The sequence below is a fragment of the Erythrolamprus reginae genome, chromosome 2 (assembly GCF_031021105.1).
Source record: "Erythrolamprus reginae isolate rEryReg1 chromosome 2, rEryReg1.hap1, whole genome shotgun sequence".
NCBI lineage: Eukaryota > Metazoa > Chordata > Lepidosauria > Squamata > Dipsadidae > Erythrolamprus > Erythrolamprus reginae.
Genome location: NC_091951.1, coordinates 19,720,875 through 19,862,988, shown reverse-complemented (window position 1 = coordinate 19,862,988; position 142,114 = coordinate 19,720,875). Strand labels below are relative to the sequence as shown.

The 142,114-nt window shown below is 45.1% G+C and overlaps 6 protein-coding genes across 11 annotated transcripts; 4 read left to right on the top strand and 2 right to left on the bottom strand.

Annotated features, from left to right (window-relative positions):
- Nucleotides 1–14,049: 14,049 nt before the first annotated feature.
- Nucleotides 14,050–33,193, bottom strand: LOC139159829 (zinc finger and SCAN domain-containing protein 23-like). 4 transcript variants are annotated; one of them, XM_070737239.1, is made up of 4 exons: nucleotides 33,141–33,193; nucleotides 29,396–30,235; nucleotides 28,281–28,395; nucleotides 14,050–23,997 (listed from the first exon to the last, which is right to left on the bottom strand). In XM_070737239.1, the coding sequence occupies exons 2-4, from the start codon at nucleotides 30,170–30,172 to the stop codon at nucleotides 23,366–23,368; spliced, it is 1,524 nt and encodes a 507-aa protein (XP_070593340.1). In that variant the 5' UTR covers nucleotides 30,173–30,235; nucleotides 33,141–33,193; the 3' UTR covers nucleotides 14,050–23,365. The 4 variants fall into 4 exon arrangements, with proteins under 4 accessions (XP_070593340.1, XP_070593341.1, XP_070593342.1 ...); XM_070737240.1 differs by having other exon boundaries at nucleotides 29,396–30,239; nucleotides 33,141–33,163; XM_070737241.1 differs by having other exon boundaries at nucleotides 29,396–30,239; nucleotides 33,080–33,160.
- Nucleotides 33,194–37,826: 4,633 nt separating this feature from the next.
- Nucleotides 37,827–47,644, top strand: LOC139159852 (zinc finger protein 436-like). The gene is made up of 2 exons (XM_070737277.1): nucleotides 37,827–38,101; nucleotides 43,475–47,644. Exon 2 carries the CDS (start codon nucleotides 43,493–43,495, stop codon nucleotides 44,708–44,710), a length of 1,218 nt encoding a protein of 405 aa, XP_070593378.1. The 5' UTR covers nucleotides 37,827–38,101; nucleotides 43,475–43,492; the 3' UTR covers nucleotides 44,711–47,644.
- Nucleotides 47,645–58,611: 10,967 nt separating this feature from the next.
- LOC139159821 (zinc finger protein 397-like) lies at nucleotides 58,612–71,535 on the bottom strand. Its single transcript, XM_070737228.1, has 4 exons — nucleotides 71,408–71,535; nucleotides 68,614–69,564; nucleotides 67,078–67,195; nucleotides 58,612–65,138 (listed from the first exon to the last, which is right to left on the bottom strand). The coding sequence occupies exons 2-4, from the start codon at nucleotides 69,331–69,333 to the stop codon at nucleotides 64,195–64,197; spliced, it is 1,782 nt and encodes a 593-aa protein (XP_070593329.1). The 5' UTR covers nucleotides 69,334–69,564; nucleotides 71,408–71,535; the 3' UTR covers nucleotides 58,612–64,194.
- A 2,774-nt stretch (nucleotides 71,536–74,309) lies between these two features.
- On the top strand, nucleotides 74,310–85,960 carry LOC139159841 (zinc finger protein 420-like). Of its 2 annotated transcripts, XM_070737263.1 has the most exons (4): nucleotides 75,559–75,598; nucleotides 78,225–78,311; nucleotides 78,802–78,866; nucleotides 82,782–85,960. In XM_070737263.1, exon 4 carries the CDS (start codon nucleotides 82,870–82,872, stop codon nucleotides 84,169–84,171), a length of 1,302 nt encoding a protein of 433 aa, XP_070593364.1. In that variant the 5' UTR covers nucleotides 75,559–75,598; nucleotides 78,225–78,311; nucleotides 78,802–78,866; nucleotides 82,782–82,869; the 3' UTR covers nucleotides 84,172–85,960. The 2 variants fall into 2 exon arrangements, with proteins under 2 accessions (XP_070593362.1, XP_070593364.1); XM_070737261.1 differs by lacking the exons at nucleotides 75,559–75,598; nucleotides 78,225–78,311 and adding an exon at nucleotides 74,310–74,401.
- Nucleotides 85,961–97,276: 11,316 nt separating this feature from the next.
- On the top strand, nucleotides 97,277–103,237 carry LOC139159828 (zinc finger protein 658B-like). Its single transcript, XM_070737238.1, has 3 exons — nucleotides 97,277–97,421; nucleotides 98,434–98,655; nucleotides 101,293–103,237. Exon 3 carries the CDS (start codon nucleotides 101,383–101,385, stop codon nucleotides 102,964–102,966), a length of 1,584 nt encoding a protein of 527 aa, XP_070593339.1. The 5' UTR covers nucleotides 97,277–97,421; nucleotides 98,434–98,655; nucleotides 101,293–101,382; the 3' UTR covers nucleotides 102,967–103,237.
- A 3,341-nt stretch (nucleotides 103,238–106,578) lies between these two features.
- LOC139159847 (zinc finger protein 420-like) lies at nucleotides 106,579–140,080 on the top strand. Of its 2 annotated transcripts, XM_070737270.1 has the most exons (6): nucleotides 106,579–106,700; nucleotides 107,680–107,787; nucleotides 111,251–111,314; nucleotides 112,585–112,755; nucleotides 125,547–125,743; nucleotides 138,778–140,080. In XM_070737270.1, exons 5-6 carry the CDS (start codon nucleotides 125,637–125,639, stop codon nucleotides 139,910–139,912), a joined length of 1,242 nt encoding a protein of 413 aa, XP_070593371.1. In that variant the 5' UTR covers nucleotides 106,579–106,700; nucleotides 107,680–107,787; nucleotides 111,251–111,314; nucleotides 112,585–112,755; nucleotides 125,547–125,636; the 3' UTR covers nucleotides 139,913–140,080. The 2 variants fall into 2 exon arrangements, with proteins under 2 accessions (XP_070593371.1, XP_070593372.1); XM_070737271.1 differs by lacking the exons at nucleotides 106,579–106,700; nucleotides 111,251–111,314; nucleotides 112,585–112,755 and having other exon boundaries at nucleotides 107,182–107,787.
- The last annotated feature ends 2,034 nt before the right edge of the window (nucleotides 140,081–142,114 follow it).

Sequence of the window (142,114 nt, the reverse complement as noted above, 5' to 3'; positions counted from 1 at the left end):
GGAATTAGTCCCATCGGGATTGGGAGGCATAGAAGTCAATTTAATTTAATTTAATTAGGGCTTCCAAATTGTCCCGTGGCCTAAGACATCCCAGTGGCCTGCAGAGAGGCTGAGTGTTCAAGAGCCCACCTCTTAATCCTGGGTTTTCATTTGTCTCTTGTTCTGGTGACAGAGATTCAGTCGGTCTGTGTCGAGCTGTTCTGACCCTGTTCCCAAACACGACAAGCGCAGGGTTTTTAACCAAACGTTCCCTTTATGAGGAGTGTCAGCAACTCCGACAAAGAGTCTTTCTCTCTCCCTCTCTCTCTCCATCTCCTTCTTTCTCTCTTTTCCCTTCTCTCTCTCTTTCTCTCTCCATCTCCTCTCTCTCCCTCTCCTCTCTCTTTCTCCCTCTCCCTCTCTCTCTCTCCCTCTCCTCTCTCTCCATCTCCTTCTTCCTCTCTTCCTTTCTCTCTATTTTCCCTTCTCTCTCCTTCTCTCCCTTTCCTCCCTCTCCTCTCTCATTCCCTCTCTCCCCCTCCCTCTCCTTCTCTCTCTCCATCTCCTTTTTCTCTTCCTTTCTCTCTCTTTTCCATTCTCTCCTCTCTCCATCTCCTCCCTCTCCTCTCTCTTATTCCCTCTCTCCCCCCTCCCCCTCCCTCTCCTTCTCTCTCTCCATCTCCTTTTTCTCTTCCTTTCTCTCTCTTTTCCATTCTCTCTCTCCTCTCTCCATCTCCTCTCTCCCTCCATCTCCTCTCTCCCTCCCTCTCCTCTCTCTTTCTCCCTCTCTCTTTCCCTCCCTCTCCTCTCTCTCCCTCTCCTCTCTCTTTCTCCCTCTCTCTTTCCCTCCCTCTCCTTCTCTCTCTCCATCTCCTTCTTTCTCTCTTCCTTTCTATTTTCCCTTCCCTCTCTCCTCTCTCTCCATCTCCTCTCTCTCTCCTTTTCTCTCCCCGTCTCTCTCCCTCTCTTCTCACCCTCTGCTCTCTCTCCCTCTCACCCTCTCCTCTCTCTCCTTCCCTCCCTCTCTCCCTCCTCCCTCTCCTCTCTCACCCTCCTCTCTCTCTCTCTCTTTGTCTCTCTGTGTAGGCTAGCAAACTCTCTTAAGTGCCTGTGGAGAGGGAAGCTCGGTCTCCTTCCTCTGGAAATGGCTCCAACACACCAGGAGTTTCTCTCACTCACCACCCTCCTGGAAGGTGCGCCTGCTCTTTTTTCAGTAGCGGAGACACACACAAACACACAACTCGGAAGGTGCGCCTGGCTCTCAGCACTGCAGAATCCAAGAATGAAGAAGTCCGATACAGTTCCAGAAAGGATTCAGATGTTCGGACTATCAGTGGCTGACCGACAGGGAGACAAGTAATTGTATGCCACACCTATTAGTCTCTGCCCCCTGCCTTTTATCCCCAGAGCTAGGTTAAGGCTTATCTGAAGTTAGTTGGGGGAAAGATCAAAAGCAACATGAGAAAATATTATTTTACTGAAAGAGTAGTAGATGCTTGGAACAAACTTCCAGCAGACGTGGTTGGTAAATCCACAGTAACTGAATTTAAACATGCCTGGGATAAACATATATCCATCCTAAGATAAAATACAGAAAATAGTATAAGGGCAGACTAGATGGACCATGAGGTCTTTTTCTGCCATCAGTCTTCTATGTTTCTATCTAGCAACGGTGGTTCTTGCATCCTGAGGAGCGGCCCATAATCCTGCTACTCTCCTCTGCGCCCATTAGGCACAGGACTCCGCTATTCCTGCTCTTCCTCATCAGCCACCTCTGGAATTGGGGGTTGTTGACTGTTCTGCCGGTGTGTTTCAACCGCCCGTAATTACAGGGTAATTAGTCCAGGTAGACACACACCACACGATAAAAGGAAAACCCAAAAGTTTTTATAAACAGAAAAACAGAAACGGCTCCCTTTTTAAATGTCAAAGGGATTTTCTGGTACACACAAGGCACAGGTGAAATGCAATCCAATTGCTCACCCAATAACTGGGAAATTGAGTCCAGTTCTAAAGTCCAGAGAGTCCACACACAATCTTGAACAGCACAAAAACCACGATCTTGACGAAACAATGAATCAGATAAGCTGCCATGAGGCTAATACACCAGGCTGCGCTTTTATCTGTAGCACTAATTACAGCAGCCCCACCCAACCACAGGTGGCCTCATTTTCTCTTGTAATAATCCTTCAGTTGTTGTCTCCTATGCATCACTCTATGCATGCGTTGATGTGTCATTAATTCTTGTTCAGAATCCAAGGATGATACAGATGATTGATCTCCTCCTGGGCTGTCTGCCAAACTCCCCTCTTCCCTGTCACTCACGCTTCCTTGGTCAGAGGAGCCTTCGTCGGCAGATTCCATCGGGAGCAAAACAGGCCTGTGGCATGTGGATGCTTCCCCCACACTCACCTCCACATTCCTTGGGGCAGGAGCTGGGCCAGAGCTAACCACAACATTTACTCTCTATCTGGGGTCTAATGGATGGCCCAGGCTCTGTCTCTATCACAGACAGCTCAATTCCCCCCTCAGAGCTCTCCAATTGCCTGGATGCTGGCCCTGACTCCTACTCTGTCTTCTCCACAACACACGGGTAGATGATTGAGTAGAGTTGTGCTTGGCTTGGAGATCTTGGGAGTGGACCAAAGAGGGTTAGGTTGGAGATGGTTGTTCCAACTGGAAAAGCATCATTTCCTTTAAAAAAATTTTTTAAAAAAAATTAATATTCAGAATAAAAGACATAACAAAACGTACAACATTTAACACAAAAAGGAGCTACAATTGCTCTGCTCAGCATAGAAGTCTTCTTAATACAGAAGAGAAAAAACTAATTATAGTTTAGATCAATACAGAAAAGTAAAAGGTCCCACAGAGTTGGCCTTCTCTGGGTCCCGTTGACAAAACAATGTCGATTGGCGGGACCCAGGGGAAAAGCCTTCTCTGTGGCGGCCCCGGCCCTCTGGAACCAGCTGCCCCCAGGGATCAGAATTGCCCCCACCCTCCTCGCCTTTCATAAGCTCCTTAAAACCCACCTCTGTCGTAAGGCATGGGGGAACTGAGATATCCTTTCCCTCTAGGCCTATACAATTTATACATGGTATGTTTGTGTGTGTGCTTGTTTGGTTTTTAATAAGGTTTTTTTTAAAGTTATTTTAAATATTAGATTTGTTATATGCTGTTTTTATTATTGTTGTTAGCCGCCCCGAGTCTACGGAGAGGGGCGGCATACAAATCTAATAAACAAATAAACAAATAAAAAAACATATCAATAAAATATCTCTATATAATATATACTATCATAGAAATTTTAACTTTTCAATACTTTCCACCAATTATATTATTGTGGTTTAGCCAATTCAGAAAAATAAACTTATCTATCAAATATCTCTATATGGTATATTCAATCTAGTAAATTTAACTATTTAACACTTTTAGCATCATTTCCTCATAAGACAGAATTTGGGTAGCAATACTGTGTTTTCCCGAAAATAAGACCCAACCGGAAAATAAGTCCTGGCATGATTTTTCAGGATGCTCGTAATATAAGCCCTACATAGAAACATAGAAGGTTGACAGCAGGAAAAGACCTCATGGTCCATCTAGTCTGCCCTTATACTAACAAATAAATAAATCTGTATAGAGCGCTGGTGAGACCACATTTGGAATACTGTGTTCAGTTCTGGAGACCTCACCTACAAAAAGATATTGATAAAATTGAACGGGTCCAAAGACGGGCTACAAGAATGGTGGAAGGTCTTAAGCATCAAACCTCTCAGGAAAGACTTAATGAACTCAATCTGTATAGTCTGGAGGACAGAAGGGAAAGGGGGGACATGATCGAAACATTTAAATATGTCAAAGGGTTAAATAAGTTTCAGGAGAAAAGTGTTTTTAATAGGAAAGTGAACACAAGAACAAGGGGACACAATTTGAGATTACAGTATTTGGGGGAAAGATCAGAAGCAACCTGAGAAAAAATTGTTTTACTGAAAGAGTAGTAGATGCTTGGGACAAACCTCCAGCAGACATAGTTGGTAAATCCACAGTAACTGAATTTAAACATGCCTGGGATAAACATAGATCAATCCTAAGATAAAATACAGGAAGTTGTATAAGGGCAGACTAGATGGACCAGGAGGTCTTTTTCTGCCGTCAATCTTCTATGTTTCTGTTTCTAACAATGGACCCTTCGGCTAAAAAATGGACATAAGCAGTACATTTGGGAGTAGGAGATGAGTGGACAGGGGAAAGATTTACCTTTGACCTATGTTAAAATAAGAGTGATTGAAATCTTTAAAAATTTCATACTGAACCAGTAGCATTTCACCCTTTGTTCTTGTTGTGGTTAGCTCTGGCCCAGCTGCTGCCCCAAGGACTGTGGATGTGGGGGAGACATCCACATGCTGCAGGCTTATTTTGCCCCTGGTGGAATCTGTTGATGAAGGATCCTCTGACCAAGAAGACATGAGTGACAGGGAGGAGGAGAGTGGCAGACAGCTCAGAAGGAGATCAATTATCTAGCTCCTCCTTGGATTCGGAACAAGTTAATGATACAGCCACGCATGCGGAGAGCGATGCATAGGCAGCAACAACTGAGAGATTATTATCAAAGAAAATGAGGCCACCTGTGGTTGGGTGGGGCTGTGGTAATTAGTGAGCCTGCTATAAATAGCACCCTGTGGGTTTGGCCATTGAGGAGGATTATCTGATCGTTGTGTTTCGTACCTGCTTTGCTGACTTGGACCTTTTGTGTGCTGATTTTTCCCTGCTTTGAAACTAAACCAGGGCAAAGTGTGTTTCACTTTGTGAAAAAAGAAGGACTGTGAATTGCCTCACAGCTGCAAGCTAAGTATCACAGAACTGATAAGGGACTTGTACAAATTACCAGTTTGTTTGGAGACAAGTGCTCCTTGCTATCCCAAAGGAGGGCTTGGTTTAAGTGAATTTTCATTATAAAGAACATTGTTTTGAATTTTCAAACGTGTGTGTGTGTGTCTAAAATTTGTACCTGTGAATTTTCAGGAGGATTCTACTAGAGAGCCCGACAGAACAGTTCTGAGAGTCAGTTCTTCTCTTTTCCCAGGCTGAAGTGAGTTCAGACAAAAGCAACAAAGATGTTAAAACATACACAAGATACATAAAACATACAAAGAAGGTTTGCTGGAAATGGGTATGTCTAGTTTAATGAAAAGAAGGACCAGAGGAGACACAATAGCAGTCTTCCAATATATCAGCGGCTGCCACAAAGAAGGAGGAGTCAACCTATTCTCCAAAGCACCTGAAGGCAGAAAAGAAACAATGGGTGGAAACTAAACAAGGAGAGAAATAAATTAGAACTAAGGAGAAATTTCCTGACAGTAATGCTCTCTACATGGGGCTACCTTTGAAAAGTGTTTGGAAACTTCAGATCATGCAGAATGCAGCTGCGAGAGCAATCATGGGCTTCCCCAGGTATGCCCATGTTACACCAACACTCCGCAGTCTGCATTGGTTGCCGATCAATTTCCGGTCACAATTCAAAGTGTTGGTTATGACCTATAAAGCCCTTCATGGCATCGGACCAGATTACCTCAAGGACCGCCTTCTGCTGCACAAATCCCAGCGACCGGTTAGGTCCCACAGAGTTGTCCTTCTCCGGGTCCCGTCGACTAAACAATGTCATTTGGCGGGACCCAGGAGAAGAGCCTTCTCTGTGGTGGCCCCGACACTCTGGAACCAGCTCCCCCCAGAGATTAGAACTGCCCCCACCCTCTTTACCTTTCGTAAAGTTCTTAAGACCCATCTCTGCCGTCAGGCATGGGGGAACTGACACATCTCCCCCAGGCCTATACAGTTTATACATGGTATGTTTGTGTGTATGTTTGCTTTTAATAATGGGGTTTTTAGTGTTTTTTAAATTATTAGATTTGTTCTTACATTGTTCTTGTTACTGTTGTGAGCCGCCCCGAGTCTACGGAGAGGGGCGGCATACAAATCTAATAAATAATAATAATAATAATAATAATAATAATAATAATAATAATAATAATAAAAAATCCGTGGAACAGCTTGCCTCCAGAAGTTGTGAATGCTCCAACACTGGAGGTTTTTAAGCAGAGGTTGGCTAGCCTCCTGCCTAAGCAGGGAGTTGGACTAGAAGATCTCCAAGGTCCTTTTTAGTTCTGTTATTTTGTTAAATGCAATGCAAAGTAAGAAGATGAAAACATTGGGGCCAACGGGCACCTTTGGGAATTAAGCAGGAGCGCTAATTGAACCAACGGCTGTATTTAGCACAGCCTGTTACCACACAGCCCTCTCCCAGAAGACAAAATGAGCCTCTCTTCTCAGCATCTTATTAATCCAGCAGGACTTTATTATGAGATGAAAGTCATCGCTGCAATTAAGTGTGTTGCTTGCTGCTGATCCTTTGCTGTATAGAAGGTCATTTCCTTCTTCTAGCATATGTCCTATTATATTACCTTGGTAAGGCCACACTGTATTTTACTTTTTGTTCTGTCGGGCTCTCTGGTAGAATCCTCCCGAAAATTCACAGGTACAAATTTCAGACACACACACGTTTGAAAATTCAAAACAATGTTCTTTATAATGAAAATTCACTTAAACTAAGCCCTCTTTTGGGATAGCAAAGAGCACTCATCTCCAAACAAACTGGTAATTTGTACAAGTCCCTTATCAGTTCTGAGATACTTAGCTTGGAGCTGTGAGGCAATTCACAGTCCTTCTTCTTTCACAAAGTGAAACACACTTTGCCCTGGTTTAGTTTCAAAGTGGGGAAAAATCAGCACACAAAAGGTCAAAGTCAGTAAAGCAGACACGAAACACAACAATCAGATAATCGTCCACAATGGCCAAACCCACAGGCCATTTATAGCAGCCTCACTAATTACCACAGCCCCACCCAACCACAGGTGGCCTCATTTTCTTTGATAATAATCTCTCAGTTGTTGCTGCCTATGCATCGCTCTCCGCATGCGTGGCTGTATCATTAACTCTTGTTCTGAATCCAAGGAGGAGATAGATAATTGATCTCCTTCTGAGCTGTCTGCCACACTCTCCTCCTCCCTGTCACTCATGTCTTCTTGGTCACAGGAGCCTTCATCAGCACATTCCACCGGGGGCAAAACAGGCCTGCAGCTCGTGGATGTCTCCCCCACATCCACAGTCCTTGGGGCAGGAGCTGGGCCAGAGCTAACCACAACAATTTTTAATAGATAAAATACAGAAAATAGAATAAGGGCAGACTAGATGGATCATGAGGTCTTTTTCTGCCATCAGTCTTCTATGTTTCTATTTTATTTTATTATTAGAGTTGGAAGGGACCTTGCAGGTCATCTAATCCAACCCCCTGCTGGTGCAGTAGACCCTACGTCACACTAGTCCAATAGCAGTCCAGTCTTTTCTTGAAGGTCACTAGTGTTGGAGCATTCCCCACCTCTGCAGACAAGCCATTCCACTGGTTGATTGCTCTTGCCATCAAAAAATTCCTCCTTATTTCCAGGTTGAATCTGTCATTGAACAACTTCCAACCACTGCTCCTTGTCTGGGTCTCTGGTGCTTTGGAAAACAATGTGACCCCCTCCTCCCTGTGGCAACCTCTCAAGTATTTTAAGACTGCTATCATGTTCCCACTGGACCTTCTCTTTGCTAGACTATCCATGCCCAGTTCCTGCAACCTTTCCTCGTATGTTTTAGTTTTTAGTCCCTTTATCATTCTGGTTGCTCCCTTCTGCACTTTCTCTACAGCAGGGGGTCTCCAACCTTGGCAACTTTTAACACTCATGGACTTCAACTCCCAGAGTTCCTCAGGCAGCTTTTCCTTGTTTTGCTGGCTGAGGAATTCTGGGAGTTGAAGTCCACAAGTCTTAAAGTTGCCAAGGTTGGAGATCCCTGCTCTAGAGTATCAATGTCTCTTTTCTAGTGTGGTGACCAAAACTGAATGCAATAATCTAGATGTGGTCTAACTAGGGCAGTGATGGCGAACCTATGGCATAGATGCCACAGGTGGCATGTGGAGCTATATCTGCTGGCACATATGCTAGCTCAGCTCCAATGTGCATGTGTATGCCGGGCAGCTGATTTTTGGCTCGCACAGAGGCTGTGCAAAGGTGTTTTTGGCTTCCAGAGAGCCTCCAGGGGGTTGGGGAAGGGCATTTTTACCCTCCCCTGGCTCCAGAGCTTTGGAGCCTGGGGAAGGCAAAACATGAACCTACTGGGCCCACCAGAAGTTGGGAAACAGGCTATTTCTGGCCTCCAGAGGGTTTCGAGGGGTGGGGGGAAGCTGTTTTTGCCCTCCCCAGGCATTGAATTATGGGTGTTGTTCTGCCAGGCTCTCTGATAGGAGCCTTCCGAAAATTCAAGGATACAAATTTCAGACACACACACACATGTTTGAAAATTCAAAACAATGTTCTTTATCACAAAAGTCAAAATAAACTAAGCACTCTTTTTGTATTGCAAAGAGCATTCTTCCCAAAACAACCGGGTAGTCTGTACAATTTCCCTTAAGCAGTCATTAAGCACTTAGCCAGCAGCTGTGGAGAAACTTCACACCCCTTCTTCTTCCAACCAAGGGAGAGACACACACAGGCTGTTCTGCTTTGGTTTCAGAGGCGTGAAAAAGCAACAAAGTCCAGCACACAAGATTCCTGATGAAACTGCAACAGATATTCTTCCACAGTGGCCAAACCCACATGCTGCTATTTATAGCAGCAGCCCTAATTACTGGAGCCCCACCCAAACACAGGTCGCCCCCCTTATTTCCTGTAATATGTTCTTACTTGGTCTCTTCTACGCATAATTCTGTGCTTGCGTGGGCCCAAAATGTCATCATCTGAAGCTATAGAAGATAAGGAAGATTGACTGCCTTGGCTGTGTGCCAAGCCCTCCTCTGCCAAGTCACTCCCACCTTCTTCTTTGTCCGAGGAAACTAAACTCTGAACTGATTCTGTCGGCAATAACACAGGCCTGTGACCTGTTGAATTTCCCCCTGCATCCACCTCACCATTCCCTGGGGCAGGAGCTGGGCCAGAGCCAACCACAACAGGTGTGGGCACTCGTGCATGTGTGATAGTTACGTGCACTCTCTTTTGGCACCAGAGGAAAAAAAGGTTTACCATCACTGAACTAGGGTATACTTGGAATACTTCCTTCAGTTTTGGTCACCCCGATGTAAAAAGGATGTTGAGACTCTGGAAACAGTGCAGAGAAGAGCGACAAAGATGATTAGGGGACTGGAGACATACAAAGAACGGTTGCAGGAACTGTGGGTATGTCTACTTTAATAAAGAGAAGGACCAAAGGTGTTTTTTTCAGGAGGCAACTGGATTGACTTTTTTCCTTTCAAGACTTTGAAGACATCAGTACCATGATCAGCTCACTGCAGGATGGGGAAAAAAATAATTCTCTCGGTTGCCTTCAGCACCATGGCCAGCTCCCAAGGAAACCACAGTACAAGCCTGGAGCTACTTTAGGTCTGTAGTTGAATTGCACTCATACAGGAGTCGGCAATCTGTGGCTCTGGAGCCCCATGCGGCTTTTGCGGCCCCCTTTTGCGGCTTTGGCTCCCTCTGCCATCACTGGCTGCCCTCACCCTTACCTGGCTGTTCTGTCTTATAATAAATAATAATAATTTATTAGATTTGTACGCCACCCCTTTCCGAAAACTCGGGGTGGCTTGCACGGCAGCTGGCTGGTAATTGGCCCCAAATGAAAAACTCAAAACACACACATAGTTTGCAAAGAAATAATAATAATAATAATAATAATTATTATTATTATTATTATTATTATTATTATTTATTAGATTTGTATGCTGCCCCTCTCCGTAGAGAGAAAACCAGAGTTCTTTATGAGACGTTTGTTATTTCACAACTTCACAAACGCAAATCAAAGCAATGTCTTCTCCCCTGTCAAAAGTCCAGGTGTCAGGCCAAATTGATAAGATAACGGCATATATACGTGCGTGCTTCCCAGCCAAAAGTCTACTCACAAGATTAACCCTATAAATGTCCAGTATAGAATCCAAGTTTATCAGGCAAAAACACTCTTCCCAGGCTCTGCTCCTTTGGAGGCACGAACATTGACTTCTTGCAAAGAGCACCCTCTAAACTCTTCCCCTTAAATACTCTCGGGGAGTGCAGACTAGGCACAGCTGAGCTCACTTCCTCTTCTAAGCTTCCTTAACTGCTCCTGCCACCACTGCATTCTTCTCACTCCAACATTCAGGATCGGGTCCCTTATTTGCTTTTCCTCCTCCTCAAAGTTGAAGACTGCAAATCCCCAGTTGGGGGTTCTATAGCCTCTGTAGGCTCCTCACACCCAGACTCTCCCTCCTCCTCTGGCATGCTGACTCCTCCGACAGCCACGTAGGCTGACCGTGCCCAGATGGCCCCAGTTCATCAGACTCAAAATCCGTTGCCAACCACAAGAGAGGCTTCCCTTCAGATGACCCTCCCCTCCAATTCCTGGCTGCCTCTGGTGAGACCAGGCGGGTGGACACTCATGGGACAACTCTCGAGTGAGCATCAAAGCACAGCAAAGACACACATGGAGGGTGGGTGGCTGCTCGCTTAAGGAGGGTCTTCTCTCCTGCCCTAACGAACTGGTCATCACCTTGCCATGTTCACACACCCCAGCAGGGAGGGTGTAAGCTCCAGCCCGAAGCAGCAGGAAGCAGAGTCTGCCTTATAATTGTTGTGGTTGGCTCTGGCCCAGCTCCTGCCCCAGGGAATGGGGAGGTGGATGCAGGGGAAATTTCAACATATCACAGGCCTGTGTTATTGCCGACAGAATCAGTTCAGTGTTTAGTTTCCTCGGATGAAGAAGAAGGTGAGAGTGACTCAGCAGCTCCAGGGTCTTTAAACCACTCAGCCACTGTGCCTATTTCGACATGTAGGACCAGCTTAGACCACAGTTACCCAACTTTTGTGGCTGGTGGCCCAGATGGGGTGGGAAGGGCAGGAGCCTTTATGTGTGCCTGTGCTTGTGCAAACAGGGCCGAGAGCATGCATACAATGCAGGGGTGGGTTCTAACTTACCTCACCGCTGGTTCACTTCCTCCCGCGTCGTGTGGCTATGCCAAAACTTCCCCAAAATTTATTTTAAAAAGCCAAAAACAAGATGGTGGTGCCAGAAACTCAGCTTCTGTGCATATGCAGAAGAAAAAAAAATCAGCGAAAAATCCCCCCACCACCACCAAAAAAATCAAAAGATAGATAGTGGTGTCCATGGACCGGCACTGACAGAACTGGCTCCGTGAAATCACCAGCGGTTTGCTACAGGTTCTATAGAATGGGTGTGAACTGAGAGGAACCCACCTTTGGTATGATGCAAATGGGACCCTGAGTGCACACAAGGCTCTCAGCGATGCTAATGCCTGCACAATACAATCATATTTATTTTATTTTATTTTATTTATTTTATTATTTTATATATTTTATTTTATTTTATTTATATTTTATATTATTTATATTTTATATTATTTTATTTTTTATTTTATTTTATTATTTTACTTTATATTATATTATATTTTATTATTTTATTATTTTATTTTATTTTATTTTATTTTATTTTTTATTTTTTATTATTTTATTATATATTTTTTATTTTTTATTTTTATTTTTTATTATTTTTTATTTTATTTAATTTTTTATTTATTTATTTTATTTTATTTTATTTTGTTTTATTTTATTAATTTCATTATTTCATTATTTCATTATTTCATTATTTCATTTTAAATTTAATTTAATTTAATTTAATTTAATTTTTTTATTTTTTTATTTTACTTTATATTATATTATATTTTGTCATTTTATTATTTTATTTTACTTTATATTATATTATATTTTATTATTTTATTATTTTATTTTATTTTATATTTTATTTTATATTTTATATTATTTTATTATTTTATTATATATTTTTATTTCTTAATTATTTTATTATTATTATTTTTTATTTTATTTTATTTTTTATTTTATTTATGTATTTATTTATTTATTTTATTTATTTTATTATTTTATTATTTTATTATTTTATTAATGTAATGTAATGTAATGTAATGTAATGTAATGTAATGTAATGTAATGTAATGTAATGTAATGTAATGTAATGTAATTTAATTTAATTTAATTTATTATTTTATTTTATTTTATTTTTTATAAGGCACTCATTCCAAAGCGGACTCAGAGCAGCTAACAAATGCGATAAATACAATAATATTAAAATACAATCACCAATGTTCTAAGTACAGTGGAAATGTTGTGATTACTGTAAAATAGAATGAATTCTGAGATGGTGCATCAGTAGAATGATGCAATCTGTTCTATGACCTGATTGGTCAATACTTGTATATATTGTAATACACCTTTGCATAGGTGTGGCTGGTCTGGTCTGATAGCGGTTAGTTGTGGTTTAGTAGTGGTTGGTCTGTGATAGTGTCTTCTAGTTAGTATAATAATTTGGCTAGGTATTATGTAATCTAGTATAGAGTTAATCGTTGTTGATACTACAAAGAAGTAAAAACCTTCTGAAGAAAGAACTCCTACTGTTGTGTCTTTATTAAGAAAATTGTCCAGTGCCTGGTATCCTCCACGTTTGCAAAGCAGGTTCAAAAATCAACTCTGACAGTGCCCGCACTATGCTCGCAGCAACACTAGCGCCCGCACAATGCTTGCGGCGATGCTAGTGTCTGCACGATGCTTGCGGCGATGCTAGTGTCTGCATGATGCTTGCGGCGATGCTAGCACTCATGAGATGGCCTTGGCAACATTGGCTCCCATGCTATGCTCATGATGACTCCAGCATGAGTGGGTGTGCATGAACATGTACGCCTGCACATTGGCCAGCCACTCATGTAGCCCACTGGCCAATAGGCCACAGGTTGGAGAATCCCGCTTCAGACTCTCTTAATATGTGAGAGCGGAGGGGCTAAGAGCAAGGTCATCTGCACTTGAACCTCTGCCCTTTATCACCTGTGTGATCACCAAAGCCTGTTTATAACAACATGGCGCCAAGCGTGACACGAACCTTCACCTATCTTCTGCGTTGCTCGCAGCTTGACAAAGAACAGGATTAAAATGTCAGTTCCCCGGAGACATTGTTCCGCCTTCAAGGACATCCTGAGCAGACGTCCCAGTGGGACCAGCCGGTTCTCATAACAAAACGAACTGATTTGTGGACATAATAATTGTGGGTGGCTCATGGGGAAAAGTGGGGCGGGATGAACTATGTGTGTTTTTGCATGGGAAGCCTGGTTTCATTTCTTCTGTGCCGAAGGGGATTTAATTCACTAAAGTTTGCACTCCTGGTAAACTAATGTCATGGGTTTCTTTTTCTGGATTTGACAACTGGATAGCTGACAGCAGTAACCATTACTGGATTCCCCCGCCCCTCTCTCCCATCCCGAGTCCCCGGAGAAGGGCGGCATACAAATCCAATTAAATAAATAAATCCCTATGGCTTCGCCAAACTGTGAAACTGACTCCTTGTCCCGAAAAAATAACCTCTTTTTATCTGGCTAATGTGAATTCCAAGCATTCACATTCAGCAAAGTCCCGGCAAATAGTCTTTCAAGGGTGAATTGCATACACAGACCCTATCGATCCTGCCAGGACGATAGCTTGTTGACGCAAAGCTAAACAAGGAAATACTTGGCAAGGAGTCTCTCAGATAAGCAAATATTATGAACTAATTGTCACCTGCAAACACCACTCCTATTTATTTCCTATGGGAGGGGCCATTCAGCATCCCCTTGTGCTTTTACTCCAGACTCAACTTCTGATCTTTAATTGTTCCCTCCTCCTGACAGCTCTGCGCATACGAACATCAGGAATAGGCTCCAGCGGTTCCGACTCCGAAGGTCTCTGATAACTGTCAGACGGCCCTGGCCCCATCTCTGCCTCAAACGCAGAGCAGTAATCAGAGGCTTCCCCAGACTCCAGGACTGGCTCATGTTTCTCCCCAACCTCCTCACTGTCCCACTCTGCTGCCAGCTCTGCTGGTGAGCCACAACAATGGCCTGGTCAAAAATCACATGCTGAGTCACAACCAAGAAACAGATAGCAAGGTCCATTCTTGAATTAATTTAAATTTTATTAAAAGTTCATTTATTGAATATTCATTATTAAAAGTTCACTTACTGGATATTATAACTTTCTGTACATTTTTGCAAAGTGTGTAAAAATTACCAATTCGATGTCTGCCCAACCCATACAATTCCGATGCTTTGGAAGGAAAGTATTCCAAACCTAGATCCAGGCCGCAATTCTCTTAAGGACTGATGGGGGGGGGGGGAAGTCACGGAATGGGGGAAAGATGGGAAAAAGAGCATTTCCAACGATCAAGAGAGAGGAAGATCACCCCAGATACAAAAGGAGTAACCAATCAGATGCCCCTTTGTCATTTTGGAGATGCTGCTCTGGCAAATACCTACCAGCAACTTCTCAGTGTAAATCAAGAATGTCCTAACTAGACAATAACACCATTATTTCTACTTTTTTGTGTCTAGCCTTTCTTCATTCTCCTTGGTCAGCTAATTCCTTTCTACAGGTAACTCCTTGACTTATGACTGATCAATTAACAGAAGTCCAAAATTACGACGGACCGACCTGGAGGTACTTATGACCTAGATCCGTGATGGTGAACCTCTGGCACACCAACACTCCGCAGTCTGCATTAGTTGCCGATCAGTTTCCGGTCACAATTCAAAGTGTTGGTTATGACCTATAAAGCCCTTCATGGCACCGGACCAGATTATCTCAGGGACCGCCTTCTGCTGCATGAATCCCAGCGACCAGTTAGGTCCCACAGAGCGGGTCTTCTCCAGGTCCCGTCAACTAAACAATGCCGCTTGGCGGGACCCAGGGGAAGAGCCTTCTCTGTGGCGGCCCCGGCCCTCTGGAACCAACTCCCCCCAGAGATTAGAATTGCCCCCACCCTCCTTGCCTTTCGTAAGCTACTTAAAACCCACCTCTGCCATCAGGCATGGGGGAACTGAGATATTCTTTCCCCCTAGGCCTTTACAATTTACGCATTGTATATCTGTATGTATGTTTGGTTTTTTTTATATTAATGGGTTTTTAATCGTTTTTAGTATTGGATTATTTTGTATACTGTTTTATTATTGCTGTTAGCCGCCCCGAGTCTCCGGAGAGCGGCGGCATACAAATCTAATAAATCAAATCAAATCAATCAAATCATATCTGAGGGTAAGTAAGGCATTGTCCTATGTCAGCCCCAGTGCACTGGCCAGCTGATTTTCGGCCTATTGGAGGGTGAGAGGGAGGCCATTTTCGCCCTTCCCAGGCTTCAGGAAAGCCTCCTGAAGCCTGTGGAAGGCAAAAAATGGGCCAACGAAAAACAGGAAACAAACTTCCGGTAGGGCCGCTGGGCCCGTTTTTCGCCATCCACATGCTCTAAAGGTTTCAGTGAGGTCTGGGTGCATGAGCAGGGGGAATCACGGACATGCGCACCTTAGCAAAAAAAGGTTCACCATCACTGACCTAGATTCTATGTTACAATAGTCATTCCTCTCAACAATCACGCATTTGGCAACTGGGCCACATTTGCAGCTATTAGCGGTGCCCTGTGGTCACATGACTGGCGTTTATTTCTGGCTTTCATTCAAACTGGCCCGTAACAAATAATCTATTCATTGAATGACCACCGCACAAAAAATGTTTGTAACCTCATGACTTCCGGCCATAACGAGCAGGCTCCATTACAGTCCTAACTCAAGGTTTTACCTCAGGGGTGTCAAACTCAAGGCCCTGGGGCCAGATCCGGCCCGCGGGGTGCTTAGATCCGGCCCGTGGGGTTGCCCTGGACATGGCGAAGGATCGGCCCGTGGTGCCTCTGCCAGTGAAAACGGAGCTTGTGAGGGCCGCGGACAGCTCCATTTTCCATGGCAGAGGGTTGCAGGAGGCCATTGCAGGTTGAAAACAGAATTTGTGAGTCTGTTTTCGCTGGCAAAGCGCTCAGGCAAACCACGGGTGTCTCTGACACGGGTGATGTTGAGCTAGCCATGCCCATCCTGACCACACACATTCCCCCTCCCCAAACACAACCCCAATGCAGCCCGCACTGAAATCAAGTTTGACACCCCTGGTCTACCTGTATCCGGTTATCAGTCGTCCCCCCCTTTTTTAAAATTAGCAGTCATGCTATTATGCAGCTGAATTACAGATTCCTTCAAGCCCCGTTTAAAAAAAATAAAGAGGAAAAAAAGGGGAGAGGGAATAATTATTTTCACGGGCAAACACTGAAACAATATCACGCCGTAAGAGATGCCAATTCTTGGCATTCATACAAGCCGTTTTTTCTTTTAAAAAGCAGTAAATAACAAAGGGATTTCTTCCATCCTTTCATCTTTCAAAGAGTTGAGAGAAATATCTTCAAATACGAAGCTCCATTTAGCTTGGAACTAACCCCTTGTGTGTGGGCGGAATCACACAATAAGCGAAGGAGAAATTACGCAAAGTGGCAGAGAGGATGTACACAACCGGTAACTATCGTAGTTTTTGGAGTATAAGACGCACCTTAGTTTTGGGGAAGGAGAAGCAATGAAAAACGGCCTGCAGAGACTTAGGGCTGGAAAAACTGCTTCAGAGGGAGCAGCAATGAAAAAAGGCCTGCAAGCCAGGAAGATCAATCATTAGCACCTCGTTAAGGCTGGAAAAACCTTTTTTGGAGGGAGTAGCAATCAAAACAAGCCTGCAAGCCAGGCAAGAACAAAATCGTTAGTGCCTCGTTAGGGCTGGGGGAAAAAAAGTATAAGATGCATGCATATTTTCAGCCTCTTTTAGGGGGGGAAAGGTGCATCTTATATTCCGAAAAATACGGTAAGTCGCAAAAGATTAACAAAGCCGTAAAACGAAGCAACTCTGCAGATATCATACTCGGTGACTCAATTCTTCTCCTTCCCTACTCCCAACCTTAGATCTTCACAACCTCCCTAAGTAGCCCAGTCCAAGACTGACTGAAAGATGTTCAGTTTGCATTCTGACGACCATTGATAAAACTCTCCAGAAAACTGACTTAAGTGGAGCTCACTGTGGAGAAAACACACCCAGCAGTGTATTTCAAATCCCCCCCCCCCATGATGAATAAGAGATTTGAAACCAGGATCCCCAGATCCTCTGCTGACAATATAACTCCTTTCAGGATAATTTCAGGTAGTCCATGGTTTGCAATGAGGACTACATGCATTAGTAAAAAAAAAAGCAAGATTAGAAACTGAAAATAAAATTACCGGTACAAAAAGAAAATGTTGGGGGTCCCTGTCAGAAACTATTTATTGCTGCCCCTCAAGCAGGAGCCCGAAAGCCAACAGGTATTGCTTGTGAATTAAGAATCCCAACACGTCACTCAAATTCAGGGTTTAACTTCCTGCAGGAAAATTTAAAAATGATCAAAAGTGCTTGAGTAACGCAATGGTGATATCAACTCTCCCTTGCACTGATGCTGTTACCCAGGCAGGTAATAAAACTTCTGCAAGGAAAACCCAGGAAGAAAACAGCAAGAACCCAACATGTTGAGTCTTCTGGAGAGGCCTAAAACTACACACACACCCTTCACACATACACATACACACACACCCCTCACACACGCACAGATGTGTTAATACAGCTGTAAAGGTCTATAACCTATGGGAAAGGGTCCATCTTTGTTCTTCTCACAAGCTTGAAAAGAAGCATTTCCAATAAAATTGCTAAGAGTGAAACGGAAAGCCACACAGACATGGGATGTGTATTCACACAACAACATCAAATCAAAAGGAAAACAAAGCACAGGGTGCCTTAGGGCAATTCCTATCGGCCTGTGGGCTCTTGGCTGTTGTGGTTGGCTCTGGCCCAGCTCCTGCCCCAAGGAATGTGGAGGTGGAGGTGGGGGAAACAGCCACATACCACAGGCCTGTTTTGCTCCCGATAGAATCTGCCGATGAAGTCTCCTCTGATGAAGGAAGCATGAGTGACAGGGAAAAGGGGAGTTTGGCAGACAGCCCAGGAGGAGATCAATCATCCTCATCATCCCTGGATTCTGAACAAGAACTTATGACGGACCCACACATGCGTAGAGTGATGCATAGAAGAGAACTGAAGGATTATTACAGGAGATAGGTGAGGCCACCTGTGGTTGGGTGGGGCTGCTGTAATTAGTGCTACAGGTAAAAAGAGCAGCGTGCTGGTTTAGCCTCGTGGAAGTTTATCTGATTCATAGTTTCATCAAGATCGTGGTTTTGCTGTTTTCCTGTTCAAGACTGTGTGTGGACTTTCTGGACTTTGGAATTTGGACTCAATTTCCCAGTTTCTGGGTGAGAAATTGGGTTGCATTTAACCTGTGCCTTGTGTGTACCAGAAAATCCCTTTGACATTTAAAAAGGGAGTTTTTTCTGCTTTTCTGTTGATAAAGACTTTTGGTTTTCCTTCTATCATGTGGTGTGTGTCTTTTTGGACTAATTACCCTGTAATTACGGGCGGTTGGGACACGCCGGCAGAACAGCCACCGGGCCTTCTTAGTAGCTGCCCAGTGGTGCACATGGGCGCACATTTCCCCACTTGCTCCAGCGTCGCCACATCACATGTACACTTATGGCCCCGTTGGTGCATGCACACACGTGCGTAAAAGTGCCTACCCCAACCCCTCGCTGCCAGCAACCTAGAAAAGTTGGGGAACTCTTGCCTTCATGTGACAGGGTGAATGGGAGGGATAATTCCCTTGTTATCACACACTCAGTTCCAAAACAAACCAAGGTTGACAAGGCGGTACAGTGATCCCTCACCACTTCGCGGTTCACGTTCCGCGGTTTCAGTGCATCGTGGGTTGCTGAAGGAACCAGAAGTGAGAGCGGGTTGCGGCTGCCACCGCTGCCGCTATGGACGTCCAACGACGCTGAGGTGAGGAAGGGGCAGCGAACCAATGGGGAAAACTGATTTGGCTGGTCGGGCTTGTTGATGGCAGGGACCGGGGGGAGGGGATGGGACACGAAAGAAAGACACAGCAGAATTAAACCGCAGCGCAAAGTTCAACGTTGGAGAAGAAGGTGCCAAAGAGCTCGATGCGTCTTTCTTTCATCCCCTCCCCACCCGTCTCTGCCATCAACAAGCCGGCCAGCCAAATCAGTTTGGCTTGAAGCCAGCGGGGAGCAGAGATCCCTGAACTAAGGGGGGGAGAGGGAGGAGAGCCAGATGGGGTTCTGGATTGTACAGGTAGTGCTCGATTCACAACAGTTCATTTAGTGACCATTCCAATGGTTCGTTTAGTGACCCTTCATTTAGTGACCGTTCCAACCGCACCGAAATGAGTGACTTAAGCGAAGACCTTTCCGACGGTGAGAGCGATCAACCAGTGGAACAGCCTCCCAGCAGAGGTTATGAACGCCCCACCACTTGACACATTCAAAAGAAAATTGGACTTCCATCTGTCTGGGGTGGTGTAGGTTTTCCTGCTTGAGCAGGGGGTTGGACTTGATGACCTGCAAGACCCCTTTCAACTCTAGTAATAAATAAATAAATCTTCAAGACTTCCCAGCGTCCTCGTGACCAAAATTCAAACACGTGGCAACTGACTGTGTTTATGACGGTCACAGCGTCCCCGGGGGAGGAGGGATTTAAATGATCCCCTTTTACAACCTTCTGACGAGCAAAGACAAAGCCAGATTCCCTTTGTAACCATGTCATTCACTTTACAACCGTGGGGAATCCTTTTGAGGAGAAATGGGTTGTAAAAAAAATTAGGGCAACGTTCACTTAATGAAGGTTTCACCTAGCAAGAGAAATGTAGGGCTTGGTTGTGGTTTGTAAGTCGAGGACTATCTGATGGAGACTCTACTCAAAAAGAGGATAAATCGGCACCTAAAAAACAATAACCTATTGGACCCAAATCAGCATGGCTTTACTGAAGGCTCAAGAATGGTGGAAGGTCTTAAGCATAAAACCTATCAGGAAAGACTTAATGAACTCAATCTGTATAGTCTGGAGGACAGAAGGAAAAGGGGGAACATGATCGAAGCCTTTAAATATGTTAAAGGGTTAAATAAGGTCCAGGAGGGAAGTGTTTTTAATAGGAAAGTGAACACAAGAACAAGGGGACACAATCTGAAGTTAGTTGGGGGAAAGATCAAAAGCAACGTGAGAAAATATTATTTTACTGAAAGAGTAGTAGAGCCTTGGAACAAACTCCCAGCAGATGTGATTGGTAAATCCATAGTAACTGAATTTAAACATGCCTGGGATAAACATATATCCATCCTAAGATAAAATACAGGAAATAGTATAAGGGCAGACTAGATGGATCATGAGGTCTTTTTCTGCCGTCAGTCTTCTATGTTTCTATGTACGGTAGATAATTTGCGAGTTGCCACCGAAGAAGGAAGATGTAGAGCTGGAAAGCCAGCTGAGCTTCTGGATAATAATATGCGAAAGGCCATCAGATTTCTCTGATGGGGGGGTGGATTTATTATTATCCAAAGCACCCAAGGGTACACAAGATTTATATCATGGAAGTTATCCAAGCTTTTATGAGGAGGAATTTCTTGATCAAAAAAGCCGCTGGACCAGGGGATCTCTTAATCTGTACGCCACGATCTATCACTGGGCCGCAGCCTATTGGTCACCGGGCCAATTGAGGAGCTGCGCGGTGCGTGCTTGCACGCACAACCCCCTCTCGCGAACACCGCAGGTACTTGCAGTCTTCACGCAAGTGTCACCGCAGGCTCGGGACTCCGCTAATGGAAGCAACTTAATTGTGGGCAAGAAAGGTTGTTAAATGAATCTAAACTCACTTAAATCGCCTGTTTCGCTTACCGTGTTTTCCCCAAAATAAGACCCTGTCATATAATTTCATGGGAAGGGCTTATTTTAGGAGGAGGGCTTATTTTTGGGGAAAACATGGTAGCAACGGGTCCTTGGCACTCAAGGTTAGTCGTACATAAGAAACTAGAGACCAGGCCATACGAGGAAAGGTTGCTGGAACTGGGCATGAATAGTCTAGTAAAAAGAAGGGCTAGGGGGGGACATACACGTACTTAAGGAGTTGCCACGGAGAGGAGGGGGGGCACACTATTTTCCAGGGCACCAGAGGGCCGGACGTGGAACAACGGTTGGAAGCTGACCAAGGAAAGATTCAACCTGGAGATAAGGAAGAACTTCCTGACGGTGAGCGCGATCAACCAGCGGAACGGCCTGCCAGCCGAAGTCCCCAACTTTGGACACTTTTAAGAGGAGATTGGACTGCCATTTGGCTGGGGTGCTGTAGGATTCCCTGCTCAAGCAGGGGGTTGGACTTGATGACCTGTAAGGTCCCTTTCAACTCTAATAATAAAATAAAAATAAAATTTTGAACCCCGAAATAAGCACTGGGCCTTATTTTCAGGGAGGTCTTATTATTTCAGGGTGTGTGGAGCAAGTCGGAGCTCCTCTTTACCAGATTTCCAGCTCGGTCTCCCTAACCCTAACCAGGGGAAAGGATGTGCATGCATTTAAATATTTTCGTAGCGGGATTATTTTCGTGGGAAGAGCTTATTTTCGGAGGAGGGCTTATTTTCGAGGAAAACACGGTAGCAACGGGTCCTTGGGGCTCAAGGGTCGTCATACGTAAGAGAACCGCCTGTAGTTACCCCGAGACTACAATGAGTGGGCTTCTTGAAATTTCCTTGGTCGAGCCAACTACCACGTCACCTGAACTGCCACATTCCCAGACTGTAGACAGAAAAAGCTGAGTCGGTGTTGCGGGAACTGTATTTTAGAGGCGTGGGAAAATGATACAAATGGAAGTCTACGGAGATTCTCTCCATCATCAAGCTCATGGTTGTCCTAAAGGTGTTTGTTTCAAGAGGTAAGTGGACTTTCTTTTAAGATGTTTTGCTCTTCATCCAAGACGCTTCTTCATTCACCTCTGACTGGATGGTGGGGAATGGAAGGATTTTATATTTCTTGGCATTTGCATTCTTTTTAGAGTTACTGAGGCCACCTGGAGTTTTATCTTTGTCCTGAGGGTCACCGAGGGGGAAGGATATGACATAATCTGTGATGACCTGGTACATGGCACAAAGGCCACACAGCCAGTCTACGTAGGAGTCCCTTTATTGACTCCAAACTTGCCCACAACGTCCCCCTTTTACTCTTCTGTCTACAGAAAAACTCTCCCACAAACCTACAAGCAGAAAAAACTTCCAACGATAAATCCAACAAGGCAAACTAAGGTAATTAACTCGGCAGGGCAAGCAAGATAAGAAGTTACAGAACTGAAGTAGCACCGCAGTAAATCAAACCAGTTGGGAGGATGCCAGGAAATCAGTGAACACGAACATGAACGCAGCGTTTGTTCCTGGCATTTGCCTCTCCTTTAAACTCCATTCCCCAGTTGTGCCTTGCAAAGGGAATTGGGGCCCTTTCCTCCCTCGTAAGCGATGCAACCCACATTGCTCTCTTCTGCGTTCATCCCTGCGTACCCTAGGATGAGGAGGAGTTGGTCCTTGGTCTTCATCAGAACCCCCTCGCCCTTATTCCACCTCTCCCCTGCTCTGCCCAGCCTGACTTTGCCCTTCCCCAATTTCCTCCACAGCCAAAAACCGCCCCTCCCATTTGCCTCTCCTTTAAACTCCATTCCCCAGGTGTGACTTGCAAAGGGAATTAGGGCCCTTTCCTCCCTCGTAAATCATGCAACGCACACTGCTCTTTTCTCCATTCTTCCCTGCATACCCTAGGATGAGGTGGAGCTGGTCCTTGGTCTTCATCAGAACTCCCTCGCCCTTATTCCACCTCTCCCCTGCTCTGCCCAGCCTGATTTTACCCTTCCCCAGTTTCCTCCCCAGACAACGGCGTTATTCTCCTGTTCTCTGTCTGCTGTTCATCTTCCATCTCAGATTCAGACTCTGAAAAGAGAATTGCCAGTCTGCAACTGTCATTTCAGCAACTCCAAAAAAGGCTCCACGGCCATTTGCACCATTCAATTGACCTGGAGGACACATATAAACCTCCACGTGGCCTCAACAACTGGTTAAAAGAATGCAAATGAGCAGCTGGGTGCAAGGAATATAAATCCTCCCGTTCCTCACCATCCAGTCAAAAGCAAAGAAGCTTCTTGAAGTGAGGAGTGAAATGCCTTCAAAGAAAAAACAGAATGTCCAATTGCCTTGGGGGGGGAAGAGGAAGCACCTTTGAGATAGAAGTGGAAGAAGTTTTGGGCCCCTTCAGAGTAGCATCCTAACCCGAGAAGAACCCCAAACCACGCAAGTCAACCGAGGCCGCACAAACCCAGGCAGAAACGCTTTTGCGACCCACAGGCCTGTCTCTGCTGCCCTAGTGGCCATTCTATTGCTTCTCTCATCAATTGGAGGAAGCCAAAAAAGAGACACAAAAAACGCTACCGGGCCCGTCGAGGCAGCCTCTCAATGGTGGTGCTTAATAAAGTTTGAGTTGTCACTGAACCGCTTCCCGCAGACCGAGCACTCGTACGGTTTCTCGCCCGTGTGGATCCGCTTGTGGACGATGAAGTTGGAGTAATCATTGAAACGCTTCCCGCAGTCCAGGCACTTGTAGGGCTTCTCGCCCGTGTGGATGCGCTTGTGACGGGTGAGGCTCGAGCCCGTGTTGAAGCCCTTCCCGCAGTAAGAGCACTTGTAGGGCTTCTCCCCTGTGTGGACCCGCTGGTGGATGAGGAAGGCAGCCCGGCTGATGAAGCTCTTCCCGCACTCCGAGCAGTTGTACCACTGGTCGCTGGAGTGGGTCCGCTCGTGGGCGATGAGGTTGGAGCGGCGGCGGAAGACTTTGCGGCAAATCAGGCAGGTGTTGTCCGGCTCGCTGGGAAAGAGGCTGGGCTTCAGGACGCTCTCGTCCAAGTCCTCGTAGGTCCCCTGGGAGTTGATGAACTTGCCCTCTGCCTTCTCCTCGCTGTTCCAGTAGAGGGTTTCGGAAGCTTCTCCCGGATTGGGAGAAGAGGAGACAGTGGGCTCGCTTCTCCTGGACCACTCCCATCCCGACTCCCGATCCTCGCTGTCTTCCTCGCAGAATTCCTCCTCATCTGCATAAACAGATATATATAGTTCCATATACACTGAATCAATCAATCAATCAATTAGCATCCTCGTTGTCTACCCTGCATTTCTTGTCATCCATACATCATGTACATCACACACAGAGTCGGCCTCCTCCAGCTAAACAATGTAGGCTGGCGGGGCCACGGGGGAAGGCCTTCTCTGTTGCTGCCCCGACTTTATGGAACCAACTCCCCCCAAGGTCTGCTTGGCCCCCACCCTGCTGGCTTTCCGTTAGGCCATGAAGACCTGGCTATGCCGGCAGGCCTGGGGCCCTAAAACAACCATGTGTTTAGAAACATAGAAGATTGGCGGCAGAAAAAGACCTCACGGTCCATCTACTCTGCCCTTATACCAGTGTTTCCCAACCTTTTCTGAGCCGCGGCACATTATTCACATTTACAAAATCCTGGGGAACATTGAGCAGGGTGTGTGTGGTAAAAAAGGTTTGGACAAAAAAAATCTCTCTCTTCCTCCCTTTCGCTCTATTTCTCTCTCTCTCTTTCTCTCCCTTCCTTCCTCTTTCTTTCCCTCTCTCTCTCCATCCCTCTTTGTTTCTCCCTTCCTTCCTCTCTTTTTTGCTCTTTCTCTCTCTCTCCTTCTCTCCCTCTATGTCTTTCCCTCAACCTCCTTCCCCCCTCTTTCTCTCTCATGCTTTCTCTCTCTCTTGATGTCTTTCTCTCTCTCTCTCTTTTTTGCTTTCTCTCTTTCTCTCCCCCCCTCTCTCTCCCTCTCTCTTTCTCTCTCTCTCTCCCTCTCTTGCTATCTCTTTCTCTCTCTTGCTATCTCTCTTTCTTTCTTTCTCTCTCTCTTTTTTGTACACCACGCCGCAGCAGCGGCATTGGGCAGTAGTCGTGGGGCGATGGCAGGGTGATCAGCTGTGAGGCGGAGCTGCCGGAAAACTTGGAGGCACCAATGGCGGCGGCTGGACGTGTTGCTAGACGCCATACATGCTGGCGTTGCGCTGGGCATGGGCGTGGGGCTGGAGCCTCTGTCCCGGCCCAGCCAGCAGGCAAGTGCCAGCCACACAATGCCAGCATGTACGGCATACAGCAACATGTCCAGCCGCCGCCGTCGATGCCTCTGTCCTGGAGTTCTGGCTCACAGCCGACCATCCTGCTGCTGCCCAGCGGCTACTGCCCGGTGCCGCTGCTGCTGCCGCCCTCCCACTGCTGCCGCCCTCCCACCAGGCCCCAAAGCTCACCTGCTGCCGCCGCCAGGGAAGCTCCAGTCGGGCGGGACACTGCAGCTGCCGGAAAACTTGGAAGGCGCAAAGAAGGAAGCTCAGCTTCCAGGCTCACAACTTTTTGCTCTTCGAACTCTCAGCAAAAAGTTGCGAGACCAGAAGCTGAGCTTCCTTCTTCGCGGCACACTGGTTGGGAAACACTGCCTTATACTATTTCTTGTATTTTATCTTAGGATGGGTATGTGTTTATCCTAGGGATGTTCACTGCTATTGGTAGTGTGGGCAGGTGCCAGGTCCTACTGGAAAATTTAAATAGCATCCCCATAAAGCTCGGCTGCGGAAGGAAGTGCTCCAAGATATCCCGGTAGATGGCTGCGTGGACCCTGGATTTAATGAAGTACGGTGTACCAATACCAGCAGATGACATGGCTCCCTATATTAATATAGACTGTGAAAACATTTGCATCCTGTTTGGAAACCAAGGACCCAAACTATGGAGGGAGAATGAAGAGGCACACACTGCAAGATGCTTAAGTCCAGTGTGAAGTTTCCACTGTCTGTGATGATTTGGGGAGCCGTGTCATCTCCTGATACTGTTCTACATACAATCCTTGTTTTATTGATTGCATGTAATATTCTAAGTTTCTGAGATGAGGGATTTGGGGTTTTCATGAGCTGTAATGATCATCACAATTATGACAAATTACAGCTTGAACTATCTTGCCTTGCATGTAATGAGTCTCTCTCACATATTACGTTTCATTACTGCATTGCTGAAACAAATGAACTTTTGCACGATGTTCTAATTTTTCGAGTTTCATCTGTATTCGGGGCAAATTGAAAAAAAGCCTGCAAAGACTCAGGGCTGGAAAAACATTCTTTGGAGAGAATAACAATGAAAAAGGCTGCAAGGTAAGAGCTGGGAAGATCAGATCATTAGCAGCTCATTAGGGCTGGGAGGAAAAAAACTTTTTTGGGGGGGAGGGGAAGCTACATTCAAGAATATAAGACGCACCCAAATTTTCAGCCTCTTTGAGAGAGGAAAAAATTCCTAAATTCATCCTAAATTCCAAAAAATACAGTACATTTATTTATTATTTAGATTTGTATGCCGCCCCTCTCCGAAGACTCGGGGCGGATACATAAATATTTGTATAAACATATACAGTGGTACCTCGTGATACGAACCCCTCGTCATACGAACTTTTCGAGATATGAACCCAGGGTTCGGAATTTTTTTGCCTCTTCTTATGAACATTTTTCGCCTTACGAACCCGCCACCGCCGCCGGGATGCCCCACCTCCAGACTTCCGTTGCACGCGAAGCGCCCGTTTTTGCGATCCTGGGATTCCCCTGAAGCTCCCCTCCATGGGAAACCCCACATCCCAGGATCGCAAAAACGGGTGCTCCGCTGGGCGCTGCTGCCCGGCTGTCACCTTTCAAAACAGCCGGGGCGCTTCGCGTTGTTCTCCCGAACGCCGAACCCAGAAGTTCGGCAAAGGTTGGAGTTTGGGTTCAGGAGAACGCCGAGAAGCACCACCGCCCGGCTGTCACCTTCCCAGAAGCTGTCAAGTTTAAAGTTTGTAAAAAGTGTACATGATTGTAAAAAGTATTCTGCCACACTGGTATTTTATTAAAAAATATATTACACCAATTGGTTCAGAATACAGAGTCCTCCACCTCGGCAAAAAGAACCCTAGACATACATACAGCCTGGGAGATACCCCACTCAGCAGTAGTGACTGCGAAAGAGATCTTGGAGTCTTGGTGGACAATCAACTAAACATGAGTCAGCAATGTGCAGCAGCAGCCAAAAAAGCCAACTCAATCCTAAGCTGCATCAACAGAGGAATACGCTCCAAGACCAGGGAAGTACTAATACCACTCTACTATGCCCTGGTCAGACCCCACCTGGAGTACTGCATCCAATTTTGGTCACCTCACTACAAAAAAGACATCGAAACTCTGGAGAAGGTGCAAAAAAGAGCAACCAAAATGATTAGGGGACTCGAAACCAAGACTTACGAAGAGAGATTGAGAGAACTGGGCATGGACAGCCTAGAAAAAAGAAGGTCTAGAGGGGACATGATAGCAGTTTACAGATACTTGAGGGGTTGCCACGGTGAGGAGGGGGTCTCTTTATTCCCCAGAGCACCAGAGGGCCGGACGAGGAACAATGGTTGGAAGCTGACCAAGGAGAGATTCAACCTGGAAATAAGGAAGAACTTCCTGACGGTCAGAGCGATCAACCAATGGAACTGCCTGCCAGGGGAGGTGGTGAACTCCCCAACTCTGGACACCTTCAAGAGGAGATTGGACTTCCATTTGGCTGGGGCGCTGTAGGGTTTCCTGCTCAGGCAGGGGGTTGGACTCGATGACCTAACGGTCCCTTTCAATTCTATTAATAAAATAAAAATAAAACAGTAATATCTCGTGATACGAACCCCTCGTCTCACGAACTATTCGAGATACGAACCCGGGGTTCGGAAATTTTTTGTCTCTTCTTACGAAATTTTTTTGCCTTACGAACCCGCCGCCCGAACGCCGAACCTGGAAGTTTGGCAAAAGTTCAGGTTCGGCGTTCGGGTGGCCACCGAGAAGTCCCACCACCCGGCTGTCACCTTGCCAAAAGAGCCGCGGAGCTGTCGGCCAGTCGGGAGGCTCAAACGGAGGTGGGGAATCCCAATAAGGAATTCCAGGGGCAGAGCTTTGATGTCACGGAGACGTCCTTCCTGGCCGGCCGAACTTTTCACCTTACGAGCCTCCTCCCGGAAACACTGTATCTAATTGAATCAATCAATCAATCTTCATAAACTTTGCCTGTCAGAAGGTTGCAAAAGTAGATCGCATGACCCTGGAATACAGCAACTCTCATAAACATTGAACCAGTTGCTATAATAATAATAATAATAATAATAATAATAATAATAATAATAATAATAATCAGAATTTTGATCATGTAAACACAAGGAATGCTGCAACGGTTACAAGGAACTACCCCTCAGCATTTTCCCCAAAACGATTCCTTTCAGAAGTGGACGCCCCCCGCCCCAAAAGATTCTGACAAACCAAAGGCCCCCTCACCCAACAGCACCACGTGTCGGTCGCTCTCCCGCTTCGTCTCCCTAAAAGTGGGTCTCTGCCAGGGCTCCAGGGGCGCCTTCTCGGTCAACGGGTCCTTCTCCAAGAGGCTGATGGTCTGAAAACAGAAGAGAGTCCCAGCCATTCAGTTTGGCAAAAGAGTTCAGGGCACGCTGGATGAGGAACGGTTCGGGGGGATTCCTTTGGATCGATAGAGTGATCCTGGCTATGTTGTCAGATGTGGTTTCCCTTGCCTCCTCCTCAGTAACGGGGTCCTACCGTTATGGTTGACATAAGAACATAAGAAGAGCCATGCTGAATCGGGCCAAATGGGTCCCAGTGGAAGAGCCTTCTCTGTGGCGGCCCCAACTCTCTGGAACAAGCTCCCCCCGGAGATTAGAACTGCCCCCACCCTCCTTGCCTTCTGTAAACTCCTTAAAACTCACCTCTGCCGTCAAGCATGGGGGAATTGAGGCATCCCCCGCCCCTCCTCTGGGCCTATATTATTTATGTATGGTATGTCTGTGTGTATGTCTGGTTTAACAATGGGGTTTTAAAGTATTTTTTAAATTTATTAGATTTGTCATGAATTGTTTAATTGTATGCTTTGAGCCGCCCCGAGTCTAGGGAGAGGGGCGGCATACAAATCTATCTATCTATCTATCTATCTATCTATCTATCTATCTATCTATCTATCTATCTATCTATCTATCTATCTATCTAATCTATCTAATCTATCTAATCTAGTTATCTATCTATCTATCTATCTATCTATCTATCTATCTATCTATCTATCTAATCTACCTACCTACCTACCTATCTAAACCAACCAACCAACCAATGCTGGCTGGGGAATTCTGGGAGTTGAAGTCCAGATATCTTCAAGTTGCCAAGGTTGGGAAACACTGCTCCAGACTATACAGATTGAGTTCATTAAGTCTTCTTTCCTTTCCTCTCCTTCCCTTTTTCCTTTCCCTTCCCCTCCCCTTCCCTTCCGCCCAATCTAGCCTCCCATCCCCTTCTCCCCCCCCCCTCCAAAGACAGCCTGGCCTCTCTTCCCTTCTTCCCACCCACCAAGAGACACCCCACTCCACCCCACCCGCAAGGGCATCCCTCACCTGCTCCTCCTGGCCTTTGCTCTCTTGCTCGCGCAGCAGGAAATCCTCCGCTAGGATCACGGCCTGTGTGCAATTCAGAGGGCGACATTCCCGCACCCAGCCTTGCAGTTCCGGGGGCAGAATGGCCAAAAACTGCTCCAGCACCACCATCTCCAGGATCTGCTCTTTGGTGTGTTGCTCCGGTTTCAGCCACTGGTGACAGAGCCTTCGGAGGTGGCGGCAGGCTTCCCGAGGCCCGTTGGCTTCCTGGTAACTGAATCGCCGGAAGAAGCAGCACTCGTCATTCCAGCCGACGGCCTGCGGGTGGCGCCCGGCCAGTCTGACACCTTTCTGAAGTCTTTTGGGGGGCTCCATCCTGTGGGCTTCTCCGCTTAGGCTGATTGTGAGCTGGGTCCCACTCGAGGCTCGAGGCCGCTGGGGGCAACTGGCTTTCCCTCGGAAGGAGGTCAGGGGCGGGCGAGGGTCGCTTCCGGGCAGAGGCGCCCGAGGCTGTGGGCTTCCCCCTTCCAAAGAAGGCGCTTCCAGAACCTTCAAGAATTCCTGCAGCTGAGATTCCCACCGTTGCTGCAAGTTCCTGCAAGGTTCCGGGGTTGTTTTTTCGGGATTGGCCCTCTCCCAGAAATCCTGGATGCGTCCTGTGGGAAGCAGGCGGGAGCCCCGGCCCACTGCTTTCTCTTTCGTGGGCCCAGCCAGGAGGCGTTCTCCCATCTGCGTCCCTTTCCCTTGCTCGGCCTTCAAAGGACTCGGTGCGGAATTCTCCCTGAGCTCGGCCGCCATTTTCTTTCTGTGGCCTAGTGCCGACTGGATCGATGCTTCTGCTCGGTGATGGCAACTCTGCCCCTGCCTCAAGAGAAAATTGGGCGTGGAGATCAAAACCAAAGCCATCTAAATGCCAACAGGCTTCCCCCATAAAATATTTGTAATGTTTAATTTAATTTATTGAACTTTTAAGTCGCCCAACTCATTGCGGACTCTGGGCGGCGTACAATAATAAGCCTAGTATAAAAAGCAGTAACAATAGAACAACAGTGATAAAATAACCAGTTTAAATCCCCCACCCCAAAAAAGCATTCTTTTAACAGACATTCATTCAACATTCAACAAATGGAGAGCATCATTTATTTATTTATTATTTGTTTATTAGATTTGTATACCGCCCCTCTCCGTAGACTCGGGGCGGCTCACAACAACAATAAAACAATTCAAGACAAATCTAATAATTTAAAACCATTAAAAAACCTCGTCAGCTAGAACAGTGGTGGGGAACCATTTTTTTTTTTGCTTGAGTGCCAAAAGGGTGCGTGCGTGCCAGATAGTCTGTGCACCTGTGCCCACGCCCGTAATGCAATGCCGTCACCCCTGTGCATGTGTGTTGCCCCTGGGCATGCGCAGAATCCCCCCTGCAGTCCCCCTCCTTGCGCCTACACACAGGCCTCACTGAAGCCTCCAGACTTCCTGTAGGCCCGTTGGGCTGTTTTTCGCCATCTCCAGGGTTCAGGAAAGCCTCCTGAAGCCTGGAGAGAGAGTGAAAAAAGGCCATACAGGACAAACGGAAGTTTGCAGACGAATTTTTCTTTTCAAATATTTTTATTAATTTTTAATATTTACATAATACAGTACTTTCTGTTACTTTCAGGTGGGTTAACATCCGAGTCTACGGAGAAGGGCGGCATACAAATCCAATCAATCAATCAATCAATTAATATTTTGTTCATTTGTACATTTATGACATCCTATCACTTATTGTTGATTTGAATTTTTCTTTTTTGTATTCAATTGTACCAGTTCATCCAAATAGCATAGTAATCTGATCATTCAGTTCCATAGTCAAACAATGCAAGCCACGGACTGTTGTAGAAACGTGGGCAAATCTGGGAAGCCCCACGATGGCTCTCGCAGCCGCATTCTGCACAATCTGAAGTTTCCGAACACTTTTCATGTAGAGAGCGTTGCAGTTATCGAACCTCGAGGTGACGAGGGCATTAGCGACTGTGAGCAATGACTCCCTGTCCAAATAGGGCCGCAACTGGTATATCAGGTGAACCTGGGCAAACGCCCTCCTCGCCACAGCGAAAAGATGATGTTCCAATGTCAGCTGTGGATTAAGGAGGACGCCCAAGTTGCGGACCCTCTCTGAGGGGGTCAATAATTCCCCCCCCCAGGTGATGGACGGACAGATAGAATTGTCCTTGGGAGGCAAAACCCACAGCCACTCCGTCTTATCAGGGTTGAGTTTGAGTCTGTTGTTCAAATCTTACCACCAACTCAAGGTTGACTCAGCCTTCCATCCTTCCAAGGTGGATAAAATGAGGACCTAGATTGTTGGGGGAGATATGGAGATTCTGTAAAACTGCTTAGAGAGGGCTGTAAAAGCACTACGAAGTGGTATATAAATCTAAATAACAATAGCAATAGCATTTAGACTTATATACCGCTTTACAGCCCTATCTAAGCAGTTTTCAGAGTCTTCGGAGAGGGGCGGCATACAAATCTAATAAATTATTATTATTATTATTATTATTATTATTATTATTATTATTATTATTAACAGAGAGTAAGCCTCGGTATGCGGTGGTTAGAGTGCAGTACAGCAAGCTACTTCTGCTGATCACCGGCTGCCAGCAGTTTGGCAGGTGGAATCTCAGTAGGCTCAAGGTTGACTCAGCCTTCCATCCTTCCAAGGTCCATAAAACGAGGATCCAGATTGTTGGGGGCAATATGCTTACTCTCTTTAAAGCTGCATAGAGAGGGCTGTAAAGCACTGTGAAGTGGCATATAAGTCTGAATGCTATTGCTATTTAGACGTATACCACTTCATAGTGCTTTTACAGCTCTCTCTCAGCAGTTTTTCTGCTTAGTAAATATACTGCTCAAAAAAAGAGGGAACACTCAAATAACACATCCTAGATCTGAATGAATGAAATATTCTCATTGAATATTTCATTTGCACAACTATTCCATTTGCACAACAGCGTGTGAAATTGACTGTCAATCAGTGTTGCTTCCTAAGTGGACAGTTTGATTTCACAGAAGTTTGATTTACGTGAAGTTCTATTCTGTTTTTTAAGTGTTCCCTTTACATTTGTTTGAGCAGGGTATGAGTCTAAATGCTATTGCTAAACATATTGCCCCCAACAATCTGGGTCCTCATTTTAACGACCTTGGAAGGATGGAAGGCTGAGTCAACCTTGAGCCTACTGAGTTTCGATCTGTCAAACTGCTGGCAGCTGGTGATCAGCAGAAGTAGCTTGCAGTACTGCACTCTAACCACTGCACTACCGAAGTTTCAATGCTATTGCTATTCTTTTTGGAAGGGGATCCTCCCCCCAACCTCACCCCAGATCCCTTTTCCCGGTTTTTTTTAAATTAATTATTATTTTTAAATTTGCAAATGCTCATCGCTGCATTTCAGAAAACGATACAACCCATCTCCCCCGTTTTGATTTTTTTTCCCGCCTCCCCGAGTTTTCTAACTCCCGGGAGCCCCGCCTGCAAAGCGGACGAGAGCGTTGCCAAGCCAGCGGCTGCTCCCTTTTCCCCCCCGCTTCCCAGAATTGGCAGCCAGCAGCTCGGCCTGGCAAAAACTTCCTCCAGCTGAACTCCCCACCCGCCCCGGCTCTGGACATCCAAGCCCGGCAGCCCCGCCCGGGAGAAGGAAAGGAAAAAAACCCACAGTCGGGCTACCTCGGGGCTTCTCGTCCGGGAAGAAGCCGCCGCCGCCGCCCCGCTGCCCTTTTGCACTCACCCCGCTGCTCTCCCTCCCACGAGCTGGGAAATTCAAAGGCCACTTTCCCACGGGAGGCGGGGCCGGAAGTTGAGCGGGGACTGTTTACATCCCGCCCTCCCCCACGCCCGCCGCTTCCTGTTCCTCTCTAGGAAGCGGGGAGGGCTGGGGCTCTGGGGTTGAAAAGGTGAAAAAGCGGGGAGGGTGGAGAGGCGGTTCTTATTACCGTGACTCCTTCCATCCGCTTCTTTCGAAAGGGTCCCATGGGGGAGTGGAACAGCAGCCCCCCTCCCTCCGAGATCTGGAATGGGATAAGGGTGTCTTGCTTGAGCAGGGGGTTGGACTAGATGTATGGCTAGTACAATGGGAATTAGAATTAGAATAGAATAGAATAAAGATACTTCACAAGAAGAGCCCTTCATTCCTCCACTCGAAACAGAATTCCCTACGAAACTAGACTTACAATCCTGGGTCTTGAAAGCTTAGAACTACGACGCCTTAAACATGATCTAAGTATTGCCCACAGGATCATATGTTGCAATGTCCTGCCTGTCAAAGACTACTTCAGCTTCAACCACAACAACACAAGAGCACACAACAGATTCAAGCTTAACATTAACCGCTCCAAACTTGACTGTAAAAAATATGACTTTAGTAATAGGGTTGTTGAAGCGTAGAACTCATTACCGGACTCCGTAGTATCATCCCCTAACCCCCAACATTTTACCCTTAGACTATCCACGGTTGACCTCTCCAGATTCCTAAGAGGCGCACTAGAGTGCCTTCCGTCCCCTGTCCTATAGTCTCTCCTATATCTCATATTTCTTCTCTACTATATCCACTATAACCTTCATTGTGTATTATTGTGTATTGCACAAAATAAATAAATAAAATAAAAATAGAATAGAATAGAATTCTTTATTGGCCAAATGTGATTGGACACACAAGGAATTTGTCTTTGGTGCATATGCTCTCAGTGTACATAAAAGAAAAAGATACATTCATCAATAGAATAGAATAGAATGAATTGGCTGACTGATTTTAATATATTAGGATTTTAGTTTGCAATTTTTTAATTAATTAGATTTGCTGTTGCATTGCTTATATTGTGTCTTGTGAGCCGCCCCGAGTCTTTGAAGAAGGGCGGCATATAAATCTAATTAATAATAATAATAATAATAATAATAATAATAATAATAATAATAATAATAATAAAAACCAGAATAGAACAATACAGAATTCTTTATTGACCAAGTGTGATTGGACACATGAGGGATTTGTCTTTGGTGTATATGCTCTCGGTGTACATAAAATAACAGATATATTCATGAATAGAATAGAATATAATTCTTTATTGACCAAGTGTGATTGGATACACAAGGAATTTGCCTTTGGTGCATAAGCTCTCAGTGTACATAAAAGAACAGATATATTCATGAATAGAATAGAATAGAATAGAATTCTTTATTGACCAAGTGTGATTGGACACACGAGGAATTTGTCTTTGATGCATTTGCTCTCAGTGTACATAAAAGAACAGATATAGTATTCGTCAATAGAATAGAATAGAATAGAATAAATTCTTTTATTGGCCAATTGTGATTGGACACACAGGGAATTTATTTGGGGCTCAGACTGTTGGAAGACCTTCCTTCAGAGCTCTGATCTGGTGAGGCACAAGATCACCCATATTGGAGAGAATTCCTACACCTGCTCAGAGTGCAGCTGCTTCTTCAGCCACAATGCAACTCTGACAAGAGGATCCACACTGGGGAGAAACCCTACAAGTGTTTGGTCTGCAGGAGGAGCCTCCGGCACTACTGGGCCTTATCAAGCACGAGAGGACCCACACCGGAGAGTGGCTGAATGCGTGTCAGGCCTGTGGGAAGAACTTCGGCCAGAGTTCGGGGCTTATGTTTCAGTGGAAGATTCACATGAGCGAGAAGCCCTACCAGTGCTTGGTTTGTGGAAAGAGCTACACACAGAGGTCAAAATTGACGAAACATGAGAAGACTTATTCGGTTGAGGTGATGTAGTAGCTACTCAAGGAAGAGGATCAGTTTAGGGACACCCGGACCATGATGGTCTGACTTAGGGCTTGTTGGGTGTCAATAACAAAGTGTGTCAATAGCAAATATGTATTGATGGATGGTTACATCCAAAGGCTATCCAAAACCGGCCTTATGTCAACGTTCCAAATAACATCAGAGAAATAAATCAGAGTCCAAACCTTGGCCTTCTTCCAAGTTCCAATTTATTAACAGAGCCATGTTGGTTACGAACTGTAGTCAACCTGATACTAACTTTTCCTACAGTTCTCTAGCCAGGTTAAGGTTCATCCTTTGTCCCCACACCCACAAGTTCATCACGTGAACCACTCCTGTTCTCTCAACGTCCACGATCCTGCCCTGTACTTCCGTCTGGTGCTGAACAAAGGATGACCTTGAATCTTTTGGAAGGAATTTGTTGTGGCTAGTATCTTTTCCACTCATGCAACCACCCGTCCCCAATTCCCACAGTACTTTTCTACTTGTGGCAGGCCAAAGTCTCTAATGCAAAATGATGTCTTCAGCCTGACCCCTTCATAAATTTGCAAAAATGATTGCGATCTCAGGTCTGGAAGGAAGAAGAGTAGGTCATTTTCAAGGCGCCAGAAGAAAAGGTCTCCCGTTAAGACAGAGTTTCCCAGCCATTCTGGGTTGGCGGCCTGGAGCGATGATGATGATGATGATGATGATGATTATTATTATTATTATTATTTATTAAATTTGTATGCCGCCCCTCTCCGTAGACTCGGGGGGGGCTCACAACAGTAATAGAAAAAACAATGTAAAATACAAATCTAATAATTAAAACTAAAAACCCATAATTTAAAAAACATACACACAAACATACCATGCATAAACTGTATAGGCCCGGGGGAGATGTCTCAATTCCCCCATGCCTGACGGCAGAGGTGGGTTTTAAGGAGTTTACGAAAGGCAAGGAGGGTGGGGGCAGTTCTAATCTCTGGCGGTAGTTGGTTCCAGAGGGTTGGAGCCACCACAGAGAAGGCTCTTCCCCTGGGTCCCGCCAAACGACATTGTTTAGTGGACGGGACCCGGAGAAGGCCAACTCTGTGGGACCTAATTGGTCGCTGGGATTCGTGTGGCAGAAGAGGATGGGGGGAAGGCTGGATAATTTGGTGGGAAGGGCAAGTGCATCCCCGCCTGTGTTCAACACAGGGACAGGTTGCTTACCTTTTCCTACTGGTGCATGCCGCATTGCGATGTTTCGTTCATGTGTGCACACATCCTTGGTGCGAATTTGCTTCTGCGGAAGCTCAGAGAGCCAAAAATCAGGGGAAATTTGTAAAAAGATGGTGGCGTGCACAGACTGGCAAGGGCAGACTGGAGCCGTCGTGCCAGAGTTGCGCAATCGTCGGGCTACTACCAGAGGCAGCACACCAGACTGCATGAGTAGGAACCCGCCATGGGTGCACCGGCAACATTTGTGGCAATGCTAGCACGAGTGGGACGTCCATGAGGCTTGCACAAGTGGGACTTTTCATGCACTCTGAGGTATGCGCACCTGCTAGCTACTCATGCACTCATTGGTGTTTAACCCTTGGTGACATCTGACAAGACTGGTGGAATTAGAGCAATAAGGGGCTGCTGCCCCCACGGGGAGGGACACAGTGGGGATAGTAAGCTCATGCACTATTTATTGAATACTTAATACTGGTAGTTTTTTTATTGTTCTTCTCTTAATCATCTCAATTGCTTAAACAACAAACTGTTAAACAAACTGTTAAAAGCAGCCTACATTGTTAGGGATGTACCATCAAGAGATACATTATAATGGCAAGCAGGTTTAGATTTGCAGATTGTGGTGCTCCTGACCTGAGCTTTGATTGTGAAGTGTGAGTATTAGATGCGTTTATTTGAATGTTGCCCTGAGGACAAGTCTGTGAAGGACAATTGCCCTCAGATATGTAGTTTAATTTAATTTAATTTATTAAATTTAGAGGCCGCCCCACTCCTTGCAGAAATAAATTATTTCCTATGTGTGGATTTATTAATAGTGGGTTGAATTGCGATTTCTCCTTATATTGAGAGGATTCTGGGTTTTTTTAGTTTTTTGTCTTTTGATGGAGCCAATGAAGTGCTCTTAATTCATTGTAGTTTAAGTGTCAAATGCAAACCTGGAGGGTCCCCCCCTATCTTTGTTTTGAGGCTTCCTGGCAGATCAGAGTCTTTTCAACTTTTGAAATCTCTGTTGTAGAAGAAAGTGGTGCAAAAGACTCAAAATCCCAGCTTTTCAAACAGCTGAACAATTCTGAACTTCTGAAACATTCAACCTAGCCAGGTGCCTTCAAAAAAATTAAAATAAATCCATTCACCGTCCTCCATGAAGCCAGGCCTTTCCCCAGCCTGGCACCTTGCAAGTTGCAAATTCCAACGCCCATAACTTATAAGCACGATGGGTGTCGGAGTCCAACATATATGTTAGGCCAAGGGGGTCTCCAACCTTGGCAACTTTAAGCCTGGAGGACTTCAATTCCCAGAATTCCCCAGTCGGGTGAGGGGAAATAGGGGGTTGACAGCCGAGTCTGTCACCCCAATTCCTAGAGTGACCATACGAACGCGCGAGCGAGGGGGGCGATAAAAGTGAAGGCCACCCAGTTCCTAGAGAGACCGTACGAACGCGCGAGCAAAGGGGTGGGTGGGGGTGGCAATGAAAGGAACGGCCACCCCGATTCCTAGAGAGACCGTCGGATCGCCCGAGCGAAAGGGGGGCGATAAAAGGGAAGGCCACTTCCTGTTCCTTCTCCCTTACGTTCCCCCTCCTCGCCACTTCCTCTTCTCTCGTTCCCCCCACCATCCCCGCCCACCCCCACTCCCCCCACTCCGCCGGCGCCCTTCCCATCGCTCCGGCGGAGGCTGCATTTGCGATCGCCGCGGCGTTTTCGGAGAAGCGGCTTCCGAGACGCACCTTTGCAGGTGGGGTTGAGCGGGGAGGAGGCCCCGCCGTTTTTAACCCCCCCCTCCCGAGGCTGGTTTTTGCAAACAAAAGGAGGGGGGGGTGGCAGAGCCAGGAGGGTGGATTGGAATAGGGAGGGGAGGAAACGCAGCCGCTTAACTGGGGAAAGGGAGGGAAATGGGAGGGGTCTTCCCCCGCCCCCTTTAAATGGGGAAGAGGGAACCACCACCACCACCACCAAAAAATAAACGCTCCTTTTGCTTCCCTGCCTTAAACCTGATCTGAGCTCTGCAAAAACAGACTGATGTCAAAGCTTTTCCTTGCATGGGGGAAAAAGTGGGGAGGGGGTTGCAGCCAAACCTTTGCAAACTGGGGTGCTCATCTGTCTCACGAAGTGGCTCTGGGCGGGGATGCAAATAGAACTAGGAGTTTAAATCATTCCACTGCAAACGTTTCGTTTGTTGCAATAGTATTTAGACTTATATACTGCTTCATAGTGCTTTTACAGCCCTCTCTAAGCGGTTTACAGAATAAGCCTATCGCCCCCAACAACCTGGGTCCTCATTTCACTCACCTCCGAAGGATGGAAGGCTGAGTCAACCTTGAGCAGGAGGTGAGATTTGAACTGCTGAACTACAGCCAGCAGTCAGCAGAAGCAGCTTGCAGTACTGAATTCTAACCACTTTGCCACTAAGGCTTACTGCAAACCCTTAGGAACCCCATAGAAATACATTTCAGTAGCAATCAAAACCAATTTTGATTGTGAGAACAACCAACCAGTGCAGTGGGAAGGGCTTTTTCCTTTGTAAGTTGTGGGTGCTCCCATCAAGGGAGGCTTTTAAAGAAGAGTTTGGACAACCGTTTGTCTGAAATGTTATATATAACAAGGTCTCATGCTCCAGTTGGGGTGTGTGTGTGTGTGTGGACTAGATGAACTCTAAGTATCTTTCCAAGTCTGTTATCCCTGTTAAATAAACAAGGTTACGAGAGGAGAGGTAGCAATAACAATAGCATTTAGACTTATATACTGCTTCACAGTGCTTTCCAGCCCTATCTAAGCAGTTTACAGAGAGTAAGCATATTGCCCCCAACAATCTGGGTCCTCATTTGACTGACCTTAGGTGGAAGGCTGAGTCAACCTTGAGCCTACTGAGATTCCATGTGCCAAATTGCTGGCAGCTGATGATCAGCAGAAGTAGCTTGCTGTACTGCACACTAACAGCTGCACCACCGAGGTGTTAGAAATACAGTGATACCTCGTCTTACAAACCCCTCATCATACAAACTTCGAGATACAAACCCGGGGTTTAAGATTTTTTTGCCTCTTCTTCCAAACTATTTTCACCTTACAAACCCAAGCCGCCACTACTCGGATGCCCCACCTCCGGACTTCTGTTGTCAGAGAAGCGCCTGTTTTTGCGCTGCTGGGATACCCCTAAGGCTCCCCTCCATGGGAAACACCACCTCCAGACTTCCGTGTTTTTGCGATGCTGCAGGGGAATCCCAGCAGCGCAAAAACGGATGCTTCGCTGGCAACGGAAGTCCGGAGGTAGGGTTTCCCAGCGAGGGGAGCCTCAGCGAAATCACAGTATCACAAAAACACAGAAGTCCGAAGGTTGGGGTTTCGAGGACTTCCGTGTTTTTGCAATGCTGCAATTTCGCTGAGGCTCCCTTCGCTGGAAACCCCACCTCCGGACTGCCGTTGGCAGCGAAGCACCCGTTTTTGCGCTGCTGTGATTCCCCCTGCTGTGATTTCCCTGCAGCATCACAAACACGGAAGTCCAGAGGCGGGGTTTCCCATGGAGGGGAGCCTCAGAGGAATCCCAGCAGCGCAAAAACGGGCACTTCGGCTGGCAAAAGGGGGGAGTTTTGGCCTTGCAGGCATTAATCACTTTTCCATTGATTCCTATGGGAAACATTGTTTCCTCTTACAAACTTTTCCCCTTACAAACCTCATCCTGGAACCAATTAAGTTCGTAAGACGAGGTATCACTGTATTACCAATGGGCAAGCTCCCTCTGAAAGGGGATCTCCAGCTTGCTTGGAGACACTGTGTCAAGGTTCCAGATAGCATTCCCACCCCCTACACATTTGGAGGGTTTTCTGTAAGGTCCTAACAAGGCAGTGCTTCTCAATCTTTCTAATGCCGTGACCCCTTAATACAGTTCTTCACCCCCTCTGTAAATGCCTGATTGGTCGTATTGAAAAAATATGTTCCAAGGCACCAGAATAGAAGCTTTAGTTCCTAACACCATGGGAAATCCGTCTTTTCCAATGGTCTTACGCGGCCCCTGTGAAACGGTCATTGGACCCCCAAAGGGGTCCTAACACCCAGGTTGAGAACCACTGTCCTAAGGGTTGAAGCTGGAAGGCTATGATGTTCCTGAGAATGAGTGAAAGGCAGATGGATGATTGACAGCTGTTCTACCCCCACCTCTCCCCTGTTTTCTTAAGACCTTGCTGGATTTGATGGTGGAAGAGGCTTCTGTCCCTTTAAGTACATTACTGGGGCTCTAAAGTTGAACACCCACCCACCCCTTTCAACAGGCAGATATGCACTGTTTGAAAAGAACAGACCCTCCCCTTTGCAAGTATCACCAAGACCACCTTCTACCACAGAGATCCTAGCGACTGATAAGGGCCCACAGGTTTGGTCTTCTCCAGGTCTCATCAGCTAAACAATGGGGGGGGGGGGTCCACAGGGGAGGGCCTTTTCTGTGGCTGCTCCAACTCTCTGGAACCAGCTACGTCCTGAAATCCTGACTGGCCTTCTGGAAAGCAGTAAAGACCTGGCTTTTCCGGCAGGCCTATGGCCGTTGATCTGAGGGTGCACCATCGAGATCAGGCCATAAATGACATGTATGGTTTTTCTTTAAAAAACCTGTGGGATTTGAATGGTTTTTAAATTGTTTTTAGAGGTTTTAACACTATGTATAAGTTTTATTTTTGTTGTGAGCTGCCTAGAGTCCCTAGGGAGATGGGTGGCATACAAGTCAAATCAATCAATATCTTCAGCAAAGATTTGTGTTCAAAGGCGCAATTGGAGGGAAAATGCTTTGTGGAGAACACGTCTAGAACGTTCCTGGCTGGAGTCTCAGTCATTTGAAATAAACCCCCTGATAACAATATGGTAATCCTTTTCCCCTTTTCTTTCTTTCTTTCTTTTATTTATTAATTAGATTTGTATGCTGCCCCTCTCCGTAGACTCGGGGCAGCTAACAACAAAACAACATAAAACAAATCTAATATTTAAAATGACTAAAAACCCTTATTAAGAGCCAAACATACACACAAACATACCATGCATAAAATGTATAGGCCTGGGGGGGGGGGAGGGGGGGAGGAATATCTCAATTCCCCCATGCCTGACGATCGAGGTGGGTTTTAAGGTGCTTACGAAAGGCGAGGGTGGGGGCAATTCTGATCTCTGGGGGGAGCTGGTTCCAGAGAGTCGGGGCCACCAGGGAGAAGGCTCTTCCCCTGGGTCCTGCCAAACAACATTGTTTGGTCGACAGGACCTGGAGAAGGCCGACTCTGTGGGACCTAACTGGTCGCTGGGATTCGTGTGGCAGAAGGCGGTCCTGGAGATATTCTGGTCCGATGCCATGAAGGGCTTTATAAGTCATAACCAACACTTTGAATTGTGACCGGAAACTGATCGGCAACCAATGCAACCAGTTCTTCCCCCTTCTGTCGCGCAGCAGAGAAATTGAATAATTGACGTGATATTTTGGACCGAAGTAAGATCTTTATTTGGACCAGTTGGTCTAACCGAGAGCCAGTCTCTAGAATGTGGGGGGAAGAAACCCGAATGATTGATTTATTATTTAAATTTATGAGCCTCCTAACTCCTTCTGGACTCTTTCCGGAAGATAGATAGATAGATAGATAGATAGAAACAAGGGAAGTGTTTTTTCACTTTCAGATGGCGATCAGAGTGGTGAGGCCCCCAAATAGTCCCCTCTGTTCAATTTCATCTTTGTCACGTAATAGGAACTACTTGGACTGAGCAGGAGCCCCATGCAATAGAAAAAGTAGGATTGATTGATTGATTTTAAACTGTATTTAGAGCCTGCCCCCAAACCAACATGAGGCTCTGAGGGGATCGCAACAAATTTCTTTGGACATGTATTTATTTAATTTAGGTAGTCCTTGACTTAGGACCGGCACTGAGCTCAAGTTTTCCGTTGCTAAGAAAGCCGATGGCTTTAAGGGAGTTTTGCCTTGTTGTATGACCTTTCTTGCCACATATTTAAATGCAGTGGTTTGCTTCCTGACAGGGTGGTTTAAGTGAATCTTGCTTCCCTTATCCAGGTTCACTTAACAACCAAATAACTCACATAACGATGGCAGTGATTTGCTTAACCTCTGTGGTTGCAAAATGGAAATTCATTCATTCATTCATTCATTCATTCATTCATTCATTCATTCATTCATTCATTCATTCATTCGACTTCTATGCCGCCCAATTCCCGAAGGACTCAGGGTTGCTTACAACAATAATAAAAATACAATATAAATAGATACAAAGCGATAAAAAGAAGTCGAACATTTAATGAATGTCTTGCTCAACCACAGAGATTTTGGACTCCACTGTGGTCGTAAAGTCGAGGACCATGAGAAGGAAAATTTTACATAAGTGGTACTATACACCAACACAACTTGCATATTTTCAGAAGAAGGGGAAAGGTACCTGTTGGCATGGATGCCAAGAGAGAGGAGTTTTTATGCATATGTTCTGGGAGTGTTCAGTAGTACAGAAATTTTGGAAAGAAGTGCAAGATGAAATGAACAGGATGTTAAATATTAACTGGACAATCACAAAAGAAATGGCAGTACATAAAAAAGGGAGATTTAAGAGGATTTAGAGAAATAAAAGTAGCAGCAATGGAAAGCGCTCAAGCAGTAATTGTATTGGGTTGGAAAGAAGCAGCAAAATGGACGATACAGAACTGGTATCAGTACATGGTGGACCACATTCACTTTGAAATTATGGGGGTAAGGATGAACATGTACAATGAAAATAAATTGAAGAAACTGATGGATCGATGGGACATGGTGAGAGGTTATATGACAAGTAGAATTTGTGATCTAGCCATAAAGAATAAACTAGAATCACTCTTTGATATGTAAATAAAATGCAGATCCAGGCTTAGAAGAATGTCAAAGATGTTTGTACAGACCCTCCAAATTGCTGATGGGGTATGTATGTTGTTAGGTGGTGGGTGAAACTTCACAGGGCACTGTTTTATGTTGTATGAGGTGCAGTCTGTGTGTGTAACATTTAAAAAACCAATAAAAATATATATTTTTTAAAAAGTCGAGGACCATCGTTACAATCTTTTGGAATGTCACCTGATTCTTCTTTCTTTTTTCCTTTCTTTTTAACCAAGCGAGCGGCTGGTGGACAGATGGACGACCATGAGGAAACGGTCGACCTGGAGACACCCGGATTCCTGGAACCATGCGTTCCCTTCCTTGAAACGGCCCCAGACATTTCGGGTTTCCACAAAGTGGAAGGGATCTGTGAGATCCAACACGGATCAGTAGGTCTGTCGAGCATGATCCCCATGCTGGAAGAAGGCCATTCCGTCGAAGGGACGTCTTACATCTGCTCCGATTGCGGGAAGAGTTTCTGTAGCATCTCCAGCCTCATCAGCCATCAGAAGCGAAACCACTCGGGCGAGAAGCCCTACAAGTGCGCGGACTGCGGGAGGAGCTTCCACCAGAGCTCGGATCTCGTCAAGCACGAGAGGATCCACACGGGGGAGAAGCCCTACAAGTGCACCGTCTGTGAGAAGCGGTTCAACCAACGCTCCTACCTGATCGTTCACGAGCGCTTCCACACGGCGGAGAAGCCCTACAAGTGCTTCCTCTGCGGGAAAAGCTTCTGCTCCAACGCCCACCTCATGACCCACCAGAGGACCCACACGGGGGAGCGGCCCTACCAGTGCCCCGAGTGCGGGAAGCGCTTCACCACCAGCTCCAACTTCGTCAACCACAAGAAGACCCACACCGAAGAAAAGCCGTACCACTGCTCCCTGTGCGGGAAGAGCTTCAAGCGCAGCTCGAACCTGATCCAGCACGAGAGGACCCACACGGGGGAGAAGCCCTACACCTGCCTCACCTGCGGGGAGAGTTTCGCCTCCAATTCGGGCCTCGTGAAGCACCAGCGGAGCCACACGGGGGAAAGGCCTTACAAATGCTCGTACTGCGGGAAGTGCTTCAGCCAGAGCATGATCCTCACCCAGCACGAGAGGACGCACACGGGCGAGAAACCCTGCAAGTGCCCGGCCTGCGGGAAAAGCTTCCGCTCCAGCTCGGATCTCGTCAAGCACAAAAGGATCCACACGGGGGAGAAACCCTACAAATGCTCCCTGTGTGGGAAAAGCTTCACCACCAGCTCGGATGTGGTGAAGCACGAACGGACCCACACGGGCGAGAAACCCTACAAATGCGGCACCTGTGGGAAGAGCTTCAGCCAGAGCGCGCACCTCATGCAGCACCAGAGAATCCACACGGGGGAGAAACCGTACTCCTGCCTGATTTGTGGAAGGTGCTTTACCTGCAGCGCGCACTTGGTGGTCCACAAACGGACCCACAAAGACGGGGAGGTGTTAAAAGTATAACCGTCGGGGTTTGTCTCAGGCTGGCAGGTTGTGCGTTGTGTTTACTGGCAGACCTGGTGTGTGTGTGTGTGTGAGAGAGAGAGAGAGAGAAAGAGAGCATCCAAGATGTTACTGTATTTCCCCGAAAATAAGGCCTCCCTGAAAAGAACCCCCCGAAAATAAGGCCCCTCCTGAAAAGAAACCCCTGAAAATAAGGCCTCCCCTGAAAAGAAACCCCTGAAAATAAGGCCTCCCCTGAAAAGAAACCCCCGAAAATAAGGCCTCCCCTGAAAAGAACCCCCCAAAAATAAGGCCTCCCTTGAAAAGAAACCCCCGAAAATAAGGCCTCCCCTGAAAAGAAACCCCCGAAAATAAGGCCTCCCTTGAAAAGAAACCCCCGAAAATAAGGCCTCCCCTGAAAAGAAACCCCCGAAAATAAGGCCTCCCTTGAAAAGAAACCCCCGAAAATAAGGCCTCCCCTGAAAAGAAACCCCTGAAAATAAGGCCTCCCTTGAAAAGAAACCCCCCAAAATAAGGCCTCCCTTGAAAAGAAACCCCCGAAAATAAGGCCTCCCTTGAAAAGAAACCCCCGAAAATAAGGCCTCCCCTGAAAAGAAACCCCCGAAAATAAAGGCCTCCCTTGAAAAGAAACCCCCCAAAATAAAGGCCTCCCTTGAAAAGAAACCCCCGAAAATAAGGCCTCCCCTGAAAAGAAACCCCCAAAAATAAGGCCTCCCCTGAAAAGAAACCCCCGAAAATAAGGCCTCCCCTGAAAAGAAGCCCCCAAAAATAAGGCCTCCCTTGAAAAGAAACCCCCGAAAATAAGGCCTCCCCTGAAAAGAAACCCCCAAAAATAAGGCCTCCCCTGAAAAGAAACCCTCGAAAATAAGGCCTCCCCTGAAAAGAAACCCCCGAAAATAAGGCCTCCCCTGAAAAGAAACCCCCGAAAATAAGGCCTCCCCTGAAAAGAAACCCCCAACAATAAGGCCTCCCCTGAAAAGAAACCCCCGAAAATAAGGCCTCCCTTGAAAAGAAACCCCCGAAAATAAGGCCTCCCCTGAAAAGAAACCCCCGAAAATAAGGCCTCCCCTGAAAAGAAACCCCCGAAAATAAGGCCTCCCCTGAAAAGAAACCCCCGAAAATAAGGCCTCCCCTGAAAAGAAACCCCTGAAAATAAGGCCTCCCCTGAAAAGAAACCCCTGAAAATAAGGCCTCCCCTGAAAAGAAACCCCCGAAAATAAGGCCTCCCCTGAAAAGAACCCCCCAAAAATAAGGCCTCCCTTGAAAAGAAACCCCCGAAAATAAGGCCTCCCCTGAAAAGAAACCCCCGAAAATAAGGCCTCCCTTGAAAAGAAACCCCCGAAAATAAGGCCTCCCCTGAAAAGAAACCCCTGAAAATAAGGCCTCCCTTGAAAAGAAACCCCCCAAAATAAGGCCTCCCTTGAAAAGAAACCCCCGAAAATAAGGCCTCCCTTGAAAAGAAACCCCCGAAAATAAGGCCTCCCCTGAAAAGAAACCCCCGAAAATAAAGGCCTCCCTTGAAAAGAAACCCCCCAAAATAAAGGCCTCCCTTGAAAAGAAACCCCCGAAAATAAGGCCTCCCCTGAAAAGAAACCCCCAAAAATAAGGCCTCCCCTGAAAAGAAACCCCCGAAAATAAGGCCTCCCCTGAAAAGAAGCCCCCCAAAATAAGGCCTCCCTTGAAAAGAAACCCCCGAAAATAAGGCCTCCCCTGAAAAGAAACCCCCAAAAATAAGGCCTCCCCTGAAAAGAAACCCTCGAAAATAAGGCCTCCCCTGAAAAGAAACCCCCGAAAATAAGGCCTCCCCTGAAAAGAAACCCCCGAAAATAAGGCCTCCCCTGAAAAGAAACCCCCAAAAATAAGGCCTCCCCTGAAAAGAAACCCCCGAAAATAAGGCCTCCCTTGAAAAGAATCCCCCAAAAATAAGGCCTCCCCTGAAAAGAAACCCCCGAAAATAAGGCCTCCCCTGAAAAGAAACCCCCGAAAATAAGGCCTCCCCTGAAAAGAAACCCCCAAAAATAAGGCCTCCCCTGAAAAGAAACCCCCGAAAATAAGGCCTCCCCTGAAAAGAAACCCCCAAAAATAAGGCCTCCCCTGAAAAGAAACCCCCAAAAATAAGGCCTCCCCTGAAAAGAAACCCCCGAAAATAAGGCCTCCTCTGAAAAGAAACCCCCGAAAATAAGGCCTCCCTGAAAAGAAACCCCTGAAAATAAGGCCTCCCCCCAAAATACTATTTTCTTTGATTAGGGTTAGGGAGACAAAGCTGGAAATCAGGTAAGACAGCAAAATGAGTCTCATTGTGCTCCACGCACCCCAAAATAATGACCTCCCCGGAAATAAGGCCAAGCGCTTATTTCGGGGTTCAAAAAAATATATAAGTCAGGGTCTTATTTTCGGGAAAACACGGTACCTGGAGACCAAACTAGTCCCAAGTTTTGTCTGCTGCCACGAAGCTGGATATCTTTTTTTAAAAAAATAATCTTTATTAATTTTCTACATATAAAAACAATCAAAACAAAACATGGAGAAAACAAGGAATAAAGGATGAAAAAAGGACAGACAAAGGGGCTTAAAGCATATAAGACGTTAAGTTTCAATAGTAAAAACATATCTCTTAAACCTAACGAGAACCTGGATTAGAGGAGGGTAGAAAAAGTAACCTTAGGAATGGATCTGGCTTTTTTATTACTGTATTATTATTATTATGCGGCGGGGGAGGGAGAAAGAAAATCGAGTTAGGAGAGAAGCCATAATTTTTCCTACTCCAATCCAGATGGTGGGTGGGGGTGGTCTGGAGCTTACTTGGCAAAATTGGTAGTAAACCCGAGATGAAGGTAACTGGATTACACTCGCCAAACCCCGTATACTGTGATTTTCACGAATAATTATGTGTGGTTTCTTTGTAATAAATAAATGGATGTTGGTTGTATCTTTTCTTTGGGCCTTTAAAAAAATTTTTTTGGGACAAGGGCCTCAATCTTTGGGCCGGGCAGAGCTCAGGCGGGGGTACCATGTACCAGCTCCTACCGGTACGCTCTCCGGGATTGTTTATTTTATTTATTTATTTATTACTTAGATTTGTATGCCGCCCCTCTCCGAAGACTCGGGGCGGCTCACAACACGTGGAAACAAATCATAAATAATCTGACAATTTAAAATATTAAAGATTTTAAAAAAGACCCCATATACTAACAGACATACACACAAGCATACCATATATAAATTAAACATGCCCAGGGGAAGATGTTTCAGTTCCCCCATGCCTGACGGCAAAGGTGGGTTTTAAGGAGTTTACGGAAGTCAGGAAGAGTAGGGGCAGTTCTAATCTCCGGGGGGAGTTGGTTCCAGAGGGCCGGTGCCGCCACAGAGAAGGCTCTTCCCCTGGGGCCCGCCAACCGACATTGTTTAGTTGACGGGACTCGGAGAAGGCCCACTCTGTGGGACCTAATCGGTCGCTGGGATTCGTGCGGCAGGAGGCGGTCTCGGAGATATTGTGGGCGCGTGCGCATTTGGCGCGCACACACGCACCGGTCAGCATGAGATTTGGCATAGTAAGCAATATCTCACGTGAGGATTATTATTATTATTATTATTATTATTATTATTATTATTATTATTAAGTTAAGTTTAAGTTTTATTAGATTTGTATGCTACCCCTCTTCGAAGACTTGGGGCGGCATTATTATTATTATCATCATTATTATTATCATTATTATTATTATGTCAGTACAACACAGCAAACGAGATCACTATGCTGGATTTCGTATTTCATCACCAGTTGGGCGCTTCCCAAGCACCTAGGACTGCATGATGTAGCGGCGAATTATGTTTGCCGATCCCAGTAAAGCGGCCTTTTGCAATTGACAGATGGAGATTTTGTCAATTCCAATGGTTTTCAAATGTCCGCTGAGATCCTTTGGCACTGCGCCCAGCGTGCCAAGTACCACTGGGACCACTTTCACAGGCTTATGCCAGAGTCGTTGCAGCTCGATTTTTAGATCTTCGTATTTCACTTATTATTATTATTATTATTATTATTATTATTATTATTATTATTATTATTAGATTTGTATGCCGCCCCTCTCCGAAAACTCGGGGCGGCTCACAACAATCATAAACAATGTACAAATCCAATGTTTAAAGCACAATTTAAAAACCCTTAAAATAAAATAATCACACAACTCAATCAAACCATACATAAACCTAGTAGTTAGGCGAGGTGTCAATTTCCCCTTGCCTGGCGGCACAAGTGAGTTTTCAACAACTTACGAAAGGCAAGGAGGGTGGGGGCAGTTCTGATCTCTGGGGGGGAGTTGGTTCCAGAGGGCTGGGGCCGCCAGAGAGAAGGCTCTTCCCCTGGGCCCCGCCAGATGACATTGCTTAGTCCAGTAGTTTGGACAAAAAAATTCTCTTCCTTTCGCTCTACAGTATTTTTCTCTCCCTCTCTCCCTCTTTTTTTCTCTCTCTCCATCTCTCTTTCTCTTCCTTCTTTCCTCTTTTTTGCTCCCTTTCTCTCTCCCTCCCTACTTCCCTCTATGTCTTTCTCTCACCCACCTTCCCTCCCTCTCTCTCTCTCTTTCTTTCTTTCTCTCCCTTGCTCTCTCTTGCTTTCTTTCTCTCTTGTTCTCTCTCTTGCTTTCTATCTTTCTCTCGCTTTCTTTCTCTCTCTTGCTCTTGCTTTCTCTCTCTTTCTCTTGTTTTCTTTCTCTGAGCTTCGCGGCACATCTGACCATGTCTCGCGGCACACTAGTGTACCATGGCACACTGGTTGAAAAACACTGGCTTAGTCGACAGGACCCGGAGAAGGCCAACTCTGTGGGACCTAATTCGTGCAGCAGAAGAGAATGCTCACTTGCGACAGATTTCACTGAACTTCGGCTATTTTTTTGCTTTCGCGCATGTGCAGAAGCCAAATCTCATGCAGGCACAGCAGATTTTTACTTTTTTGTTATGCAGATAGGCACTTCCAGTACCGGGCCCTCCCCTTTGGTCTCCCATCAACTGGCTAGAGCTGCCTTTTTTGGCTCATCATCGCAGGTCAGAATGTGCCCACGAAGGCCCCTATCAACCGCCAAGGGGGGCACTCACTCCGAATCCCTCGTGACAGAAGCCAAGAAAATCGGCCTCTGGGCGGAGAAACCTCGGTGCTCCTTCACCTCAGAACACGCGCATCTCAATTTCCGCTACTGGAGCCCCGATCCCAGCCATACCGGCTGCAACTGGTATGGCTGAGTGCTCAGAGAGGGGCGGCATATCAATCAATCAATCAATCAATCAATCAATCAATCAATCAACCCATTACTGGCTAAGCTGGAACCTGAAATTGTAGACTTACTTTTTTCATCCCTTAAATTGCCGTTATCCTCAGCAGCTTCTGCAGGAGAGGTCAAAAAAGCCAAAATGGCAGCCACAACATCATTATTATTATTATTATTATTATTATTATTATTATTATTATTATTATTATATTATTATTATTATTATTATTATTATTATTATTTTATTATTATTATTATTATTATTATTAATTAGATTTGTATGCCGCCCCTCTCGGTAGACTCGGGACGGCTCACAACAGTGATAAAAACAATACATGATGACAAATCTAATAATTAAAATCTAAAATAGCAATTATACATATAAAAAATCTAAAAGAGAAAGCATACATACAGTCATGTTGTGCACAGAAACTACATAGGCAATGGAAAATTGTCACAATTCAAAGTGTTGGTTATTACCTGTAAAGCCCTTCATGGCACCGGACCAGGATATCTGCGAGACTGCCTTCTGCCGCATGAATCCCAGCGACCGGTCAGGTCCCACAGAGTTGGCCTTCTCCGGGTCCCGTCGACTAAACAATGTCGTCTGGCGGGACCCAGGGGAAGAGCCTTCTCTGTGGCTGCTCCAACCCTCTGGAATCAGCTCCCTCCAGAGATTAGAACTGCCCCAACCCTCCTTGCCTTTCGTAAATTCCTCAAAACCCACCTCTGTCGTCAAGCGTGGGGGAACTGAGACATCTCCCCCTGCCTATGTAGTTTTAGTGCATGATATGACTGTATGTATGTTTTTTATATTGGGGTTTCTTGTTTTTAGATTTTTTTAAATGTTCAATTGCTATTTTAGATTTTAAATTATTAGATTTGTCAATACATATGTTCTTTATCACTGTTGTGAGCCGCCCCGAGTCTACGGAGAGGGGCGGCATACAAATCTAATAAATAAATAAATAAATAATAAATAAAGTGTCTCAGTTCCCCCAAGCTTGACGACAGAGGTGGGTTTTGAGAAGTTTACGAAAGGCAAGGAGGGTGGGGGCAGTCCTAATCTCTGGGGGGAGGTGGTTCCAGAGGGTCGGGGCCGCCACAGAGAAGGCTCTCCCCCTGGGTCCCGCCAGACGGCATTGTTTAGTCGACGGGACCCGGAGAAGACCAACTCTGTGGGACCTAACCGGTCGCTGGGATTCGTGCTGCAGAAGGCGGCAGAAGAACAAGGGTTTCCAACCTTGGCAACATTTAAGACTTGTGGACTTCAACTCCCAGAATCCCTCAGTCAGCAAAGCTTGAAGTCCACAAGTCTTAAACGTTGCCAAGGTTGTTATAAAATACAAGCCTTGTCTCTTTTTTACAAATACAGGTAGTCTTTGACTTAAGACCACATTTGAGTTCCAAAATTCCTGTTGTTAAGTGAAACATTTGTTGAATTTATTTATTTATTCGACTGATATGCCGCCCAATCCCAAAGGACGCATGGCGGCTTACAATAATAATATAAATACAAATAGACACAGAACAATAATAATAATAAGTCGAATATAATATCTAAAACTATAAAACCCCGTAATAAAAAAAAGCCCATTAATTATAAAACAGTCATAACCACATGCATACATTCCATTCATACAGTTTGGCCATAAAAGATGTACATAATTCATTTAGTGGCCATTCAAAGTTTACAGAGGCACAAAATATAATAACCTCCGGCTGTTCTTCATACAACTGCCTCACTTGGCAGCATTGTCTCTGGGCTCGGTTGCAGTTGTAAGCTGAGGGCTACCTAGCCGAGTGTGAATTCAAATGCGGTTATACTGGATTTGTGGTAAATTTATACACCGATATTGGTTTACGTTTTAATGTAAAGCTAAAATTCAGCTAGTGGGACACCCGAGTCTAGCGTTCACACAGCTGCCGCTGGGATTTTAGATGTTTAGTGGTGCATACAAAATGGTAAAAATGGGTGAAATGCTCCCTGGTTCGCTCGTGCATGTCAGCTGTCAGAGAACTGGTCATGAAGAGAATGTGAGGCTCCGCCCACTTGCCTGGATGCCGCCATTTTGGTTCTTTATTTACTTACTTAACTTACTTATTCATCAGACTTCTATGCTGCCCTTCTCCTGGGACTTAGGGCAGCTCACAACAAAGAATACAACAGAAGAAATCTAATATTTAAATGTACTAAAAACTCATTACAGTAATCCCTCGCTACTTCGCGGTTCATCTTTTGCGGATTTGCTACTTCATGGGTTTATTCACTTGGCCAATAAAAATTCTATTCTATTCTATTCTATTCAAAGGGGGCTTAAATCCATTAAATCCATTGAAAATTTTAAATCCATTAAAAATTCATAAAATTCTTCTACAGTACTACTGCACTCTATTAAAGAAACTGGTAGGATATCCCATGTAGGCCCAACTGAGAAACATTATAGAATGACTGTTTAATGCAAAGGGTGGGTTTTAAAAGTCCAAATACTCGTTAAATACATTAAAAAATATCTTTCCTCTACTTCACGGAAATTCATTTTTCACGGGTGGTCTTGGAACGCATCCCCAGCAAGGGATTACTGTACTAAAAAGATAAAAAATCTAATTTACATTAATTCTAAAAACCCCTACACATTTATAAAGCCCTACATGGCATCGGACCAGAATACCTTCGGGTCTTCTGCCACACAAATCCCAGCAGCTGATGAGGTCCCACAGAGTTGGCCTTCTCCGGGTCCTGTCGACTAAACAATGTCGTCTGGCGGGACCCAGGGGAAGAGCCTTCTCTGTGGTGGCCCCGGCCCTCTGGAATCAACTCCCCCAGAGATTAGAACTGTCCTCACCCTCCTCGCCTTTCGTAAGTCTCTGAAAACCCACCTATGTCGCCAGGCATGGGGTAACTGGTGTATCCCCTTGCTAATAAGATTTATGTATGATATGATTGGGTTGTGTGGTTATTTTTAATGATAAGGGTTTTTAGACAGAGTTTTTAATTATTGGATTTGTCATATATTGTTCACTATTGTTGTGAGCCGCCCCGAGCCTTCAGAGAGGGGCAGCATACAATTATTATTATTATTATTATTATTATTATTATTATTATTATTATTATTATTATTATTATTAAACAGACATCCACATTCATCTGCATTATTCTTCATTTATAGGCCAGGGATATCAAAAGTCTTCGGAGAGGGGCGGCATACAAATCTAATAAATAATTTTTTAAAAAAAAGTTCTTAGTGTCCCCGGGCCTGTCGACACAGATGTGTTCTCAGGGCTTTGTGAAAGCCTGGGAGGGTGGGGGTGGTACAAATCTCCGGGGTGAGTTGATTCCAGAGGCCCGGGGCCACCACAGAGAAGGCTCTTCCCCTAGGCCACGCCAGACGGCACTGCCTGGCTGATGGGACCTGGAGAAGGCTGACTGTGGGACATAATCAGTTGCTGGGATGAATAAGGGAGAAAATGTTTTACTCTCTGTGCATGCCCAGAACATTTTGCGCATGCCCAGAGGATAAAAGAACTGAAATGGGGGCATCCGGGCAGATGGACAGAGCCTCACACTCAGTTTGTGACTGGCTTTCCGACAACTGACAGGCACAAGTGAACCGGGAGCATTTCACCCCTGGGTAAAAAAACATGGTTCCATTCTAGGAAAGCTAAAAAAAAAAAAGATAAAAGACTCATTTTGAAGAACTAGGAGATACTGGTTGCTGCTATAAGTTGGATGTTTTATTAAAATGGGAGATTATGATCCCGCTATATAGAGAGCTGGTGAGACCACATTTGGAATACAGTAGTCCCTCGCTATACCGCGCTTCACCTACTGCGGCTTCACTTCATCGCGGGTTTCTGAGGAAGTCGATCGGCAGATTTAAACAGCCCGTCGAACTCGATCGGCAGGTTTTCTAAAAAAATATATATCTAAAATTGTAAATACTGTATTTAAATACTGTATCTAAAATAAATACTGTGTGGGAAGGGTTTATAAACACTTAAAACAATGAAAACTTACCAAACAATTACAAAATAAATACTTAAATAAGTACTATCAGTCGATAAATTCCCCATCGCGGATTTCACCTATCGCGGCCAGGTCTGGAACGTAACACCAGCGATAGGTGAGGGACTACTGTACTGTGTTCAGTTCTGGAGACCTCACCTACAAAAAGATATTGACAAAATCGAATGGATCCAAAACGGGCTACAAGAATGGTGGAAGGTCTTAAGCATAAAATGTATCAGGAAAGACTTAATGAACTCAATCTGTATAGTCTGGAGGACAGAAGGAAAAGGGGGAACATGATCGAAACATTTAAATATGTTAAAGGGTTAAATAAGGTCCAGGAGGGAAGTGTTTTTAATAGGAAAGTGAACACAAGAACAAGGGGACACAATCTGAAGTTAGTTAGGGGAAAGATCAAAAGCAACGTGAGAAAATATTATTTTACTGAAAGAGTAGTAGATTCTTGGAACAAACTTCCAGCAGACGTGGTAGATAAATCCACAGTAACTGAATTTAAACATGCCTGGGATAAACATATATCCATCCTAAGATAAAATACAGAAAATAGTATAAGGGCAAACTAGATGGACCATGAGGTCTTTTTCTGCCGTCAGACTTCTATGTTTCTATGTAAAATGTATTTCTTCATCTCGTGCTTTTATTATTTTTACAAATAAGGTGACAAATGTATCCAACACACCTTCCTACCCGACATATGCACACATCCAGCGACATATTTATTTATTTATTTATTCATTCATTCGTTCCTTCATTCCTTCCTTCCCTCATTCATTCATTCATTCATTCATTCATTCATTCATTCATTTATTAAACTTGTATGCTGCTTCTCTCCGTAGACTCGGGGCGGCTCACAGCAGCAATAGAAAAACAATATACTGTACAATACAAATCTAATAATTAAAACTAAAAACCCATAATTTAAAAAAACATGCACACAACATACCATACATAAACAATATAGGCCTGGGGAAGTTATCTCAGTTCCCCCATGCCTGACGGCAGAGGTGGGTTTTAAGGAGTTTACGAAAGGCAAGGAGGGTGGGGGCAGTTCTAATCTCAGGGGGGAGCTGGTTCCAGAGGGTCGGGTCCGCCACAGAGAAGGCTCTTTCCCTGGGACCCGCCAAACGACATTGTTTAGTCGACGGGATATACCGTACACATATACCCAATTCCAGCAATGTTCTTCATATGTTTTAGCCTCCAGTCTCTGAATCATGTTTATTGCTCTTCTCTGCACTTTTTATAGAGTCTCAACCAGTGATGGACTTCTACGGATACAGTCAGGTACACATTACTGGTAACAAAATGGGTATGTTTTTCCTGTCACAGTAAATGAGGTTGAATGTGTATAATTTTAGAAGAGCTGTGCGTGTGTGTGTGTACATACACATAGTTTACATAGTAGATAATGTATATTTTTCTGTGCCTGTGTCTAATATGTATGTATGCATATGGCATATATACATAGAATTAAATAGTATATTTTAGATGTTCAGTAATAGTAAATACTGTAGATAGGGAAATTGTATCCCTTTGAGGCAAGGAGAGGCCAGGCACTTTAACCCAAGCCCTTGACGTGAGTGATGTCAAGTTGGCCACCTTTAAGCCAATCACATGACCTTTAAGCCACCCCCCAAATCACATGATCATCAAGCCACTCCCACCTGGTCCCATGGCTGGCAAACCACACCCACAAAATAAGCCACACCCACAGTGTGGTAGTAAAAAAAATTGTAACCCTTCACTGGTCTCAACATTCTTTTTACATCCTGGTGACCAAAGCTGGATGCGGTATTCCAAGTGTGGCCTTACCAAGGCCTTATAAAGTGGTATTAGCACTTTGCGGGATCTTGATTCTGACCCTCTGTTGATACAACCTAGAACTGTATTGGCTTTTTCGGCAGCTGCTGCACACGGCTGGCTCATATTTATCTATCTATCTATCTATCTATCTATCTATCTATCTATCTATCTATCTATCTATCTACCTACCTACCTACCTACCTACCTATTGTTAGAGTTGGAAGGGACCATGCGGGTCATCAAGTCCAACCCCCTGCCCAAGCAGGAACCCTATAGCATCCCAGCCAAATGGCACTCCAATTTCCTCTTAAAAATGTCCAGAGTATTGGAGTTCACAACGTCCGCTGGTAGGTTGTTCCACTGGTTGATCGTTCTGACCGTCAGGAAGTTCTTCCTTATTTCCAGGTTGAATCTCTCCTTGGTCAGCTTCCAGCCGTTGTTCCTCGTCTGGTCCCCTGGTGCCTGGAGAATAAAGTGATCCCCTCCTCTCTGTGGCAACCCCTCGTATACCTGTAGACTGCTATATTTAAATGGTTGTCCACTAGGACTCCAAGATCCCTCTCACAATTACTAGTGTTGAGCAAGCCACCACATATACCAGTGATGGCAAATCTTTTTTTGCTGAGGTGCCAAAGCCTTCGGACTTCCGGTAGACCCATTGGGCTCTTTTTCATTCTCCCCTGGGTTCAGGAAAGCCACCTGAAGCCTGGGGAGGGTGAAAAATGGCCAACGACGCCAACCAGACATTAGGAAACAAATGTCTGGTTGGGCGGTTTTTCACCCTCCCTGAGGCTTTCCTGAACCCCGGGGAAGGCAAAAACTGGCCGAAAAGAAGGCCAGAAAAACCCAGCTGGTCAAAACACACGTGTGCGCTGGAACTGACATAAGGTAACGCCTCGCGTACCCTCAGATACGACTCTGCATGCCACCTGTGACACGCGTGCCATAGGTTCACCACCACCATATTTTTCGGAGTATAAAGCACACCTTTGTTTTTGGGAAGGAAAATAGGGGAAAAACCCTGCTTACCAGATATTCATCCTTAGTCTGGTCAGCTTCAATGTATTATTTTATCCCCTGGTTAGGGCTTTAAAAAAACTTTATTTAGAGAGAGTAACAAGGAAAGAGCTTGCAAGCCAGTAAGAGCTGGGAAAATCATTAGCACCTGGTTAGGGTTATTATTATTATTATTATTATTATTAATAATTAGATTTGTATGCCGCCCCTTTCCATAGACTCGGGGCGGCTCACAGCAATAATAAAAACAGTGTACAATAACAAATCTAATATTTAAAAATATCTAAAAACCCATTATTTTTTTAAAAAATCATACACACAAACATACCATACATAAACTATATAGGCCTGGGGGAGATGTCTCAATTCCCCCATGCCTGACGGCAGAGGTGGGTTTTAAGGAGTTTACGAAAGGCAGGGAGGGTGGGGACGATCCTAATCTCCAGGGGGAGCTGGTTCATGAGGGTCGGGGCCGCCACAGAGAAGGCTCTTCCCCTGGGTCCCGCCAGACGACATTGTTTAGTCGATGGGACCTGGAGAAGGCCTACTCTGTGGGACCTAACTGGTCGCTGGAGCATTCGGAGCAAGTAAAGCAATGAAAAAAAAACCTGCAGAGACTTAGGGCTTGGAAAACATTCTTTACAGAGTAGCAATGAAAGAACCTGCAAGGTAAAAGTGGGGAAGATCATTAGCACCTAGTTAGGGCTGGGGAGGAAAAGCACTGAAAAATGTGACTCAAGGGTGTTTTGCACTTATGACCGTCGCCACAGTTCCATGGGCACATGAACAAAATTCAGGCACTTGGCAACCAACACGTATTTATGTTTGCAGGTCATGTGATCACCTTTTGCGACCTTCTGACAGGCCAAGGCCCAATGGGGAAGCCAGATTCGCTTAACAACTGCATTACTAACATAACAATTTCCGGGGATTCACTTAACAACTGTGGCATCAAAGGTCACAAAATGAAGCATAACTCACCGAACACCTGTCTCTCTCAGCAAGAGAAAGAAATTTTCGGTTCAGTTGTCATAAATCAAGGACAACCCATAGTGGAATGGAAATACAGGGATTTGCCTTCCTGGTTCTCTTTTTCTGCCAAGCTCCGGATGCTCTCTGGGTGAATTACAGATTATACAGCATTTAAGCCACGCCCACAGTGTGGTAGTAAAAATTTTGGTAGCTCTTCACTGTTTTCCAGGCAACATCCGAATTAAATCAGAGTCCGAGTCAAAGTACTCCTCAAAGTTCCCATTATTTCCGGAGACATCCTGGCACCCACACTGGGAGAGCTGAATCTGAGATTCCCACCCAGTTCATATCCCTTGTTCCCTCAACCCACAAACTTGTCAAGTTGCCTCTCAGATTGTCCTTCCTCCGCTTCCGCCCAGGTGGATGGGCATAGGATGTCCTTGAACCACTCAAAAGAATGCTTTGTGGCTGCATCTGTTCCGTCATGAAAATCACCCCTCCCAAGTTCCCATAAACATCAGGCATTCTTTAGATCAGTGTTTCCCAACCTTGGCAACTTGAAGATATTTGGACTTCAACTCCCAGAATTCCCCAGCCAGCAAATGCCGGCTGGGGAATTCTGGGAGTTGAAGTCCAGATATCTTCACGTTGCCAAGGTTGGGAAACACTGCTTTAGATAATGTAGCAAGCTGTTAATTTCTCACCAACATCTGCACTGGCTTGACACTTATGTTTGAAATATTTTAACCCAAGCGATTACTGGTAAACGGGTGAGGGGCAGTGAGGGGCTGCCCCTCAGAGAACGAGATTTGTGGCTGAGCTTCTAAACCACCAACAACAAAAATTTATTTGAAGAATACAGCGTTACAGGCAATATATACAAGCGGCATACAAGAGCATAATCATCAACATTAATATTGCAAGCTAGCGCCAACCTCAATTATTCAGGCAGATTGAGGGTGAGTGGAAATCAGAAAACTTCAGGTAAGGGGGTGCATGCGTTTCCTAACTCTCCCTCCCAACATGAAAAGAGCCCCTGCTTTTTAAAGGTTCAAAGCTTGTGGTGAGATCTTGAAGTGGCCATGTCCCTACTTGTATTATAATGATGATGATGATAATAATAATAAGTATAAGCCAGTGAAAGTGGTCCCAGTGGTACTTGGCACGCTGGGCACAGTGCCAAAGGATCTCAGCGGACATTTGAAAATCATTGGAATTGACAAAATCTCCATCTGTCAATAGCAAAAGGCCGCTTTACTAGAATCGGCAAACATAATTCACCACTACATCACACAGTCCTAGGTGGGAAGCGCCCGACTGGTGATGAAATACGAAATCCAGCATAGCGATCTCGTTTGCTGTGTTATATTGACATCATAATAATTATAATAATAATAAAAAATAATATAAAGTTGAAAGGGACCTTGGAGGTCTTCTAGTCCATCCCCCTGCTTAGGCAGGAAACCCTACACCACTTCAGACAAATGGTTATCCAACATCTTCTTGAAAACTTCCAGTGTTGGAGCATTCACAACTTCTGGAGGCAAGCTGTTCCGCAGATTAATTGTTCTACCTGTCAGGAAATTTCTCCTTAGTTCAAACTTGCTTCTCTCCTCGTTTAGTTTCCACCCATTGCTTTTTGTTCTACCCTCAGGTGCTTTGGAAAATAATTCGACACCTTCTTCTTTCTGGCAACCCCCGAGGTCCAATTGCTTCACTAAACATGCACCCTTGAGCCATTAAACACTCACTGTTTTTGGAGAAACAGTGGGAAAGACAGCAAGAGTTGTGTGTGTGTGTTTTTCTATCTGAATTGGATCTATCTGACCTTTCTCCAGCCAGTTTCCTCTAGAAACAAACCTTGACAGCTTTTCTGCTGTAACCATAATATAGCCAGGCAGACAAGACAACACAATTTGGACACAAGATGGAGGTTGCACCAGTGTGGCTGAAAACTCCACTGGCTTTGTTTCCACCTCATTGCTGCGGCCTATAGAACATCTCAGGCACAGGAGTGAAACACAAGGACATTAGGTTGATGTCCATTTCTTTGGTGGTTTAAATCCTTCATGTTGGCTCTAGAGTTCCTCACAATGGCATGGGGAGAGATTTTATTTAAAAAATTGGCAAAGCAAGGTTTACTTAACAAAAAACAAGCAAAGCACAGGAAAAAAAGGATCCAAGATGGATACAGAAAATCTAAGAGAGGTAGCCATGCACTGCCCTTTAAAGCATCTTGAAAGCTTGGGCCATATTCCAGTTGTGCCCCAGTTGTATGCCAACAACTTTTGGGGAGAGTTTTTGAAAGGATAATTTGTGCAGCTAAATATTCCTGCCGCTTCTTCCTCCCGACCTCAATCTAATGCAACAATATCTCTGTCTGTCGTCTTTTCTTGAGGACTAGTAATTTCTGTAGACGGCCATTGAGTAAAGCAAACAATTACTTGGCAGGATTAGGCGGAGGATGAGGTGTTGCTGCCAAGCTGCCACGTAGTTGCATAGTTGCCCCCGAAGAGACGCAACGTGCCCGAATCAACTTGTTATTTTAATTTAAGTTAATTTAATTAATTTATAGGCCGCCCACTCCTTCTGCACTCTGGGCGGCGGCCCCCTTCAAATTAACCCAAGCTGTGCATCTAGTTTTTTTCACTGAGGCCTTGAGAAGGAAGCCGTTTATATTACAGGCGTGACAAAGGTAACATCCCAACCGCAGGGATAAATAAATATTCAAAGATACTCATGCTAATTTTTTTTTTGCAAAACAACAGACACATACAGATTCCTTCCATATAATGCACCCATCTCCTCCGATCTCAAATATTAAGACATGTCAGCAAAGAAAAGGCATTTGAGAGAGTAAACAGTGCCGTGTGCAGTTCGTATGCAGAACCACAGACAAATGCTACTTTCATAGGATATCCAGGTCTTCTCCCTGACCTGGTATAAAGTCCAGGAAATCCCAGTTATTGGCTAATTCGGCCATTTTCTCCCAAAAGGCCAAAATTGTAGAAACACAGGCCTTCTGGGGAGGAATCCATGTGCTTTTATTTTATTCATTATGGTTTTTTGCCGCCTAGCTCTCCTACGAGATGATTCTGAGCTGCCTTAAAAATTTGGACTCTGAAGAATACATCTCAAGAGGTTGAGACCAAGAGTGGGCTATTTCCATACTCAGCTGATGGCCCTAACTGGAACCAGAAATAGAAGTCTTAAGTCGTTAATGGTTAAAATGAGGCCCCCATATGTCCAGAAATAATTTTCTGGCTGTTCCCCCCAAACACCATTAAGTGAACGCTGCAAATTTATCCAAGCAAAATATGTTCTTGACTATTAAGCTATATAATTTATGTAGACTAGAATAATAGAATTGGGACCTTGGAAGTCTTCTCGTCCAATCCTGTTTAGGCAGGAAACCCTACAGTATTTCAAACAAATGGTTGTCCAATGTCTTCTTTAAAACTTCAAGTGTTAGAGCGTTCACAACTTCTGGAGGCAAGTCCTCCCGCTGTTTAATTGTTCTGTCAGAAAACCTCTCCTTAATTCCAGGTTGCTTGTCTCTTTGATTAGTTTCCACCCATTGTTTTTTGTCTTTCCTCAGGTGCTTTGGAGAATATGGCCGCCATATAATTTATGACAAATTTCTATTCTGTGGCTTGTTCCCCAAAGGCCCATGTGTCCAATTTGGGGCAGGAAAGCTGCCACTTCTTCAAGAATCAGCTTCATCTCACAAAGACATAAATATTCTTCTTCCTTTTGCCTCAGCTGAAGAGAGCAAAGCCAGCTGAAATACACATAGTCCTCGACTTACAACCATTCGTTTAATGACCGAAGTTACAACGGGATTGGAAAAAGTGACTTCTGAGTCTTTTTAACATTGATGACGGTTGCAGCATTCATGTCCAAATGAATGTCGAAATTTCGATCTCATGATCATGAGGAAGCCATTACGTTCATGTGTACGATAGTTACAAGTCATTTCCCCCCCAGCGCTGATGTAAATTCAAATCGGTCACTAAACAGGCTGTTTGTAAATTGAGAACAACCTGCAAAAGCATATTGATAAAGTATGGATTTTTTAACAGTCAAGTCTAAAAAAATCTGAATTTTCCTTTTTTTTTCACTAGTTGTTTATGACTGGGAAGAGGGACGGGGGCTAGAGTATTATTATTATTTATTATTTATTAGATTTGTATGCCGCCCCTCTCCGAAGACTCGGGGCGGCTCACAACAGTAAAAAAGGAAATGTTTTGGATACATTTTCTTTTGGGGATTCTTTCCACAGAGATTTCAAAATTGTAGCTAACTGACAAATAATTTTGAACAATTCTTAGGAACACAGGACGCGGCTTTATGACATCAGCGACAATGATGTCACCGAACACGTATTGGTCGATGCTGATCTGTGGGCGCCACCATCTTTTTTTGCATTTTTTTTTGCATTTTTTTTTTAAAAAAATTTTTTTTTCTTCTGCACAACCAAGTTTCCGGCTGTTGCAAATGCATCGCCATTTTTTGTGGGGTGGGGGCTTTTATCCTCCCAGGGGTTTTTTTCACATGTGATGAAGTGCCCCCACGCAGCACGGGAGGAAGTGAAACGGCAACGAGGTGAGTTGGAACCCACCCTGGTGGTGGTGGGTGTATATTTTGAGTTTTATAATCCGAGCTCACCCCGAGTTCCTCAATTAACAAACCCCACCCCACTTTCTGCCAATGCAGGGTTCTGTTCTGGCTATCTGGACCTATTTCCACTCAAGCAGCTATCTATCGTTTCTATTTTCCAAGAAAGGCTAAGGGGCCTTTGTCCCTTAGGCCAGTGCCTACTTCAAAGTCAGTTTTCCATTTATTATCAGTTTTAATTAGAATATATTAGCTAAATATAGGAGGGACAAGGGTGCCTACAAGCTCAGCAACGAGAACTCATTGCAAGGGCCTTTTCCTAACCTTGCTACTCAAATCTTTTAAAATGGAGAAGCGGAGGCCTGCATTCGGCTCCCTTCCAAGCAGATCAGGTGTCCTGTCACTCAAGGAAACCGCCCCTGAATTTTCTTAATTTCAGAGGAAATGGATACGTGTTTCTCCCTAACTGCTCTTCTCACCTATACATTTTATAACAAAAATTCAATGAGGCAAGCCATTACAGGCCCTTCTTTGGAATAGAAATAGAAGAAATAGAAATGAGAACAGAACAGAAAATAGAATAGAGTAGAATAGGAAAGGAGGAGGGGGAGAAAGAGAAGAGAAGAAAAGAGAAGAAAGAAGAAGGAATGGAATGGAATAGGAATAGAAGAGAGGAGAGGAGAATAGGACAGGAGTAGGCAAAATTGGCTCTTCTATGACTTGTGGAAGTCAACTCTCAGAATTCCTGAGCCAATCATGCTAACTCAGGAATTCTGGGAATTGAAGTCCACATGTCATAGAAGAGCCAACTTTTTTACTCCTGGAATAGGAGAATGAATAGAATAGAGTAGAATAAGAATAAAATAGAATAAGGAATGGAATAGAATAGAAATAGAATAGGAGAATGAATAGAATGGAATGGAAATGGGAATAGGATAGAGTAGAGTAGGGTAGGGTAGAGTAGAGTAGAATAGAACAGGGGTAGGCAGATTTGCCTCTTCTGTGACTTGGAAACTCCCAGAATTCCTGAGCCAATCATGCTAACTCGGGAATTCTGGGAATTGAAGTCCACATGTCATAGAAGAGCCAACTTCGCTTACCCCTGGAATAGGAGAATGAATAGAATTAGAATAGAATAGAATAAGGAATGGAATGGAGTGGAATAGAATAGAAATAGAATGGGGATAGGATAGAATAAAATAGAATAGAATAGGATAGGGGTAGGCCTCTTCTGTGACTTGGCAACTCCCAGAATTCCTGAGCCAATCATGCTACCCCAGGAATTCTGGGAACTGAAGTCCACATGTCATAGAAGAGCCAACTTCGCCTACCCCTGGAATAGGAGAATGAATAGAATAGAATAAAGAGTTGGAAGGGACCCTAGAGGTCCTCTAGTCCAACCCCCTGCTCAAGCAGGAAATCCTGTACCATTTCAGACAAATGGTTGTCCAATCTCTTCTAAAAAAACTTCCAGTGTTACAGCATTTTTACAATTTCTGGAGGCAATCCTTTTTCAGCATCATTTTTCCCCCCACACAAAATTCAAATGTTTCTTTCCGCCCAAACCGAATTGTACAGATTCAACCCCTTGCAGCTGCGACCGATCGAGATTCTCCCCACCCTGCAGCTTATTAAGGCTGCAAGTCTCCTGCTTGTTTTACAAATCCCCGCCAACAGAAAGCTGAGCCGTCAGGAATGATGGACGACCTGCTGATTTTTTTTTCTACACGCGGGGATAGGTTTGAGATATACGGAAAGGGAAAACCTCGGAATATTCCTTTTAACTTTCACACAACCGGCAGAGGCTGCTGCCCTAAATGCATTCTCTGGTGCTTCACAAAGTACGAACTGGTAGTGAAGCTTTTCCCACAGTAGTTGCACTTGTAGGGTTTCTCCCCCGTGTGGGTCCTTTTGTGGAGCACCAGGTGGGCTTTGCAGCTGAAGCCTTTCCCGCAGGCCGAGCAGATGTACGGCTTCTCCCCCGTGTGGGTCCTCTCGTGGTACAGGAGGGCCGAGCGTTGCCGGAAGCTCTTCTCGCAGGTGGAACATTTGTACGGCCTCTCCCCGGTGTGGATCCACTTGTGTTTCACCAGGTCCGAACTCCGGTGGAAGCTCCCTCCGCAATCCGAGCACTTGTAGGGCTTCTCCCCTGTGTGGATCCGCACGTGCTTCACCAGGTCCGACCTCTGGTGGAAGCTCCTCCCGCAGTAGGAGCAGGTGTGGGGCTTGACCCCCGTGTGGAACCGCTCGTGCACGATCAGCTTGGACCGCTGGCTGAAGCACTTGTCGCAAGTGGTGCACTTGTAGGGCTTCTCCCCCGTGTGGATCCGCTCGTGCCGAGAGACGTCGGAGTTGCGGTTGAAGCTCTTCCCGCAGAAGGAGCACTTGTAGGGCCAGTCTCCGGTGTGCAGCCGCTCGTGAGCGATGAGTTTGGCCACCTCGCCGAAGCTCTTGTCGCACACGGAACATTTGTAGGGGCTGAGCAGACCGGAGACAGGGTTAAAATTCCCCCCACAGTTTGAACATAAGGACTGTTTGGCTCCGGGTGTGTTTACGTCCGTTCCTCTGGGGCCGTTCTCTGGTGGGCTTTGAGAACTCTTCCGGGGTTCCCCTGTCTCTCCGAATCTGCCTGCCCCGTCCTGCCTTTCCGTGGATGATGAGCTACGGGGCTCCATTCCCAGGGGGTTGTTCCACTCGTTGGCTTTGTGGATTTCACCCACCGGCCCATCATCTGTCGGAATAAAGAGAAAACAATAAATTTCATTCTCAACAGAAGAAATAATGCACTTATTTATTTATTTTATTTATTTATTTATTTTATTTATTTATTATTTAGATTTGTATGCCGCCCCTCTCCGCGGACTCGGGGAAAAGGAATCCTCAATCTGAGTACAGTGATACCTTGTCTTACAAACTTAATTGGTTCCGGGACGAGGTTCTTAAGGTGAAAAGTTTGTAAGACGAAACAATGATTCCCATAGGAATCAATGGAAAAGCGATTAATGCGTGCAAGCCCAAAAGTCATCCCTTTTGCCAGCCGAAGCGCCCGTTTTTGCACTGCTGGGATTCCCCTGAGGCTCCCCTCCGTGGGAAACCCCACCTCCGGACTTCTGTGTTTTTGCGATGCTGCAGGGCAATCCCAGCAGGGGAATCCCAGCATTGCAAAAACTAGCGCTTCGCTGGCAACGGAAGTCCGGAGGTGGGGTTTCCCAGTGAAGGGAGCATCAGTGAAACCGCAGCATCACAAAAACACCGAAGTCCTCGAAATCTCACCTCCGGATCTCTGTGTTTTCCATGGACAGGAGCCTCAGGGGAATCCCAGCAGCGCAAAACCGGGCGCTTCGCTGGCAATGGAAGTCCGGAGGCGGGGCATCCCAGCAGCGGCAGTGGGTTTGTAAGGTGAAAATAGTTTGTAAGAAGAGGCAAAAAAAATCTTAAACCCTGGGTTTGTATCTCGAAAAGTTTATATGACGAGGGGTTTGTAAGACGAGGTATCACTGTATTGGACTGGCAGTTCTGTATTAGCAAAAAACTTCAGAAGAGAAGGATTTAGGGGTAGTGATTTCTGACAGTCTCAAAATGGGTGAACACAACAGACTCAGTGCGGCTTACAACAAATATAATATATCCATGGTAGAAATCTAAATAACATTGCAGTCTAAAAAAATCCCCAATAATTAAAAGTTAAAGAACAGGTTCATACATCATGCATCCTACATTCATTCACTGGGCGGGGGAAGATATTAAAATTTCAATGGCCCAAGCCTGCCGGCTGTTCTCTGATAGGAGCCTCCCGAAAATTCAAGGATACAAATTTCAGACACACACACACACGTTTGAAAATTCAAAACAATGTTCTTTATCACAAAAGTCAAAATAAACTAAGCACTCTTTTTGTATTGCAAAGAGCACTCTTCCCAAAACAACCGGGTAGTCTGTACAATTTCCCTTAAGCAGTCATTAAGTACTTAGCCAGCAGCTGTGGAGAAACTTCACACCCCTTCTTCTTCCGACAAAGGGAGACACACACACACGCTGCTCTGCTTTGGTTTGGTTTCAAAGGCGTGAAAAAGCAACAAAGTCCAGCACACAAGATTCCTGACGAAACTGCAACAGATGCTCTTCCACAATGGCCAAACCCACATGCTGCTATTTATAGCAGCAGCCCTAATTACTGGAGCCCCACACAAACACAGGTGGCCTCCCTTATTTCCTATAATGTGTTCTTACTTGGTCTCTTCTACGCATAATTCTGCGCTTGCGTGGGCCCAAAATGTCATCATCTGAAGCTATAGAAGATAAGGAAGATTGACTGCCTGGGCTGTGTGCCAAGCCCTCCTCTGCCGAGTCACTCCCACCTTCTTCTTCGTCCGAGGAAACTAAACTCTGATCTGATTCTGTCGGCAATAACACAGGCCTGTGACCTGTTGAAGTTTCCCCTGCATCCACCTCCCCATTCCCTGGGGCAGGAGCTGGGCCAGAGCCAACCACAACATCGACAGAGGTGGGTCTTTAAAAATTTACAGGAGACAGAGGGAATGGGGGCAGTACTGATCTCTGTGGAGAGAGATGGTTGTCTGGCTGGGGAATTCTGGGAGTTAAAGTCCACAGAATCTTAAAGTTGCCGAGGTTGAAACCCTGATCTAATTGGACATATAAGAACTGCTTACCTTGAGAAAGGGCCTCCTCAGTCACCTCCTGTTTGATCGCCCTGCTGAGGGGCCGTTCAGATGACGCTTGATCCGAGTCAGGAAAATTCACAGTCACCACATGAAACATCCCAGGGCTCTAAAAAATAAGCAAATATTTGGAATTAGTCAAGATGGGGAGATGTTGAAGGATTAGGAACACCATAATACCATCCTGTCCTTTCCCTCCTCCCTTCCTCTTTCTTTCTTTCTTCCTTCCGTCCTTCCTTCTTTTTTTCTTTCCTTCTTTCTTCCTTTACATCTTTCTTTCTCTTTCCTTTTTTCCTCCCTCCTTCCCTCCCTCCCTCTCATTCCTTCCTTCCTTCCCTTTCTATTTTTCTTTCCTCCCTCCTTCTTTCCTTACTCTCTCTCTCTCTCTTTCTTTATCTCTCTTTCTTTTTCCTTCCTTCCCCCCTCTCTTTTCTTCTTTCTTTCTTTCTCTTTCTCTCTTTCCTTCCTTCCTTCCTTCCTTCCTTCCTTCCTTCCTTCCTTCCTCCTTTCTCTTTGTTTTTCCTCCCTCCTTCCCTCCCCCCCTCTCTCTTATGTTTTTTAAAATCTCTTCTTTCTTTTTCCTATTTCTTAACTGTCTATCTCTCTCAGAGAACTCTGGGCCATGTAAAATATAATCAATAGAAACAACCTTAAAATCAGAATTAGTTTAAGATTAAGAGTTTTTAAAAGGATACAATAACATAGTCAAATTTCAAAATCCTATGTTGCCTTCCATTGGGTCCCTTCAGGATAGTGGTAGCTCTCAAAAGCTCACCCAAAATTGCTCTTGTAATACCCATCGTGCCTCGTCGCACCACAAAAGGACATTGGATCCCTCGGGAGCTGTCTGAGCCAATCAAAGGGTAGCTAACAGCTTCTATAAAGATTTGGAAGTCTGGTCCCAAAATTAATTGATTAATTGATTGATTGATTTATGATTGACTGATTGATTGATTTCTATGCCACCCATCTTCTGAAACTCAGGGCGGCTCACAACAAAGGTAAATACAAAAACACATAAGAAATCTAACATTAAAATATACTCTAAAAATCCCCGATTCTTAAAACCAATCAACCACATTCACCCTATCAGACATTATACATTTAGTTGTCGGCCGGGCTAGATGTTAAAATTCAATAGCCCCAAGCCTGTCGGCAAATATGAGTTTTTAAAATCTTACGGAAGGCCAAGAGGGTCGGAGGGGGGGCGGTGTGACTCTCCGGAGGGAGTTCGTTCCAGAGGGCCGGGGTCGCCACAGAGAAGGCCCTTCCCCTCGGTCTCGCCAGATGACATTGCCTGGCTGACGGGATCTGTGGAGAAGGCCGACTCTGTGCTGCCTGACTGACTTCTGAGATAATAATAATAATAATAATAATGATAATAATTTATTAGATTTGTATGCCGCCCCTCTCCGAAGACTCGGAGCAGTGAGATGTAGTCTTCGGAGAGGGGCGGCATACAAATATAATAAATTATTATTATTATTATTATTATTATTATTATGTAGGGACTTCAGGCTTTCTCACCTTCTGTTCTTGCTTCCCTTCCTCCGGGTGCCTCACCAGGAAGTCCTCCGCTAGGGCCACGGCCTGGGCACACGTGTGCGGGTGGCATTCCCGGACCCAACACTCCATCGGCTGGGGCAGGACACCCAGGAACTGATCCAAGATCACCATCTCCAGGATCTGCTCCTTGGAGTGCCTCTCGGGCTTCAACCACAGGTGGCAGAGGTCCCGGAGACGACCGCAAACCTCTCTGGGACCCTCCGCTTCTTGGTAGAGGAACTGCCGGAAGCGCTGGCAGGGGGGCTCCGGGTCGGGGGCCTCCACTTCCTCCTCCTTCACTTGCCGCCTTTCTTGCTCAGGGAGGTGCATCGCTCCCACAAAACCTGGTGGCACCAGTTGCGAAAACATCCCTTTCGAGGAAAGCTGGCTGCTGGCGGCCGCCAACGCCGGATAAGCCAGGGGTACCTTGTTGTCCCCCCATGCGGCAGCTGGTGGCAGAGGCCTGGGCCCCCATCCTGAGCAAGGGGACTGCATGTTGCCCAGGAACTCCTGCCATTGGGCTTCCCAGTGCAGAGACGACAGACAACTCTCTTCCGGCTCCTGCTTAATGTATGGAAGACCCCTCCACCTCAGATGCTGCTGGCCGGAGCCCATCGGGGCCACACTGGGCGTTACTCTTGCCCCGTCCATGTCTAACGCTGGATTCAGGTCTGCGGACGATTCGGAGGCCTCCATTTGCATCGTTGGGTTCCGCGGTTGATCGGATTGGGTTCTATCCAAGGTGGCGGATGGAGAAGAAAATGGCGGCTCAAGGATTGTTGTCACATGACTGAAATACAAGAGGTGGGGGGAGGAAAGTTCTCACGGTTGGGTTTTTTTTTTTTAATCCTCAAGATTTTATTTTTTCTGGGAAGAAAAATCCCTTCGCTTCAGATCTGGGGTGCTAAATTTTGTCGTCGAGATCACAAAGCACTAAAAAGAAAGACACAAATTTTTTAAAAAGGTCACTCTTGTAGAAGCATGGACTGCGAATGTTTATTCAGGGGGATAAATGTTTATTTGTTTATTTATTTATGCTATTTATAAACTCAAAAATCCAGCATATAAATCTCACTTGCTCACCTTAGAATTACGAAAAGAAATATATATGGGAGAAACTGTACATATGGCTTGAAAAGAGAAAAAAAATTATAAACTTAAAAACTACAAAACTGTAATGAGATATCTCATAAAAAGATTGTAATGGAGGTTGTATAATTGCAATATCAAGAGAAAAGAGAATAGATTTATTTAGATATAAGCAAATGTATATTGATATAAATAATTACAATTATATACTGATGTCAAGGAAGCGAATATTAGCAATAAATAATTACCGGTAACAATGTTGGCTATTGTATTGTTTTTCTTTCTCTTTCTCTATTATTTTCTTTTTTTCATTTTGTTATATGTATTTATCTTATTGCTTATTGTTTTTATGTATGTATGTAAAACTTTTCAAAACTCCAAATAAAAAAATATCTATTAAAAAATCTCACTTGCTGTGTATTACTGTGAATAAAACAACAACAACAAGAAGAGAGGAAGGGACATAGAAACATAGAAGACTGACGGCCGAAAAAGACCTCATGATCCATTTAGTCTGCCTTTATACTATTTCCTGTATTTTTATCTTAGGATGGATATATGTTTATCCCAGGCATGTTTAAATTCAGTTACTGTGGATTTACCAACCACGTCTGCTGGAAGTTTGTTCCAAGGATCTACTACTCTTTCAGTAAAATAATATTTTCTCATGTTGCTTTTGATCTTTCCCCCAACTAACTTCAGATTGTGTCCCCTTGTTCTTGTGTTCACTTTCCTATTAAAAACACTTCCCTCCTGAACCTTATTTAACCCTTTAACATATTTAAATGTTTCGATCATGTCCCCCTTTTCCTTCTGTCCTCCAGACTATACAGATTGAGTTCATTAAGTCTTTCCTGATATGTTTTATGCTTAAGACCTTCCACCATTCTTGTAGCCCGTCTTTGGACCCCTTCAATTTTGTCAATATCTTTTTGTAGGTGAGGTTGGAGGTCTTCTAGTCCAACCCCCTTCTTAGGCAAGAAACCCTACACCACTGGTTATCCAACATCCCCTTAAAAACTTCCAGTGTTGGAGCATTCACAACAAAATAGGTTCTCCTGCTTGAGCAGGGGGCTGGACTAGAAGACCTCGAAAGGTCCCTTCCAACTCATTGTTTCTATCGCTAAAAAGTCTCCCGTCTTTCTCTCTCTCTCTGCCGACCATCCCTTTCACACGACCATAAGGACATCGGACTGGTCCATCGGGGCCAGCCGGATTCATTTTCAACCGTGTTTTTAATGTGGAGGTGAATGGTGTCCTCAATATTTTTTGCCCCGGCTAGCTTGGAGTGGATCCCAGCCGAGAAGGGATCAAGTGGATCCCAACCGAGAAGAGATCAAGTGGATCCCAGCCGTGACCGGCCGGCACAGTGGGTCTGATTCTGGACCGGACCGAGCCGGAGATCAGGCCCTGCGCTGTGCACCATGGGCTCGGGCAGACAATGGTGGTGGTGGTTGTTTTTATGGCGGAAGGGAAACAATGGCCGAGGATGAATTGAGGCCGGGTTAGGCAGGCCATAGCTCGACTAGGCTTCGATCGGACCCGGAGAGCGGTGACTGTCAGGTGCCTCCCAGTTTTCGATCGACCGATCGTTCGATCCACCGATCGATCGGTCTCCGGAGACCCGCGGGCAGCCACCCCCACCCCCTTGTATCCCGGGAAAGCGACCGGATCGCGCGCTCCATACCTGGCCGGTTCCCGGGCGCCTGCCGGCGAAAGGCTTCCCCAACCTTGGCGACGCCCCAAGACCGGGCGCCTGGCTTGCTGGGCGGGCAGGCGGGCGGAGAAGCAGGAAGGAGCCTCGGAGTCTGCGGCCTCCCTTTCCGAAAAGGGTTTTCAGGCCGCCTCCCCACCGCCAGGCGCGGCTCTATGGCTTTAACTCTTGGGGCGCAGAGCGGAGCGCGCCGCGGCTTTTGCGCCCTCGGGAAAAGTGCAGCTGGCAGCGGGAAAGGGGAGGGGGAAAGGATCGACCAAGGGATCCGCTTTGTCTGCAGAAGTTTTTGGGAGCTTCATCGCTGGAAGCTTTCGAGAAGAGACTTTGGACACCCAACTTTTTCTTTTATGTACACTGAGAGCATAAGCACCAAAGACAAATTCCTTGTGTGTCCAATCACACTTGGCCAATAAAGAATTCTACTCTACTCTACTCTACTCTACATTCTATTCTATTCTCTATTAACTTTTAACTTTAACTTTTTATTAGATTTGTATGCCGCCCCTCTCTGAAGACTCGGGGTGGCTCACAACACTATTCTATATTCTTTTCTATTCTCTTCTATTCTTTTTTAAATATATATTTATTGATTTTGTTTTTTTAACATTTACATTTAAAGCTGGAGGCTGAATTCAACTCTCTCCGTGGCCATGGGGGCCTGCTGGGTGACCTGGGGCCAGTCACTCTCTCGGCCTCACCCACCTCACAGGGTTGTTGTGGGGAAAATAGGCAGAAGAAGGGGTGTGGGATATCTTCACTGCCTTGAGTAATTGATAAAACAAATAAAGGTGGGATGTAAATGAATACTGCAAATATATTTTAAAAATCCTATTGTGCCGAGATGCCTAGTAGTAACCCTAACACTTAGGGCAATTATTATGTGGGAAATATTTTTTCTGGAATTTATTTATTTATTGATTTTGTCCATTGCACAGTTATATTGGGTATACATATAGTAAATATATAATGAAGGTTATAGAGGATATACTCATAGTAAAATATATCTAAGAAAGAATAGAGGAGAAGAAATAGGAATAAAATATATCAGTGAAAGAACAGAATAAATATAGAAAAGAAGAATGGTATAGGACATATAGGAGAGCAATAGGACAGGGGACGGGAGGCACTCTAGTCTAGTGCACTTATGCACACCCCTTACTGACCTCTTAGGAATCTGGAGAGGTCAATCGTGGATAGTCTAAAGGTAAAGTGTTGTGTGTTTGGGGATGACACTACAGAGTCCAACAAAGAGTTCCACGCTTTGACAATTCGGTTACTGAAGTCGTATTTTTTACAGTCAAGTTTGGAGCGATTAATACTGTATTAAGTTTAAATCTGTTGTGAGCTCTTGTGTTGTTGTGGTTGAAGCTGAAGTAGTCGCCGACAGGCAGGACATTGCAGCTGCTTATGTCTACTTGGGTCTGCAGATAAAAATGCCCTCCAGAAAACCTCCAGGCTGGACAGACTTCTGGGGTGACAAACCACATTAGAGCATGTTGCATCTAAAGGGCCACCTGTAGTTATTTATTTATATTTATTTATTATCAAATGTAGAAGCTTCCCAAATCACAAGTTTCCTTATTTGTCCTGTTGGGAGACACCTATGCTGTAAATTGAGGACACTCATCTCAAACAAGTTCTGGTCTTGATCCTGGATTTGAATTCTTACATTTCTCCTCCTTGAAGAGGGGGGGGGGGAGGGAAAGATTTTCATAAACACACTACTCAAACACGCATGTATGTCCACATGGATGCAGATGCCTGTTTACATACATCCACATACGTGTTTCTCAAACTTCACAATCTTAAGCTGTGTGGATTTCCACTCCCAGGATTTCTTATCCATCATGAATTCTGGGACCTGAAATTCCTCCCATCTTAAAAGATGACCATTCCCAATCAGCATCCAGTATGACCTAGTGGTTAAGGCTCGGCATTAGAAAGCCTGAGCCTCTGGGTTCCAATCCTGCCTTGGCCATGAAAACATAGAAACATAGAAGACTGACGGCAGAAAAAGACCTCATGATCCATCTAGTCTGCCCTTATACTATTTTCTGTATTTTATCTTAGGATGGATCTATGTTTATCCCAGGCATGTTTAAATTCAGTTACTGTGGATTTACCAACCACGTCTGCTGGAAGTTTGTTCCAAGGATCTACTACTCTTTCAGTAAAATAATATTTTCTCATGCAGGCGAGAAACCTTGGGCCAGTCACACTCTCAGCATAAGAGGGCTGTTGTGGGGCAAATAAGTAAAGGAAGATGTAAAGTTTATTTTATTTATTTTATTTTATTTATTTATTTTGTCCAATACACAATAATACACAATGAAGGTTATAGAGGATATAGTAGAGAAAAAATACGAGATATAGGAGAGACTATAGGATAGGGGACGGAAGGCACTTTAGTGTAAAGTAAAGGAAGATGTGGGTGATATGTTCACTGCCTTGGGCTATTTGTAAACGTAACAAAGACAGATATCAATATATAATAATAATAATAAAAACCATTTTCCATTCTGCAGTTGCTTGGCTGCCTGATTTCCCTCTTGTATCGTGTTGTCTCCATGGGAACAAGATCTGGACTACTCCCCTAAATATTCCTCTTGGGGTCTCCGGGAATGAAGAAATCCCGTTTGCAGCCTGAAGAGGGCGACATTCTTCTCCCCATGGGCAGAGGAACCCTCCACACCTACGCCCATCAGAAGGAACTGAGGAACTTTCGGAGCACGTGGTCCTGGCTGGGGGGGGTTAGATTAAAGGTGAGGGGCGGAGGGGGAAGAAGAGGGGGCGGGAAAGGGGAGGGGCCTGGGGGGGTGGCGGAGCCCAAGAGGAGAGCAGAAGCCCCACCTCCGCCTCTCCCCTCCCACTCTTTGGATTTCCGGTTCCCTGCGTAAATCCCGCTTCTTCCCTGGAGGATCTGTGCTGCATCCCTCGGGAGAAGATCCTGAATTCTTTTGGTTGCAGGTAGGACTGCTCTCAGTCCGGGGAATTCTGGGAGTTGAAGTCCAAATATCTCCAAGTTACCAAGGTTGGGAAACACTGTTATAACCCACCAGATATCTTTTTTTCTTTCAGTTCAATTTAAAAATGGGACCCATGAAATCCTTTGTTCTTATGCCAATGTTTAGTCTGCTTCTGATCTTATTTCCTTATTTTGTCCTGAAGGGGCTGAGATGCGGCCCTCCGTGGTGGATGTTTTACAAAGCAAAGGTTTTAAGCAAGTTTTGAGGCTGGTTGTCTGTTTGTATCTGTTTGTTTGTTTGTATACTCCCAAATTACAAAGACATTTACACATTTGACATAAGATTATTTTTACCTTTCTGTTTCTACATTTTCCCCTTTTGTTTTACTTAATTGTTTTGTTTCTGTTTTCTCTTCTAGCCATTTATAAAATTTCTTCCATACGGTATAATATTCCTTTTCCTGTTTGTTCTGCAGTTCTAATGTAATTTTATTCATTTTTGCACACTCTAGTATTTCCCTAATCACCACTTGTTTTGTTGGTATACTGTATTTTCTTTTTTCCAATTTTGTGCAAAACTCAGCCTTGCTGCTAAAACGTGGATTATGAAGTATAAATTTGCTGTTTTATGTTGCCCTCTAATAATTCTTAGTAAATATATTTCAGGTTGTAATTCTAAGTCATAGTTTAATATTTCTTTTACTCAGTTTTTAATCATAGGCCAGAATTTTTTCGGCTCTGGACATGTCCATCACATGGTAATATGGTGTGTTGCTTTGCATTTCCAGCGTTGTTTATTCAAGCTATTATATATTTTATATTATATATAATCTTGCTGGGGCATAATGCCACCGGTAAAACATCTTGTACAAATTTTCTTTGTTATTTTAAAGTTTATATTCCAAAGCCCTTCCCAATCCTTGTTGTATGTTATAACCAAAATTGGTCATCCAGGCTATCATATTTTCCTTTACAGATTCTTCTATATTTTCAAAGTTCAATAAATAACCATACATTCTAATGATATTTTTTTATCTGGTCCTTTTTAATATTTTATCTATTATGTTTGTTTTTTCACAGATTTCAAATTCTATTAAACCCTTTTGTATCTGGTAATACGATGCCCAATCTATTCCTTTATCTTCCTTTTCAAGTTCCTCTCTGCTTTTCAACGAACCCTTTAAATCTAAGAGGTCTTGGTATGTTTTTATTTTAGTCTTATCAATTATATTAGGATAAACTTCGGCTTCTAACATGGACAACCATCTCGGTATTTCTATATACAGTAATGTTTTTTCTTTACCTTTCTCCAATTTTCTTCTATGCCACCCCGAGTCCTCAGAGAAGGGTTGCATAGAAGTCCAATAAATAAATTAAATAAATAAATAAATAAATAAATAAATAAATAAAATTTTTCATATCATACGTGATTGAAATTATGTGTGCTTTGTACTTTTCCCACAAGTGTGCATGCCATCCCTCTTGTATATTATGGCCAGTGTTCCCTCTAATTTTTTTGGGGGGGTGGGCGGCACAGAAATAATAAATAAATAAATAAACAAACAAACAAACAAAAAACCCACCCTGTTTTGCCTCAGAGAATTTCAAAATAAAATACTGTACTGTGTGTCTATAACAGTGAGCTCATAATAGGGCAACTCTATCAATATCAAAATGCCACTTAAATAGTTGAGCTAGTTTCAAACTAGATTTTGATTTTCTTTCTCTCTTCCTTACTCCCATTCTTTTTCTTTCTCTTTTCCTTCCTCTCTTTTTTCTATCTGTTTCTCTCTCTTCCTCTCTTCCTCTCTCTCTCCTTCCCTCTCACTCTTTCCCTCTCGGCTTCTGGGCAGGTTTGGAAAACTCTGAGTTGATGATGATTTTTAAGTGAGCGATTGCTCACTGCTCAGCTTAGAGGGAACTATGATTATGGCCTTCTATTGCTAGAATCCTTTTGTTTTCTAACCTAATCCATTCCCTTATCCATGGCAAATTGGCTGCTTTATAATATAATTCTAAATTGGGGAGGCCAAATCCTCCCCTTGTTCTGGAGTCTGTCACTGCTTTGAGCCTAATTCTTGGTTTTTTACCATTCCATATACATTTGGACAGTGTACTGTTTACATTTTTTAAAAAATTGTTTATCTAATTTGACTGGCGATGTCTGGAAAAGCTATCCTATCATGTCATGCAATCTTACCATGGCCGGAACTGAACGGTGTCGATTGCTCACGGCCTTCAGGCTTGTTGGCAAAGCCAGGTTTTTCAAAGCTTTCCGGAAAGCCAGTAGGGTGGGGGCAGTACGGATCTTGGGGGGTGGGGTAGATGGTTCCAGAAAGCCGGTGCTGCTACAGAGAAGGCCCTGCCAGCCGACATTGCTTAGTCGACGGGACCCAAAGAAGGCCAAATTTGGTCACTGGAAGCTATACGGCAGGAGATAGTGCCAGAGATAGTTGCCACCTGATGGTTTCCTCCACTTCCCTACTATTCCGTTGTAGGAAGTACCGTAATATTCTTCGGGGGTTCAGTTCTAAGTGGGAAAAAACACACTTGGATTCAAGGAGGTTGCTTGAGAAGAAGGTTTAAAGGTGGACACCAGCACATGACATGAGCTCCTGAACAGAAAAGTGGATCACATGTTGAGTGCTGGGTCCAGAGAAAAGGGAAGAAAATTTATTTTATTTATTTATTAATTGGATTTGCATTAATTGAATTAATGACTTGAATTTATGACTTCCTTTTGGATGTTTGTTTGTTTGTTTATTTATTTATGATTTGATTTGTATGCCGCCCCTCTCCGTAGACTCGGGGCGGCTAACAACAATAATAAGACAATATAAACAAATCTAATATTTAAGTTTAAGTTAAATTAAAAAAAACCTAATTTAAGAAACCAATCATACATACAGACATACGAAGCATAAATTTTATAAGCCTAGGGGGAAGGGAATATCTCAGTTCCCCCATGCCTGACGACAGAGGTGGGTTTTAAGGAGCTTACGAAAGGTAAGGAGGGTGGGGGCAACTCTGATATCTGGGGGGAGTTGGTTCCAGAGGGTCGGGGCCGCCAGAGAAGGCTCTTCCCCTGGGTCCCGCCAGACGGCATTGTTTAGCCGACGGGACCCGGAGAAGGCCGACTCTGTGGGACCTAACTGGTTGCTGGGATTCGTGCGGCAAAAGGCGGTCCCGGAGATATTCTGGTCAGATGCCATGAAGGGCTTTATAGGTTATGACCAACTGTGCCAATAATGCTGGACTTTTAGTAGTCTAACCTTCCTCTGATTTCATTGCTGTTTCCAGCACGTTTCTTTGCTAATAGAGAAATGTACATAGTGACTTTGCTTCCAAGTCTTCATTGAGGCTTACTGTTAATTAACTGGGCCGGACAGAACAACACATTGACAAAGGTGGGGGCTACTAAGTGTGGTGGGTCTTTTTCCTTGCCTAACAGACAGGAAGCAGCAGGTGAAGCTAGGAAAAATCACATCAGATACATGTACAATTAGCACAGCCCCCCCCCAAGGCTGAGTACTCTCATCACTTCTCTCTATACACTAATGACTGCATCTCAAACGATCCATCTGTTAAACTACAGAAGTTTGCAGACGATACAACAGTGATCGTACTCATTCGAGACAATGATGAATCCACATACAGAAGGGAGGTTGAACAACTAACCTTGTGGTGGTTTGTGTGTTTAGTGGTGGTTTATCATTTAGTAAGATAGGTTTGGTGTAAATAGAAAGTATAGTTTTGCTACAACGAAGAAGTAAACATTTTCTAAGGAATTCCTGACGCATTGTCTTCATTCTGAAATGTCTCCAGTTCCTGAAGTCTTATCTGGATCTGACTGGGTAGCTTCCAAACGCAATTCTGGAAACATCTTAAACCACTAAAGCAAGAACACAAGTTGTAAGTACAGTGATACCTCGTCTTACGAACTTAATTGGTTCCGGGACGAGGTTTGTAAATTGTAAGGTGAAAAGTTTGTAAGACGAAACAATGTTTCCCATAGGAATCAATGGAAAAGCGATTAATGCATGCAAGCGCAAAACTCACCCCTTTTGCCAGCCAAAGCGCCCGTTTTTGCACTGCTGGGATTCCCTTGAGGCTCCCCTCCATGGGAAACCCCACCTCCAGACTTCCGTGTTTTTTGTGATGCTGCAGGGGAATCCCAGCAGTGCAAAAACGGGCGCTTCGCTGGCAACAAAAGTCCGGAGGCGGGGCATCCCAGTGGCGGTGGCTTGGGTTTGTAAGGTGAAAATAGTTTGGAAGAAGAGGCAAAAAAATCTTAAACCCCGGGTTTGTATCTTGAAAAGTTTGTATGACGAGGGGTTTGTAAGATGAGGTATCACTGTACATGCAATTAAAATCTTCCTTTCTGTGTCTCTTCTTTCTGCAGTTCATTGGGGCAAGGTGGTCAGTTGGTGGTCAGTTGAAGACCAGACGGACAGTCATCTTCCTTTTGTAAGTAGCTCTTTTATTGTTATCTGTATTGATTTTATTATTTAGATACAGTAATATCTCGTCTTACGAACTTAATTGGTTGCAGGACAAGGTTCGTAAGGTGAAACGTTTGTAAGATGAAACAATGTTTCCCATAGGAATCAATGGAAAAGCCAATAATGCGTGCAAGCCGATTAGGAAAATCCAAAACATTAAGGTTTTTAAAAAAAAAGCTGCCGGCAGACAAAGCTGAGGCGAACGGAGTGGGGGGAGTGACATCGAGAGGTGGCAAGAGGTGGCAGGACAGGGTGGGAAAAAACGGGAGGGACCCATGGAGATCAAGAGAGGAGAAAGGTGCAGGACAGGGTGGGAAAAAACGGGAGGGACTCAAGTCTGGAGGTGGGGCGGCAGGTTCGTAAGTTGAAAAAAGTTCGTAAGAAGAGGCAAAAAAATTCCAAGCCCTGGTTTCGTATCTCGAAAAGTTCGTATGACGAGGGGTTCGTATCATGAGGTACCACTGTAGTAAGTTTGCAAAATAATTTTCTTTTTTTTGTATCTTTGGAACCTCCTGGAATGGCCTAGGCAGAGCTGAAATTTTTACGGGGTGCCTCCACTTCTTCAGATAATTCCCGCAATTCCCTGTTGGCTCCAGGGAAATCATTATTAAGGGTTTATTTGTAATCTGCATTGAGTGACCGGCAGCTGACCTATATGCAAAGTTCCTAGCGAACACTCAAGTCGTCTGTTTGAAATGTTCAGATTCTGGCAGGACTGTTTTGTTCTTTTGGGTTAGAATAATTTGGGTGCAAAACATTCCAAATTTGAAATTTGGAATAACTTGGACCTCAGATGTGAACTTCTTTTGGGGTGGCATGCTTCTGCGATGTAGCGACTCTGTGGCTTTGCTGGATGCCTTGGTAGCACTGGCCTTGCCTAACGTCGTTTGCAGCATGACGTTAGACTTCGCCAGCAATCTCTTCTGTTTCCTGATGTCTTGCACCCTGCAAATCTAGCAGCACATCATCTGGCAAGCAACCTCTACCTGGTCACATGACCCTCAAGCCGCCCCCTTCATCTGGTCACATCACTGGCAAGCCACCGAACCTGGTCACATGGCTGGCAAGCTATTCCAACACAGTCACATGACCATCAAGCCACACTCACAGAGTGCTAGCAAAAAATTTAGGAACTCGTCCCTGGTGCTAGGTAAGGAACATGGGGTTCTCTGAAGTGAGCAGGAGAGGCCTTGTGATTCCCAGGCACAGGCCACATTAGACTTAAGGGCTCCTGGGGAATCCAAGATTCTGAGCAGAGACAGGTTACAAGCGGTGTGCCACAAGGGTCTGTTCTGGGTCCTATTCTTTTTAATATGTTTGTGAGTGACATAGGAGAAGGTTTGGTAGGAAAGCTTTGCCTATTTGCCGATGACTCTAAAGTGTGCAATGGGGTTGATATTCCTGGAGGCGTCTGTAATATGGTATATGATTTAGCTTTACTAGATAAATGGTCAAAGCAATGGAAACTGCAGTTTAATGTTTCCAAATGTAAAATAATGCAATTGGGGAAAAGGAATCCTCAATCTGAGTATTGTACTGGCAGTTCTGTGTTAGCAAAAACGTCAGAAGAGAAGGATTTATGGGTAGTGATTTCTGACAGTCTCAAAATGGGTGAACAGTGCAGTCAGGTGGTAGGGAAAGCAAGTAGGATGCTTGGCTGCATAGCTAGAGGTATAACAAGCAAGAAGAGGGAGATTGTGATCCCGCTGTATAGAGCGCTGGTGAGACCACATTTGGAATACAGTGGAACCTCGACATACGAGCAGCTCTACTTACGAGCTACTCGAGATAAGAGCTGGGAGGGGAGCGACATTTTTGTTCGCCTCCCGAGCTCACATTCGGGATACGAGCGCCAAGGAGCTGTCTCGGCTTCAGGAGACAGCTCCTTGGCGCTCGTATCCCGCGTGTTTTAAAAGGTTGCAGCCGGCCTGGGGTGCTGGGGGGGGGGTGCTGGCAAGCCCCCCAGGCCGGCTGCAACCTTTTAAAACACGCGCGCCACTTCGCAGCTGTCTCCTGAAGCCGGAACGCTAACTTCCGCGTTCGGTTTCAGAAGACAGCTGCGAAGTGGCGTGCGTGTTTTAAAACGTCAGAGCCGGCCTAGGGGGCTCGGGGGGAAGCCCCCAACCCCCCCAGGCCGGCTCTGACGTTTTAAAACACGCGCGCCGCTTCGCAGCTGTCTTCTGAAACCGAACGCGGAAGTTAGCGTTCCGGCTTCAGAAGACAGCTGCGAAGTGGCGCGCGTGTTTTAAAACGTCAGAGCCGGCCTAGGGGGCTCGGGGGGAAGCCCCCGACCCCCCCAGGCCGGCTCTGACGTTTTAAAACACGTGCGCCGCTTCGCAGCTGTCTTCTGAAACCGAACGCGGAAGTTAGCGTTCCGGCTTCAGAAGACAGCTGCGAAGTGGCGCACGTGTTTTAAAACGTCAGAGCCGGCCTAGGGGGCTCGGGGGGAAGCCCCCGACCCCCCCAGGCCGGCTCTGACGTTTTAAAACACGCGCGCCGCTTCGCAGCTGTCTCTGAACGCTAACTTCCGCAGGTTTTTTTGTTGTTGCACGGATTAATTGACTTTACATTGTTTCCTATGGGAAACAATGTTTTGTCATACGAGCGTTCTGACTTACGAGCCTCCTTCCGGAACCAATTAGTCTCGTAAGTCGGGGTTCTACTGTACTGGAGTTCTGGAGACTTCACCTACAAAAAGATATTGACAAAATTGAACGGGTCCAAAGACAGGCTACAAGAATGGTGGAAGGTCTTAAGCATGAAATGTATCAGGAAAGACTTAATGAACTCAATCTGTATAGTCTGGAGGACAGAAGGAAAAAGGGGGACATGATCGAAACATTTAAATATGTTAAAGGGTTAAATAAGGTCCAGGAGGGAAGTGTTTTTAATAAGAAATTGAACACAAGAACAAGGGGACACAATCTGAAGTTAGTTGGGAGAAAGATCAAAAGCAACGTGAGAAAATATTATTTTACTGAAAGTGTAGTAGATGCTTGGAACAAACTTCCAGCAGACGTGGTTGGTAAATCCACAGTCACTGAATTTAAACTTGCCTGGGATAAACATATATCCATCCTAAGATAAAATACAGGAAATAGTATAAGGGCAGACTAGATGGACCATGAGGTCTTTTTCTGCCGTCAGTCTTTTATGTTTCTATGTTTCCACCCTGGGAACAGGGTCAGACTGGAAGGTCCCTGCCAAGGCTACGATTTTATGACTCTGTGTCTCAAAGGGAAATATAATTATTCACTTCTTTTGTTTTTTGGAATAATTGATATTGAATTTTTTTAAAATGTAAGACAGACAGAACTAACAACATTTAACATATATAGGAGCTACCATTGCTCCTCTTATTATAGAAGTCTTCCTAATACAAAAATAAAAAACTAATTCTATTTTAGATCAATACAGCAAAGTAAACTTATCAATGAAATATCTGTTTGTATACAATACTAATATACAAAGAAAAATAAACCTAAAATTTCAAACATTTTCTATTGATTATATAATTATGATTAAATAGTTAAACTCAGTTAATAGAAATAGTGTTATTCATTGAATTTCACTGTAAGTTGTATTCAAAAATATACATTTTACTGTTACATACTTTATTTTATTATCTTCAATAATCTTTTTTTCTCAAATTCCACCATTTATACACTTTTTCCCAAATTTTATAAAATTCAGATTCCACTTGATTATTTAACCTTCTCGTCATCATATCCAATTCTGCACATTCCATAATTTTCCTAAAAATCTCTTCATCTTTTGGAATTTCCTTTTCTTTCCATTTTTGTGCAAATGCAATTCTAGCTGCTACTAAAATATGAATTGTTAAATAATATACTTTTTCACTTCTTTCTCCTTCTAACAGGGGATAAAATATTGTAACCAAAGATTTGCCTGCAAGCCAACTATCAACACACAATAGAAAACCAACGTAGCAACAGCCAAAGGAAAGCATGGAGCCTGGGAAACTTTTGGATCCCCCGTCAGACACAAGCAGCCCTCCAAAAAACCACAAAAAACCACATGAATGCTCGGAGTGTGGGAAATCCTTTGCTCGCAGGTCCCTCCTTTTGGCTCACAGGAAGGTCCATGTGGGAAGTGGATCCAGTCAAGGTTTGGAGGGCGAGAATTCCAACTCTGGAAAAGAAGCAAAAGTTATCACAAGGTCCTCCAGACTAAAGCCCTATAAATGTGAGGAATGTGACTTATGCTTCAGTAAAAAGTCAGGACTTCTTACACATCAGAAAACCCACACTGGAGAGAAACCTTATCAATGTCTGGAATGTGGGAAATTTTTCCGTGAAAAAGCCACTCTCAGAAACCACGAGAGAATTCACACAGGGGAGAAACCTTACAAGAGTTATGAATGTGGGAAGAGCTTTTCTCAGAAGTCAAGTCTTTGGCGCCATAGGAAGATTCATGCAGAAATCAAATCTTATAAATGCTTTGAGTGTGGAAAATGTTTCATCCTGGGTGTGTATCTTCACCATCATGAGAAAATACACAGAGGTGAGAAAAATGAAAAGTGCCTCGAATGTGGGAAATGTTTTACCCAGAAATCAGGCCTGGTCGAACATCAGAGAATTCACACTGGAGAGAAAGCCTATGAATGCACAGAATGCGAGAGAAGATTTGTGCGTTCTTCTGAGCTTCGGAGACACGAGAGGTGGCACAAAGGAGAAAGACCCTATGAATGTGGGGAGTGTGGGAAAAGTTTTCCTACACAAACAGAAGTTAAGAATCACGAGAGACTCCACACAGGGGAGAAGCCATTCAAATGTGAGGAGTGTGGGAAATGCTTTCCCCAAAAAAGGTACCTTGGAAGTCATCAGAAGGTCCACACAGGAGAGAAGCCATACAGTTGCACAGAATGTGGAAAATGCTTTGGAGACAAGCAAAGCCTTAGGCAACATCATAAAATCCACACGGGGGAGAAGCCATATCAATGCATCAACTGTGGAAGACTTTGTAGAACCTTATCAGCCCTTCGAGAGCATATAAAAATTCACACAGGGGAAAAAAACTATAAATGTTTAGAATGTGGAAGAACATTTGCTCAGTCATCTACCCTTAGAAGTCACGGCCGAATCCATACAGGAGAGAAACCCCACAAATGCTCAGAGTGTGATAAATGTTTTTCTGAGAAAAAATCTCTTGTGAGGCATCAGCGAATCCACACTGGAGAAAAACCGTATAAATGTCTGAAGTGTGGGAAATGTTTTGCCCATAGTTCATCACTTTGCAGGCACACTTGAAATCATGCAGGAGAGTAGCCTCATGCAATTGAGTGCGAGAATTTTTTTCCTAGTAAATAAAAACTGAAAAATCAACAAAAACTCAATTGCAGAGATAAATCTATTCAGCTTGAGAGCATTTTATTTCAACCCACTTTAATGTTTTTTAAAAAAAAAAAATTTATTGGTTTATTTACTAAATTAGATTAGATTAGATTAGATTTATTGGATTTATATGCCGCCCCTCTCCGCAAACTCGGGGCGGCTCACAACAAGGTAAAAACAATACATAATAACAAATCCAATACCCACCAATCCAATTATAATTTTAAGCTAAAAAATGCATAAAAAACAACCCCAGAATATTAAAAAACAAGCACACAATCAATCTAACACCAAAACAACATGGGCAAGGGGGAGATGTTTCAGTTCCCCCATGCCTGATGGCAGAGGTGGGTTTTAAGGAGTTTGCGAAAGGCAAGGAGGGTGGGGGCAATCCTAATCTCAGGGGGGAGCTGGTTCCAGAGGGTCGGAGCCGCCACAGAGAAGGCTCTTCCCCTGGGTCCTGCCAGACGACATTGTTTAGTTGACGGGACCCGGAGAAGGCCAACTCTGTGGGACCGAACCGCAAACAAAAAATACTTAAAAGAAAACGTGCCCAACCGCAATAAAAACCCACCACCATTTAGGGGGTTATATTATTTACAATAAGTTTCAATTTCTTCCTTAGCTCCGGTTTACATTTCTTTACATACAAAAAGTGATTGGAATTTATTTTTCACATTGTCGTCATAAATTCTACTTAAGATATAATTTTTCACCTTATTCCATCGTGCCATCAGCTTCTCCAATTTATTTTCATCAAAGTTATTTAATCTTATTTCCATAATTTTGAAGTGGATGTGGTCCACCATGTACCAGTACCAATTCTGGATTGTCCATTTATTGCTATCTTTCCACCCTAATACCACTACTGCTTGAGCGCTTTCCAAAGCTGCTGTTTTGATTTCTTTAAATTCTCGTAATTCTCCATATTTAACTAGTATTGCTAATTCTTTTGTAATTATCCAATTAATGTTTAGCATATTATTTACTTCATTCTGTACTTCCTTCCAAAATTTTTGAACTTTAACACATTCCCAGAGCATATGCATAAAAACTCCTTTTATTTGGCAACCATGCCAGCAATTTCCTTTCCCTTTCCTCTGGAAGTGTGCTAGTTTTACTGGCGTGAAATACCACTTATATAAAATTTTCCTTCTCATCTCTCTAATTCTTGTATTCTTTATCTTATGTATATTTTCTACTACTTCTTCCATCTCGCTTTCATTAATCCGTAATTCATTTTGCCAATATCTTGTTGGGCCTTTAATCACTTCCTCTTCCACTTATAATAACATGCTATAAATATTACTAGCCTGTCCTTTTAAATCATTAATCTTTTCTTTTAATATTTTCTCTAGACAGTTTTCTTCTCTCAAAAATGCTTCTTTATTCTCACTTTTATTTAAATATTTACATATTGCATTAATCTGCAACCATTTTTGTTGGCCCTGTCACGCTGTGTATTGACAGCCTCCAGAGACATCTAGAAACATTCAGTAGTTAAATAGTTAACTCTTGTATGTTAATGTAGCTCCCCCCATTTATGATGTAAACCTGTTTAGTCACTTCCTCTCTGTGTCGGAAGAAAAGGAGGACTCCATCATTATTTTTGAGAAGTCTAACAATGTAAGACGTGTCTCTTGCCTGCTCGCAGGCATTATTACCTTTTATACACTTTTCTAAATAAAAGTAACTTCGTTTTGAAGATTTCCTCACAGCTTATTTCCATCGACCTCCATGGTTAGCCTTATATCAGCTCACGCGGGCTGAACCTAATTGAGTCTATTCTGTGACAGGCCCAACCACCATTCGAAGCGAGTTCTAAATCTATTCAGCTGTAAACAACATGGGAGCATTTTATTTCAACCCACTTTAATGTTTACCAGAACTTCACACAGTGACAGAAGGGAAATCCTACAATTATCTGGAAGATGCCCCCTAGAGGAGACATGGAGAACTGTTGATCCCAGTAGTATCCACCCTTGATGGGGTATCTGAAGGGGGGGAGGAAAATGAGGAAGCAGGAAGCGAAGCCTGCCTTCCGGGCAAATGTGGCATAAAGGCAGCTACATTTCCGAGGGATCCGGCCATCACCTTCCTTTGCCTTTCCTCCACCCCACAAGAAGAGAAGGAGGCGGAGGAGGGTCACTGCCCCTTTAGGCTGGAGCTTACACTCTCCCCCCTTGGCTGGAGACCTGCAGGGAGGGGGAGGGGAGAGGGCAAGGCAATGGCTGAGTCCTTCGGGCATTAGAGAAGCCGAGTCCAAAGACCTTCCTTAGGCGAGCAGCCCCCCCTGCCCTCCAAGTGCACCTTGGCTGCATTTTGGCGCCCACTTGAGGGGTGCAAGAGGGGGAGGAGGGCCACCCAGAGAGAAGCCTCGGCCAAGGGTGGCTGTGTTCCTCCACCAGCGCCAGAGAATCAGTCCCGTCCGCTTCTCCATTCACGCCCTCGCCCTTCCCTTCTCAGGCCAGGTGATGGAGGGGAGGGCGGGGCCATCCAGTGGTGGGACTGGGAGCCACAGCATGGGCCCAAAGAGCCTCATACAGCTCCAGAGCCACTGGTTGCCGACCCCTGATCCAGGTCACGGTTGTCCCTAACATGGTTTTCCAAAAGGCATCTGGACTTTTGGTACTGAATGAGGGTGCAAATGGGTGTGGAGCCTTACTGGGGATGCTGAAAGGACCCTGTTGTAGACAGGAGGTTGGGAGGGGGGTCTTTTTCACCCTCCTCTGTTGTGGGAGGTCTGCTCATTCTGGCAAAGATGGCCGATCTTGTCCCCTCTTCCCATCCAGGGCTCCTCTCTGTCCTGGAGATGGATGTGGCTGTCCTCGAAAGAGTCACCCAGGTCTTAGATGCAGAGGGGTGTCTCTGTTAGGATTCCACACTGGGCTCATAACCAATGTTAGAATCCTAAACTTAGAAACAGAGAATTGGTGGTTGTTCAGCCAATAACATAGACTAATATAAGTAAGAGTATAAACATTATTTACAGTGTATACAATAGATTAATCAGCAAACAGTCAACTACACTATGTACATATCCAAGTGAAGCAATCGTATACAAACCAGATATCAGAATATACTGTACTATACAGTACAGCAGCTAACTACTATATTTTTCGGTGTATAAGACACACCGATGTATAAGATGCACCTAGATTTTAGAGGAGGAAAACAAGGAAAAAAGTATTCTGAACTAAATGGTGTAGTATTGTATTATTTAATAAAATACCAGTGTAGCTGAATACTTTTTACAATCATGTATACTGTTTAAAACCATGTACACTTTTAAAAACCATGTATACTTTTTACATACTTCAAACTTGACAGCTTCAAGACTTGTGGACTTCAACTCCCAGAATTCCTCCTTCAGTCATGCTAGCTCAGAAATGGGAATTGATGTCCACAAGCCTTAAACTTGCCAGGTTTGAAGACCCTTGCAGTCCTAACTCAGGGGTCTTCAAACTTTCACTGAGGCCATGGCGCATGCCCCGATCATGAGGAGGAGTCCCCTCTGACCTGCTCCCCCCATGGGGAGACCCACTTTCCCCCAGAGACAGGTGCTTCCCCCGTGGATCAACCGGTCACATCCCTGTAAGGACCGGAGGGAGGCGAGTGTATGGGAAGGTCTCCAGCTCTGACTACCTCCGCCCGCTGCCTTTGCGACGCCCCGAGATTGGGAGCGGGACACAGGACTTCCCTCCTGGAGCCGCAGGAGCAGCACTGCTAATGCAGCGGCTCCTCTCCGCGGACTACTTTCCAGTGCAGGGTTTGGTGTAAGGATGCCACCGAGGGACAAACAGCGAGCAGATGGATCAGCCTTTGTCCATATGGAACTTTTCCTTCCAAGCAGATTCTGATGATTTTTATTCACACACACACAGAGATTTTATCTGTTTAGGGGTCCGCCGGAGACCACTCTGCAAATAAAATGGGCTTTTTTACCACACTTCCCCTTTGAATGGAGGAGCTCAGCGCCTGTAAAAACATACCCAGCTGTACATCTCCACCCCATGTCCAGTCAATGAAGCAGTGGAAGTGATGTGCCGGTGCCTGGAGGCTGTTGGGGCCTGGATGGGTGTCAACAGACTCAAACTCAACCCGGATAAGATGGAGTGGCTGTGGGTTTTGCCTCCCAAGGACAACTCCATCTGTCCTTCCATTATCCTGGGGGGGGGAAAGTATTGACCCCCTCAGAGAGGGTCCGCAACTTTGGCGTCCTCCTCGATCCACAGCTCACATTAGAGAAACATCTTTCAGCTTTGGCGAGGGGGGCCTTTGCCCAGGTTCGCCTGGTGCAACGGTTGCAGCCCTATCTGGATTGGGAATCACTGCTCACAGTCACTCATGCCCTCATCACCTCGAGGCTCGACTACTGTAATGCTCTCTACATGGGGCTACCTTTGAAGAATGTTCGGAAACTTCAGATCGTGCAGAATGCAGCTGCGAGAGCAATCATGGGCTTCTCTAAATATGCCCATGTTACTCCAACACTCCGCAGTCTGCATTGGTTTCCGATCAGTTTCCGGTCACAATTCAAAGTGTTGGTTATGACCTATAAAGCCCTTCATGGCATCGGGCCAGAATATCTACAGGATCGCCTTCTGCCGCACGAATCCCAGCGACCAGTTAAGTCCCATAGAGTGGGCCTTCTCCGAGTCCCATCAACTAAACAATGTTGTCTGGCAGGACCCAAGGGAAGAGCCTTCTCTGTGGCGGCTCCGACCCTCTGGAACCAGCTCCCCCCAGAGATTAGAATTGCCCCCACCCTCCTTGCCTTTCGGAAACTCCTTAAAACCCACCTCTGCCGTCAGGCATGGGGGAATTGAAACATCTCCCCCTTGCCCATGTAGTTTTTGTGTATGATTCGATTGTGTGCTTGTTTTTTAATATATTGGGGCTCTTTTGGATTTTTTAACTTAAAACTGTAATTTAGATTGCGAAATATTAGATTTGTTACTATGTTTTGTTTACCATTGTTGTGAGCCGCCCCGAGTCTACGGAGAGGGGCGGCATATAAATCCAATAAATCTAATCTAATCTAATTTATACCATTGAGGATCTTTTGGAGGGTGGGGGTGGAAGATCCTGCCTACCATCATCTGCAGCCCTAACCAGCCCACGGCTCGCTGGGAGGAATCGCTGCTGAATTGGCTGGACTACGGGAAGCAGCTTCTCCCAGCGCTCAGAGAGAAGCAATTTGACACTGTGAGCCTTGTAAAACACAACTCTGAAAAGGGACTCACAACTCTAAAGCTAAAATCAAGAAAACCAAAATAATCAGGTACCTGAGACACACCCACAAACACAACCAAACTCTAATTCTATAGTCCCAGCCTTACCCTGTCCCAGATGTTGGGGAGGGAAACAGCTCCCTAAAGCTTTCCAGAAGGGGGGGCTGCAGCAATCACCCCCCCAGGAGAGGGTCCTTCCCAGGGCAGGGGCTGCTACAGAAACGTCACATTTCCTGGGTCCTGCAAATGGTAAAGGTTAAGATATGGGTTAATTATTCATTCCATAATGGTTTGTCTTTCCTTCTTGTTAAGTGACCAAAGGCCCCGACAGCCACACTCGCCTAAAACAAGTTCTGGTCTTCATTGTGGATATGAATTCTTACATTTATCCTCTTTCAACCGTGGAAGATTTTTCAGAAACACTCCTCAAACATGCACATATGTCCACATGGACACAGTTTTATGTTTACATAAATCCATATCCGTGTTTCTCAACCTTCACAATTTCGAGCTGTGTGGATTTCCACTCCCAGAATTCCTTATCCATCATGAATTCTGGGACCTGAAATTTCCCCCATCTTAAAAGATTACAATTCCCAATCAGCATCCAGTATGGACTAGTGGTTAAGGCTCTGCATGAGAATGCCTGAGGCTCTGGGTTCCAGTCCCAGCTTGGCCATGAGAGACATTGGGCAAATCACAATAATGACAGTTGTTAGAGAATCTGAAAGGTAAGTTGAGAATTAGTAATTAAAATAAATCAGAGTAACCGTTAAAATTAAACTGGCTCAGCAGTAACATAAAAGGGTTAGGGAATATTTTGAGTAATAGAAATTTGATATATGCGTGTCGTATGGGATAAAATTGTGCAAAGTTTAAAAATGACAAGTGTAATAACAAAAACAAAAGAACACTAAACCCAGCCCTAACATCTCCTTCCATAGAAGTGGAAGAAGAAATCAAACTGATTTCTATTAATATCAATGGAATAAATGTACCAAACCAAGATAAAAAAATATTTTACAAGACAAAACTCGATACAGAAGTAATATTATAAGATTGGACTTAATCCCTGGATAGTTCAATGGATTTGCAGCTGGCTGAAGCGTAGACATCAAAGAGTTATTGTTAATGGCGAGTATTCTGAGCAGAGACAGGTTACAAGCGGTGTGCCACAAGGGTCTGTTCTGGGTCCTATTCTTTTTAATATGTTTGTGAGTGACATAGGGGAAGGTTTGGTAGGGAAGGTTTGCCTATTTGCCGATGACTCTAAAGTGTGCAATAGGGTTGATATTCCTGGAGGGGTCTGTAATATGGTAAATGATTCAGCTTTATTAGATAAATGGTCAAAGCAATGGAAATTGCAGTTTAATGTTTCCAAATGTAAATTAATGCACTTGGGGAAAAGGAATCCTCAATCTGAGTATTGTATTGGCAGTTCTGTGTTAGCAAAGACTTCAAAAGAAAAGGATTTAGGGGTAGTGATTTCTGACAGTCTCAAAATGGGTGAACAGTGCAGTCAGGTGGTAGGGAAAGCAAATAGGATGCTTGGCTGCATAGCTAGAGGTATAAGAAGCAGGAAGAGGGAGATTATGATCCTGCTATATAGAATGCTGGTGAGACCACATTTGGAATACTGTGTTCAGTTCTGGAGACCTCACCTACAAAAAGATATTGACAAAATTGAACGGGTCCAGAGACGGGCTACAAGAATGGTGGAAGGTCTTAAGCATAAAACGTATCAGTAAAGACTTAATGAACTCAAACTGTATAGTCTGGAGGACAGAAGGAAAAAGGGGGATGAAGTAGACCCAGAGACAGGGTTTTGAGCAATCGGTACTTTTATTCAGCTCAGAGAACAAGTGACAGCTCAGCAAGGTAAAGTGACAATTCAGCGAGTACCGACTGACTCTGCCTGGAGAAACCGCTCCTTTTATATATTTGCGGTTCCCGCCAAAGCTAGAGCCGGCCGCGTCTGAGCCAATCAGGAGCGACTTCCTGCTTGGGCTCAGACAGCGCTGAAAGAGGAACAAACTATTTACAGAGTTACAAGGTAGCCATTACAGGATACAACACCCCTCCCCTCATAGTTGGACACATCCATCAAGAAAGCCATGTGACAAAGTCGTCCAATCGGTGGGGCCTCTGAGGAGCTCGCGCTGACCTGCGCAGTTCAATTTCTCCTTCGCCACCGACTGTGGAGGATGGCTCGCTGCTGTTCTCCCGGTGTGGCGGACTTGGCCTGGCGGGCCCAACGAAGGCTTCGGAGGACGAGGATGGTTCGGCGTCGCTGGATGGTTCCCCCTGGCCCAATAAGTCTCTTTGCGTGTCTCTTATTTCGGGCAATGTACTAAAGTCTGTTGAAGGGGGAGAGTCCATGTCAGCGGTTTGTGGCAATTGATTTTCTGTTCGCTTCCGAATGTGGTCTATGTGTCGTTTCCACAAACGACCATCCTCTAGTTTAACAACATAGGTCTTAGGTGCATTTTGCTTAACAATAATTCCCTTCATCCAGTTTACATTTCCATCAAAACTTTTTACATATACATTTTGTCCCAAATACATTTCTCTTTCAGGTTTTGTACACATTTGGTTATTATTAACACAGAACCTTGGGTTTAACCTGTCTAGTGGTGACCTCAACTTCCTTCCCATCAATAACTCTGCAGGGCTTACATGTGTGTGCGAGTTAGGGGTAATGTGTTGGGTGAGTAAGAATTGGTCCAAGTTCTGTTGCACATCCCCAGGGCCTGACCTGCGCAATGCCTCCTTTGCCACCCGTACGTAACGTTCTGCCAATCCGTTAGCCCAGGGCGAATAAGGCGAGATGAGGGCATGCCTGACCCCTAGGCCATCTAGGAACAATTCGAATTGCCTGGCTGTTAGCTGTGGCCCATTGTCAGACACTAAGAGATCTGGGCACCCATGGGATGCAAACAGTCTGCTCAATACCTTGATAGTGGCACTTGTGGTTATGTTGTTCATTGCTATTATTTCCAACCATTTGGAGAAGGCATCAACCACTATTAAAAAATACTGAGACCCCACTGGGCCAGCAAAATCAATGTGGATTCTAGACCAAGGACCAGCAGGCTGTTCCCACTCAGCCGGAGTTGTTTTGGGGGGACTGGGCCGTGACTCTTGGCACGGGTCACACTTTGAAACCCAACTTTCAATATCAGCATCCAGCCCTGGCCACCATAAATGCCCCCTTGCCAGGCTCTTCATCCTGACAATCCCAGGATGACCCACATGTAACATTTTGAGTACCTTTCCCCTTAGGCTTTTGGGGATGATCACTCTATCCCCCCACAGCAAACAACCTTTTACATACGATAACTCAAGTCTCTTGTTTTTAAAATCACACAATTCAGGTTTCACAACATCATTTTGCCATCCCTTTAGAACACAGTTCACCACTTGTTTAAGGATTTGATCTTGCTGCGTGTGTGCAGCTACCTCTTTTGCTGTGGTTAGTGGGTTTTCCTCGAGTTCTATCATTAACACATCTGTGGAAGGAACAGGGTCTTCCACTAAGTCTGTTATGGGGCATCTGCTGAGACCGTCTGCATGATTGATTTCCTTCCCCCCCTTGTGGGTGAGCTCATACTGATACCCTGAGAGGAAAAGAGCCCATCTGATTAGTCTTGGAGACATAAAAGGTGGAGTGGGCTTGTTGGGGGCTAGCAGGCCTAGTAGGGGTTTGTGGTCAGTGACTAGCTCAAAGCTTCTTCCAAATATGTAATTGTGAAACTTCTTTACCCCTGCCACTAATGCTAGAGCCTCCTTGTCTAACTGGCTATAATTCCTTTCTGTGCTGGTCATGGTTCTTGAAAAAAATGCTATTGGGGCCTCTGTCTTATTAGGTAGAACGTGAGCTAGGACTCCTCCTATGCCGTACGGCGAAGCGTCGCACGTGAGCCTAATGGGTAGTGAAGCACTATATTGGACTACTACACTTTTAGAAGTTAATAAATTTTTTATTTGAGAAAAAGCTTCACGTTCAGTTTTCCCCCATGTCCAGCGGGCTTCCTTCTGGAGTAAACGATGGAGAGGCTCTGCTACTGTTGCCTTCTGCTTTAAAAAAACGGAATAAAAATTAAGGAGGCCCAAAAATGCCTGCAACTCATTCTTATCTCGTGGCTCTGGGGCTTCTCTAATTGCTCTCAGCTTCTCTGTTGTGGGGTGGATACCTTCCTTATCTATTTTATATCCTAGGAATTCTATACTGTTGGTTCCCCAGACACATTTATCAGGCTTGATTCTTAAACCTTTGTCCTGTAACCTCTTAAGTACTTCCCTTATTCTTTTGTTTACTTGTTCCTGGTTTTCCCCTGCAATTAAGATGTCATCAAAGTATGGAATGGCCCCATTTACCCCTGACAATAGGCGTTCCATAATGCTCTGGAATATTCCTGGGGCTATGCTTACCCCAAACTGTAACCTCGTGCATTTGAAAGCCCCCCTGTGCGTTACAATTGTTTGAGCGTTTGCTGTTTGTTCATCGACCGGAAGTTGCTGGTAAGCTTGCGCCAGGTCGATCTTTGCGAACCTTTTCCCCTCCCCCAGGGAGTGTAGCAGTTGTTGCACAACCGGGATGGGGTAGGGGTGGTGTTGGAGTGCCTTGTTTAGGGTCGATTTGTAATCAGCGCAAACTCTTAAAGAGCCATCTGGCTTCAGAGGGGTAACTATGGGAGTTTCCCATGGCCCCTGCTCCACAGGGACCAAAATACCTTGGCTAATGAGTTTGTCCAGCTGTATGTCTAGTTTGGGGAGGAGCGGCAGGGGGACCCTGCGAGGTTTTAGTCTGATCGGTGGGACCTTGGGGTCAATAGAGAAAGATATAGGGGGCCCTTTATACAATCCCAGTGTGGGGCTGAACACTTCGGGGAACTCTTTCACAAAGTTAGGCATATCATAACAGTTTACATTACACACACCCGAAATCTCGATCCCCAGTGGTTCCATCCATGCTAAACCCAGAAGGGAGTGCTTGGCCCCTGTTACAATAAGCATGGGAAGGGTACATTTAACATTCTTGAATGCGATAGGTACATTTGCTGTTCCCAAGACCGAGATTACTCCCCCCTGAAAGTCTCTAATCACCAAAGAGGTTTGATTTAGGTCAGCCTTAGATACATTAGGCATATACAGTTTAAATTTTTCCCAGGGCATGATGGTATATCTAGAGCCCGTATCCAGCTCCATTGAGCAAGGTTGGTTATTGAGTAACAGTGATATAACAATTTTAGCCCCTTTTTTGGTTGCCGTGTTATTCACGGAAAATTGAGAGTTACCTCTATAGTAGTCGCGGTTAGCGGTTGAGTAGTTCCTTTGACCCGCGTTGCGGAATGGTCTCCTTTCTCGCGCTTGGGGGGTCTGGTTTTGAGGTCGCTGGTATTGCGGTGTGGCAAATGTTTCCTCTGGCGCTGTTGCTCTGCATGCGATGGCGATGTGGCCTCTCCGGTTGCAACGGCGGCATGTAGCGTCTCGGAAGGGGCATCAATGGCGCTGGTGATTTCCCCGGCAGCCCGCGCAGGGAGACGCGGAGTCGATTTTTGCAATGAGTTCTCGCCTTCCGTGCTCTTTCAATTCTCTCGCCGCTGCGTCGGCTGCTTCTGCGGTTTGCGCCAGTTTAATCACGGTTTGTAGGCTCGGCTCTTCTTCGATGAGGAGTTTATTTCTCACCGTGCTGCTTTTCATGCCGAAAACCAAGGCGTCGGTGAGGCGAGCTTCCGGGTCTTTAAACTTGCATTGAGCAAGTACCGTTCGAAGCCGCGTTGTAAACTGGCTGATCGACTCGGTTTCCCTCTGAGCCATCATGTGGAATTGATGCCGAAAAACCATGGCTGGTTTGGTCGGCTTGAAATGGCTCGCCAGTTTTTGTTGTAGGACGTCCCACGCTGTGGCTCTTGCTTGTTCCGGTTCGGTGAGAGTTTGGGCAAGTCTACGGATTTCTGCGCCGCAGTAGTTAAGGAAAATAGCCCGTCTGCGATCGGCTTCGGCGTCCTGCATTCCCGCCGCCTCGAGGAAGATCTCGAAGGTGGCCATGTACTCGTCCCATGTCGATTTCTCGGGATCGAAGAGTTCCGGAGCCTGGCCGATCTGGATTTTGTCCATGTTGCACGCGAAGTTTCTTCCGTCCGTTCGTCGCCAGTGAAGTAGACCCAGAGACAGGGTTTTGAGCAATCGGTACTTTTATTCAGCTCAGAGAACAAGTGACAGCTCAGCAAGGTAAAGTGACAATTCAGCGAGTACCGACTGACTCTGCCTGGAGAAACCGCTCCTTTTATATATTTGCGGTTCCCGCCAAAGCTAGAGCCGGCCGCGTCTGAGCCAATCAGGAGCGACTTCCTGCTTGGGCTCAGACAGCGCTGAAAGAGGAACAAACTATTTACAGAGTTACAAGGTAGCCATTACAGGATACAACAGGGGACATGATCGAAACATTTAAATATGTTAAAGGGTTAAATAAGGTTCAGGAGGGAAGTGTTTTTAATAGGACAGTGAACACAAGAACAAGGGGACACAATCTGAAGTTAGTTGGGGGAAAGTTCAAAAGCAACATGAGAAAATATTATTTTACTGAAAGAGTAGTAGATCCTTGGAACAAACTTCCAGCAGACGTGGTTGGTAAATCCACAGTAACCGAATTTAAACATGCCTGGGATAAACATATATCCATTGTAAGATAAAATACAGGAAATAGTATAAGGGCAGACTAGATGGACCATGAGGTCTTTTTCTGCCGTCAGTCTTCTATGTTTCTATGATACAGAAGTAATATTACAAGAAGTCTATATTAAAAATAAAAGAGCAAAGCAAGTTATAGGAAAAATAACAGATTGATTGGAAAACTAGATTTTTTCTTTTAAAGCCAGGAATTACGTTTGGAAATTATGTAAAAGAAATATATTCACAGAATTACAAAATAAAGAAGAATCAGAATATTATCTACCTCGGAACAGGATTTATGTGTGGTCAAAAAATAAAGACGCAATATTACAAAATCAGCAAATAATGACTTGTTAGATATATAAAATCGTAACAAAATGGAAAAGATTTATGTATAAATAAATATATGTAGAAATAGAAGAGAGAATATATACAGTATTAAAGAAACCCAGAAAAGAGAGATATGAAACAGGATTAAAAAGTAGACCAGAAAGTTGATACATATAGAAGAAATAGGTATGGAAATGATTTATAAATACCGTATATTAAAAATATTTAAAATATAAGTATATAAAAATTACGTGGAACGAGCTTGTGCTCTAACCAAAATAGGAACTATGATTACTTAACAATGGATATTTGTGCGTCATGTAATGTTTTTGGGTATATAATTAAAAAAGAAAAAAAAGCCTGAGGGCTCCAGTCTCTCAGCAAAAGATGTCTGTTGTGTGGCAAATGTGGGATATGTTCACTGCTTTGAGTTCTTGTAAAAATAACAAAGGCAGATATCAATAAATAAATAAAAAAAAATAGTTTTCCGTTTTGCAGTGGCTGGGCTGCCTGGTTTCCCTGTTGTATCTTGTATCTCCATGGAAACAAGAACGCGATCTGGGCTCCTCCCCCAAACATTCCCCTTTCCTGACTTCGGGTCTCCGGGGATGAAGAAATCCCGCTTGCAGCCTGCAGAGGGCGACGTTCCTCTTCCCATGGGCAGTGGAACCCTTCACACCGACGCCCATCAGAAGAGAGGCGCTTCCGGAGCACGTGGTCCTGGCTGGGAGGGGGGAGAATAAAGGGGACGGGCGGAGGGGGAAGAAGAGGGGGCGGGAAAGTGGCAGGGCCGCGGATGGGGGCGGAGACCGAGAGGAGAGCAGAAGCCCCGCCCCCGGCTGTCCCCTCCCACTCTCTGGATTTCCGCTTCCTTCCGTGAATTTCGTTTATTCTTTGGAGGATCGGTGCTGGATCTCTCTCGGGCAGGTGAGGTTCCTCTCCCTCCAGCCAGGAGATCTTCTCCCCGCTAGCAGGAAGGGAACTGCGGATCCCCCTCTTGGGCTTGCAGGATCTTCCTCGGGGAGATCAAGAGCTCTGGCGTTGCCTGCAGGGAGTGGATCCCTCTCTTCTCTCCAGGGGGGCAAAGGGGGCTCCTTCTCGCCCGCCAAGGATCCCCGAGGGGGGGGGCTTCGGGTGGATCCGGGAAGAGGTTTGGGGGGAGTTTCTTCCAGAGGGTCTCTCTGTGGTCCGTCAGAGCAGGAGATCTCCGAGTATCCAGATCCCTCGCGTTCAGTAGGAAAAAGTGGAGTAAACGGAGCTTTAAAACGTTTCTGCAGATTCGTAACAGAGACTGACCTCCTTGCAATGGGGAGGGGAGGGTTTGGGGGGGGGGGGAAAGAAAAGGTTTAAATTAACTGGATTTGCATTTTTTTTTCTTAACACCCAAGAGATCTTTTTTCTTTGAGCTGCATCTAAAAGGCTAATAATGAAATCCTTTCTTTTAATGCTAATTTATACTTTGCTTCTACTTTAAAAAACGGGTAGAATTTCTAAGCTTTACGTTTTCCTTGTTTTGCCCAGAAGAGCTCCTCCTTGGTGGATTTTTTCCAAAGCACAAATAAAGTTTTGTGGGGGGTCTTAGGAGGAGCTGCTGGAAGAAGCTGAGGGCCAGAAGGCTCACTTGAATAATTGTAAATAAATTCATGAAAAGCCTAACTGGAATCTTTGTAGCCTTGCAGCCTCTAAAAAAAGCAGAAAAGAGCCGCCCTTTTCACCCACGCTCTGCCCCATCTGCTCTCTCTCATCTTCCACTGAGTTTTCCTCCACACAACTATGTTTTGGACCCTGTTGGACTTCAGCCTGCTGGTTTATTCTGTTTTATTAAGATATTTTTGAATTACGATTCAATCTTCAATATTTTGTATCCTCATCCTATCTTCTTGACATTTACAGATTATATTCAATATCACTGTATCTGAATCTTTTTTCCCTTTCTCAGTGAGGATGTGCCCGTGAACTTCACAGGAGAAAAAGACGTTCCTGGATTGGGATCCACTGTCCTTTGGCCAGGACTCCATTCTAAATAATTTAGAAATTGTGGCCTGGATGGAGAAGCAGCTTTCTGCACAAATAGCCAATGCATCGAGGAAAAACCAATTCGGTCAGCAGTGAGGGTCATACCTGGCCTTGAGTCAGAGGTCTCTTTGTTGTAACTTTAAAGGTGAGTAAATGAATTTTGGTTAAACCTTGGTTTGGAGAACAAGCACCCATTTTTTAAATCTTTATTTGACAAATGAGCAATACAGAAAAATTGGGTTTTGCCAAGAGCTAGGTAGCAATCTACTTTGTCACATGCCTTACTGAAGTCCATATATACTATGTCCTCGGAATTTTAGTCGCTTTGTCAAATCATTCAGTAATGCTTTCTGCTGTGCCCCATTTTTACTTTATTTTATAAAATATACCCAAAGTATCATGAGGAAGCTGGGATCGAGAGCTCATGGTGGGATGGAGGTCATATGTGCAAAAATGAGAAGCAAGAAAAAGGGATAAGAATCAAAAATGGAATTAATGATATTTTTTTATTTTTAGCTCCATATATATCTATTTATTTATTTGACTTCAATGCCGCTCATTCCCGTTGGACTTCATATATATATATATCAATGCATATACCTTGAAAACATATTCATAGCAGTCATAGTTACATAATGCTATCTGATCTCTTTTGTTTTCACATAAGCAGCTCTGTCGTATTAATAGGTCATCAGTCTGTGTTCATGTTTTCCTTTCTCACTCCCCTCCCACTCTCTCCATCTCTCCTATCTACTTCCCTTCCTTTCTCTCCTTCCTTCTGTTATGTCAGAAGCAAGGAGATAGAGCGCTGATTAACTGGCTTTATTAACAGAAAGTACTAGCAATGGTAAACAGCAACTGAACAACTGCCAGCTCTCTTATATAGAGCACGTTAATGAGGAATAGCCATTAGTATTGAAAGAACCTTTAACAGGGAACAACCAATAAGATAACTAGAACCCTCAATCAATCAACAGGTAGCCTGGACACAACTAACTCCCTCCCTCCCTCCTTCCCTTCCTCCTCTCCCTTAAGTTCTCGGTTCTAATATGCTTTATATTAAACAGATTGATAATATTTTACTAAATAATAATAAATCAGAAATGGGTTTTTTACATCAGCCTGAACTCTTTTTCCTTCCCTTTTGCTTAAGCAATGCCTTAGTTTAGTTTATTATCATGGCACCCCCTACAATGAAATTAAATACCATCTTCACTGTGCATTATAGCTATACAAATATAACTCAAACCCACATCCTTCGCATTCTATGCAAATGAATTGAATATCTCTGATATTGCGTTAACATACAGTAGAATTCAATTTAGTTAACTGTTCTGGGGTGGCAGCTGTTTTTCAGCCTATTTCTTCTTTTTTTAAAATTCACCTCTACTGTCTGCCAAATGGTAATAGTTAAAAAAAAGGGTACCTAGGATGAGATGGATCTTTAAGAATGATCTTTTGTACTTCCTTCACGTAGCAGGAGCTATAAAGTTCTTCCAAAGAGGGGAGAGGACAACCAATGATTTTTTGGGCAATGAGTGCTGTCCTATCAGGAGTGCTGTCCTATCTGCCATTGTGCAATTGGCAAACCACACACAGGTGCAATAAGTTAAAATATTATCTATGGTGCAGCAGTAGAAGGTGACTTTGGCTGTGAGTGTGTGTATATATATATATATATATATATATATATATATAAAAATTTCAGCTAAAAACATTTGATACATACAGAATATAGTTGTCGGCTATGAATAAATTAACTGCCTTGAAATGGTCCTGGGTTGGGCCTAGAGGCAAAAAGGAGCTGTGACGTTCCTTCAATATACCAGGGTGATCCGACTTAAAAAAACCATATATAGCCCCTCCCTGGTACAGAGCTGGAGGGATCAGGTCTGGTGGCTCAACTATTAATTCTCTGCCTTACAAGGCAGAAGCTGCCAGATCGAATCCCAGTAAGGAAGGGTGTGGCTAGCTGATGAGGCCAGAACAAGGCCGAAATGGTACCATCCCAGTCTCCCTTAATTTTAAAATTTCAGCTTAAAACATTTGATACACACACACACACACACACACACACACACACATGTATGATTGCAACCAGGATTGTGGGATGATGGTTGGGGAGTGAAATGCTTCCATGATCCCTCTTCTAACCACGGTGTCCTGTTTCCGACTAATGATCACAAAAGATTCAACGCTCTGAGACTTTAGGCTTCCTCAGAGAATTGCTTTATTCAGTACATCATTTCAGCATGGATTACCTTAAAACGAGCTCTAGCTACTTCTCACCCTTTCAGCATAATTGAGCGTTAGTGATCCCCCCCCCCCCCCCCCTAGTGTTGCAGGTCACATTGACCAATTAGGTGTTGTTGCATCTCCTGGGAACAAGTTCCATTCTCCTGCCGGCCCCTGTTGAGAATGACCTTGGTTCCCACGAGATAGCAGGTTGTTTTGGCTAGATGGCATTCCATTCTTCTCCCCTCTCCGTGAGCTGTGTGGCAACTAGAGAAATGGAAGATGGCTGCGGCAGGCTCGATCCTTTTCAGAGCTGAGAAACTGCTTAACTGAAGGAACGAGATTCCAGTCCCAAGCATGGTCATACATTGAGGACATCCCTCTTACAAATTTAGGGACTTCCTCACTTGGACTCAGGTGTACTGAGCTCCCTACCTTGGGAAGAGGGTCAGACTGGAAGACCCTCAAGTCCCTCCCAAGGTGAGGATTTCATGATTCTGTGTCAAAAAAGGAAATATAATTCTTCACTTCTTTCTCCTTCTAACAGGGGATAAAAGATTATAACCAATTATTTATCTGCAAACCAACTATCAACAGATAATATAAAATCAACATAAGGCAGCTGCCGCCAGAAGGGATGGAACCTGGGAAACTCTTGGATCCCCCGTCAGACACAAGAAGCCCTCCGATAAACAATGGACGAACCCATGAATGCTCAGAGTGTGGGAAATCCTTTGCTCGCAGGTCCCTCCTTTTGACCCACAAGAAGGACCATGTGGGAAATATATCCAGTCAAGGTTTGCAGACTGAGAAATCCTTCTCTGGGGAAAACTCCAAAGATCCCAGAAGGCCCCCTACACTAAAAGTGTTTAAGTGTGAGGAATGTGATTTAAGCTTTAGTCATAAGTCATTTCTTAGACATCAGAAAATCCACACTGGAGAGAAACCTTATCAGTGTTTGGAATGTGGGAAATTTTTCCGTGAAAAATCCACTCTCAGAAACCATGAGAGACTTCATACAGGGGAGGAACCTTACAAGTGTTGGGAATGTGGGAAGAGCTTTTCGCGGAATTCAGGTCTTTGGCGCCATGAGAAGATTCATGCAGGAATCAAATCTTTCAAATGCTTTGAGTGTGGAAAATGTTTTATCCGGAGTTCATCTCTTCAGATTCATTGTAAAACACACACAGGGGAGAAAAATGAAAAGTGCCTCGAATGTGGGAAATGTTTTACCCACAAATCAACCCTGGTGAGCCATCAGAAAATCCACACTGGAGAGAGACCCTATCAATGTCTGGAATGTGGGAAATTTTTTCGTGAAAAAGCCACTCTCAGAAACCACGAGAAAATTCACACAGGGGAGAAACCTTACAAGTGTTGGGAATGTGGGAAGTGCTTTTCTCGGAAGTCAAGCCTTGGGATCCATGACAAGATTCATACAGGAATCAAATCTTACAAATGCTTTGATTGTGGAAAATGTTTTGCCCAGAGTTCATATCTTCAGAGTCATTGGAAAACACACACAGGGGAGAAAAATGAAAAGTGCCTCGAATGTGGGAAATGTTTTACCCACAAATCAGCCCTGGTGGTACATCAGAGAATTCACACTGGAGAGAGACCCTATGAATGCACAGAATGTGAGAGAAGATTTGTGGATTCTTCTGAGCTTCGGAAACACCAGAGGTGGCACAAAGGAGTAAAACCCTATGAATGTGGGGAGTGTGGGAAAAGTTTTGCTACACAAAGAGAAGTTAAGAATCATGAGAGAATCCACACAGGGGAGAAGCCCTTCAAATGTGAGGAGTGTGGGAAATGCTTTTCCCAAAAAGAATACCTCAGAACCCATCAGACGGTTCACACAGGAGAGAAGCCCTACAGCTGCCTAGAATGTGGAAAATGCTTTGGGAACAAGAAGGGTCTTCGGAGCCATCATAAAACCCACACAGGGGAGAAGCCATATCAATGCATCGACTGTGGAAGATTTTATAAAACCTCATCAGCCCTTAAAATTCATGTGAAAATTCACATGGGGGAAAAAAATTACAAATGTTTAGACTGTGGGAGAACATTTGCTCAGTCAGCTAACTTTAGATGTCACAGCCAAATCCATACAAGAAAGAAACCCCACAAATGCTCAGAGTGTGATAAATGTTTTTCTCAGAAAGATTCTCTTGTGAGGCATCAGCGAATCCACACTGGACAAAAAACAAAATGTCTGTAGTGTGAGAAATATTTTGCCCAACCTTCAATGCTTCACAGGCACACCTGAAGTCACGCAGTAGAATGGCCTTAAAAGTGCGCAGAGTATGACAAAAATAGTACATACATTTTCATAGTAAATCAAAGCTGAAGAAGCAGCAAAAAGTCCATAGCAGAGATAAATCTATTCAGTTGTAAACAGAAGTTGGGAGCAGGGTTTTTTTCAATACATCTTAATGTTTACCAGGAATTTCACACAGTGACATTTGCTTTTGCGATCGGCGTCGTCGTTTTCGGCCAATCTGGAGGCTGGAAAGAAGGTGGGGAATCCCAATAGGGAATTCCATGGGCGGAGCTTTGACGTCACGAAGACATCTTTCCTGGAGGCCACGTTTCGGTCTCCAGGATGTCTTCATGACGTCAAAGCTCCGCCCATGGAATTCCCTATTGGGATTCCCCACCTCCTTTCCAGCCTCCAGATCGGCTGAAAACGACGACACCAATTGCAAAAACGGCACTCCGCCAGGCGGCGCCGTCCAGCTGTAACTTTCTGAAACAGCCGGGTGCTTCTCGACGCCCTCCCGAACCCGAACATCCGGGTTCGGCGTTCGGGAGAACACCGAGAAGCCCCCCGGCTGTTTTAAAAGGTGACAGCTGGGCGCCGCCACCCAGCGGAGCGCCATTTTGCGATCTGCGGTGGGTTCATAAGCTGAAAAAAGTACGTAAGAAGTGGCCAAAAATTTCCGAACACCGGGTTCGTATCACGAGTTACCACTGTAGTTGCTGTTAAATTCATGCTTTACTTGTATAAAATGGAAAAACAGTTACTAAGATTAAAACACTTCTTTGCAATTAACAACAAAGTAAAGGAAAGATATATAATTGTTCTGCCGGTGTGTTTCAACTGCTCGTAATTACAGGATAATTAGTCTAGAAAGAACACACCACACGATAAAAGGAAAACCCAAAAGTTTTTATAAACAGAAAAACAGAAACAGCTCCCTTTTTAAATGTCAAAGGGATTTTCTGGTACACACAAGGCAAAGGTAAAATGCAATCCAATTGCTCACCCAATAACTGGGAAATTGAGTCCAGTTCTAAAGTCCAGAGAGTCCACACACACAATCCTAAACAGCAAAAAACCAATCTTGATGAAACAATGAATCAGATAAACTGCCATGAGGCTAACACACAAGGCTGCACTTTTATCTGTAGCACTAATTACAGCAGCCCCACCCAACCACAGGTGGCCTCATTTTCTCTTGTAATAATCCTTCAGTTGTTGTCTCCTATGCATCACTCTACGCATGCGTGGATGTATCATTAATTATTGTTTAGAATCCAGGGATGATACAGATGATTGATCTCCTCCTGGGCTGTCTGCCAAACTCCCCTCTTCCCTGTCACTCACGCTTCCTTGGTCAGAAGAGACAGATTCTACTGGAAGCAAAACAGGCCTGCGGCATGTGGATGTCTCCCCCACATCCACCTCCACATTGCTTGGGGCAGGAGCTGGGCCAGAGCTAACCACAACATATAGTGCTACTTGAACGATAGTCAACAGATTAGTTGACTCTTTTCCTCCTTCCTTTATTTCTCTTTCTTTCCTTTTTTCACTCCCTTTTCTCTTTTTTCCCTCTGCCTTCGATTTTCTTTTCTTTTCCCTTCCTATTTTATGTGTGTTTGTATTTGATTATTTCTCGTCTTTTATACGTAAATAATTAATAAATATATTTAAAACAAAAAACAAAAAGTTTTAAGTTGATTAGGGAAGCTGGATGCACTCAACAATTGCAGTAATAGAGGTCATAAAATCAGATGTACTTGCTTTATGACCACATCAAGTTGGGAAATTCATGTGCCAATTGTGACAGTAAGTCAAGGACTGCCCGTATTAAAACTATTAAATGGCAATTGCCTCACAAACAAACAAAGGAACATTCTTACAATAGTGGCCTGCTCCTTAGAAAAAAATAGCATCACCCAGGTCTTCTTAGATGCAGATGGATGTCTCCTCCTGATGTGTTTGTCCTTTGGGACACAATGCAAGTGCTTCCGTTTCCCCCTCCAGTCAATCAGAACTGAAGAAGCTTCTTAGAGGATAAGTGAAATATTTTCAAGGATTCCCCCCCCCCTCCGTTTTGGAAGTGAAGCCAGAGTTTTGGGGCTCCTCCTGACTGAGTCTGGGGGGAGGAAGCCCCCAGCAGTGGCCAGCCTGGAGACTTTTTTAGAAGTTAGTCGGGGGGGGGGGGCAGAGTGTGGCTGAAAGACTGGGGTCCCTGGAAACCCCTCCCTGCAGCCCCGGTTTTTCCCTGCATTTGCTGCCCTGGCTGAATTTATTTATTTATTGATTGATTTTGTCCAATACTCAATGAGGGTTTTAGTGGGTATTATTATTATTATTTATTAGATTTGTATGCCACCCCTCTCCGCAGACTTGGGGCGGCTCACAGCATACACATAGTAAAATACATGATCCAGGTTATAGAGGATATGCTCATAGTAAAATATATCTAAGAAAGAAGATATAGGAATAAAACGTATTAATGAAAGAATAGAAGAAGAGATATAGGAATAGAAGAAAGGTATAGGAGATATAGGAGAGCAATAGGACAGGGGACGGAAGGCACTCTAGTGCACTTGTACTCGCCCCTTACTGACCTCTTAGGAATCTGGAGAGGTCAACCGTGGATAATCTAAGGGTAAAGTGTTGGGGGTTTGGGGATGACACTATGGAGTCCGGTAATGAGTTCCACGCTTCGACAACTCGGTTACTGAAATCGTATCTTTTACAGTCAAGTTTGGAGCAGTTAATATTAAATTTAAATCTGTTGTGTGCTCTTGTGGTTGAAACTGAAGTAGTCGTCGACAGGTAGGACGTTGTTCCCGTCTGAGCAGCAGATCCCCCCCAAGAGCCCAGAGCGAAGGAGCCCCCCCTCCAGTCTCTACAAAGGAGAGATGCCCCTTCAGCCCCCAGGACACTGTGCTGGGCCTGTGGGAGAGACCCTCCCTCCAGAAGATCCGGACACCTGGTTCCCCAAAGGCGCCTGGTACCCGAATGCTCTTCCAGTCTGATGGAGGTTCTTTCTCTTGATGGATTGAAGGCTCTTTGAGAAGAAGGTCTGGGATACATGGAAGGTCAATTGAGAACCTGGTTCCCCAGAAGTGGATCCCACTATAGCACAAGGGAAGAGGTGCCCCTAACTTGGGGGCGGGAGATGGAGTTCCCCTCGGAGCTGCTCTTCCTCTGGGTCAGGATCCCCCCCCCTTCTCCAGCCCCAGTAACGCCAGGAGCCCTTAAAGTCAGTCCAGGGGAAGAGCTGAGGGTGGGAATGGGGGTCCTTGGGGGTCTCTGAGCTTCGGGGCTTCCCTGGAGACGTCTCATGACCCAAACTAGGTAACAACATCAGGGCAGCAACCAACCAACAACCTCAGGGAGCCCCAAGGACCCTCCGACTCTTTCGGGGCCTTTTTGGACAACTCTTTCAGGGAATCTACAGAGCTTCAGCTTCCAGCGCCACCATAGGCAGACACACACACACACACACACACACACACACACACAAAATAACCACACAAAGGATGCACGTGATCTTCGGTGAAAGGGGAGGGGCTTCAAGGAATAGACGGAGCTCGAGAGGAAGCCGGAAGCCCCCTTCCTCTCCCCTTCTAGTGGGCAGATCTTCTCTTTCTTTCGCCCGGCGTGGATCGGCCTTGGATTCCTCGGGAGACGTTCTTGGATTCCGCTCAGTGCAGGTAAGGCTGATCTGCCTCCTGCCAGGAGATCTTCTCCCCGCCAGCTAGAAGGGAGCTGTGGATCCCCCTCTTCGGTTTGCAGGATCTTCCTCCGGAGCTCTGGAGTCGCCTGCAAGGAGTGGATCTCTCCCTTCCCTCCAGGGGAACAAAGGGAGCTCCGTCTCTGGGGTGAATCCGGGAAGGAAGTTTGGGGGAAGTCTCTGATCCGGCAGACCATGAGGTCTCTGCGCATGCGTATCCCGCAAGTACATTAATAAAAGTGTAAATTGTGCTTTAAAAAATTGACTGAGATTTGTGGTGTGTTATTAACACACTCTGAGCTCTTTGGGGGAAAGGAAAGGAGTTTAAATGAGTGGAATTGAGTTCAGTCTTTTCTTAACCCACAAAAGAGATCCTCTTTCTTTGAGCTCTGTCTGAAAGGCCAAAAATAAAATCCTTTGTTTTTATGCTAATTTTTTCTTTGCTTCTGCTTTAAAAAAAGATGGGTAGAATTTTTGAGCTTCGTATTTTCCTTGTTTTGCCCAGAAGAGGCTGTGATGTGGGAGCTCCTCCTTGGGGGATTTTTTCCAAAGCACAAAGCAGGGGGTTTTTTTGGGGGGGGGGATCTTGGGAGGAGCTGCTGGAAGAAGCTGATGGCCAGAAGGCTCACTTGAATAATTGTAAATAAATCCATGAAAAGCCTAACTGGAATCTTTGTGGCCTTTGCAGGCTCCAAAAAGAGCAGGAAAGAGCCGTCCTTTCCACCCACGCTCTGCCCCATCTGATCTCTCTCATCTTCCACTAAATTTTCCTCCACACAACTATGCTTTGGTCCTTGTTGGACTTCAGCCTGCTGGTTTCTTCCGTTTTGTCTGATTAAGATATTTTTGAATTATAATTCAGTCTTCATTATGTTGTATCTCCTCCCTCTTCCAGGTCATTTACAGATCATGTTCAATATCACTGTCTGCATCTGAGCCTTTTCCATTTCTCTTTGCAGGAAACCAGTGAGGATGTGGCTGTGAACTTCACAGAGGAGAAAGAGACGTTCCTGGATTGGGATCCACCAACCTTTGGGTAGGACTCAGTTCCAGAGAATTTGGAAACTGTGAGTTCGGAAATGGAGTTACTGTATTTATATTAGCTGAACTCTTTTTCCTTCTCTTTTGCTTATTCCATGCCTTGGTTTAATTTAGTTTACTTTATTGTCATTGCACCTTCTACAATGAAACTAAATGCCATCTTCAGTGGCATAAAAATAGAATTCAAACACACATCCTTTGCATTCTATGCAATTGAACTGAAAACCTTTAATATTGCGTTAACATTGCACTAAACAGTAGAATTCAGCGTAGTTACTGTACTGGGATAGAAGCTGTTTTTCAGCCTATTTATCCTAATTTTTTATTGACCTGTACTGTTGGCCAGATGGTAATAGTTAAAAAAAGGGTGCCCAGAATGAGATCTATCTTTAAGAATGTTTTGAACTTCTGACATTATCTTCTATACAATCTATTTGTCTTAGATTGTTGTAGTTATTTGTGGTACGACTCGGAAAAATAGCCTTTGCTGTTTAAAAAGACAGAGCTGAAGAATGTGTTGAAGAGATTGACTTTAATAGCTTCGTCAACATATTCTTTTTTTAAAAAAAAAATATTAGATTTGTTGTACATTGTTTTATTGTTGCTGTGAGCCGCCCCGAGTCTACGGAGAGGGGCGGCATACAAATCAAATCAAATCAATCAATCAATCAATTCTTTACCATTTGGTCCTATGAGGGGTGGGATGGATCTTGTGTCTTTGAATTGGCTGTTTAGAAGGCTCCTTTTACGTGGATGTTTTTCTCCTTGATTGATGTGATAATTGGTGCATTCAGGGTTTGGTTATTTGGTTTGGTTATATTTGGTTATCATGATAAGGGGACTGGAAACCAAGACATACGAAGAGAGATTGCAAGAACTGGGCATGGATAATCTAACGAAAAGGAAGGCTAGGGAGGACACGATAGTAGTATACAGGGACTTGAGGAGTTGCCACGTAGAGGAGGGGGTCACACTGTTTTCCAGAGCGCCAGAGGTCCAGACCAGAAGCAAATTATGGAAGCTGACCAAGGAGAGATTCAACTTGGAAATAAGGAAGAACTTTCTGGCGGTGCGAGTGATCAACCAGTGGAACGGCTTGCTAGTGGAGGTTGTGAATGCCCCAACACTCGACATATTCAAAGGGAACTTGGACTGCCATCTGACTGGGGTGATGTAGGTTCTCCTGCTTGAGCAGAGGGTTGGACTAGATGACGTGCAAGGTCCCTTTCAACTCTAATAAAAAATAAATAAAAAAAGGTAGCCAAGTTTTATTTTTCTGCCAAAGATCTTTTTTTTTGTATTGGAGCTTCCTTGTTTTTATGGGTAATTTGTTTTTATTGGTTTTCATGATTTGTAAGATATAGTTTAATGACTCTATGCATTTCGAGCAAAAGGGTTTTGTAGTAGTTTTCAGCAGTATTACAGGAAGAGAATAATGTTTGTCAATCGAGAAATGAGAGGTCGTCATCTCTGATATCGTAATTGGCTTTCTAAAAGTTGTAATTGGTTATCCTAGGGGAAGGTTTGGTAGGGAAGGTTTGCCTATTTGCCGATGACTCTAAAGTGTGCAATAGGGTTGATATTCCTGGAGGGGTCTGTAATATGGTAAATGATTTAGCTTTACTAGATAAATGGTCAAAGCAATGGAAACTGCAGTTTAATGTTTCCAAATGTAAAATAATGCACTTGGGGAAAAGGAATCCTCAATCTGAGTATTGTATTGGCAGTTCTGTGTTAGCAAATACTTCAAAAGAAAAGGATTTAGGAGTAGTGATTTCTGACATAGAAACATAGAAGTCTGACGGCAGAAAAAGACCCCATGGTCCATCTAGTCTGCCCTTATACTATTTTCTGTATTTTATCTTAGGATGGATATATGTTTATCCCAGGCATGTTTAAATTCAGTTACTGTGGATTTATCTACCACGTCTGCTGGAAGTTTGTTCCAAGGATCTACTACTCTTTCAGTAAAATAATATTTTCTCATGTTGCTTTTGATCTTTCCCCCAACTAACCTCAGATTGTGTCCCCTTGTTCTTGTGTTCACTTTCCTATTAAAAACACTTCCCTCCTGGACCTTATTTAACCCTTTAATATATTTAAATGTTTCGATCATGTCCCCCCTTTTCCTTCTGTCCTCCAGACTATACAGATTGAGTTCATTAAGTCTTTCCTGATACGTTTTATACTTAAGACCTTCCACCATTCTTGTAGCCTCAAAATGTCTCAAAATGGGTGAACAGTGCAGTCAGGCGGTAGGGAAAGCAATTAGGATGCTTGGCTGCATAGCTAGAGGTATAACAAGAAGAGGGAGATTATGATCCCGCTATATAGAATGCTGGTGAGACCACATTTGGAATACTGTGTTCAGTTCTGGAGACCTCACCTACAAAAAGATATTGACAAAATTGAACGGGTCCAAAGACGGGCTACAAGAATGGTGGAAGGTCTTAAGCATAAAACGTATTAGGAAAGACTTAATGAACTCCATCTGTATAGTCTGGAGGACAGAAGGAAAAGGGGGGACATGATCGAAACATTTAAATATATTAAAGGGTTAAATAAGGTCCAGGAGGGAAGTGTTTTTAATAGGAAAGTGAACACAAGAACAAGGGGACACAATCTGAAGTTAGTTGGGGGAAAGATCAAAAGCAACATGAGAAAATATTATTTTACTGAAAGAGTAGTAGATCCTTGGAACAAACTTCCAGCAGACGTGGTAGATAAATCCATAGTAACTGAATTTAAACATGCCTGGGATAAACATATATCCATCCTAAGATAAAATACAGAAAATAGTATAAGGGCAGACTAGATGGACCATGAGGTCTTTTTCTGCCGTCAGACTTCTATGTTTCTATTATTATGGTTGTTTTGGTGAGGACTACATTGAGACAAAAGTCAATCATGCTGTGGTCGCTGTTGGCAAAGGGCTCATTTATTTGCAGTCCATAAATTGAGTGTAAACTGTTGCAGAAGATGAGATCAAGGCAATTTCTAAGTCTAGTATTGTTTGTTACTAGTTGTGCGAGTCCTAGATTGGCAATAACAGTGTAAAGGGTTGAGTGTATAGATTATATAATATTTGACTTGTTTATTGTATGTACTATTTACTAGTGTAAGCCTCCCTTTGTGGGACTGGGCGGCATAGAAGTCAAATTAATTAAATTAAATTAAATTAAACCAAGAGAAATAAGACGGTGTGGGTAGATTTTAGATTTGTTGTACATTGTTTCCTTATTGTTGTGAGCCGCCCCGATTCTACGGAGAGGGGCGGCATACAAATGTAATTAATAATAATAATAATAATAATAATAATAATAATAATAATAATAATAATGTTAGTGGTGAGGTTAACTTGTTCACATGTGTGATGTCATAATTAGGCTCTCTTTAACATAGTAGAAAGCTCAGCATAGTATTTATGGTCAGTTCACAGATGATGGTTTCTGAAAGATCAAGATCATGTCTAATTTGGATTTTTTTAAGGTTTAGTGATTTTTTAATCGAAGATGGCAAGTCCACCTCCTTTATGGATTTCACGATCAGACAGGTAAACGTGATTGTCTCTTACTGTGATACTGGAATCTGGGAGGGATGCATCCAGCCATGTTTTGCAGACAAATATAATGTCAAATACAGTGATCCCCCGCTCGTTGCGAGGGTTCCGTTCCAGGAGCCCCCGCAACGAGCGGGTTTTCGCGAAGTAGCGATGCGGAAGTAAAAACACCTTCTGCGCATGTGCAGATGGTGTTTTTATTCCCACAGCGCTAGCGAGGAGCCGAAGATTGGGGGCGGCGCGGCTGTTTGCCGCCGGCATGGGGGGCTTCCTAGCAGCCCCCCAAACCCGGGTTGAGGGTCCGGGGGGCGCTGTCTCTCGGCGCTTTCGAGCTGAGTCCGGGAGCGAACTCGCTCCCGGACTCAGCTCGAAAGCGCCGAGAGACAGCGTGGACAGGCCCGTTCCTTGGCGCTGTCTCTCGGCGCTTTCGAGCTGAGTCCGGGAGCGAACTCGCTCCCGGACTCAGCTCGAAAGCGCCGAGAGACAGCGTGGACAGGCCCGTTCCTTGGCGCTGTCTCTCGGCGCTTTCGAGCTGAGTCCGGGAGCGAACTCGCTCCCGGACTCAGCTCGAAAGCGCCGAGAGACAGCGTGGACAGGCCCGTTCCTTGGCGCTGTCTCTCGCCGCTTTCGAGCTGAGTCCGGGAGCGAACTCGCTCCCGGACTCAGCTCGAAAGCGCCGAGAGACAGCGTGGACAGGCCCGTTAGAGAGACAGCGTGGACAGGCCGTTCCTTGGCGCTGTCTCTCGCCGCTTTCGAGCTGAGTCCGGGAGCGAACTCGCTCCCGGACTCAACTCGAAAGCGCCGAGAGACAGCGTGGACAGGCCCGTTAGAGAGACAGCGTGGACAGGCCGTTCCTTGGCGCTGTCTCTCGGCGCTTTCGAGCTGAGTCCGGGAGCGAATTCGCTTCAGGACTCAGCTCGAAAGCGGCGAGAATGAACGGCGTGGGCGGGCGAAGGGCGGGCGGCAGCGAGGAGTTTGCGTGGGCGTTGGGGAAACTCCTCGCTGACGCCAGCAAGAGGGGGAAGACCCAGGAAAGCCACCCAGCAGCTGATCTCCCGGTTGCCATCTACGCATGCGTGCCCATAGAAAAAACGCACGCATGCGTAGATGGTATTTTGACTTCCGGGTTGAAAAATCGCGAAGTACCCTGTTCGCAATGGTTGGGGACGCAATAAACGGGGGATCACTGTATAGCAGTTTTGAGTAAGAGGAGGAGTTTGGGTACCACTGTGGGCATTTGAAGCTTTTCCATTTCTCTTTGCAGGAGACCAGTGAGGATGTGGCCATGAACTTCAGAGAGAAGAAAGAGACATTCCTAGATTGGGATCCACCAACCTTTGGCCAGGACTCCGTTCCAGATAATTTGAAATTGTGGCCTCGAAGGAGAAGCAGCTTCCTGCACAAAGAGCCAATCGATTAAGGAAAAACCAAATCGGTCAGCAGTGTGGGTCGTCGTCATCATCATTATTATTATTATTATTATTTATTTATTTGTTTGTTTGTTTGTTTGCTTTGTATGCCGCCCCTCTCCGTAGACTCGGGGTGGCTAACAACAATGATAAAAGCAGCATGTAACAAATCTAATATTTAAAATAACTAAAAACCCTTATAAAAAACCAAACATACACACAAACATACCATGCATAAATTGTATAGGCATAGGGGGAAAGGAATATCTCAATTCCCCCATGCCTGACGACAGAGGTGGGTTTTAAGAAGTTTACAAAAGACAAGGAGGATGGGGGCAATTCTAATCTCCGGGGGGAGCTGGTTCCAGAGGATCGGGGCCTCTTCCCCTGGGTCCCGCCAGACGGCATTGTTTAGTCGACGGGATCCGGAGAAGGCCAACTCTGTGGGACCTAACCGGTCGCTGGGATTTGTGTGGCAGAAGGCGGTCTCGGAGATATTCTGGTATTCATACCTGGCCTTGAGGCAGAGACCTCTTCCTTGTAACTTTAAGGGTGAGTAAAAAAATCTTGGTTAAATCTTGGTTTGGAGAAAATGCAGAAAAATTGGGTTCTGGTGCTTGTGGGTTTTGGTGCTTCCTTCCTCTTCTCTCTCCCCCTTTCTTCCTTTCTCTTTCTTTCTTTCTTTCTTTCTTTCTTTCTTTCTTCTGTCTCTCTCTCTCTGCCTCTTTCTCTCCTCTTTTTCTTTCACCTCCAGCATAGTCATTAAAAGTCATAGGAACCTAACTTTGTTAAACCTTCGCTTCCACACTATTTCATAAGATAGAATAGAATGGAATAGAATAACAGAGTTGCAAGGAACGTTGGAGGTCTTCTAGTCCAACCCTAAACCACTTCAGATAAATAGTTATCCAACATTTAACATTACAAATTTCCAGTGTTGGCACATCCACTGATTAATTGTTGTGTCAGGAAATTTCTCCTTAGTTCTAAGTTGCTCCTCTGTTTGCTCAGTTTCTACCCATAGCTTTATATTTATTTATTATTTATTAGATTTGTATGCCGCCCCTCTCCGTAGACTCGGGGCGGCTCACAGCAATAATAAAGACAATGTAAAAACAAATCTAATAATTTAAAAAACACTAAAAACCCCATTATTAAAAGCAAACATACACACAAACATACCATGTATAAACTGTATAGGCCCGGGGGAGATGTCACAGTTCCCCCATGCCTGGCGGTATAAATGAGTCTTGAGTAGCTTACGAAAGACAGGGAGAGTAGGGGCAGTTCTAATCTCTGGGGGTAGCTGGTTCCAGAGGGTCGGGGCCGCGACAGAGAAGGCTCTTCCCCTGGGTCCTGCCAAACGACATTGTTTAGTCGCCGGGACCCGGAGAAAGCCAACTCTGTGGGACCTAACCGGTTGCTGGGATTCGTGCGATTCTACCCTCAGGTGCTTTGGAGAATAGTTTGAATAGTTAAATTATTACCAGCTAGAAAACACTTTGGTTAACCAGGGGGAAACACCTGCTGCTTTAATTTCGGGGGGGGGGGGGCGGGGGAGGTAAGCTACTGAGAAAAGTGAAATAAGCGGAACTCCCTCCCTTCATGGTCATCCTCCCCAGTGTCTTTTCCTTCCCTTCCCCAAATTCTGCATCAAGCTGGGTCCCGGTGCCTGGCCTTTTCCCACCTTTTCCCATTGGGGGAAAGAGAGAGCGAGAGAACAAGAGAGCGAAAGAGCCTGGGTGGAGAGGATTTGGTCTCCTGCTAGCCACCAGCTGCCTAAGAGGGAACAGCTGCATAAGAGAGCCTTTTCATTCTGTGCTGGAAAGATCTCTCTCTCTCTGTCTGTCTCTCATTCTTTCCCTTCCCCTCTCTTATTCTGTCTCTCTCTCTCTCTCTCTCCCTCCCTCCATTCATCTCCTTCACTCCTCAATCCTCATGCCCAGGGAATAACTGTAAGGAAATTCAGCCACATTCTTTCTCTCTCTGGAAAAATACAAAAATAATACATCCCTCATCATACGCCTCTTCCCATTTTCTTCCCCACTGCCCTGCGTGCAATGTTTTCTTCCAGGCAATAGGAAGAGCAGGCTAATGAAATCTAGCTATAATTGCCAACTAAAGACAACAGTAGGAGACTTTTCTCCATGCTGTGTTTGTTTGTTTATTGATTGATTGATTGGATTTGTATGCCACCCCTCTCCGTGGACTCGGGGCGGCTAACAACAGTTATAAAACAACATGTGATAATCATAGTTCCCTCTAAGCTGAGCAGTGAGCAATCGCTCACTTAAAAATCATCATCAACTCAGAGTTTTCCAAACCTGCCCAGAAGCCGACAGGGAAAGAGTGAGAGGGAAGGAGAGAGAGAGGAAGAGAGAGAAACAGATAGAAAAAAGAGAGGAAGGAAAAGAAAAAGAATGGGAGTAAGGAAGAGAGAAAGAAAATCAAAATCTTGTTTGAAACTAGCTCAACTATTTAAGTGGCATTTTGATATTGATAGAGTTGCCCTATTATGAGCTCACTGTTATAGACACACAGTACAGTATTTTATTTTGAAATTCTCTGAGGCAAAACAGGGTGGGTTTTTTATTTGTTTGTTTGTTTGTTTATTTATTTATTATTTCTGTGCCGCCCAGACTGCCGCTCAGACACTATACTTTTCCGCCCCCCCCCCCAAAAAATTAGAGGGAACACTGGTGACAATCCAATAGTAAAACAATTAAAAACCCTTATTATAAAACCAAACATACATACAAAACATACCATGCATAAATTGTAAAGGCCTAAGGGGGAAAGAATCTCAATTCCCCCATGCCTGACGGCAGAGGTGGGTTTTAAGCAGCTTACGAAAGGCGAGGAGGGTGGGGGCAATTCTAATCTCTGGGGGGAGTTGGTTGAGGGCCGGGGCCGCCACAGAGAAGGCTCTTCCCCTGGGTCCCGCCAAACAACATTGTTTAGTTGACGGGACCCGGAGAAGGCCCACTTAGTGCAAAAGCAGAAGACAGGGAGACAGTGGGAGGAATATGGGGAATTCCAGAGTTAATTTTGAAATTGCTTTGGAAACGGGAAGGATATCAAGCACTGGAAAGTTTCCAGAATAAAGACACTATGGAAGGAGTTCTTTCTTCAGAAGATTTTTACTTTCTCTTAGTATCAGAACTATTTCTTCTACCGCACGAATCTCAGCGGCCAATTGGGTCTCACAGAGTTGGCCTTCTCCGGGTCCCGTCGACTAAACAGTGTCGTCTGGCGGGCCCCAGGGGAAGAGCCTTCTCTGTGGTGGCCCCGGCCCTCTGGAATCAACTCCCCCCAGAGATTAGAACTGCCCCCACCCTCCTTGTTTTTCGTAAATTGCTTAAGACCCACCTATATCGCCAGGCATGGTGGAATTGAGACACCTCCCCCAGGTTTATATAGTTTTATGTATGGTATGCTCGTGTTGCATGGTTTTTAAATGTTGGGTTTTTACAGTGGCAGATGGCTGAGAGTGCTGAAGGCCTCCACTCAAGGCCCAGGCCCAGCATTGCTGTCAGTCAGGGCTGCTTTGCATGGCTGGGCTCAGGCTTCCAAGGGTGGCTGCAGCTTTGCATCCCACATTAGTGGGTGGCTCCCCAATTTATGGATGGCCTCCCTCTGCCTGTCTTCTCCCCCTCCTGAGATGCCCCCCACAACTATTGCCTGCACCTCCCCCTACTTAAGGACCTCCAGAATCACTTGTGATTGCAACCAGGAGTGTGGGATGGCTGTTGGGGAGTGAAGTGCTCCCGTGATCTCTCCTGTAACCACTGTGTCCTGGTTCCAAGTAAAGATCCCAAAGGATTCAGCGCTCTGACATTTTAGGCTTCCTCATATAACTGCTTTATTGAGTACATTATTTGGGCACACATGAACACACAGGAAGAAGAAAGTGCTATAGTTTAACAATGATGTAAGGGCTATACGTAGTCAATGAAAAAAAGTCTGCCTATAGGAGGTATAAAGAGTCTGGAAGACCCGTTGTACCTACCTGAACGGTCTTCTCGATGCACTGGAAGGAGAGTCCAGCATGGGTTATTAACCAATCCTATTGGTAGAGACTGAGTAAAAAATTTACATAATTATTAGGCACCGCCCCCACACTGCTCCCATGAGCCCAGTTTTAAAAACGAAAAAACCATGTAAGAGGATAACCAAATTTTATTGCCATAACATAACTATAAACTCCCATCTCCGGCGACCCTTGAACTCAACATGCCGGGTGGGTTTGGACTCTCCTTCCAGTGCATCGAGAAGACCGTTCAGGTAGGTACAACGGGTCTTCTCCACTGCAGCTGGAAGGAGAGTCCAGCATGGGATATGCCAAAGTTTTAAGGCCCATGGGAGGGAGAAGGTCTTGAAAGGGACGTTGGAGATGCACAAACTTTCTGTAGTACACGTCTGCCAAATGCAGCCTCCGCTGAAGCAAACGAATCCAACTTATAATGTTTAATAAACGTAGATGGTGCTGCCCAGGTAGCTGCTCTACAAATGTCATCGATAGAAGCCTGCGTGGACCAGGCTGCCGATGCGGCTGCACTCCTGGTCGAGTGGGCCGTTAGTCCTGCTGGAGCGGTGTGTCCACCCGCTCTATAGGCCTCCGTGATGCAATCCTTCAGCCAACGACTAATGGATTTGGCTGAGATTCCAAGTCCCATGTGATGTTGAGAGAAGGAGACAAACAGTTTCTCTGATTTCCTGAATGGTTCAGTTCGCCTAATATATATTTTTAAGGCTCTTCTGACATCAACCTTATGCCAACGCAGTTCGGAAGGGTGATTTCCATGTGTGCAAAAGTCCGGCAGGATCAACTCCTGCTTCCTATGAAACTGTGTATTCACCTTTGGAATAAAGGTGGGGTCCAAACGGAGCACCACCCTGTCGGGATGGAATATACACAAATCCGGCCTCACAGAAAGGGCTGAAAGCTCCGAAACTCTGCGTGCCGACGTGATCGCCACTAGAAAGGCCGTTTTTATGGAAAGGATCCTTAAGGGAATCGTCCTTAATGGCTCAAAAGGTGGTTTCGTGAGCGCTTGTAGAACTAGTGTGAGGTCCCAAGATGGAAACCTCCTAACCGGAGGTGCGTGTTTGTTTGTAGCACCCCGAATGAAGTCTCTAACTAGTGGATGGTAGGCTAGAGATCGAGCTTCTGATGTCTGGACCATGGTGGCAAGTGCCGCTACCTGTCTCCTCAGGGTGTTGGGGGCTAACCCCCGATCTATCCCTGACTGGAGGAATTCCAATACCGTAATTACGGAAGCATCTCTGGGATTCCTGCCTGCCTTGTCGCAAAATCTGCAGAAGGCCGCCCACGACGCCTGGTAAATCCGAGAAGTTGAAGGGCGCCTTGCGGCCTGTATTGTGTCAATGACCTTCTCCGGCAACTCCAGATGTCTCAGTCTGTGCCGCTCAAGTGCCATACGGTTAGTTGTAGCCATTGGGGATCCGGATGTTGCAGGGACCCCTGGCTGAGGGAGATGACGTGGTCCGGAATCCTCCATGGTGGTGATCTGGACATAGCTGTCAGGTCGTCGAACCACGGACGACGTGGCCAATGCGGTGCTATCATCAGCACCTCCGCCCGCTCCCTCAGAATCTTCTCCACTACCCTTGGAATCAGGTTCACTGGAGGGAATGCGTAAAGCAGGCCGGCTGGCCATGGTGTCAGTAAGGCGTTGACCCCTTCTGCTCCCGGTTCCGGAAAACGTGAGTAAAACCTCGGCGTCTGAGCGTTCTGCCGAGTAGCGAACAGGTCCACCGAGGGTTTCCCGAACCTGTGAGACATCTGCTGGAAAATTTCTGGATCCAACCTCCATTCTGATGGATCCAAGGTGGTCCTGCTGAGCCAGTCCGCCTGCGTGTTGATATCCCCAGCGATGTGTTCCGCAGACAGAGAGGCTAGATGTGCCTCGGCCCAGTTGAACAGCTTGTTGGACTCCTCCATAAGGCGTTGCGACCTCGTACCCCCTTGGTGGTTCAGGTGGGCTCTGGTCGCCACGTTGTCTGTTAAAATAAAGACATGTCTGTTCAGTACGATCGGCAGGAAAGTCCGAAGGGCTAAGTGAACCGCCCTGAGCTCGAGGAAATTGATGTTTATGGGGCTTAAGTCTGTAGGTGACCAGATGCCCTGCGCCATGTGATGACCTATGTGCGCTCCCCAACCATAAAGACTTGCGTCTGTGGTAAGGATGACTTTGTCCTGCATGTGGAATGGCGATCCCTTGCGAATTGCCTGCGACTTCCACCATTTTAGGGACTCCCTGACCTCCCGAGGTAATTTGACCTGCCGATGGGAGTGGCTGACCTTTGTCCTCTGAGCTGGTAGTAGGAACCACTGCAAGGTCCGAATATGATGCCTGGCCCACGGAACGATTCCAATGGCCGACACCAGGGTCCCCAGAACCTTTGAAAGTAGCGATAGGGGAACCCTTCTGTGCTGGCTGAGGCTGGCGATGAGACGCTGGATGTTCTCTAGCCTCTCTGGGGAGAGTGACACCGTATTGGTTTGGGTGTCTATAATGGCCCCCAGATGTTGAAGCCTGGTTCTGGGTGTCAGTTGGCTCTTTTCCATGTTTATGGTGAAGCCATGGTCTTCCAATGTTTGTATGGTCTGAACCAAATCTTGCCTCGCCTGCACCTGGGACCTGGACAAAATAATGATGTCGTCCAGGTATGCCATCAACCGTATGGCGTGCCCTCGCAGGTGGGCCGTCAGAGCATCCAGAAGCTTGGTAAAAGTTCGTGGGGCGGAGGAAAGGCCAAATGGCATAGCTCTGTATTGGAAGTGCACTCCCTCGGAGCAGAAGCGCAGGTATTTTCGGTGCTCCGGGTGTATGGGCACATGAAGATACGCCTCTTTCAAGTCGATAGAAGTCAGAAGGTCGCGAGACCTGATTGAGGCCAGGATGGTCTGCAGGGAGTGCATATGAAATCTCCGGTATTTGATGAAGATGTTTAGTTGCTTGAGGTTGAGGATTAACCTGCAGCCTCCTGAGGTTTTGGGTACGATGAAGATCCTTGAATAGAAGCCTCTGCCCCTCTCCTGGGGCGGTACCGGTTCTATGGCCTGGATCTCTAGCAAGTGTGAAATTTCCTCTTGTAGTTGTAGTCTCTTCCGAGGGTCTCGGAGCGTTGGACAGTGTATAACTCGATTGGGGGGTCGCCCAACGAACTCCAGCCGTAGACCTCCCGACACTGTGGCGAGGACCCACTGATCGGAAGACGTGCTGCGCCAGGAGGCACTGAAGTGCTGCAGTTTCCCCCCGATCGGCAGCTGGCTGGGCAAGTCATTTGGATCGGCGGAAACCTCGTTGGTTGCCCCCCCGAAAGGGCCGCCGGGATTGTTGGTATCCCCTGGGTCGGTCCTGGAACGACCCCCGGTCGCTTCTGTAGGTGTGCTGCGTGAATTGACCCTGGTTGAAGGTTCTTTGCTGCTGTGCCGTGTTTGCAGAGTTATCCCATCGGGGCGGTTGTCGCCTCGCATAAGGGGTGGACCTCCGATCCTGCCTTCTGCCCGACCTGGGAAGAACTTTCCTCTTGTCTTTGTCCTCCACGAGGACCTTGTTTAAGATATCGCCAAAGAGTGTCGCACCCTGGAATGGTGCCGATGCCAACCGCCACTTGGACTTCAGGTCCGCTGGCCAGTTTCTCAACCACAGCAAGCGACGGGCCGATAGGGCAGTGGCCATCCCCCTGCTGGAGAACTTGGCTGCATGCAAGGTGGCGTCCGCGGAGAATTCAGCTGCCGCCTGCAGCTTACTCAGATCCTGGCGAAGTCTGCCCTCGTCCGGGCCCAAGCGAGATTGCATCTCCTGGAGCCACAGAAGGGATGCCCTATTCAGGAAGGATGCCGCTGCTGCTGCCCTGAATCCCCAGCTAGCCATCTGGTGGATCTTCCGCAGCAGTGTCTCTGCCTTCCTCTCCTCTGGTTTCAGGTTTTCTCCTGTCTCCGAGGGAACCAGGGCGCTGGAGACCAAGGTTACAACTGGTTCATCAATTGGGGGGTACTCGAGCAATTTTTCAACCTCCTCATCGAAGGTATAAAATTTGCGCTCCAAATTGGACGGTCCCTGGGCCGCTGCCGGGTACTGCCAAGGCTTCTTGACCCCTTCTACGAAGATATGCGATGCTGGGAAATGGTCCGACTCGGGTTGGGGCTCCCTGAGGAGAGTAGCTGAGGTCTTGCCTGCCTCTTCAGTTGCTTTGGCCGCCCCAGGTAAGTTCATTACCTGCTTGGCCTTAAATAGCAGTGTTCGAAATAGAGTTGGCTTAAACAAGCCTGCAGGAGTTGGTTGCTCTGGGGGAGCCTCATCCTCAGAAAAGTCATATTCTTTCTCACTGTCCTCCCCCAATAGTGGTTCTTCGGAAAGGGACCCCAAACCCGAGGGGGGCGGTGCTGACCACACATTTCTTGGTGCTTGTGTTGGCACTGGGGCATACTGGTGGGCTCCAGTCGCTATGCCTTGCGAGTATACATTTGCAATTAAGTCCTGCAAATCCGGTGGCATGTCCTGCCAAGTACCCGCCTGTGTCCTCAGCCCTGCCGCTGTGGGCGTGAACGTGGCTGATGGCCCTTGTGGATCTCTCCTGTTATGTCCTGATGACCCAGGCCTGGCCCATGAGGAGGCTGGAGAAGGGGCCACAGGTGGCATAGCAGTAAATGGCTGGTCTGGGGACCAGTCCCCTTCATGTCTAGCCCCAGATAGGCCAAGTGGTGACAAGGGAGTCATTGGGTCTGGTGTGAAGGCCTGCCTCTGAGTCAGAGGGACCGCTGCTGGAGAGCTATGCAAGGCCGCTTCCAATTTTTGCTCAAGGGCCTTGATGCGTTTCTCAGCCTCCTTGAGAGAGGAGGCTGAAGCAGGAGAATGCGAGGACTTGGACTTATCTTTAGCCTTCCCCTTAGGCTTGTCTTTTGGCCTGGCCGGGGATGCAGTCTTCTCGCTGCTAGGTTGGTCCTCCATTGTCAATCTAGCTCCCTTGCAATCCAAAGACTCCTCGGTAGCCAGAAATAAAACGCCTCATCACCAAATTCAGCTTTTAAAATGGCGTCTCGCCTCGCAGAGGCTCTGCGCCTGCGCCCTGAGGTCCATGGCCTCTTTGCGCCAAGCAGCTGCCGGAAGCCCTTCCGGTTGGCGCCAATAGGGGAATCGCGCTCAAAGCGGCCCCAATATGGCGCTGCCCATGCCGCTCGCGGCTTCGCATGGCCGCTCCGGGCATCTGGCCGCTCTTCGCCGCGTCCCCGCCAAGCCTCAGCCGCTTCTTTCGGCTTTTCGGCTGCTCCTTTGGCGTCTGCAGCGGCGGGGGGGCTTCCCAGCCCCGTCGGGCGCTTCAGCGTCCCTAGCGGCGGCTCGCGGCGGCGGCGGCGGTCTCCCCGGCCGCCGAACAGCTGATGAGCGCTGCTCCGTCCTCCCGGAGCCTTTCCTCCACGAGCGCTCCTGAGCCTCCCAGTGGGGGGGGCGGACCCCCCCACCTTTGGCTCACAGCCCTGGTCTGGCCACGGAGGCCAGGGACCCCAGGCTGGGTGCTCCTTTTCGGGGAAGTTCCCTCGGAGGGAAGCGACCCCTGAGGAGAGCGTTGGGGATTGCTGCCCGCGGAGGGTAGCAACCCCATCTGTCCTCCTTGTCTTCGTTTCCTGTAAGGAGACAAAAAGAAAAACATTAAACAGGTAAAAGACAGATTTAACATATCATTGCTCCTAGAGCAAAACTCAGTACGTCTCTACACTGTGACTGAGTTTTTAAAACTGGGCTCATGGGAGCAGTGTGGGGGCGGTGCCTAATAATTATGTAAATTTTTTACTCAGTCTCTACCAATAGGATTGGTTAATAACCCATGCTGGACTCTCCTTCCAGCTGCAGTGGAGAAGTATAGCTGACAGAGAGGTATATAAAATGAGCCAGAAGGAGGCGAAACAGATAATATATGCTGCTAAAGCCTCAAAAGAGGAAGAAATGGCCAAATTTAAAGAATGGGGATAAAACCTTTCAATAGCTACTTCTGTTCAGCTTTCTCAAAAGACACTTTACAATATAATATTATGGATGGACATAGCATTGCTTCCAGCTATAGGGATTCAGCTCCAGCTGGTAACTTCAGACCATCTGTATACTCTGGAGCAGGGGTCTCCAACCGCCGGTCCGCGGACCGGGACCGGGCCGTTGGGGGTTTTCAGCCGGTCCGCGGCGCCAGGGCCCCCTCGGCCTTTCCGCGCTGCCCACCGCCCGCCCGATTTGCCCCCTCTGCTCCTCTGCCACCTCCTGCCTTTCACCGCAGCTCCTCCCGCACCCGGAACGCACGCCCTGCCCGCCTCACATTTGCCGAGAGGACTTTCGCCCCGGGCTCTCAGCAAGGGGGCTGCATGAGAGGCGGGGCCGGCGGAAGGTGATATTCAATGTCGGGGGCGCACGGGAGGTTTTGCGCGCGCTCCCTATCTCCCTGCTAGCCCACTCGGAATACTGTATTCAAAATAAGAAAAGCCTTCGCCGGCAAAGGCTTTTCTTATTTTGAATACGTATTCCGAGTGGGCTAGCAGGGAGATAGGGAGCGCGCGCAAACCCGCCCGTGCGCCCCCGACATTGAATATCACCTTCCGCCGGCCCCGCCTCTCATGCAAACCCCCTTGCTGAGAGCCCGGGGCGAAAGTCCTCTCGGCAAATGTGAGGCGGGCAGGGCGTGCGCGCGTCACCGCTGAGAAGAACGGAGAGAGAACGAGAGTGAGTGAAAGCAACAGACAGCAAGATAGAGAGAAAGTGAGAAAGAGAGAGTGAGAGAAAGGGGGGGAGAGAAAGAGATAGCAAGAGAGAGAGAACAAGAGAGAGAAAGAGCGTGAGAAACAAAACAAGAGAGAAAGAGTGAGAGAGAGAGAAAGCAAAAGAGACAGAAAGAAAACAAGAGAGAGAAAGTGAGAAGAAGAGAGAGAAAGAGGGGGAGAGAGAGAGAAAGAGAGAGGGGGGAGAGAGAGAAAGAGAGGGAAAGGGGGGAGAGATAGCAAGAGAGGGAGAGAGAAAGAGAGAGGGAAAGGGGGAGAGAGGGGGGAGAGAAAGAGGAGATAAAGGAAGAGGAGAGAGAGAAAGGAAGAGAAAGAAAGAAAGAGGGATAGAAAGAGAGAGAGAGTGAGAGATGCTCAGTGAGCCTTTCTTTGAAGTTGCCTTTCTTTCTTTCTTTCTTTCTTTCTTTCTCTTTCTTTCTTTCTTTCTTGCTCTTTTTCTTTCTCTCTTTTACCTTTCCTTCCTCTATTTCTTTTCTTTCTCCTTCCTACCTTCTTCCCTCCCTCCCTCCAGTCCTTCCTCTCTTACTCTCCCCTTTCATAAGTTTCCTTGCTTCCTTCCTCTGTTCCTGTCCCTTCCCTCTTTCCTTCTTTCTTCCTTCCTTCCTTCCTTTCCTCCCTTCCTTTCCTCCCTCCATTTCTTGCTTTCCTTTTCCTTCCTCCCTTCTTTCCTCCCTCATTCCCTTCTTTCACTCCTTCCTCTCTTACTCTCCCCTTTCACACCTTTCTTTGCTTCTTTGCACCCTTCTTCTGTTCCTGTCCCTTCCCTCTTTCCTTCCTTCCTTCCCACCCTCCGTCCATTCATTCACCCATTCCTCTCTTGATCGCCCCTTTTACGGCGCCGCTGACAGCTAGCTCCCCCCCCCCACCGGGCCATGGAAAACTGGTCTAGCTGAAAGCCGGTCCCTGGTGCAAAAAAGGTTGGGGACCTCTGCTCTGGAGGACAGAAGGGAAAGGGGGGACATTTAACATTTAAATATGTTAAAGGGCTAAATAAGGTTCAGGAGGGGAAGTGTTTTCAATAGGAAAGTGAACACAAGAACAAGGGGGCACAATCTGAGGTTAATTGGGGGAAATATTAGAAGTAATGTGAGAAAACATTATTTTACTGAAAGAGTAGTAGATGCTTGGAACAAACTTCCAGCAGACGTGGTTGGTAAATCCACAGTAACTGAATTTAAAAATGCCTGGGATAAACATTATTATTTTTTATTATTATTTTTTGGATTTGTATGCCGCCCCTCTCCATAGACTCGGGGCGGCTAACAACAGTAGTACAAAACAGCATGTAAATCCAATACTAAAACAGTTAAAAAACCCTTATTTGTAAAACCAAACATACATACAAACAAACATATCATGCATAAATTGTAAAGGCCTAGGGGGAAAGAATATCTCAGTTCCCCCATGTCTGACGGCAGAGATGGGTTTTAAGGAGCTTACGAAAGGCGATAAAATACAGGAAATAGTATAAGGGCAGACTAGATGGAGCATGAGGTCTTTTTCTGCTGTCAGTCTTTTAGGTTTCTATGTTTCTAACTTCAAACAAGCTCTATCTGTTTCCTGTGCATTCAGCATAATTAAACGTTAGAGATCTCCCCACCTCTAGGATCACAGACCACATTGCCAAATTAGGTGTTCTTGTATATCCCTGGCAACGAGTTCCATTTTTCTGCCGGCACAGGTTGAGAATGACCTTGGTTCCTATGAGATAGTAGATTGTTTTGGCTAGATCGCATGCCATTCTTCTCCCCCCTCCCTGAGCAGTGTGGTAAGTGGAGAAACGGAAGATGGCCGTGGCAGGGGTGATCCGTTTCAGAGCTGACACACTGCTTCACTGAAGGAGTGAGATTCCAGCCCCAAGCATGGTCATATGTTGTGGACATCTCTTTTACAAATATAGGGACTTCCTTACTTGGCCTCAGGCGTACTGAGCACTCTACCTTTGTAAGAGGGTCAGACTGGATAAGATTTTATGATTCTGTGTCTCAAAAGGAAATATAATTCTTCATTTCTTCCTCCTTCTCACAGAAGATAAAACATTTGAACCAAAGATTTACCTGAAAGCCAACTATCAACAGTTAATGGAAAATCGAAATAAGGCAGCCACTGTCAGAAGGGATGGAGCCTGGGAAACTCTTGGATCCCCCGTCAGACACAAGCAGCCCTCCGAAAAACCATGGAAGAACCCATGAATGCTCAGAGTGTGGGAAATCCTTTTCTCGCAGGTCTGTGCTTTTGACCCACAGGAAGGAGCATGTGGGAAATGGATCCAGTCAAGGTTTGGAGGCTGAGAAATCCTTCTCTGGGAAAAATTCCAAAGAACTCAGGAAGCCCCCAACACTAAAAGCCTATGAATGTGAAGAATGTCATTCATGCTTTAGTTACAAGTCAAGCCTTCTTTACCATCAGAAAATCCACACTGGAGAGAAACCCTATGAATGTCTGGAGTGTGGGAATTTTTTCCGTGAAAAAGCCACTCTCAGAATCCACGAGAGAATCCACACAGGGGAGAAACCTTACAAATGTTGGGAATGTGGGAAGAGCTTTTCTCATAGGTCAGGTTTTGGGATCCATGAGAAGGTTCATGCAGGAATCAAACCTTACAAGTGCTTTGAGTGTGGAAAATGTTTCACACTGGGTTCATCTCTTCAGATTCATTTGAAAACACACACAGGGGAGAAAAATGAAAAGTGCCTCGAATGTGGGAAATGTTTTTCTATTAAATCAAACCTGGTGGTACATCAGAGAACTCACACTGGAGAGAGACGCTATCAATGCACAGAATGTGGGAGAAGATTTGTACGTTGTTCTGAGCTTTGGAGACACCAGAGGTGGCACAAAGGGGTAAAACCCTATGAATGCGGGGAGTGTGGGAAACGTTTTGCTACACGATTAGATGTTAAGAATCATGAGAGAATCCACACGGGAGAGAAGCCATTCAAATGTGGGGAGTGTGGAAAATGCTATGGACACAAGAAAGACCTTTGGAGTCATCGTAAAATCCACACAGGGGAGAAACCATATCAATGCATTGAGTGTGGAAGATTTTTTAGAACCTCATCGGCCCTTAAAATTCATGTGAAAATTCACACAGGAGAAAAGAACTACAAATGTTTGGACTGTGGGAGAGCATTTGCTCGGTTATCTCACCTTAGACGTCACGGCCAAATCCATACAGGAGAGAAACCCCACAAATGCTCAGAGTGTAATAAACGTTTTTCTGAGAAAGATACTCTTGTGAGGCATCAGCAAACCCACCCTGGAGAAAAACCATATAAATGTCTGAAGTGTGGGAAATGTTTTGCCCATGCTTCATCACTTTGGAGGCACACTCGAAAGCACGCAGGAGAATAGCCTCACAAGTGTTGAAAGTGCGAGAAAAATATTTTTTCCTAGTAAATAAAAGCTGAAAAACCGGCAAAAACTCCATTGCAGAGATAAATCTGTTCAGCTGTAAACAACATGGGAGCATTTTACTTCAACCCACTTTAATGTTTCCCAGAACTTCACACAGTGACAGAAGGGAAATCCTACAATTATCTGGAAAATGCCCCCTAGAGGAGAGATGGGGAACTGTCGGTCCCAGTAGGATCCACCATTGATGGGGCCTCTGGAGGGGGGAGGAAAATGAGAGGAAAAGGGAGGTGCTTCCTGATGGGCCTCCTCCATCTTCTCAGGGTGGAAAATGGCAGGCAGATCCTCAACTGGTCCAGCAGTCATCCTAACAATTTGGAGGGAAAGTTGGGGGTCCCTAAGATGGTCTTCCAAAAGGCATCTGGACTTTTGGTGCTGAATGAGGGTGCAAAGAGCTGTGGGGCCTTTCTGAGGCTGTTGTAGAAAAGTCCCTGTTGTAGACAGGAAGTTGGGGGGGGGGTCTTTTTAGAAACATAGAAGATTGACGGCAGAAAAAGACCTCATCGGCCATCTAGTCTGCCCTTACACTATTTCGTGTATTTTATCTTAGGATGTGTTGCGGTTAGCTCTGGCCCAGCTCCTGCCCCCAAGGAATGTGGAGGTGGAGGTGGGGGAAACATCCACATGCCACAGGCCTGTTTTGCTCCCAATAGAATCTGCCGACGAAGGCTCCTCTGACCAAGGAAGCGTGAGTGACAGGGAAGAGGGAAGTTTAGCAGACAGCCCAGGAGATCAATCATCCTTATCATCTCTGGATTCTGAACAAGCATTTATGACACATCAACGCATGCGTAGAGTGATGCATAGGAGACAACAACTAAAGGATTATTACATGAGTTAAATGAGGCCACCTGTGGTTGAATGGGGCTGCTGTAATTAGTGCTACAGATAAAAGAGCAGCCTGGTGTTTTAGCCTCATGGCAGTTTATCTGATTCATTATATTGTCATTATATTGCTGTTCAAGATTGTGTGTGGACTTTCTGGACTTCAGAATTGAACTCAATTTCCCAGTTATTGGGTGAGAAATTGGATTGCATTTAACCTGTGCTTTGTGTGTACCAGAAAATCCCTTTGACATTTAAAAAGGGGGCTATTTCTGTTTTTCTGTTGATAAAGACTTTTGGGTTTTCCTTCTATTGTGTGGTGTGTGTCTTTCTGGACTAATTAGCCTGTAATTACGGGTGGTTCAGACACGCTGACAGAACAGGATGGATATATGTTTATCCCCCTCCTTCCCCCAGAAATATTGAGGGCACCTCTCAGCCCCCCACCTCTCCCAGACCAGCCCCCCTCCTCCCCCAGACCAGCCCCCTCCTTAGGAAGGTTTCCTCACCCCCTAAGGAAGTTAAGGCCATGTTAATCTATGGCAATGGTGACACTGGAGTGAAGTCCAGGCCTGGGGACAGCTGGCAGCTGGCTGGAAGCACTGAAGGCTCCATCTATCTCCCCCCTCCACTTAAAGCAATTACAGTGGTACCTCGGTTCTCGACCACAATTTGTTCCAGAAGTGTGATCGAGAACTGATTTGGTCGAGCACCGAATTAATTTATCCCATAGGAAATAAGGGAAATGGATTTCATTGGTTCCCAGCCCCTGTTGACTCCCTGGGAACCAATTAAATCTATTTTCTTTATTTCCTATGGGATAAAAAAATCTGAGGAGCTCTATAGTCTAACCGCGGCAAGCTGCAGGAAGGGTGGGGGCGGCTGCAATACCAGCAGCTTCAGGGGGCTCCTTTCTTCAGTGCTTGGTCTTCTACCTGTAGGCAGCTGCACCAACTTTCTCCTTCCCGGTGGCAATGGCAGCGGCTTCCCTTCGAGGAGCAACAGCGCCGGGAACGTCACGTAATGAAGGGAAGCTGCTGGAGCGGCGGCAACGACTGAGATGTTTTATTTTGAAATCTTTTCAGAATACACAAAAGCAGCTCATAATTATGGAAAAGTAAGAAAAATGCTCCCTGACCTTGGGTGTTATTAAATAAAGCTTCTCATCTTTTTCATTTGGATTACATTTGTGGATATTCTTGTTATTCTTACTGTGGCACTATTATTATTCAATAAGTATGTTAACATTACATATTTCTCTTGCCTATTTCTGTCAATATGGAACCAATTAAGAACAAGGGGACACAATCTGAAGTTAGTTGGGGGAAAGATCAAAAGCAACGTGAGAAAATATTATTTCACTGAAAGAGTAGTAGATCCTTGGAACAAACTTCCAGCAGACGTGGTTGGTAAATCCACAGTAATTGAATTTAAACATGCCTGGGATAAACATATATCCATCCTAAGATAAAATACAGGAAATAGTATAAGGGCAGACTAGATGGACCGTGAGGTCTTTTTCTGCCGTCAGTCTTCTATGTTTCTATGTTTCAATTAACTGATTTTTCCATTGAGAGATGACTTGAAATAGTCTATTTTTAATACTAATTTGGGATTCATTAGCTTCAGGAGCTTCATTAGGAGACCCACTTTTAACTGATCACTTGCCTTTAACCCTGGTTAGTTCTCTCCTTTTCCTCCATAAAATGGCATCTCCTTCCCAGCCCTACACAGCACAATGTTTTCCTAGCTGTTTTACTTGGGAAGTGGTCTCTTCCCTCTCGATCCCATAGAAATGTCCTTGGAGACATAGTGGCTGATGTGCTCAGAAGCTGGGATCTGCCGGACTCCTACTGGCTACTTCAGGGGGGGCTTATTTATTTTTATTTATTTATTTATTTTGTCCAATACACAATGAGGGTTTTAGTGGGTATATATCTATATACATATAGTAAAATACATGATGAAGGTTATAGAGGAGATACCCATAGTAAAATATATCTAAGAAATAATAGAAAAGAAGATATAATAATAGAACATTGTTGAACGGGTCCAAAGACGGGCTACAAGAATGGTGGAAGGTCTTAAGCATAAAACGTATCAGGAAAGACTTAATGAACTCAATCTGTATAGTCTGGAGGACAGAAGGAAAAGGGGGAACATGATCGAAACATTTAAATATGTTAAAGGGTTAAATAAGGTTCAAGAGGGAAGTGTTTTTAATAGGAAAGTGAACACAAGAACAAGGGGACACAATCTGAAGTTAGTTGGGGGAAAGATCAAAAGCAACGTGAGAAAATATTATTTCACTGAAAGAGTAGTAGATCCTTGGAACAAACTTCCAGCAGACGTGGTAGATAAATCCACAGTAACTGAATTTAAACATGCCTGGGATAAACATATATCCATCCTAAGATAAAACACAGGAAATAGTATAACGGCAGACTAGATGGACCATGAGGTCTTTTTCTGCCGTCAGTCTTCTAGGTTTCTATGTTTCTAGAACATATCAATGAAAGAATAGAAGAAGAGATATAGGAATAGAAGAAAGGAATAGGAGATATAGGAGAGCAATAGGACAGGGGACGGAAGGCACTCTAGTGCACCTCTGGCATCTTCCCTCTCCCTGTGAGCCCCTTGATTTGGACACCTGGTTCCCCAGAGGTGCCTGGTACCCGGATGCTTCTCCAGTCTGACGGAGGCTTTTTCTCTTGGAGGATTGAAGGCTTTTTGGGAAGAAGATCCAGTCCTGGGATTCATGGAAGGTCAACTGCTGAAAATTGGAAAAAGGGGCCGTTCTGCCATTTCATGCTGCTAATTCCTACACACACAAACACACACACACACAAAGGAACACATACACGTCCATTTGCCAGCATTCAGTTCTTTCCAACAAAGGTTTCATTATTTGTGGCCCCTCCTGTGTGGGGCTCTGTCCTTCCCTTCTCAGCTCGGGTGGGAGAGGCTGAGTTTGGGTCAGTGCTCCCTTTCAGCCAAGAGCCCATCAGGCACAGCTGCAGGGCAGACACAGCCATGGAGGTTCACTACAGGCAGTAATCCAGTTGCAGCGTTTCAGAGTGGATGCACCCCACCCACAAAAGGTTTTTTTTAAAGATTATTTTTAATATTAGATTTGTTTATATTCTCTTTTTATATTGTTGTTAGCCGCCCCAAGTCTTCGGAGAGGAGCGTCATACAAATCTAATAAATAAATAAATAACTTGCATGACCCGGGTCCATAATGTGCAGAGACTCGCTTAAGGTGGAAAGTCGAAGGCCACCTGTAGTTATTTATATTTCTTTTATTATCAAATATAGAAACCACCCACCTCACAAGTTTCCTTATTTGTCCCGTTGGGAAACATCTATGCCGTAAATCGAGGACTACTTGTAATAAAATGCTGATAAAACTTTGACCCATTTGCAAAATAGAGCCGGGGTGGTGCAGCAGGTAGAGTGCAGTACTGCAGGCCACCAAAGCTGACTGTAGATCTATAGGTCAGCGGCTCAAATCTCACCACCGGCTCAGCCTTCCATCCTTCCAAGGTGGGTAAAATGACCCGGATTGTGGGGGCAATATGCTGGCTCTGTTAAAAAAGTGCTATTGCTAACATGTTGTAAGCCGCCCTGAGTCTAAGGAGAAGGGCCCTCATCACCTCGAGGCTCGACTACTGTAATGCTCTCTACATGGGGCTACCTTTGAAAAGTGTTCGGAAACTTCAGATCGTGCAGAATGCAGCTGCGAGAGCTATCATGGGTTTTCCTAAATATGCCCATGTTACACCAACACTCCGCAGTCTGCATTGGTTGCCGATCAATTTCCGGTCACAATTCAAACTGTTGGTTATGACCTACAAAGCCCTTCATGGCATCGTACCAGAATATCTCCGAGACCGCCTTCTGCTGCACGAATCCCAGCGACCAGTTAGGTCTCACAGAGTTGGCCTTCTCTGGGTCCCGTCAACTAAACAATGTGGTTTGGTGGGAGCCAGGGGTAGAGCCTTCTCTGTGGCGGCCCCGACCCTTTGGAACCAACTCCCCCCAGATATCAGAGTTGCCCCCACTCTCCTTGCCTTTGGTAAGCTCCTTAAAACCCACCTCTGTCGTCAGGCATGGGGGAATTGAGACTTTCCCTTCCCCCTAGGCTTATAAAATTTATGTATGGTATGTCTGTATGTATGATTGGTTTCTTAAATTGGGGTTTTTAAATTAACTTAAATATTAGATTTGTTTACATTGTATTATTATTGTTGTTAGCCCCCCCGAGTCTACGGAGAGGGGCGGCATACAAATCTGATAAATAAATAGATGCATAAATAAATAAATAAATAAATAAATGAACAAACAAACAAACAAACAAACAAACAAACAAACAAACAAATTCATTCCGTAATGGTTTGTTCCCCCTTCTTCAGCTGTTTGTTACAAGTGATCAAAGGCCCCCGACAGCCACACTTGCCTCAAACAAGTTCTGGTCTTCATTGTGGATATGAATTCTTACATTCATCCTCTTTCAACAGAGGAAGATTTTATAAACAGATTCCTCAAACATGTATGTGTCTCTACATGTACACATCATGCATGTTTACATAAGTCCATACCCCTCTTTCTCAACAATCAGTATCCAGTATGGCCTACTACAGTGATGAGCAACCTTTTGAGCTTCGTGTGTCAAAATTCACCAAAAAAATGAGCATAACTCGGGTGGTGTGTCACCTTGAGAAAAAAAACATAATTTTGTGATATTTATAGTTTAAATAACAAATATGTATAATTATTTAACTTACCTGCTTAGTGACTTCTTTGTTAATCTGTCAGTTGGTTTCTTTTGTTGGTCTTGCTGTTATTTAACTTGTGTGGGGTGCCATGACCTATAAAGCCCTTCATGGCACCGGACCAGAATATCTTTGGGACCGCCTTCTGCCGCACGAATCCCAGCGACCGGTTAGGTCCCACAGGGTCGGCCTTCTTCGGGTCCCATCGACTAAACAATGTCGTCTGGCGGGATCCAGGGGAAGAGCCTTCTCTGTGGTGGCTCCATCCCTCTGGAACCATCTCCCCCCTGAGATTAGGATTGCCTCCACCCTCCTTGCCTTTCGTAAACTCCTTAAAACCCACCTCTGCCGTCAGGCATGGGGGAACTAAAACATCTCCCCCTTGCCCATGTTGTTTGCTGTCTGATTGATTGTGTGGTTGTTTTTTATATATATTGGGATTGTTTTATGAATTTCTCAACTTAAAATTGTAATTGGATTGGTGGGCATTGGATTTGTCACTATGTACTGTTTTTTACTATTGTTGTGAGCCGCCCCGAGTCTGCGGAGAGGGGTGGCATATAAATCCAATAAATCTAATCTAATCTAATCTAATCTAATCTAATCTAATCATGAACTAAGATAAGTGAGGGGGAGGGGGAATTCTTCCAGCAATGGCGAAGCTTTGCCGTCACTGATTTAGTGACTTTTTTGTTGCTGAATTTCATTGGCTAAATCTTCAATTGAAGGTTGGTATTTTGTACACTTCAAGCCCAAGCAAGCGCTACTAAGTTCATCAGTCAATCTGTTTCTTTTGTTGGTTTTGACATTATTTAATGCTGAGAATAAGGTCTCACAAAAGTACGTAGAGGGAAAAATAGTAAGTAAAGCCATTGCTATATTTTTCAGGGTGCTAAAAGTGTCTGGTAACCGATCCCAGGCACTCCAAATTTCCTGTTCATAGTGGCACTCCTCTTGACTCTCCAAGCGGCCCCTTTCTAGATTCTCAAGCTTTGACCTCAAGTCAACAAACACCTGACCCCAGATGCTGTCCTGAAATTCTGCAAGTTGCATCTCCAAATCATCAATTTGTATCCATTGGAAACCATTTAATTCCAAACTACTGTAGACTACTACATCAGGATACTTAATTATTTTCATGGTCTGTTCTGCGCCAGCCGGAAGTTCGGCCTACCGGAAGTCCCAGGCCTAGACGCTCTGTGCCGGAGCTCTGCTGTTCTGGCCTACAGACCTCTGGCACAGAGTTACTAGTCTACAGTCTACACTACAGCAATTTTTTAATCCACCTGGCCGTGTAGGAGCCGAGGATGAAACGTAACTCTCCGAAAGTTTCTCCAGCGGCCGCGTGTCACTGAAAATGGCTACGCGTGTCAGTGCTGACATGCGTCTCATAGGTTCGCCATCACTGGCCTAGTAGCTAAGGCTCTACATGAGTGTGCCTGAGGCTCTGGGTTCCAGTCCTGCCTTGGCCATGAAAGGCAGGTGGGTGATCTTGGGCAAATCACAATAACGACAGTTGTTAGAGAATTTGCAATATAAATCGAGAGTAATTAAAATAAATTAGAGTGACAGTTAAAAATTAAATGGCTCAGCAATAATGCAAAAGGGTTAGGGGTTACTTTAAGTAATAGAAATTTCATATATCAGTGTCGGATAAAATTGTGCAAAGTTTAAAAATGACAAGTACAAGTGTAAGGGGACATGATCGAAACATTTAAATATATTAAAGGGTTAAATAAGGTCCAGGAGGGAAGTGTTTTTAATAGGAAAGTGAACACAAGAACAAGGGGACACAATCTGAAGTTAGTTGGGGGAAAGATAAAAAGCAACATGAGAAAATATTATTTTACTGAAAGAGTAGTAGATCCTTGGAACAAACTTCCAGCAGACGTGGTAGATAAATCCACAGTAACTGAATTTAAACATGCCTGGGATAAACATATATCCATCCTAAGATAAAATACAGAAAATAGTATAAGGGCAGACTAGATGGACCACGAGGTCTTTTTCTGCCGTCAGACTTCTATGTTTCTATGTTTCTAATAACAAAAATAGAAGAAAAGAACACTAAACCCAGTAATAGTGGGAAGTGGGAGAAGAAATCAAACTGATTGCTATTAATATCAATGGAATTAAAGTACCAAAAAAAGAGAGAAAACAATCGCTTATAAAACAAAGAAAACTCAATACAGAAGTAATATTATTATAAGAAGTCCAAATTTTTAAAAAAGAGCAAAGGAACCTATTGGAAAAATAATAATTTGATTGGAAACCAGAATTTTTTTTAAAAAAAAACTAGGAATTATGTTTTGAAATTATTTAAAAGAAATATATTCACAGAATCGCAAAATAAGGAAGAATCTGAATATTACCTACCTCGGAAGAGGTTTTATGTAATTGTGTGTTATGTTATGTTTTTGTGTATATAATAAAAAAAAGAAAAAAGAAAGCCTGAGGCTCCGGGTTCCAGTCCTGCCTTGGCCATGAAAAGCAGGTGGGAGACCTTGAGTCAGTCACTCTCAGCATAAGAGGGCCGTTGTGGGGCAAATAAGGAAAGGAAGATGTGGCGGATATGCTCACTCTCTTTGACTTCTTGTAGAAATAATAAAGGCGGATAAATAATTTTTAAAAAAATGGTTCTCCACTTTGCAGTGGCTTGGCTGCCTGGTTTCTCTCTTCTGTTGTGCTGTCTCCATGGGAACAAGAACGCGATCTGGGCTTCTCCCCAAAACATTCCCCTTTCCTGCCTTGGGCTCTCCGGGGATGAAGAAGTCCCGCTTGCAGCCTGCAGAGGGCGACCTTCTTCCCAGGGGCAGCGGAACCCGCCAAACCGACGCTGGCTGGGGTGGGGGGTGGGGAGAGATTAAAGGAGAGGGGAAAGAAGAGGTTGCAGGAAAGGGGCGGAGCCGCGGGTGGGGGCGGAGACCGAGAGGAGAGCAGAAGCTCCGCCCCCGCTTTTCCCCTCCCACTCTGGGTTTCCGTTTCCCTCCATGAAAGGAGAATCGCCATTGGATCCCTTGGGAGAACTTCCGGGATCCCGCTCAGTGCAGGTGAGGCTGCTCTACCTCCTGCCAGGAGATCTCCCCGACAGTGGAAAGGAGCTGCGGATCCCACTCTTGGGCTTGCCGGAGTTTCCTCGGGGAGATCAAGAGCTCTGGCGTTGCCTGCAGGGAGTAAGTGGATCCCTCCCTCCCCTCCAGGGGGGCAAAGGGGGATCCACGTCCAGCCAAGGATCCCGGGGGTGGGGGCTTCGGGGGCATCCGGGAAGGAGGTTTGGGGGAAGTTTCTTCTAGAAGGTCTCTCTGTGGTCCGTCAGAGCAGGAGATCGCCGAGCATCCAGATCCGTCACGTTCAGTTGGAAAAAGTGGAGTAAACGGAGCTTTAAAACGTTTGTGCAGATTCGTAACAGAGACTGACCTTGCAATGGGGAGGGTTTGGGGGGGGGGGAAGAAAATTTTTAAATTAACTGGGTTTTCATTTTTTTCTCTTAACACCCAAGATTTCCTTTTATTTTGAATTGCATCTAAAAGGCCAACAATAACACCTTTTCTTCTAATGCTAATGTTTACTTTGCTTCTGCTTTAAAAAGATGGGTAGAATTTTGAAGCTTTAGATTTTCCCTGTTTTGCCCAGAAGAGGTTGTGATGTGGATCCTTGGTGGATTTTCCCCCAAGCACAAAGGAAGCTTTGAGGGAGGTCTTGGTAGGAGCTGCTGGAAGAAGCTGATGGCCAGAAGCCTTACTTGAATAATTGTAAATAAATGTATGAAAAGCCTACCTGGAATGAAAGAGCAGCCCTTTTCACCCATGCTCTGCTTACACAACTATGCTTTGGTCCCTGTTGGACTTCAGTTTGCTGGTTTCTTCTGTTTTGTCTTATTAAGACATTTTTGAATTACCATTCAGTCTTCAGTATTTAGTATCCTCATCCAATACTGTAAACCTATTTTCTCCTCTCTCTTCTACTTACTTTATTGTCATTGCCCCTTGTACTACAAAATTAAATGCCATCTTCAGTGTACTTTATAACTGTAAACATTGAACTCAAACACGCATCCTTCGCATTCTATGCAATTGAATTGAAAACCCCTGATATTGCATTAACATTGCACTATACCAGTGATGGTGAACCTATGGCACGGTACCACGATGGCACATGAATCATATCTGCTGGCACATGAGCTGTTGTCCTAGCTCAGCTCCAATGTGCATGTGTGTGCCGGCCAGCTGGTTTTTGGCTCAGACAGAGGCTCTGGGAGGATGTTTTTGGCTTCCAGAGAGCTTCAGGGTTATGGGGAGGGTGTTTTTACCCTCCCCTGCCTTCAGGAAAGCCTTTGGAGCCTGGGGAGGGCAAAACATGAGCCTACCGGGGACACCAAAAGTTGGGAAACAGGCCATTTCTTGCCTCCAGAGAGCCTCCTTTGAAGCTGTTTTCATCCTCCCCAGGCATTGAATTATGGGTGTGGGCACTCACACATGCGCGATAGCGCCCGTCCACACACTTTCGGCACCCAAGGAAAAAAAGGTTCGCCATCACTGCACTATACAGTAGAATTCAGTGTAGTTACTGTTCTGGGATAGAACCTGTTTTTCAGCCTATTTGTCTTTATATTTATTGACCTGTACTGTCTGCCAGATGATAATAGTTTAAAAAAAAGGTTGCCCAGAATGAGATTGATCTTTAAGAATGTTTTGAACTTCTGACATTATCTTCTGTAAAATATATTTCTGTTAGATTGTTGCAGTTATTTGTGGTACGAATAGGAAAAATAGCCTTTGCTGTTTACAAGGACGGAGCTGAAAAGAGATTGGCTTTAATGGCTTCATCAATATATTCTCTACCATTTGGTCCTTTGAGGGGTAGTTGTGTCATCGGTGGTGTGGAATAGTTTAACGTGGTCAGCAAAGAGAACGCAGTTACTTGTAATATGATCACAAAGTTTGTTTATGTGAAGTATGAATAGCGTTGGTCCTAGAAGGCTGCCTTGAGTTACAGCATGATGAAGACAAACTTTTAAAAATTGCTACGGAATACTATGAGATACTTTACAAACAGGAACAGATTGACCCCAGTAAGATAGATAAGTATTTAGTAGAAAGCAATATATCAGAATTAAAAGAAGAAGATAGAAAAATACTGATTACAGAAATAACACTTACAGAACAATTAAAAATCAGGAAAACAATAAATCCCCAGGGCTGGATGGGTACAACTGAAACTAGGAAAAGCAAGTAGGATGCTTGGCTGCATAGCTAGAGGTATAACAAGCAGGAAGAGGGAGATTGTGATCCCACTGTATAGAGCGCTGGTGAGACCACATTTGGAATACTGTGTTCAGTTCTGGAGACCTCACCTACAAAAAGATATTGACAAAATTGAACGGGTCCAAAGACGGGCTACAAGAATGGTGGAAGGTCTTAAGCATAAAACATATCAGGAAAGACTTAATGAACTCAATTTGTATAGTCTGGAGGACAGAAGGAAAAGGGGGGAGATGATCGAAACATTTAAATATGTTAAAGGGTTAAATAAGGTCCAGGAGAGAAGTGTTTTTAATAGGAAAGTGAACACAAGAACAAGGGGACACAATCTGAAGTTAGTTGGGGGAAAGATCAAAAGCAACATGAGAAAATATTATTTTACTGAAAGAGTAGTAGATCCTTGGAACAAACTTCCAGCAGACATGGTTGGTAAATCCACAGTAAGTCAATTACATATATCCATCCTAAGTAACTGGAATAAACATATATCCATCCTAAGATAAAATACAGGAAATAGCATAAGGGCAGACTAGATTGACCAGGAGGTCTTTTTCTGCCGTCAGTCTTCTATGTTTCTATAGCAAGTTGTTTCGGCCAAGCATGGTCAAACATTGAGGACACCTCTCTTAAAAATTTAGGGACTTCCTCACTTGGCCTTAGGTGTACTGAGCACCCTACCCTGGGAAGAGGGTCAGACTGGAAGACCCTCAAGATTCCTGCCAAGGCTAAGATTTCATGATTCTGTGTCTCAAAAGGAAATATAATTCTTCACTTCTTTTTCCTTTCAACAGGGGATAAAAGATTGTAACCAAAGATTAAAGAGCCATCTATCAACAGTTAATGGAAAATCGAAATAAGGCAGCCACCGCCATAAAGCATGGAGCCTGGGAAACTCTTGGATCCCCTGTCAGACACAAGCAGTCCTCCAAAAAACCATGGAAGAACCCATGAATGTTCAGAGTGTGGGAAATCCTTTTCTCGCAGGTCCCGTCTTTTGACCCACAGGAAGGACCATGTGGGAAATAGATCCAGTCAAGGTTTGGAGGCTGATAAATACTTCTCTGGGAAAAATTCCAAAGATCTCAGAAGCCCCCCAACAATAAAAGCCTATGCATGTGAAGAGTGTGATTTATGCTTTAGTCATAAAACAGCACTTATTAGACACCAGAAAATCCACACTGGAGAGAAACCTTATCAATGTCTGGAATGTGGGAAATCTTTTCTTCGAAAAGGAAGTCTTAAAATCCACGAAAGAATCCACACAGGGAAGAAACCTTACAAGTGTTGGGAATGTGGGAAGAGCTTTGCTGATAAGTCATATCTTGGGATTCATGAGAAGATTCATGCAGGAATCAAATCTTACAAATGCTTTGAGTGTGGAAAATGTTTCGTCAACGGTTCTGGTCTGGGGAAACATTTGAAAATACACACAGGGGAGAAAAACGAAAAGTGCCTTGAATGTGGGAAATGTTTTACCCAGAAATCACATCTTGAGCGACATCAGAGAATTCACACTGGAGAGAGACCCTATGAATGCACAGGATGTGGGAGAAGATTTGTGGATTCTTGTGGGCTTCGGAAACACCAGATGTGTCAGAAAGGAGAAAAACTCTATGAATGTGGGGAGCTTGGGGAAAGTTTTTTTACACCAAGAGAGGTTAAGAATAGGGAGAGAATCCACACGGGAGAGAATCCATTCAAATGTGAGGAGTGTGGGAAATGTTTTTCCCAAAAAAGGTACCTTGGAAGCCATCAGAGGGTCCACACAGGAGAGAAGCCCTACAGCTGCCTAGAGTGTGGGAAATGCTTTGGAGACCAGAAAGGCCTTTGGAGACATCATAAAACCCACACGGGGGAGAAACCATATCAATGCATCGACTGTGGGAGATTTTATAGAAGGAAATCAACCCTTCGAGAGCATATAAAAATTCACACAGGGGAAAAAAACTACAAATGTTTAGAATGTGGGAGAACGTTTGCTCAGTCATCTGCCCTTAGAAGTCACAGCCGAATCCATACAGGAGAGAAACCTCACAAATGCTCAGTGTGCAATAAATGTTTTTCACGGAAATATCATCTTTTCACGCACCAGCGAATCCACACTGGAGAAAAAACATAAATGCCTGGAGTGTGAGAAATGTTTTGTCCAACCTTCAACAGTTCACAGGCACGCCCGAAGTCATAAAGGAGAGTGACCGTACAAGTGCACAGAGCGTGGGAAAAATGATACATACATTTTCATAGTAAATCAAAGCTGAGGAAGCAATAAAAAGTCCATTGCAGAGATTATTTATTATTATTATTATTATTATTATTATTATTATTATTTATTAGATTTGTATGCCGCCCCTCTCCGCAGACTCGGGGCGGCTCACAACAATAACAAAGACAATGTAAGAACAAATCTAATAATTTAAAAAACACTAAAAAACCCATTATTAAAAGCACACATACACACAAACATACCATGTATAAACTGTAAAGGCCCGGGGGAGATGTCTCAGTTCCCCCATGCCTGACGGCAGAGATGGGTCTTAAGAACTTTACGAAAGGCAAGGAGGGTGGGGGCAGTTCTGATCTCCGGGCAGAGCTGGTTCCAGAGGGTCGGGGCCGCCACAGAGAAGGCTCTTCTCCTGGGTCCCGCCAAACGACATTGTTTAGTCGACGGGACCCGGAGAAGGCCAACTCTGTAGGACATAACTGGTCGCTGGGATTTGTGCGGCAGAAGGCGGTCTTGGAGATATTCTGGTCCGATGCCATGAAGGGCTTTGTAGGTCATAACCAACACTTTGAATTGTGACCGGAAATTGATCGGCAATAGAGATAAATCTATTCAGTTGTGAACAATGTTGAGAGCAGTTTTTTTCAATACATTTTAATGTTTACCAGGAATTTCATACAGTGACAGACGGGAAATCGTAAAATTATTTGGTGTGAGTGAAAATGTTTTTCCTACTGAAGCAAAAGAAACTCAGAGTATATGCAATGAGGGAAAAGGGTATAAATGCTGGGAGTGTGAGAACCAAACTTGCATTATAAATTTATCTGAATGATTACACCAAGGGTCATAAGGGGAGTAGATATCATGTTTTGTAGAGTACAAGAAGTCCTTGATAACTTGGAATGGATTCCTGGTCATAAAATCCTTCAGTCATAAGTCAAGGAACCTTGTATTTCTCTTAATTTTTACTAGACTGTGCTGATCCACAAGGAAAACCTAAAATATAGAGAGGAGAAAATGGGTGAAGGGTGGAATGAATCTGGTGGTTTATTTAATGCTAAAGTTTTGTTGTTGAATCTTCTGACCTAGGATGAAGAGGGAAAATTTTCTTTCCTATTATCTTTGTGGAATGAATTTTTCTCCTTTTTTCATTGTCCTTTTCATCTATTCACAATATTTGTACTATCTTTCTGTGCATATAATCCTTAATAAAGGTATTGTTTAAAATAACCGAGAGGGTCTTTTTCAAAAGATGGTCTGGGTGGCTCAAAGCAGACAAGATGGCAGCCAGATTGTGCCATACTGAGCTGCTAAAGTGGCTCTTGGACCTCCCCTAGATTAGGAAATGGCCTTTGGGGAGGAGGAGGAGGAAGGCCTTCAGGGCCCATGGTTCCCAGCAGCTACAAGAGGAAGGAGCGAGGTTTCTCAGGGAAGGGGCAGGAAACCTGTAACAAGAGATTATCGGTCCAAACAGGATCCACCCTTGGTTCGGGGTCTGGAGGGGGTGGGAGGGAAATGAGGTCCAGGGGAGGTGCTTCCTGAGGGACCTCCTCCATCTTCCCAGGATGGAAAAAGGCAGGCAGATGCTCAACTGGTCTAGCAGTCTGTCTAATGCTCTGGAGGCAACCTTGAATCCCGGTGAGGTCCCTACCCCGCTTCCCAAAAATGGCAGGAAATACGATAGAAGGGAAGAGATCCCCACAAACTCTATGGATTGCAAAGGAAAATCATTTCCATGCTTCTCGTTCTCTCTTCCTTTGGGGGGAATCTGGGGAAGGCGTCACAATAAGGATACCTACACCCATAACCCTGGCTCTTCCAGCCCTTTTCTCTCCCTTGATTCTCAATCAGATGCTCCCTTTCTTCTTTGTCCCTAAATGAGGGTGCAAAGGATTGTGGAGCCTTATAACAAAAGAAAAGAACACTAAACCCAACCTTAAGGTTTCCTTCCATAGAAGTGGAAGAAGAAATCAACATGATTTCTATTAATATCAATGGAATTAATGTACCAAAACAAGAGAAAACATATTTTACAAAACAAAGAAAACTCAATACAGAAGTAATATTATAAGAAGTCCATATTTTAAAAAAAGAGCAAAG

Coding starts and splice junctions, on each gene's coding strand:
- LOC139159821 (XM_070737228.1), bottom strand. CDS start 69,333: ATGCAAATGGAGGCCTCCGAATCGTCCGCAGACCTGAATCCAGCGTTA. Junction 67,196..68,613: donor AAGGGAAGCAAGAACAGAAG/GTGAGAAAGCCT, acceptor CTTATTTTTTAG/AGCCCTGGGATGTTTCATGT. Junction 65,139..67,077: donor TGAGGAGGCCCTTTCTCAAG/GTAAGCAGTTCT, acceptor TTATTCCGACAG/ATGATGGGCCGGTGGGTGAA.
- LOC139159829 (XM_070737239.1), bottom strand. CDS start 30,172: ATGGCGGCCGAGCTCAGGGAGAATTCCGCACCGAGTCCTTTGAAGGCC. Junction 28,396..29,395: donor GCAAAGGCCAGGAGGAGCAG/GTGAGGGATGCC, acceptor TTCTGTTTTCAG/ACCATCAGCCTCTTGGAGAA. Junction 23,998..28,280: donor CCGACACGTGGTGCTGTTGG/GTGAGGGGGCCT, acceptor CTGTTTATGCAG/ATGAGGAGGAATTCTGCGAG.
- LOC139159852 (XM_070737277.1), top strand. CDS start 43,493: ATGGACGACCATGAGGAAACGGTCGACCTGGAGACACCCGGATTCCTG.
- LOC139159841 (XM_070737261.1), top strand. CDS start 82,870: ATGGAGCCTGGGAAACTTTTGGATCCCCCGTCAGACACAAGCAGCCCT.
- LOC139159847 (XM_070737270.1), top strand. CDS start 125,637: ATGGAGCCTGGGAAACTCTTGGATCCCCCGTCAGACACAAGCAGCCCT. Junction 125,744..138,777: donor GGGAAATCCTTTTCTCGCAG/GTCTGTGCTTTT, acceptor CTTTTCTCGCAG/GTCCCGTCTTTTGACCCACA.
- LOC139159828 (XM_070737238.1), top strand. CDS start 101,383: ATGGAACCTGGGAAACTCTTGGATCCCCCGTCAGACACAAGAAGCCCT.